We start from the raw sequence: 123,137 nt of genomic DNA, 5'->3' as shown, positions 1-123,137 counted from the left end.
CACCTGTGTTCTTATTTTGCTCCAGTCTCACCATTTCTTTTTTTTTTTAAATTTATTTATTTATTTATTTATTTTGGCTGTGCTGGGTCTTGGTTGCAGCACGCGGAATCTTCATTACAGCATGCGGATTTTTTTTTTTAGTTGTGGCATGCAGGCTCATAGTCGCGGCATGCGGGCTTCTTAGTTGTGGCATGCGGACTCTTAGTTGCAGCATAAGGACTCTTAGTTGCAGCATACAGGATCTAGTTCCCTGACCAGGGATCAAACCTGGGCCCCCTGCATTGGGAGCATGGAGTCTTACCCACTGGACCACCAGGGAAGTCACTCACCATTTCTTTTTATTTGTTTATTTATTTATTTATTTATTTATTTATTTTTGGCTGTGTTGGGTCTTCGTTTCTGTGCGAGGGCTTTCTCTAGTTGCGGCAAGCAGGGGCCACTCTTCATTGCGGTGCACGGGCCTCTCACTATCGTGGCCTCTCTTGTTGCAGAGTACAGGCTCCAGACGCGCAGGCTCAGTAGTTGTGGCTCACGGGCCCAGTTGCTCCGTGGCATGTGGGATCTTCCCAGACCAGGACTCGAACCCGTGTCCCCTGCATTGGCAGGCAGATTCTCAACCACTGCACCACCAGGGAAGCCCCCTCACCATTTCTTTTTAACTTTTATTTTGAAATAATTATAGACTCAGATGGAAGTAGCAAAAATAGTACTACAAAGAGTCTCTTGTACCCTTCACCCAGCTTCCCCCAATGGTGACATCTTAAATTTTTGCTGCATAATATCAAACTAGGGAATTGATATGTTAACTAGACTACAGACCATATTCAGTTTTCACCATATTTTTAAATCTTCATTGATTTGTGCATGTGTGTATGTGGTTCTATGCAATTTTATCCTATGTATAGATGCATGTAACCATAACTAGGTGCCAGGATACAGAACTATTCCATCACTGGTCTCACTGTTTTTTATTGTTCCTACACAGCAGGGTTTCTCAACCTTGACACTACTGAAATTTGAGACCAGATCATTCTTTGTTTGCAGGTGGTGGGGTGTGGTCCTGTGCATTTTAAGATGTTTAGCAGCATCCCTGACCTTTACTCAGTAGATGCCAGTAGTACTACCACCCCACCACTATTATGACAATCAAAACTGTTTCTAGACATTGCCAAATGTCCCTTGGGAACCAAGCTGTACAGAGAGCTGGTGGGATCATCCCTACTATCTACATTTTTCCTAGTCCTCTGTCACAAAGTAGAATAGCAAATGTTATCAAATATCAAAAAATCATATTTCACTACAGCCTCTTTATTGATTATATTACTCGTGATAAACCTTACTTTGGATTTTCTCCAATATTGGTAAGTATTGCCAGGATTCTGTTATAAACTTGCTTTTAGTGTTATTACATTTCACCTACTGATCTCTTATTAGGAGTCTGAATTTATTCAGGCCTTCTGAAAATGCCTCAAAATATTCATAGACTATTCTCTTTTGACCTCTCTTATAAATAGGATACTACTGATAACCTGAGACACAGTTCCTAGGGCAAGCCTTGAATATCTTACAGAAGTGGTAAGACTGGTTCTCCTGGAAACATACAAATACAGGGATAAATATTTTTGTAATTAGACTCAAGCTTGGTTTTATTATGTGTAAAACTCCAAGCCTTATGATTTCAGAGGACAAATTTATTCAAACACATGTGTTTGGAATGTTGTTTCCTGACCTTAGGAGGTTACCTTATATGAAGAGTCTGCCACCTTGTTGTATAAACTAACCAAATGAGCCATGGAGAAATTTTAGGTGTTCTCTGAAGGCAGAGAGAAGTAAGTTAAAGGGTACAAACTCTATGAAGCAAATCATCTAGGAATTTCAGAGAATAATAATGCTTCTGGAAAAAAAAAGAATGCTTCCGGATGCTGGGGAGTTTTGTAGCACTCAAGAAGGCAACTTAAAGGGAATTCCCTGGCAGTCCGGTGGTTAGGACTCCACTCTCTCAATGCTGAGGGCCTGGGTTCAATCCCTGGTTGGGGAACTAAGATCCCACAAGCTGCACAGCGCAGTCAAAAAAAAAAAGGCAACTTGAAGATGAAAAGTGTTAAAAAAATTTAGTCATCCAATCCTTTCATTTCATCCAAATTCTTAAAATCTTGGTTCTCAAATGAGTTGAAAGGTGAAGACAACATCATAGCTTATCTGAGTTGTTCTATAATCTAACAAGGATTGTGAAGGGTTTGAGATTTTTTCCTACTTATAAGCTAACAGTTTCATGGAATACTGGCAGAAGGCACATGACTCTTATGTTAGAAACAAAGGACTTCGTTACAGCGGTAGCAGTGGGCAGTGAATGAGCATCTTCTTGCACTGGTTCCCCAATCCCTGACTTCTGCAGAATGATGCAGAGGGGGCCAGGTGACACCTGTACATGCAATGGGTTGAATTATAAGAGCGTGGGGAGCCCATGTCTTTTATTTATTTTTAATAAATTCATTTCATTTATTTATTTTTGGCTGCGTTAGGTCTTATTTGCTGCGCACAGGCTTTCTCCAGTTGCGGCGAGTGGGGGCTACTCTTCGTTGCGGTGCGTGGGCTTCTCATTGTGGTGGCTTCTCTTGTTGCAGAGCGCGGGCTTTAGGCGCACTGGCTTCAGTAGTTGTGGTGCGCAGGCTTAGTAGTTGTGGTGCATGGGCTTTGTTGCTCCGCAGTGTGTGGGATCTTCCCGGACCAGGGCTCAAACCCTTGTCCCCTGCATTGGCAGGTGGATTCTTAACCACTGCGCCACCAGGGAAGTCCTGAGCCCATGTCTTTTAAATGTGCAGTAAGCCTCCAGCTCTTTGCTCTGGAGGGAGATATTAGGTTTTCAAAAACCACTGCACAAATATCCTTGAAAAAATGGTCCAGAACAAAGACAGTGTGTTAATTTCCTCTTGCTGCTATAACAACCATAAATTTAGTCGCTTAAATCAGCACATATTTTTCTTACAACTCTGGAGGTCAGAAATCCAAAATGGATCTTAAAGGGCTAAAATTGAAAGGCTGTGTTCTTTCTGGAGACTCTAGGGGAGAATCCATTCCTTCCTTTTTCCAGCTTCTAAAGACTGTCCTCATTCCTTGGCATGTGGCCAGATCACTTGAACATCTGCTTCATTGTCGATTTCCTCTGACTTTCCTGCCTCCCTCTTTCCCTTATAAAGACCTCATAGAGATGATGTTGGGCCCTCCCAGATAATCCAGGATAATCTCTCCATTTTAGGATCCTTAATAACATCTGCAGAGTCCCTTTGGCATGTAAGGTGACAGATTCATAGTTTCTGGGGATTAGGATATGGACATCTTTGGGGAGCCATTATTCCGCCCACCAGAGGCAGTCAGTGCCTGTATTTATAAGATGTGCAGAATTATGAGAGACCCATAAAAAATTTTCTCTCAATAATATCCACTCCTTGTTTCTACAGTTTCTTGGCTTCTGGCAAACTTTCCCGTCAGTATGCCACTCTCTTTGTCATTCTGATTAATCTGACCATCAGAGGCTGGGACCAAATCCATTAAATTTGTTTCATGTAACATTTAATAAGGGTACCATCAATAAACTCCAAATAGCAGGATGAGGCCAACCTGCAGTATTAATTACTGTGCTCCCCAGGGCTTCAGACCCAATCAGCTGAACAAATCCCATAAACCATCAGAATCTACTTTGGCTGCTTCCTAGGTATTGTTTCTGTATTGACTTTTCCCCTTGGCCCAAAGCATTAATCTAGTTACAGCAGGATGTCTTAGCAATTGCACGGATTTTGCCATGGCCTGCAAGGAAGAAATCCAGGGCAATTATATCAATCCTAACAGCTCTGAGCAGTGAACTGAGGCTGGCTTGAATGCCTTCAAGGGCCAATGTGATGTCATCCATTTTCAGCTGAAGTCAGGACAAATTTTGTCCTACCTCTTCTAATTCAGTGGTTCTCATTGTAGGAAAAACTCCCCACTGGTTGCATATAGATAGCAAGTAAGTAAGTAATCCCTCTGAGAAACTCCCCCAAGTTATCAAGAGCAGCTTCATTTCAGATAGTCCTCCCAGTAATCTGAGGGCTCTGTGATCTACTGACGGTGTTTCTTAAAGGTCTCATATGACCTCCCCTAAAGCACAAGCCACTGTGTTTTTAAGAGGAGGAAAGTTAATGCCTAACTTCCACGTAAGACGTACAGTCCTGGGGGTGCACATGGTGTCCCTGGAAAGAAAATGCTTATAATTATTGGAACCCCCTAAATGTGGTCAGCAACTAGTTGGTAGGCCTTAGGGTTCCTAGTTCAGTTTGAATAATTGAGTCTAGTCCTTGTTTATGGAGGGACTGCCTATAGGCAGGCAGTCCAAACTGTGCTGTTTATTCTTGCTGCCCGCCAGGTGGCATTCATCCACCCCACAGAGTGACTAGTGAAGGCTACAGGAATGGGAGTGGGAAAGATATCCAGAGGTACGGACACATGTTTTGCATGGGAGGTGCAAGGGCCAGGCCATCCCCTATCATTTTCAATTGGCTTCTTACTAAGGTTAAGGAGAATGGCAATTGTGGTCAGAGCTATGGCAGACCCAGCAGTGAGTTAAATTTAGTGTTTTCTAGTTTAGGAGAGCCTCACCTAAGTGTTTTTCTTGATGAGGAAAGACCCAGGGATAGCTCTGAAAGACGGAAGATCATTGATGTCTCTCCTTTTCCTGTGCCTCCCAAGGTCCAAGATGTTCCTTCTCCTAGTGCTGGGATTGTTTACCTCCCCCATCAAAAATCAGTGTGTCCCATTCCAGTAACTATAACTTCACCTTCTCCCAGTCACCCCCTACTCACACCCAGACCTTTTATCCAGAAGGGTAGGTGCAAAAGGCATAAAAACATTTTTATAAAACATACAGGGACCCATTATGTCTCCCATTTTGGCCCTTATGGAACACGTTAGGGGGACTCAAGGAGCAAGTTATTCAACTATGTAGTCATTATCCTTATAAGCTAGGACTGTATCCATCCCACAATAGAATTCAAGTAGCTGAAACAGATTTATGTTTAAATCCCGTAGGCTCCATTTGGCTGGGCTGCTACCAAGAGGGTGTACCAACCAGGCCAGCCTGCAGTTGTCAGTAGGGGAAAGAAAGAAGTGTCATGCCCAGGGCAGAATTCTGGATTTTCAAAGTAGGTTTATACACCCCTACCCCACCCCTTTTGTCCTTATCATTACCTAGGAAGCGGGCAAGAGGAGATGATCCCTATCTGGAGACAGCCCCATTCAGTGACCAAAATACCTAGTACTGAAGCATGTGAACTAGGAGGGGATGAGGGATATAGAGTAAGAGATCTTTTTGAGTCGATTTTTGAGGTGACTGTTCCAACACTCGACTATACCAGATGTCTGTGGATAATAGAGAGCATGGAAAGTCCTCTAAGTACCTTGGCCAGTAGCCCATTGTTGAGTGGCTTTTGCAATAAAAAGTATACCACTGTCAGACTGTAAATGGTCCAGAAAGCCAAAAACATGACACATTAGTTTCAAGGGCCACAATGGTATGGTTATAGTCAGTTGATTGGACTAGACCAATAACACCCAAGCTGAAAAAGGTCAAGAGCAGTGAGGTACCACCAGTAGCCCTGAGACAAGGGTCTAACGTCCAATGTATTCAAAATGCCAGGAGTGGGTGGGGGCCACACTCATGCAACGTGGCCTTATTCTCTGTGAGACAAATGCGTCACCTTTTGTCAGCAGTCCAGGTCTGACATGCAGTGGTATCCTTTGCATCAGAAACATAGACTCTTCTACTCTGATCAGTGAGGATCATGTCCAGTACAATGATGGACACAGGCAGCAGAAGTGGCAATAAAGGCAGTGCAAAGCTCTGTCAGCAGCTTGACTCCAGTTAGTCTCATCAGAATGGCTCCACCATAGATATCTATATGAGAGACCCAAGTGGTTGGGTCAGCAGCTGTGGTTTGTTTCCACAGTTCACATCTCCACAGAAGATGAGTGTTTTTAATCTGCCAGTCTGTAGTTTTCAAAGTACAGACCAAAGAGCTAGGCCATTGGCAACAGCCTAAGAGTCAATACAAATATAACAAGGTTCATCAAGAGGACTGTTGGTAAGAGATAAGAGAGTGGCCTTGAATTCTGCCCACTGAGTATAGTGACCTTGTCCACTTTAGGTTCTACATGTTAACACTGAGATTGAATGGCTGCAACAGGTCCAAGAACTCCTATCAGGTCTCGGTGTAGCCAAACCATCAGTGAATCAGACCCAGGCATTTAGGGGAAACTGTGAATTGAGGATACCATTGAGCCGGTGGCTTTGCTTCAAGCAGAAAAGCCAGAGGGAGGAGAAGGTGAAGGGTAACTTTTCTCCTGGGGGATAGCTACCACTTTTTCATATAAAACCAAGATGCCACTGGGGCCAGAACAGTGGTATTCTTAAACATATTTCCATTGACAAGCGAGACTTACTGATCCCTTCTCACCTTGGTGTCTTTCAGTCCAAGTTGACCCAAGGAGCACCTACAAATGGAGGTTGCCATTGTCAGAGGCTCCAGTGGGCAAAATCATCAGTCCTGTAGACTTGTAGCTGAAATCGTGGAGCCTCAAAAGTACTAACATTTCTCAGGAAGTGCGAGACCTCCAACTTTGCTTTTCTTTTTCAGGATTGTTTTGGCTATTCGGGATTCTTTGAAATTCCATAATACATTGTGGGATAAATTTTTCTATATCTGCAAAAAGTGTCCCTGGACTTTTGGTGGGGGTTGCGTTGAATCTGTGGATTGCTTTCGGTGGTGTTGACATCTTGACAATATTGAGTCTTCAATTTGTGAACACAAGATGTCTTTCCGTTTGTGTCTTCTTTAATTTCCTTCAACAACATTGTGTAGTTTTCAGTGTATGTCTTTTGCCTCCTTGATTAAATTTATTCCTAAGTATTTTATGCTTTTTGATGCTATTGTAAATAAAATTGTTTTCTTACTTTAAAAAAAAAAGTACTGGGGCTTCCCTGGTGGCGCAGTGGTTGAGAGTCCGCCTGCCGATGCAGGGGACACAGGTTCGTGCCCCGGTCTGGGAAGATCCCACATGCCGCGGAGCGGCTGGGCCCGTGAGCCATGGCCGCTGAGTCTGCGCGTCCGGAGCCTGTGCTCCGCAACGGGAGAGGCCACAACAGTGAGAGGCCCGCGTACCATAAAAAAAAAAAAAAGTACTAACACTTCTCTACGTGCAGCTCTTCCCAATCAGGAGAATCTCCTCTGGCATTTATGGTATGAGGAAACACAAGTATATAACGCGTTGATTCCTACTGTACATTTAGATGTAAAAGTAACAGCAACAGTACGTTGAATTGGCTTGGAGGGCCCCACCCACAAGGTCATGTCAGCTCTCCTTCCCCAGGTGAACCCTGCCTGAACCCCATTAAGCTGAATCCAGGAGCCAGTTCCCCTGTGGGTCTGGTAGAATGGTGACTTGGGCACCTGTATCCAGCAGAGCCATACAAGTTCGACTTCTTCCCCTCCTCGAAATTTCCCAGCATACTTGCCAGGTGCATAGACCTCCAGTGCCCCATGTTGACATAGAAACCTTGGCCCCTCCCCTAATCATCTTTCCCTTAAAGTAGCCGAGACTGGGGTAGAGGAGAAGGGAGGGAGTAAGAGGCATGGAAGGAGAGAGTGACCGTGTGTGGAAAACAAGGTGCATTGACTTTGTTTTAAGCAGTGCAGTGGCTGACCTCAGCTTAACCAAACAAAATTCCAATGTTTCAGTCCACCCAAAGTCATTATTTGCCCACATTATTTCAGCCTTAGGCTCTGTGGCAGCTGCAGCCACGGTTTCCAGCTATGGCAAGAGTTTGTGTCCTTCAGCTGACAACCTTCTTGGAGGAGTCCACCTTAATCTGAGCCATCTGTTGCCCCATTATCAAAATAAGGTAAATTAAATGTAAGTGCTAGGGGGAGTTTTCCATGATATCAGGGCTGATTGCAAGAAGTTATCTATATTTCTTTGGGTCTGTTTCTCAATCTTCATTTGGTTACTTCATCAGCATTGTAAACCAATCTGGGGCAGTAAGAGCCTTAATCTAAATGCCTCATTTATGGTTTCCCACAGGAATTAGTCTGCCTGAGGAAAATCTCTCTGAGAGGGCCAAAGCTTCTTTTAGCAGTTTGGATGTGCTGTTAAAATAAAACAAAAACAAAAAAAACCTTTACTGTCATCTCTGGATAGATCTAAGATTAGCATGATAGACTTCAAGGAAGGGATGAGCTAAAGAACAATTTAACTGTTGCGATTCTTAACAAGCATTGTATGCCCACTCCCTAGCCAACCAGCCAGAGTTCTAAAAATTTGCCTGGTTTCTGCCATAGCAGTTGCAAATTTCCCTCTTATGTTCAATGTACTGCATGTCTCTGTCACTGTTGTATAAAAGAGGGCAAAACTTAGTACTATTTGTTACAGTGGGGTAAACCTGAGGCTGATCTAGTATCAGCCTCTACTTGCCCTACTTGCAAGCTAATGGATTACTCTGCCACAGTTTTGTGGATGTGGACAGAAGACACAAGGCTCCTATGTCATAGACAAAGGACTTTATTACTTGCAGCAACAGCAGTAGGCAGAGGAGCAGCATTGTCATGCACCATTTCCCCAGGGCCCAGTTCCCACACAGCAAGGCAAAGAGGACCAGTGTCATCTGTACTTGCTCTGGGTTGTGTTACATGACAGGGTTCTCTGAGCTTAGAGAACCCAAATCTTTTGTAATAGGCAGTAAACTGGGCTGGTCTTTGCCCTGGAGGGGAACACTATGGTCCAAGGCTGTAAGCACACCTGCCCTTTGATCCAGAAGGAGCCAGACACAATATCTTCCAGGGCTGCTGCTGTTCACTGTATAAGCATCATTGAAAAGATAAAAGGGGTCAGTGCCTCTTCTCACCAGACATGCAGAAATGCAACAGACCAATGGAGAATTGTCTTCCAACATAGTCTCATAACAATTTATATTTGCCTGAAACTCTCTAGCGTTGGAAAGTTCTTGAGACTATATTTATTCTAGCCCTCTCCATCCTTAGAGACATATCTGAGAAAAGACTATCAGACAGATGTCAAAAAACTTTTTCTATAAAGGGCCAGGTAGTAAAGATTATAAACTTTGCATGCCATGGAGTCTCTGTTGCAGCTACACTGCTGTTGTAGCACTAAGCAACCATAGACAATAATCAGTCAAGTGTTACAACTTCATTTACGGACATTGAAATTCTAACTTTATGTAATTTTATGGGTCATTAAATATTATTCCCCTTTTGATTTTTAACCATTAAAAATGTAAAAAGTTATTAACTCTCAGGCTGTAGAAAAATAGGTAGAAAAATGAGCAGCAGGCCAGATTTGGTCCATGCTGCTTAAAAGAATAAGATTCTCATAAATTGACATGAATTCAATTAGGAGATGGCAACATTTTTCATCTGTTTCTTTCTAAGTACCTATTCCCCAAGTTGGGGGAATTTACAGTTGCAGAAAAATAAAACCACCTAAGTACCGAGGCTTACAAAAATGCTAATTGTAGGATGTGATGGTTAAATTTCTGTGTCAACTTGACTGGGACATATGGTGCCCAGATTAAACATTATTTCTGGGTGTATCTATGAGGACGTTTCTGGATGACATTAGCTTTTGAATCAGTAGACTCAAGTCCTCAGATGGGGACTTCCCTGATGGCTCAGTGGTTAAGAATCCGCCTGCCAATGCAGGGGACACGGGTTCGATCCCTAGTCCGGGAAGATCCCACATGCCGTGGAGCAACTGAGCCCATGTGCCACAGCTGCTGAGCCTGCACTCTAGAGCCCGCGAGCCACAACTACTGAGCCCACGTGCTGCAACTACTGAAGCCCGTGCACGTAGAGCCCGTGCTCTGCAACAAGAGAAGCCACCGCAATGAGAGGCCCATGCACCGCAACGAAGAGTAGCCCCCGCTCACCGCAACTAGAGAAAGCCCGCGCGCGCAGCAATGAAGACCAACGCAGCCAAAAATTTTAAAAATTAAATAAATACATTTTTTAAATAAATAAATAAAGCAGATGGCCTTCCCCAATGTGGATGGGCATCATCCAATCCTTTGAGGGTCTGAATAGAATGGAAGGGCAGAAGAAGGTTGAATTCTCTCCCCTGCCTGACTTCAAATTGAGGCACCAGCTCAAACAGTCAGGTAGACTGTTCTCGACTAGGACTCACACCATTGGCACTCTAGTTCTCAGAACTACACCAATGGCTTTCCTGGGTTCCCAGCTTGCAGATGGCGGATTGTGGAACTTCTCAGCCTCTGTAATTGCATGAGCTGATTTTATATATATATATATATATATATATTATATATAATACATATATATATTGTATATATATAATATATATATATTTGTTTATATTTATATTCATTGTTCTGGAAAACAGACTCGACCATGTATTAATATGACTATCTTAGTTAATACAGAAGGCCTTCCTAATATTCTTCAACTAAGTTTAAGGAGAAATGCTTAGTTGTTTACAAGATAAAGTTTTTGCTTTCTTGGAAGATTAAACACTCAGTTTCAATTGTGGATAACCAAGGTATAATCCCTAAAGAGTATGACTGTATTAATATACATGTCAGCAGATGGTATCATAGCCTGAGTTGGGTAGGGAGGGAGTAGTGTGGAATTGGTAATCTAAATGTGAAAAGCAAAACTTAATAGCTTTTAGCAGCTAGAAAAGGATTTCTTAAATAAAACACAAAAAGCACAAATCATAAAGAAAACACTGACGTAGTTAATTACATTAAAATGAAAAATTTCTGTGCATCAAAAACTTCAAAACAAAATGAAAAGACAAGCTATATGCTGAAAAATAAATGTGGGAAACTTATAACCAACAAAGAATTAGTATCCAGGATGTATAAAGTATCAATTGAGTAAAATCTCAAAAACATTGAGCAAAAGCTGCAAGTTGCATATCATGATCTATAGTTTATCATTTATATCAAGTTTTAAAACATACAAAACAATGTTATATTAAAGTGTAAAAACGTGCCTAGGCACGACAACAAAAACATCAGGATAGTAATTACCTCTGGGATGGAGGGAAAGGAATGATAATTGGGGAAGGATATGTGTGTGGGGGGGAGGTGCTCTGTTTTATCTCTATTGTTTTATTCTTTAAGCACATACACAAATGTTTGTTGCATCTTTATCTAATCTTTTGTACCTCTGACATATCTCATTAATTTGGAGAGATTCTTTTCAAACCCTTCAAAACGAAGTAGTCTCCTTCCTCTTTCTCTTCCTGAAAGAGTCCTAAAATCATTAGGTGAGTGCGAGAATAGGGGAGAAGAGGCTAGGTGGTAGGTAGGCATTATAGCCTGAGCAAGGTGACAAGGGCATTCCCACATGGAGGGGATGGCAGCACCCATGGGAGATTGGTTATAAACAGGGAAATGATACAAGCAGCTCATGCAGTTCAACATCAGAAAAACAAACAACCCAATCCAAAAATGGGTGGAAGACCTAAATAGACATTTCTCCAAAGAAGATATACAGATTTCCAACAAACACACGAAAGGATGCTCAACGTCACTAATCATTAGAGAAAATGCAAATCAAAACTACAATGTGGTATCACCTCACACCACTCAGAATGGCCATCATCAAAAAATCTACAAACAATAAATGCTGGAGAGGGTGTGGAGAAAATGGAACCCTCTTGCACTGTTGGTGGGAATGTAAACTGATACAGCCACTATGGAGAACAGTATGGAGGTTCCTTTAAAAACTAAAAATAGAACTACCATATGACCCAGCAATCCCACTACTGGGCATACACCCTGAGAAAACCATAATTCAAAAAGAGTCATGTACCACAATGTTCACTGCAGCACTATTTACAATAGCCAGGACATGGAAGCAACCTAAGTGTCCATCGACAGATGAATGGATAAAGAAGATGTGGCATATATATACAGTGGAATATTAGCCATAAAAAGAAACGAAATTGAGTTATTTGCAGTGAGGTGGATGGACCTAGAATCTGTCAAACAGAGTGCAGTAAGTCAGAAAGAGAATAATAAGTACTGTATGCTAACACATGTATATGGAATCTAAAAAAAATGGTTCTAGTGAACCTAGGGGTGGGGCAGGAATAAGGACGCAGACATAAAGAATGGACTTGAGGACACGGGGAGGGAGAAGGGTCAGATAGGACAAAGTGAGAGAGTAGCATTGACATATATACACTACCAAATGTAAAATAGATAGCTAGTGGGCAGCAGCTGAATAGCACAGGGAGATCAGCTCGGTGCTTTGTGACCACCTAGAGGGGTGGGATAGGGAGGGTGGGAGGGAGGGAGATGCAAGAGGGAGGAGATATGGGGATATATGTATACATATAGCTGATTCACTTTGTTATACAGCAGAAACTAACACAACATTGTAAAGCAGTTATACTCCAATGAAGATGTTAAAAAAATCAAAATGTGAAAGAATGAAAAAGTAAAATCACCTAAACAAGCAAGTACAAGGAAGGAGGAAGGATTACAGAGAGTGAGAGGAAGAGGAAGAAGGAGAGGTAAAGGGAGAGGAAGAGATGGAGATGAAAGGAGAAAGAGAGATGGGGGAGGAGGAGGGGAATCATGCTTTGTAGGCTGCTGGTCACTTGGGGAAAAACCAAGTATTTCAAAAGGAGTAGCTTCTCTCCAAAGTAGTAACTGAATCTGTTGGATTTAGTGTACTAACCACACATAAGAAACAGGTCACATTGCAGTAAATGGGAAGAGAATATACGCTTCACTGAAATACAAAAGGTACTTTTTTGTTTACAGTTGGAGGATTAAATCTATTGTACCACTTTATTCTTCAACATTGCCTTTATTCCAAAATGCTCTAAAGGATAAATGCAAACCCTTATGAATTATATGATCAGTATTTAAAACCTAAGACTTAGAAAGGAGAGACTGAGGCAATGAACATCTAAGTAACTATTATCAGGTAAATGGTCAACACATGAAATGCACAGTTTGGGTTTTGAGTTCTCAAGTGTGCCTTGCTCATAAAGGGTACTGCCTTTCACCAGTATCTACATCTCACCTCAGAAAAGTTACTATGTTTTCCATCTAGTGGAAAGACTGAATAATTGATACTTCTCAATCTCTGATTAATACAAGAGCAATAAACTGTAGGGGGCTTTATTAAACAGCTCGAGGGAACCAGGACAAAGAGAAATGATTTACATTAAATACTGAAGACATTAGCCCCAAATATAATGATATACCAAACAGGAAAATTGCATCCATGTTTTCCAAGAAACAGAACAGTTTTATTCTCTCCTGACTGGAGCAGTTGGAAGTAGACATCAACTGTTGAGCAAAGTACCTAAACAGCAGGGGACTGTGTCAATGATTTTTCTTTTTCCTGTTAACAGCACTATTAGAAAATGTCAAGTTCTCGGTCTAATGCATGCCAAGTTTTGTCTATTCTTCCGTTTTTTTCTACTCTTCAATTTTTTATTTTCTAAGTTTTACGTCAGTTCTCTTGTTTGTGCAGCTTTCTTATTTAAGGCTTAGGAAGTACCTCACTGTCTTGATAGAATTGTTTGTTAAACATGTTAAGCGTCTCTAAAGATAAGAAAGCTAATGAAGAAAAGTTTAAATTTATATTCAGAACTCTTAGTCTTTAAGCAGTAGTGTGCTGATAAACCGGTTGGGGTGAAGGTAGGGGTGCTGATTTGTAGCATTTATCCGTTGCCAGTTTCCAAGGTGTAAATATTCCCACTAATATAACCAATTTTAGGCTATCAATGTGAAGTGACATTAACTGCAGAGTTGGAAGAGATGCACACAGTCAACTCTCAGGAGCCAGTAAAAGTCATGACCAACACATCACTGAGATCTTAAGTCATAGATTACTACCCAACATATAGTATTCTTGTTTTTGGTATCTATATTTTTTAAAGTGCACCTTTAAAACTTACATGGTGTTAAAAAATTCCCTGATAATATTTTTAAAATCACAAAAATGCAAAATGGACATTTAGAACCTTCTAGAATCCTTGACATATACGTAAGTCATTAAGAGGAAAGTGCCTAGTTTCTTCCTAGAAGAATTTATTTATTTATTTTTGAAATATTTATTTATTTATTTGGCTGTGCCGGGTCTTAGTTGCAGCACGCAGGATCTTCGTTGCTGTGTGCAGGATTTTTTTTTTTTTATTGCGGCACGTGGGATCTTTTAGTTGCAGCCCACAGGATCTTCGTTGCCACATGCAGGATCTTTAGTTGTGGCATGGGGGATCTATTTCACTGACCAGGGATGGAACCCGGGCCCCCTGCTTTGGGAGCGCAGAGTCTTAACCACTGGAACACCAGGGAAGTCCCCCTAGAAGAATTTAAATAGTTATTTTTATTTAAGTGGCTGGTATCCTAGGATCCTTTTCATTTTCTAACGTAGCATGGAATTGCCCTGTGGGAAATATTAAAACAAGAGATACTTGCAAACAGTTCCCCTTTTATACTAGTTAATTTTGTGATATGTAATACACAGTTACATATAGAAGGTGCATTATATATACATTTTAAAAAACATTTTTATATATAGATATAACTATATCCAGGGTCAAGAAATAGAACATTCCCAGCATCCCAGTAGACCCCCTAACTGTGTCTCTTCCTATCATAATCCTCTATGATCTGCTAGAGATAAACAATAAAATGACTTCCAGGATAATCAATGCAATTAAGTTAATTTTGTCTGTCTTCAAATTTCATATGTATAAAATCACACTATTTGTATCCTTTTCTGTCTTCCTTCTTTCACTTAGGATTACATTTGGGATATCCATCCATCATGGTGTTTTGTATGAGTGGGGCTTAATCCATTTCAGATGGATTTTTTCCCCCAGTTTTTCCCTTTTACAAACAACGCTTTTATGAATATTCTTATACACATAAAGCATAAGAGTATATATACTTATGAGTGGAATTGCTGGGCTATGGGGTCTGTGGGTCTTCAGCTTTTCAAGATAATGCCAAAATATTTTCCAAAACAGTTGTAACAATTTACACCCCATCAGCTCTGTATGAGAATTTTGATTAACCCCAAATTTTACAAACTTTTGGTATTATCAGACCTTTAAAATTTTGTCATTTTGGTTAGAGGTATAAATAGTTTCTCACTGTGGTTTGAATTTAAATGAAGCTGAACACATTTTCCTATTTTTATTGGCCATTTGAATTTCTCTTTATGTGAAGAGCCTGATACAGGGGGAATATTTTTTTCTGTTTGGTTTTAACAGTCTGCTGGGTATGTAATGGTATTTCACTTTGGTTTTAATTTTTATTTCCTTTATTAATAAAGCTGATCACCTTTTTATATGTTTACTAGCCATTTGGATTTCCTCTTTTGCGAAGTGTCTGTTCAAGGTTTTTGCCCATTTTGCGACTCTGTTATTTTGCCAGTTATATATATTGCAAATAGCTTTCCCCACTCTGTTGATAGCCTTTTTATTCTTTCATCGTATCTGTTCATGAAAAGAGGTTTTTTAGTTTTAATTTAAGATAGTTAATCTTTTCCTTTATAGTTAGCGCTTTTTTTGTACTTTCGATACCCTGAGGTCATGAAGATATTCGCCTATGTTATTTTATTAGTTCCTAGAGCTGCCATAACAAATTACCACAAACCTGGTGGCTTAAAACAACAAGTTTATTCTGGTACAGCTCTGGAGGCCAGAAGTCTGAAATAGAGGTATCAGTAGTGTTGGTTCCTTCTGGAGGCTCTGAAGAGAGAACCTGTTCTATGCCTCTCTCCTGGTGAGAGTTCTGCTGGCTGCCAGCAACTCCTCACCTCCTTTGCCTTGTAGCTGCATAATTCCAGTCTCTGCCTCTATTCACTTGGCCTTTTCCCTTGTGTTTCTCCTGTGTGTCTTATTTTCTTTCTGTTATAAAGACACTCATTATTGGATTTAGGGCCCACCCTAATCCAAGATAATCTCGTCTTGAGATCCTTATTTTAAAAGCATCTGCAAAGACTCTTTTTCAAAATAAGTTTACATTGTGGGGTTCCAGATGAACATATCTTTTAAGGAGGGGCCACTATGCAACCCATGACAGTTATCTCCTAAAAGCTTTAGGGTTTTGCCATTCACAAATAGCTCTTCAGTCTATCCATAATTAATTTTTTGGTATGGTATGAGGCAAACATTTTTTGTCCAGTTGTACCAGTACAACATATTGAAAAGACAGTCCTTTCCCAACTGGTCTGCAGTGACACGCTTCTCCTCAACCAAGTATTGATACAAATGTCCTCTAAATAAGCTCTCTATTCCACCAGTTTATTTTTCTACTTCTGAGGCAATGTCATAGGCGTAGTTAATGTAATATCGTAAGAATTCTTGGTAGCTGGTAGATCAAATCCTCCAAAATGATTTTTCATCTTCAAGAGTGTCTTGGCTTTTCTTGGCCCTTTCCTTCGGCTAGTCAAGTACCGCAAAACAAAGCAAATATTCTGTTGAGAATGATTGAGGTTGCTTTAAATCTATAAATCCACTTGGAGAGAATTAAAATCTTTAAAACATTAGACCTTCTAATCCAGGAACATTGTATATCTATTTATTTAGATTGTTATTATCTCTCAATAAACTTTTATACTTTTCTGTTAACAGTATTGCACACCTGTTTTGGGATTAGTGCTATACATTTTTATGTTATCTTAAATATTATCTTTAAAATTTTTAAATTTTTATTTAATGGGATATATAGGAATAATATACAAATTGTTTTGTGTGTTTGACTAAAGATGACTTTTTGTTGTTTTCTTTGCTTGTCTCGATCTTTTTTTAACATGGAACATGTATGGCAAGAATTTTTAAAATCTACTTTTTGGAGATATAATTTACACACTATAAAGCACACTTAATTTTAAGTGCACGGTTCCATGAACCTTAATAAAGTATTCATCTATGTAACCACTACCACAATCAAGATATAAAACATTTCTATCAGTCTGAAAAATTCTTTTTTTTTAACGTTTTTATTGGAGTATAATTGCTTTACAGTGGTGTGTTAGTTTCTGCTTTATAACGAAGTGAATCAGTTATACACATACATATATCCGCATATCTCTTCCCTCTTCCGTCTCCCTCCCTCCCACCCTCCCTATCCCACCCTTCTAGCTGGTCACAAAGCACTGAGCTAATCTCCCTGTGCTATGCGACTGCTTTCTACTAGCTATCTATTTTACATTTGGTAGTGTATATATGTCCATATATACACTACACTCTCTCACTTTGTCCCAGCTTACCCTTCCCCCTCCCCGTGTCCTCAAGTCCATTTTCTAGTAGGTCTGCGTCTTTATTCCCATCTTGCCCCTAGGTTCTTCGTGACCTTTTTTTTTTTTGGAAGAATTCCCTTTTGTCCTTTCCCAGTCAATCCTTACCCTCAACCATGGCTCCAGGAAAATACTGAAATCTTGACTGTCATTATAAGATGAGTCTTCTCTAGAGTTTCATATAAATTGAATCAGTATGTAATCTTTTGTGTCTGGTTTGTTTTATTCAGGAAAATTACTTTATGAGTCATCCATATGGTGTAAATCAGTGGTTCTTTTAGTATTCCATTGTATGGATATACCTCAGTTAGTGTTTCCATTCACATCTTGATGGACATTTATGTAGTTTCCAGTTTGGGGCTATTCTGAATAAAGCTGCTATGAACTCGTGTACACATCCTTGTGTGAGCATGTGTTTTTCTACCTAGGAGTAGATGGAATGAATGGATGTGACTGGATCATATAGTAAGTATATTTTGCTATTAGGTGATGAAGCTTTATTATGATGAGTGTTTTTAACATAGTATATCTTACTCTATCCTTTTAATTTATATGTGAAATTTCTTGTAGCTAGCATGTCATTCATTGGCTATTACTTTTTAAAAATCTAGTCTGACAGTCTCTGCCTGTCAGTTGGAGTGTTTGTTTAATCACTTGCATTTAATGCACTTGTCAATATAGTTAGGTTTTAAATCTGACATCTTATTATTGTTTTCTGTTTGTTTCATCTGTTCTTTGTTGCTTTTATCCTCTCTTCCTGCCCTCTTTTAGAGAATTTTTGAGTATCTATTTGATCTCCACCACTAGCTTCATATGTGTATAATTTTTCCCCCTTTTTGTGATGGCTCTAAGGCATTGTTTCTCAACCAGGGGTGATTTTGCCCCTCAGGGGACATTTGGGCAATGTCCAAAGATATTTTTGGTTGTTACAACTGGGGTGGGGGTAGGGCTGCTGTTAGCATCTAATAGGTAGAGACCAGGGATGCTGCTAAACCACCTATCATGCACAGGATAGTGCCCCCTCCCCCAACAACAAAGAATTATCCAGTCCCAAAAGTCAGTAGTGCTGAGATTAAGAAACCCTGAATTTGAATTCATCGCAGTTTAACTTCAAATAATAATATGCCACTTCACATATAACGTAGGAATCTTGGGAGTGTATACTTCATTCCCCTCTCCTGTCCTTGTGCAAGATAATGTTGTTCTATATTATATATGTAATAAGCCCTACAATGCTTTCTTAGATTTATACTTAGTTATCTTTTTAAGAAATCAGAACATGAGGAAAAATATTTTTTATATTTACCCAACATTTCCATTTTGCTGCTGCTCTTCATTCCTTTGTGGAGCTCTAGGTTTCTATCTGGTAGTATTATCTTTCTGCAGAGAGGATTTATTTCACATTTCTTTGTAGTGCACACCTGCTGGCAATGAATTACCTGAGCTTTTGTTCATGTGTTTCACGTATTTTTGTTTTTTGCTTTTTGTTTTTTGTTTTTTTTTTTGTGGTACGCAGGCCTCTCACTGTTGTGGACTCTCCCGTTGCGGAGCATAGGCTCCGGACGCGCAGGCTCAGCGGCCATGGCTCACGGACCCAGCCGCTCCGTGGCATGTGGGATCCTCCCGGACCGGGGCACGAACCCGTGTTCCCTGCATCGGCAGGCGGACTCTCAACCACTGCGCCACCCGGGAAGCCCCACCTATTTTTGAATAATATTTTCACTGGTTATAGAATTCTGGATTGACAGTTACCTTTTTCCTTTCACATTTCAAAGATGTCATTCTGTTGTCTTTTGGCCTGTATGTTTCTGACAAGAAGTCTGTATAAATTCTTTATTTTATAGATTTATTTATTTTTATTTTTTATAAATTTATTTTTGGCTGCATTGGGTCTTCATTGCTGCATGTGGGCTTTCTCTAGTTGCGGCGAGCTGGGGCGACTCTTCGTTGCAGTGCACGTGCTTCTCATTGCAGTGGCTTCTCTTGTTGCAAAGCACAGGCCCTAGAGCGCGTGGGCTTCAGTGGTTGTTGCACGTGGGCTCAGTAGTTGTGGCTCATGGGCTCTAGAGTGCAGGCTCAGTAGTTGTGGTGCACAGGCTTAGTTGCTCCGCGACATGTGGGATCTTCCAGACCAGGGCTTAAACCCGTGTCCCCTGAATTAACAGGCAGATTCTTAATCATTGTGCCACCAGGGAAGTCCCTGTTTATTTATTTATTTATGGCTGCTTTGGGTTTTCGTTGCTGCACTTGGGCTTTCTCTAGTTGTGGTGAGTGGGAGCTACTCGTCGTCACGTTGCACAGGCTTCTCATTTTGGTGGCTTCTCTTGTTGCGGAGCACGGGCTCTAGGCACGTGGGCTTCAGTAGTTGTGGCACGAGGGCTCAGTATTTGTGGCTCAGGGGTTCTAGAGTGCAGGCTCAGTAGTTGTGGTACACGGGCTTATTTACTCCTCAGCATGTGGGATCTTCCCGGACTAGGGACCAAACCTGTGTCCCCTGCATTGGCAGGTGGATACTTAACCACTGCGCCATCAGGGAAGTTCTAATACTTTCTTTAGCAGTGTGTAATCTACATTAATCCCATACAGTCAATTAAAATTTTTTTTCAGATATTATACTTTTCATCTCTAGAAATTCTATTTGGTTCTTCTTTTAATGTTTTCAATTTCTCTCCTTATGTTCATGTTTTTCTTTGAATAAACATATGTATCATAGCTGTTTTAACATCCTTGTTGCCAGTTCCATTATCTCTGCCATTCTGAATCTGTTTCTATTGACTGATTTTCCTTTTAATTATGTGTAACATTTTGCTGCTTCCTAAACATGACTAATGATTTTTTTATTGGATGTTGGATATTGATATTGTTAATGCTGATTAGTTCAGATAAGTTTTGAATTCCAACTGTTACTTAGAAGTGAGAAGAAAAAAGTTTCCTAGTCTATAAACTGACAGATTTGTAGGACATTTAGAAGAACTGACAGGTTATATCCAGCCTTGTTCTCCTTGCTGTAGGAGGTTAAAATTGCTTGAAAATTAGTACGATTACTCCTGCACTTGGATTTCATTTTGCTCTTTTGATCTGGATCAACCACACTTTTCTGTTTTGAGTTGCCTTGACTGCTGCAAATTTGGTACCTGATGTTCTCTCAGATAAATCTTGGTGACATTAGTAAGGTGCTTCATTTTTAGGTGATAAATATCACATTTAAGAAGTCAGACTAGGGACTTCCTTGGTGGCACAGTAGTTAAGACTCTGCGCTCCCAATGCAGGGGGCCTGGGTTCGATTCCTGATCAGGGAACTAGATCCCACATGCATGCCAAAACTAAGAGTTCACATGCCACAACTAAGGAGCCCATGTGCGGCAACTAAGACCCAGGGCAACCAAAAAAAAAATTCAGACTAGGGACTACCCTGGTGGTCCAGTGGTTAAGACTACAGGCTTCCATGGTAGGGGTGTGGGTTCGATCCCTGGTTGGGGTACTAAGATCCTGCATGCCACACAGTGTGGCCAAAAAGAAAAATAAATGAATAAAATTTAAAATTAAAAAAAAAAGTCACACTAGAGATACTTGACATTTGCTACACAAGGTACAATAGGTCAGTTGCTGAAAGCAAAAAAAAAAGTCAGTTTTTACAATAAAGTATTTGTGGTAACTTATTTTTTAAATATTTTCTTTCTATAGTTTTAAATCTTTCTTCCCCTTTGTATATCAGGAATGTGGTTCTTCAGTTGGAGTTCACCTTATTCACAATGCCCCACTGAAAGCAATTCTAGCTCAAATGAGACTCCTTTAAAATAGGCTTCTATTGTACATAAAGTTCATTACTTAAGAGATGTTATAACAAACAATACTATTTGCTTCATCCAAAAGAGTGTTATACATCTGATATATCTGTAGACAGCTGGTAACTTTTGTAAATAACTTATTCTTTAAACTTTGAAGTGCTTTTCCATCACTTGATAATGGTAATTTTCAATCATTTGGTATCAGTATATCTTGATAGTCACTGTTTAAATACTAAATGTGCATTCTGTAGTTTCAAGGGTTCTGTGAAGAACATTTACTTTTATACCTTAAAAGGATTTTAGAGATTATCTAATAAAACATTTAATTTACAGATAAAGAAATCAAGATGAATTTTATAGGTGAAATTGAAGTTTTGTGAACTTAATGATACTTAAGAAGTACTTTGAAAGCTCAAATGGAAATGACTACTTTAATATACATATCAGAAAAAGCAGTGGTAGTATAGTGATTATCATATTTTAACATGCATAAGCATTTCTTGGGAAGTTCATTAAAACTTTAGATACCCAGACCCACCTCCAAAATTACATGTTTTTTAACAAGTGCCACCAGTTAAATCTAATGCATTTGATCTGCAAACCAGTTTGAGAAACAGATATAGTAGAATGGAACTGCATTCAGAATTCTAGTACCTGGCTCCATTATTTAGTCACTGAGAGATCTTATGTAAGTCACTGTTTATTCTAATTAAAAACTAGTAATATCCTGGTTCCACAGGTGAGAGCAGATCCTTTTCATTCTTCTAGTGAGCCATTTCATATAGAATATAAACTTATCCATAATCTTGTCTTCTGTCTTCTCAGTGGGGAGTCAAGATGAAGATCTCTAGCTCAGGGTAAAGGGAAGGAAAGCTCTCACCACTCCAGGAAGATACGGTATACTTGGATGGGGGGAAGAGCTGGAGGAAAGGTATCATACCATCAACCTAGAGGTGAGGGAGGAGCATCTAAGGAAGTCAGGGAGGGACATTTATTCACTGAGTTAGAGCATGTTTAATACATACCAAGGTATGTGGCCTTGTTCATTCAAACTGCCCAGAAGAGGGCCATAGAACCCTCTATTTCAGGCTAACTGGATGTACTAGCAGCTCATAGTGAGAGCCACTATATTTATGGGCTTGACTCTCCCTGTGCAGTTAAGCCCCTCAAACTTTTGAGTATCCAATAGCATGTTTTTCTGAATTCAAACCACTGTGATGTAAGCAATTTGTATCATCTTATTAAATTACTAAAGCTTATAGCCTTTTATGGGCTAACATAGTGAGCAAAGGGAGAGATAGTCTTTGTTAAAAGTGGCATTTGTTTGTGCAGAAAGAGGTTCTCCAAAGGGGGAATATTCTGTATATTTCTACCAATACACATGCTGTAACTCTGGGTCTCAGTTTCCTCATCTGTAAATTGAGTAGGTTGCGTATGTTCTTAAGATTTATTCAACATTTTAGTAGTCTCTGGTTCTAGTGGTTGCTAGATTATGAAGACTTGGCTATGGTGGTTTCTTTTTTATATGACAAAGATTTTAAATTAGCCTCAAATAATTACTCATATCTCATTGTAAATAAATATCTAGAATGTTTCATGACCTGAAGACTTGCTGGATTCATTCATCATTCATTAAGATATTTGTATTAAGAATCCATGACACACCACGCACAAAGTACTGTGGATACAGTATTACCAAAAGACATGACCCTAGCTCTCATAGAACTTACATTATAGTAAAAACAAACAAGAAAAACAAAACTATAAAAATAAGATAATTTTGGATATTAAGTGCCAAAATTTTTTTAGTGTTAAGATGTAATAGGGAGTAACTAGTAAGAGTTACTTCAAACAGAATAGTCAGGAAAGGCCTCTCTGAGATGACATTTGAACTGAAACCTGAAGTATGAGAAGGAGCTAGATATTGAGAATTGAGAAAAGAGCACCATAAGGAGAGAGAGCATCAAGTGTGTCTTAGTCCGTTCTGGCTGCTATAAGAAAAACACCATAGCCTGCATGGCTTAAACAACAGAAATTTATTTCTTATAGTACTGGAGACTAAGAAGTCCAAGATTAAGGTGCTGGTAGATTCAGCGTCTGGTGAAGACCTACTTTCTGGTTCATAGATGGCTTTCACGCTGTGTCCTACACAGCAGCACAGAGGGGAAGCAAACTCTCCTGTGACTCTTATAAGGGCACTAATTCTATTCATGAGGTCTCCAACCTCATGACCTAATCACTGTCCAAAAGTCCCACCTCCAAATACCATCACATTGGGGATTAGGTGTCAGTATATGAATTTAGGGAGTGGGGGACACAAATATTCAGTCCACGGTAAAGTGCAAAGGCCTGCCTGAAGTAAGGAAGAACTTAGTGTGTTCAAGGATCAAAAAGGAGTCCAGTGTGTCTGGAGCATTATAGTCCAAGAAGATGGGAGAAGTAGAGGGCAGCCCATGCTTACAGGGTCTTGTATGCCACAGAGGTAGGTTTGAATTTTATTTTCCATGCAATGCAAAGCCAGTTAGTGACTTTCTGCAAAGAGTGGCCTGGCCTGATTTACATTTTTTTAAAAATTGACATGGTTGTATGTGAATGGTGTGGGTGCATGAGTGAAGGCAGGAAGACCAATTAGAAGGCTAGCACTAGTCCAACGTAGAGATAACGATGACTTGGAATAGGGTGTTGGCAATGGAGCTGGAGAGATATGGGCAAATTTGAGATATGTATGGAGGAAAACTTGATAGGACTTGCTAAGAGATGGGATGATGAAGAGGGAGAGATCAATGATGATAGATTTTTGACTTAAGTATCTGCATGGATATTAGTATCATTTATTGAGAGAGGAAGAGTTGGGAGGAGAGGGAATAAAATAAATTTGATATGTCTCTTAAATATGCAAGTGAGGATAAAGTAGTTGGATATGTTATCTATTTATATCCAGCCTGTCTTTAAGGGGGAAATCAGGTATGGAAATATAAATTTGAGAGATATCAACATATTGCTAGTACTTAAAGCATGGTAATGGATGAACTCACCTAGGGTGATAGAGTAGAGTGAGAAAAGCAGACATCCCAGAACTAAGTCATGGAGCACCACAATATTTAGAGGTCAGAAATAATGTCATAACAAATCGCTATAAGTTGGTGGCTTAAAAGAACATAAATATATTCTCTCACAGTTCTGGAGGCTAGAAGTCTGAAATCAAAGTGTTGGCAGAGTCATGCTTCCACTGAAGGCTCTTGGGAAGAATCCTTCTTTGCCTCTCTCAGCTTCTGGTTTGCTCCTGGCAATCCTTAGTGTTCCTTGGCTTATATACCTGCCATCGTTCCAATCTCTGCCTCTGTTGCCACATGGCTTTCTTCCCTATGTTTATATGTACAAGTTTTCCTCTCTTTTCTCTCATAAAAGTATCAGTCATTGGATTAAGGGCCCGCTCTAATCTAGTATGACTCATCTTTTGGATTCCACATATAAGTGAAATTATACAATATTTGTCTTTGTTTGACTTATTTCACTTATCATAACACCCTCTAGGTCCATCCATGTTGTCCAAATGGCAAGATTTCATTCTTTATGGCTAATTTTCCATTTTATATACATAAAATATATATATACACACACACACATTTTTAAAAAGTAGACAAATCCACAATCACTGTCAGATTTGAACATCTCTCTCTCTCTCTCTCTCTCTCTCAGTAACTGATAGAAAAGAGGACAAAGAATAATTAAGGATATATTAGATTTGAAGAAACTCAATCTAATCGGACATGTATGGAATACTAAATACTGCATCCAACAACTGCATGAGACATATTCTTTTTAAGCCCACACATAACATATACTAGTTAGATCACATATTGGTGCATGAAGCAAATCTTAACAAATTTCAAAGTACTAAAATCACAGAATGTTTACTTATCCCATATAACATGTGCAGCTCTATGCCAATTATATCTCAATAAAGTTGTGTTATAAAAAATTAATTTTAGGGGCTTCCCTGGTGGCACAGTGGTTGGGAGTCCGCCTGCCGATGCAGGGGACGCGGGTTCGTGCCCCGGTCCGGGAGGACCCCACGTGCCGCTGAGCGGCTGGGCCCGTGAGCCATGGCCGCTGGGCCTGCGCGTCCGGAGCCTGTGCCCCACGGCGGGAGAGGCCACGGCAGTGAGAGGCCCGCGTACCAAAAAAAATAATAATTAATTTTATATAAAATGGTACAGTTAGTACCCATTATGTATATTGAGGTATCAAGAAGAAAATTCTCTCTTCCTTAACAAATTCAGAATGGGGAGCATATTATATAAGTTATACAATAAAATAATTCACATTTTAGTTTGTAATATGAATATCAAAAAACTAATTTTTGAATAGATGTCACCAGAACAGTATAATATGGTTAATGATAGTAAAACTGCTAAATTTCTGAAATATTTTTGAATGAGAAATAAAACAAGGGAAACATCAAGCTGGTTGACTACAATTTTACAAGTTTTCTTGCAGCCACACAGTCATTTTGATTCACAAAGCTACCTTCCCTGGTTCAGTTCTATTATAGTGAAGGGTTCTGGATTAAAAAGCAAAACTTCCATGTCCAGGAGATGTTCTATATTAATTAACACAATTCAGTTGAACATGTCAATAAATAAGTTACTACAACCTACTTCGTAACAGGAAATAACACAAATCCAAGCAGTAATACTTTTTCTTTTTTTTTTCAATTACAAAAAATGGTGTATTAGATAAAAATTGAGGGGAAAAACAACCCATAATTCTCCATTATCCCCCATCCCCACATAAGCAGTGTTATTTTGGAATTACTACTTTCCAGTTTGTCCATGTGCATATAGATTTTCACTTTACCCGTAATGAGTGTACACGTTTTTATATTTAAACTTTGTTCAGTATATTCCAAGTTTTTACAGAGTTGTTCTAATTATACTTTTCTTAAAGGCTGCATAAATACTAATTCCCACTGATATGTTAATTAGCCATTCGAGTTGGGTATTTGGGTTAGACGCTAAAGCTAAATGTTTGGGTTACTCCATGGTTCCCTGTTACACTTACTGTTATACCTGTATAGATCTTTTAAAGTTTATTCTTCTCTCAAACTGTTTCCTTAGGATAAATTATCCAATATTGGGAATGAGTGGGTATAAACATTCTTCGGGCTCTTGAAATATATTACGATAGTACTTTTCTAAAAGGAAGAAATCAAAGTGCAAGATTGCTAATAGTACATATGGGTGTCCACTTCAAAACAACCATACTAGCAGTGGGTGTTAACTTTAATAACATTTTAAATTCAATTTAAAATTTACCCCAGGACAAATTCATCAATGATTTACATACTTTGGAGGATCTTTCACTTACCATCTTGTCTGTTGCTTCAGGAATTATTCTTTCATGGAAGTTTACTAATGTCTGATCATGAAATCATTTTATGTTTCTTTTTTAAATCCTTAAGTTCTGTTTAAACATTCTTAAACCATTATAAGGAAAGTACATCATTCCATTATCAGAGAGCAGCTTAACTTAGAATTGAACGATGAATCAGAGAGGGTTGACATGGAAACCAAATTACATAATGGCAAGTAAATACCTAATTGGTGGGCTCTGAAGTCAATTCCTCACCCCATTCCCCCAATCTCATTGTTTTTTCTTTAATTGGGGTATAATTGCTTTACAATGTTGTGTTAGTTTCTACTGTACAATGAAGAAAATCAGATAATATGGGTACATACATCCCCTCCCTCTTGGACCTCCCATGCCCCGGCATCCCACCCATCTACGTCATCACAGAGCACTGAGCTGAGCTGAGCTTCCTGTGCTTTATAGCAGGTTCCCATTAGCTATCTATTTTACACATGGTAGTATATATATGTCAATCCTAATCTCCCAGTTCGTCCCACCCTCCCCTTCCCCTCCATATCCACATGTCCATTCTCTACATCTGTGTCTCTATTTCTGCCCTGCAAACCACTTCATCAGTACCATTTTTCTAGGTTCCACATATACACGTTAATATACGATATTTGTTCTTCTCCTTCTTAGTTTACTGTGTAGGACAGTCTCTAGATCCATCCACGTCTCTACAAATGACCCAATTTCGTTCCTTTTTATGGCTGAGTAATATTTCATTGTATATATGTACCACATCTTCTTGATCCATTTGTCTGTCGACAGGCATTTAGGTTGCTTTCATGACCTGGCTATTGTAAATAGTGCTGCAGTGAACGTTGGAGTGCATGTGTCTTTTTGAATTACGGTTTTCTCTGGGTATATGCCCAGTTGTGGGATTGCTGGGTCATATGGTAGTTCTATTTTTAGTTTTTAAGGAACCTCCATACTGTTCTCCATAGTGGCTGTATCAATTTACACTACTGCCAACAGTGCAAGAGGGTTCCCTTTTCTGCACACCCTCTCCAGCATTTGTTGTTTGTAGATTTTCTGATGATGCCCATTCTAACTAGTGTGAGGTGATACCTCACTGTAGTTTTGATTTGCATTTCTCTAATAATTCGTAATGTTGAGCAGCTTTTCCTGTGCTTCTTGGCCATCTGTATGTCTTCTTTGGAGAAATGTCTATTTAGGTCTTCTGCCCATTTTTGGATTGGGTTGTTTTTTTAATATTGAGCTGTGTGAGCTGTTTATATATTTTGGAGATTAATCCTTTGTCCATTGATTCGTTTGCAAATATTTTCTCCAATTCTGACGGTTGTCTTTTTCTCTGGTTTTTCATTTCCTTTGCTTTGCTAAAGCTTTTAAATTTCATTAGGTCCCATTTGTTTATTTTTGTTTTTATTTCCATTACTCTAGGAGGCGGATCAAAATATATCTTGCTGTGATTTATGTCAAAGAGCGTTCTTCCTATGTTTTCCTCTAAGAGTTTTATAGTGTCCAGTCTTACATTTAGGTCTCTAATCCATTTTGAATTTATTTTTGTGTATGGTGTTAGGGAGTGTTCTAATTTCATTCTTTTACATGTAGGTGTCCAGTTTTCCCAGCACCACTTATTGAAGAGACTGTCTTTTCTCCATTGTATATCCTTACCTCCTTTGTCAGAGATTAGTTGACCATAGGTGCGTGGGTTTATCTCTGGGCTTTCTATCCTGTTCCATTGATATATATTTCTGTTTCTGTGCCAGTACAATACTGTCTTGATTACTGTAGCTGTGTAGTATAGTTTGAAGTCAGGTAGTCTGATTCTTCCAGCTCCATTTTTTTCCCTAAAGACTGCTTTGGCTATTTGGGGTCTTTTGTGTCTCCATACAAATTTTAAGATTTTTTGTTCTAGTTCTGTAGAACAATGCCATTGGTAATTTGATAGGGATTGTATTGAATTTTTAGATTGTTTTGTGTAGTATAGTCATTCTCACAATATTGATTCTTCTAATCCAAGAACATGGTATATCTCTCCATCTGTTGGTATCATCTTTAATTTCTGTCATCAGTGTCTTATAGTTTTCTGCATACAGGTCTTTTGTCTCCCTAGGTAGGTTTATTCCTAGGTATTTTATTCGTTTTGTTGCAGTGGTAAATGGGAGTGTTTCCTTAATTTCTCTTTCAGGTTTTTCATCATTGGTGTATAGGAATGCAAGAGATTTCTGTGCATTAATTTTGTATCCTGCAACTTTACAAAATTCATTGATTAGCTCATTAGTGATTTTCTGGTGGCATCTTTAGGATTCTCTTATAGTATCATGTCATCTGCAAACAGTGACAGTTTTACTTCTTTTCCAATTTGTATTCCTTTTATTTCTTTTCCTTCTCTGATTGCTGTGGCTAGGACTTCCAAAACTATGTTGAATAACAGTGGAGAGAGTGGACATCCTTGTCTTGTTCCTGATCTTAGAGGGAATGCTTTCAGTTTTTCACCATTAAGAATGATGTTTGCTGTGGCTTTGTCGTGTATGGCCTTTATTTTGTTGAAGTAGTTTCCCTCTATGCCCACTTTCTGGAGAGTTTTTTATCATAAACGGGTGTTGAATTTTGTCAAAAGCTTTTTCTGCATCTACTGAGATGATCATATGGTTTTTATTCTTCAATTTGTTAATATGGTGTATCACATTGATTGATTTGCGTATATTGAAGAATCCTTGCATCTCTGGGATAAATCCCACTTGATCATGGTTTATGATCCTTATAATGTGTTGTTGGATTCTGTTTCCTAGTATTTTGTTGAGGATTTTTGCATCTATATTCATCAGTGATATTGGTTTGTAATTTTCTTTTTTTGTAGTATCTTTGTCTGGTTTTGGTATCAGGATGATGGTGGCCTCATAGAATGAGTTTGGGAGTGTTCCTTCCTCTGCAATTTTTTGGAAGTTTGAGAAGGATGGGTGTTAGCTCTTCTCTAAATGTTTGACACAATTCACCTGTGAAGCCATCTGGTCCTGGACTTTCGTTTGTTGGAAGATTTTTAATCACGGTTTCAATTTAAGTGCTTGTGATTGGTCTGTTCATATTTTCTGTTTCTTCCTGATTCAGTCTCGGAAGGTTATACCTTTCTAAGAGTTTGTCCATTTCTTCCAGGTTGTCCATTTTATTGGAATAGAGTTGCTTGTAGTAGTCTCTTATGATGCTTTGTGTTTTGCAGTGTCTGTTGGAACTTCTGCTTTTCCAATTCTAACTTTATTGATTTGAGTCCTCTCACTCTTTTTTCTTGGTGAGAGTGGCTGAAGGTTTATCAATTTTGTTTATCTTCTCAAAGAACCAGCTTTTAGTTTCATTGATCTTTGCTATTGTTTTCTTTGTTTCTATTTCATTTATTTCTGCTCTGATATTTATGATTTCTTTCCTTCTACTAACTTTGGGTTTGGTTTTTTCTTCTTGCTCTATTTCCTTTAGGGGTGAAGTTACATTTTTTATTTGAGATTTTTCTTGTTTCTTGAGGTAGGATTGTATTGCTATAAATCCCTCTTAGAACTGCTTTTGCTGCATCACATAGGTTTTGGATTGTCGTATTTTCATTCTCATTTATCTCTAGGTATTTTTTAATTTCCTATTTGATTTCTTCAGTGATCTCTCGGTTATTTAGTAATGTATTGTGTAGCCTCCATGTGTTTGTGTTTTTTACCTTTTTTTCTCTGTAACTGATTTCTAATCTCATAGCGTTGTGGTCAGAAAAGATCCTTGATACGATTTCAATTTTCTTAAATTTACTGAGGCTTGATTTGTGACCCAAGATGTGATCTATCCTGGAAAACGTTCTGTGCGCACTTGAGAAGAAAGTGTAATCTGCTGTTTTTGGATGGAATGTCCTATAAATATCAATTAAATCTAACTGGTCTGTTGTGTCATTTAAAGCTTGTGTTTCCTTAGTAATTTTCTGTTTGGATGATCTGTCCATTGATGTAAGTGAGGAGTTAAAGTCCCCCACTATTTTTGTGTTACTGTCAATTTCCTCTTTTATAGCTGTTCACAGTCGCCTTAGGTATTGAGGTGCTCCTATGTTGGGTGCATATATAGTTATAACTGTTATATCTTCTTCTTGGATTGATCCCTTGATCATTATGTAGCATCCTTCCTTGTCTCTTGTAACATTCTTTATTTTAAAGCCTATTTTATCTGATATGAGTATTGCTACTCCAGCTTTCTTTTTATTTCCATTTGCATGGAATATCTTTTTCCGTCCCCTCACTTTCAGTCTGAATGTGTCCCGAGGTCTGAAGTGGGTCTCTTGTAGACAGCATATATATGGATATTGTTTTTGTATCCATTCAGCGAGCCTGTGTCTTCTGGTTGGAGCATTTAATCCATTCATGTTTAAGGTAATTATCGATATGTATGTTCCTATGACCATTGTCTTAATTGTTACGGGTTGGTTTTTGTAGGTCCTTTTCTTCTCTTGTGTTTCCCACTTAGAGAAGTTCCTTTAGCATTTGTTTTAAAGCTGGTTTGGTGGTGCTGAATTCTCTTAGCTTTTGCTTGTCTGTACAGCTTTTGATTTCTCTGTCAAATCTGAATGAGATCCTTGCCGGGTAGAGTAATCTTGGTTGTAGGTTCTTCCCTTTCATCACTTTAAATATATCATGCCACTCCCTTCTGGCTTGTAGAGTTTCTGCTGAGAAATCAGCTGTTAACTTCATGGGAGTTCCTTTGTATGTTATTTGTCATTTTTCCCTTGTTGCTTTCAGTAATTTTTTTTGTCTTTAATTTTTGTCAATTTGATTACTATGTGTCTCGGCATGTTTCTCCTTGGGTTTATCCTGTATGGGACTCACTGCACTTCCTAGACTTGGGTAGCTATTTCCTTTCCCATATTAGGGAAGTTTTTGACTATAATCTCTTCAAATATTTTCTTGGGTCCTTTCTCTCTCTCTTCTCCTTCTGGGACCCCTATAATGCAAATGTTGGTGTGTTTAATGTTGTCCCAGAGGTCTCTTAGGCTGTCTTCATTTCTTTCCATTCTTTTTTCTTTATTCTGTTCCGCAGCAGTGAATTCCACCATTCTGTCTTCCAGGTGACTTATCCATTCTTCTGCCTCAGTTATTCTGCTATTGATTCCTTCTAGTATATTTTTCATTTCAGTTATTGTATTGTCCATCTCTGTTCTTTAATTCTTCTATGTCTTAGTTAAACATTTCTTGAATCTTCTAGATCTCTGCCTCCAGTCTTTTCCCGAGGTCCTGGATCATCTTCACTATCATTATCCTGAATTCTTTTTCTGGAAGGTTGCCTATCTCGACCTCATTTAGTTGTTTTTCTGGGGTTTTATCTTGTTCGTTCATCTGGTACATAGCCCTCTGCCTTTTCATCTCGTCTTTCTGTGAATGTGGTTTTCGTTCCACAGGCTGCAGGATTTTAGTTCTTCTTGCTTCTGCTGTCTGCCCTGTGGTGGATGAGGCTATCTAAGAGGCTTGTGCAAGTTTCTTGATGGGAGGGACTGGTGGTGGGTAGAGCTGGATGTTGCTCTGGTGGGCAGAGCTCAGTAAAACTTTAATCTGCTTGTCTGCTGATGGGTTGGGCTGGGTTCCCTCCCTGTTGGTTGTTTGGCCTGAGGTGACCCAACATTGGAGCCTACCCAGCTGTTTGATGGGGCTAATGGAGGACTCTGGGAGGGCTCACACCAACGAGTACTTCCCAGAACTTCTGCTGCCAGTGTCCTTATCCTCACGGTGAGGCACAGCCACCCCCCGCCTCTGCAGGAGACCCTCCAACACTAGCAGGTAAGTCTGGTTCAGTCTTCTATGGGGTCACTGCTCCTTACCCCTCGGTCCTGATGTGCACACTACTTTGTGGGTGCCCTCCAAGAGTGGAGTCTCTGTTTCCCCCAGTTCTGTCAAAGTCTTGCAATCAAATCCCCCTAGCTTTCAAAGTCTGATTCTCTAGGAATTCCTCCTCCCGCTTCCAGACCCCCAGGTTGGGAAGCCTGACATGGGGCTCAGAACCTTCACTCCAGTGGGTGGATTTCTGTGGTATGAGCGTTCTCCAGTTTGTGAGTCACCCACCCAGCAGTTACAGGATTTGATTTTATTCTGATTGCACCCCTCCTACCATCTCATTGTGGCTTCTCCTTTGTCTTTGGATGTGGGATATCTTTTTTGGTGAGTTCCAGTGTCTTCCTGTTGATGATTGTTCAGCAGTTTAGTTGTGATTCCAGTGCTGTCACAAGAGGGAGTGAGAGCACATCCTTCTGCTCTGCCATCTTGAACCAATCTTTCAAAATCAGTTTTCTTTTTTGTGGTATCTTTGTCTGGTTTTGGTATCAGGGTGATGGTGGCCTTGTAGAACAAATTTGGGAGTGTTCCCCCCTCTGCAATTTTTTGAAAGAGTTGAGAAGGATAGGTGTTAGCTCTTCTGTATGTGTTTGATAGAATTCACCTGTGAAACCATCTGGTCCTGGACTTTTGTTTGTTGGAAGATTTTTAATTACAGTTTCAATTTCATTACTTGTGATAGGTCTGTTTATATTTTCTAATTCTTCCTGGTTCAGTCTTGGAAAATTGTACCTTTGCCAGAATTTGTCCATTTCTTCTAGGTTGTCCATTTTATTGGCATATAGTTGTCATAGTCTCTTATAATCCTTTGTATTTGTGCAGTGTCAGTTGTGATTTCTCCTTTTTCATTTATAATTTTATTGATTTGCATCCTCTTTTCTTTTTTTCTTGATGAATCTGGCTAAAGGTTTATCAATTTTGTTTATCTTTTCAAAGAACCAACTTTTAGTTTTATTGATCTTTGCTATTGTTTCCTTCATTTCTATTTCATTTATTTCTGCTCTGATCTTTATGATTTCTCTCCTACTGCCTGGGTTTTCTTTGTTCTTCTTTCTCTAGTTGCTTTAGGTGTAATGTTAGATTGTTTGAGATTTTTCTTGTTTCTTGAGGTAAGATTGAATTGCTATAAACTTCCCTTTTAGAACTGTTTTTACTGTGTCCCATAGGTTTTGGGTCGTCGTGTTTTTATTGTCATTTGTTTCTATGTAATTTTTAATTTCCTCTTTGATTTCTTCAGTGATCTCTTGGTTATTTAGTAATACACTGTTTAGCCTCCATGCATTTGTGTTTTTTACAGTTTTTTTTTCCTGTAATTGATTTCCAATCTTGTAGCATTGTGGTCAGTAAAGATGCTTGATATGATTTCAATGTTCTGAAATTTTCCAAGGCTTGATTTGTCACTCAAGATGTGATCTATCCTGGAGAATGTTCCATGTGCACTTGAGAAGAAAGTATATTCTGCCACTTCTGGGTAGAATGTCCTCTAAATATCAATTAAATCTACCTGGTCTATTGTGTCATTTAAAGATTGTGTTTCCTTATTTATTTCCTGTTTGGATGATCTGTCCATTGGTGTAAGTGGGGTGTTAAAGTCCCCCACTATTATTGTGTTACTGTCAGTTTCCCCTTTTATGGCTATTAGCATTTTCCCTATGTATTGAGGTGCTCTTATGTTGGGTGCATAAATATTTATAATTGGTATGTCTTCTTCTTGGATTGATCCCTTTGATCATTATGTAGTGTCCCTCCTTATCTCTTGTAACAGTCTTTATTTTAAAGTCTATTTTATCTGATATGAGTATTGCTACTCCAGCTTTCTTTTGGTTTCTATTTGCATAGAATATCTTTTTCCATCCCCTCACTTTCTGTCTGTATGTATCCCTAAGTCTGAAGTGGGTCTCTTGTAGACAGCATATATATGGGTCTTGTTTTTGTATCCATTCAGCCAGTCTGTGTCTTTTGGTTGGAGCATTTGATCCATTTACATTTAAGGTAATTATTGATATGTATTTTCTTAATTGTTTTGGGTTTGTTTTTGTGGGTCTTTTTCTTCTCTTACATTTCCCGCCTAGAGATGTTCCTTTAGCATTTGTTGTAAAGCTGGTGTGGTGGTGCTGAATTCTCTTAGGTTTTGTTTGTCTGTAAAGCTTTCGATTGCTCCATCAAACCTGAATGAGATCCTTGCTGAGTAATCTTGGTTGTAGGTTTTTCCCTTTCATCACTTTAAATATATCCTGCCACTCCCTTCTGTTCTGCAGATTTTCTGCTGAAAAATCAGCTGATAACCTTATGGGGATTCCCTTGTATGTCATTTTTTGGTTTTCCCTTGCTTTTAGTATTTTTTTCTTTGAATTTAATTTTTGTTAGTTTGATTAATATGTGTCTTGGTGTGTTTCTCCTAGCGATTATCCTGTATGGGACTCTCTGTGCTTCCTGGACTTGGGTGGCTATTTCCTTTCCCATGTTAGGGAAGCTTTCGACTATAATCTGTTTGAATATTTCCTCAGAACCTTTCTTTTTCTCTTCTTCTTCTGGGACCCCTATAATTCGAATGTTGGTGCACTTAGTGTTGTCCCAGAAGTCTCTGTGACTGTCCTCAATTCTTTTCATTCTCTTTTCTTCATTCTGCTCCTCAGCAGTTATTTCCACCATTCTAAGTTCCATCTCACTTATTCGTTCTTCTGCCTCAGTTATTCTGCTACTGATTCCTTCCGGTGTATTTTTCATTTCAGTTATTGTGTTGTTCATCTCTTTGTTCTTTAGTTCTTCTAGGACTTTGTTAAACATTTCTTGTATTTTCTTGATCCGTGCCTCTATTCTATTTCCAAGATTTTGGATCATCTTTACTATCATTACTCTGAATTCTTTTTCTGGTAGGTTGCCTATTTCCTTTTCATGTATTTGGTCTTGTAGGTTTTTACCTTGCTTCTTCGTGTTTAACATATTTTTTCGTCATCTCACTTTTTTTGATGGGTGGGACTGTTTCCTGTCTTACTGGTTGTTTGGCCTGAAGCTTCCAGCACTGGAGTTTGCAGGCAGTTGGGTAGATCCAGATCTTGGTACCTAGATGAGGACCTGTAGGAGACCTTACTCTGATTAATATTCCCTGGGGTCTGAGGTTCTCTGTTAGTCCAGTGGTTCAGACGCAGTGCTCCCATCGCAGGAGTTCAGGCCAGCCCCCTGACCCATGAACCAAGATCCCGCAAGCCGCACAGTGTGACAAAAAGAAAAAAAAAAAAAGCAGAACATTAACAAAAAATTAGAAAACAGATACATTAGAAAAAATAAAAATATCAATCAGAAAGTAAAACAGAATCACAATAGCCCCCCCACAAAAAAATAAAGGGCCAGAAAAGGCCTTGGTTGTGGGGGGTGAGGAGCTTAGATGGGGGTGGGGCTTAGGGGGCCAGGGTTTAGGTGGGGAGCAGGGTCTAGGCTCCAGAATCACGTGGCCAGTAAAGGCCCTGGGGGGGATGGGAGCAGGGCTAGGCTCAGCGTGGTGGGATGGGTCCCTGGAGTGCCTTTGGCCTCGGAGTGTGGTGGATGAGGCCTGAGACCTCAGCAGGCTTGCCAGGGACCGAGTGGGCAGGGGAAACACTAGCCTCGTTCCCCCGCTCTGATCCTCCGATTCTCAAGGGTCCCTCCCTGTTGGCCTCTACTCTTCCTTTACCCTCCCTCCTATGTCCCCAGGACCCACGTGGCCAGAGGGGGCCTCAGAGGGCAGAGGACCAGGCCTGGGGACCACAGCAGGCTCCCTGGCGCCCAACTGGGCAGGGGAAATGCCAGCCACATTCCCTTCCAATCCCCCCAAAGGTCTCTCCCCATCCCTGTTGATCCCCTTGCAGTGAGTGGGCCTCTCCAGGCGTCGGCACCTCTCCCCTGCCCCAGCCGCCCTCAGGGGCACTGCTCCCATCCCACCTCCACTTATCCTACCCCCTTGCTCTCCCCCGTGTCCTACCCAGTCACTCAGGGGTTCCTCCTGTCCCCTTGGGTGTCAACGTCCCCCACCAGTGTCTGGTAGGTGCCCTAGTTGTGAGGAGACACGGACTCTGCATCCTCTTACTCCGCCATCGTGACTCCGTCCCCTCTGCTAAAAATGTCTCATTGTTTTCTTAAATGGCTCCTTTTTGTTCATGAACATAGTAAAGGTCTACTGAGTCCTAAATTTAAACAAACCAACCCTCACTCAACCATGTAGTCCCTTCAAAGCACCTTGGGGGCCCTTTTTTATAACTGCCAGAAGTGTTACAGAGTTTAACTTTTTCCTCAGTGCCTTGCTCTGTGCCACTGAAAAAGCTATTTTGAAAGTCATCAATGTGTTCTTTCTCTGTTAAAACCAGTAGTTTTTCCGCAGGCTCATAACTTGAGACCTCTATGCAACATTCATAACCATGCCTCCCACCTTTCTCACCAATCTCTCTTGTTTCCTACCATTTCCAAAGTCTGTCCTCAGCAGTATTTCTCTTCAAAAACTCTTTCCTTTGGGCATGTCAACTATTTATACAACTTAACTGTAGATGGATCCCAGATCCCAAATCCATCCTTCCCTCAAAGGACCAGATCTATATTTCCAAATTCTTGGACTATTTTCAGATGTTCTGTAGGCAAATCCAGTTTAAAAAGTCAGAAGTTAATTCTGTCCATCTCCCCCACATCAATTCCTCCATCACTGTACCTTACTAATGGCACTGTCATCCTCACTCTCATTTAGGCTAGAGATCTTGCTTTTCATGTCTAATGCCCTTGTTCTTTTCCTCACTCTACAAAAGTTTGTTAAATTCCACCCTGGGAATTTTTTTATTCTGTATTCTGAATCCCACTGCCACCTCCCTAGTTCAGATCCTTTTTATGTCCTGTTTCTACTATTATAAAAGCTTCCTTGATATTTCCAAATTGATTCTTCTATAATTTTCTATTACATCATTACCATTTCAATCTTCTTAAAGGACAACTTTGACTGCATCACTTCTTTGTTCATAAACTTTTGTTTTCAAAAACTCAAAAATTAAGTATTATTATATTAGCTTGATATGCTCAACACATGCCTTGTTATCTTTCTATTCCCTGAACACGTAAACGTTGCTTTTCCTTCACCCCTCTTTTTAAATTTTCCTTCCTTGTCAAACAAGCCTCTGCCCTTTAAAACTTTTGGGGAAAGCTACTTATCAATTAAAACATTAGCTTTTTAATAAGTAACACTGGACTTCCCTGAACAAATATACTCTCTTCCTTCCACAAAATTGTTACAGAATCCACTGTATTCTATCTTGAATTTCATTTACTTATGTGCTATGCTTGTTTATTCATATTAGACTGAAAATAATTTGCAGGTAAAAATGGCATCTTACATAATTTTTACCCAGTACTTTCACTGACTATTCTCATTAGATACCAAATTTCATGCTGTTCAATCATTTATTGAATATTTATTATGAGCCAAGGCCATACAACTAATAAGTAATAGAACTTGAACAAAGCTCTAGTTCAAGAGTGTTGGCTTTACTAACACACTATAGAAAATGTCAAAAATCCCAAAGAAGATGTCTAAAATGTTTAAAAGAGTAAGATGTATTTTCTTCTGTACCCCAACAGCAATTTGAATACATCAGTATTATTATTTATTGGAATATTTTATGAATATTTCTTTACATTTCTATGTTCTTCCAATTGATTGTGGATATTTGCATCTCTAGTACTTAGCACAATGCCTAACACATAGTAAGCTATCAATAATTTCATTGCATATTCAGGAAGCAGAAAAGAAAGAATCTGAGTAAAGATATTTATTAAAAGGGGATGCCTGAGAAATCAATCTAACAGAAGAAATCAACTGATTGTCTTTTCTGTCTCTTACTAGATAAAGCTTTCTCTGTTGAAATTGAGACATTGGCCTAGAAGTGACAGATTAAGCCCACAGAACTGGATACATCAATCAATGAAAAAAAATCAGCAGGAAAAACAAAGTTATGAGTGCAGTACTCCAGAGAATACCCAACACAAAACAGGATAATCAATGAAGTTTTCTATGTGCTCAGGTGATTTTAAACCATATATACACTAGTAGAAAATGGCGTACCTGTGGAGTGTCTACCATGTGCCAGGCACTGTGTTAGACGTTAGATAATGTACCAAATGGATAGTGTATAGGTAAATAATCAAAAGCAGATGATAATGTGATAGGCGTTGGTAATTCAGTTCATTAACTACCTGGGTAATTCAATTATAATTGAAACTATTCAAGTTCTGTCTGGCTTGTTCCTATAAGACAACATTAGAAATTTGATTTTGTTCATCACTGGATTGAAAAATATGGTACCATGGATTACCAAATATATTTAAGTAATTAAGTAGGTTTTGATGGTACCTATTCTTAATCAAAGGTAAAATTAGGGGAAAACTATCTTTAAAAGCTTTACCACTTTATCAATTAATTAAACAAATAATTATTTAACATCTACTCTGTGATACATAGAGAACTAAGTGTTGAGAATAATAATAAGCCACAATTCTTTGCAAGGTTCATGTAACCACACGGAAGAAGCCAGACATATAAACAATGATGACATTAAGTATTTTTTCTTATTAAAGACTGTCATGAAGTGGAGTCTTTCATATAATGCTGGTTTTGGAGGCCAATACCAGTATTTATGTGTTTGCCTTTGTTATAAAGCAAAAATCTCTCTGTATTTTAATGAATCATATTTGTATTTCACTGACTACACTAAAAAAAAAAATCAATCCCATAAACTGCTGATTATATGAATAAAAAAAAATCTATCTTCATTCCTCCCCCACATCAACACTCTTCCTATTCTCAGTGTGTCACACTTCTGTCCTCAAGCCAGACTGTCCTTTAAATAAATATTTCAGCCCAGAGTTTGCTCCTTCTGCCTAGGATGCTTCTCAAAAAATTTACAGAAAAGGTATCCACCTTCCAAAAAACTACTGGGTTGGCCAAAAGGTTCGTTCGGTTTTTTCTGTAAGATGGCTCTAGTAGCACTTAGTTGTCTTTAACTTCATTCAAAACAATTTTGTTAGATTGTATGTGACAGCTGTCATATCAGTGTGCATTTTAAAAAAGACATCAAAATTGGTGAATTTTTGTGTAGCCATTTTAAAATTGAAGACGGAAGAAAAAAGCAACTTTTTCAGCATATTATGCTATATTATTTCAAGAAAGGTAAAAACGCAACCGAAATGCAAAAAAAGATTTGTGTAGTGTATGGAGAAGGTGCTGTGACTCACTGAACGTGTCAAAAGTGGTTTGCAAAGTTTCGTGCCTGAGATTTCTCGCTCGACAATGCTCCATGGTTGGGTAGACCAGTTGAAGTTGACAGTGCTCAAATCGAGACATTAACTGAGAACAAGCAACTTTATGCCACGCAGGAGATAGCCGACATACTCAAAAATATCCAAATCAAGCACTGAAAATCATTTGCACCAGCTTGGTTATGTTAATCGCTTAGATGTTTGGGTTCTACCCAAGTTTAGCGAAAAAAACCTTCCTGACCTTATTTCCGCATGTGATTCTCTATAAACGTAATGAAAACGTTCCGTTTTTAAAACAAATTGTGATGAGTGATGAAAAGTGGATACTGTACAATAATGTGGCACAGAAGACATCATGGGGCAAGTGAAATGAACCACTACCAACCACACCAAAGGCCTGTCTTCAATCCAAAGAAGGTGATGTGTATACGGTGGGATTGGAAGGGAGTACTCTATTATAAGCTCCTTCCAGAAAACCCAACGATTAATTCCAACAAGTACTGCTCCCAGTTAGACCAACTGAAAGCAGCACTCGACAAAAAGCATCCAGAATTAGTCAACAGAAAATGCATAATCTTCCATTAGGATAACGCAAGAATGCATGTTTCTTTGATGACCAGGCAAAAACTGTTACAGCTTAGCTGGGAAGTTCTGATTCATCCGCTGTATTCACCAGACATTGTTGCACCTTTGGATTTCCATTTATTTAGGTCTTTACAAAATTCTTAATGGAAAAAATTTCAATTCCCTGGAAGACTGTAAAAGGCACCTGGAACAGTTCTTTGCTCAAAAAGATAAAAAAGTTTTGGGAAGATGGAATTATGAAGCTGCCTGAAAAATGGCAGAAGGTAGTGGAACAAAAGGGTGAATACACTGTTCAATGAAGTTCTTGGTGAAAATGAAAAATGTGTCTTTTATTTTTACTTAAAAACCGAAGGCACTTTTTGGCCAACCCAATATCTCATGCAAGTTTTCTCAATTTCCAAACAATGTGATATCACACTCTAATATGTATGGTAATTTTTTGTTGCTGCTGTCATTACCCACCCCCACCTTCTATTTCCGCTGAGCATAAGCCATTTGAGGATATCTTGTATGTTCTATAGGGTTTAGCATGCACAAAGTGCTGCGTAAATATTCACTGAGCTTAAATCCAATTAAATTGATTGTGCTATAAGCAAAAACAATACTTTCACACTGTTTCTGAAATTTTAAAAAAATCAAACATTAATGGAAGAGTAAATTAATTTTATTGACTGATGAAAAACTAAAGTGATAAGAAGTACGAATAGTAAACAATAATCATTGAGTTGTGCTGGAATTGTATTTTTCTTCTTTTCACTTTAAGCCAAAAGGACATAAAATTATAAACCATTAGTGAGCTAATCATTTTAAGTTTCTTCAACAAAAACTGCATAGTTCAGCAGTTGCACAGCATTAAATATATACATTTTTGCAAAACCCTGAAAGTTTTAATTTTTGTGTTGACCTCAAAGGCTAATGGAATCACCTACACTGGTCGGATTCAGAGTTTCTTTTCCCTTTTCTGCCACCCTGTAAAGAAAAATAGGGTAAATTATTGAGGAAATAACATTTTGGGGGCATTTTCTTTTCAAGAATAAATGAGATCAAAGGCATATTTGACTATGAAAAGGAAGGAACTTCTTTTCTGAGTTTGTTGCAAATTTGAATGAACATACCACTAAATTATTTTTACGTATTTTAAATAGCAATAACTGTTGTTATTTTTACAAACGGTTAAAGTAGGTTGTAGAAAACAGTTATCTATTTGAACTGGTCCGGACTTAGTCTGATCACCAGTATCTTATTTTTTAGAGCTCATTTGCACTGTCCCAGATTTTTTTTTTTTTTAATAAAAATTTTGGTCAGGACTTCCCTGGTGGCACAGTGGTTAAGAATCCGCCTGCCAATGCAAGGTTCGATCCCTGGTCTGGGAAGATCCCACGTGCCGAAGAGCAACTAAGCCCGTGAGCCACAACTTCTGAGCCCGTGCTCTAGAGCCTGCGAGCCACGCCACTGAGCCCACACGCCACAACTACTGAAGCCTACATGCCCTAGAGCCTGCGCGCCGCAACTACTGAGCCCACACACCGCAACTACTGAGCCCACACGCCACAACTACTGAAGCCCGCGTGCTCAAGGGCCTGTATGCCACAACTACTGAGCCTTCGTGCTGCAACTACTGAAGCCTGTGCAACTAGAACCCATGCTCCACAACAAGAGAAGCCACTGCAATGAGAAGTCTGTGCACCACAACAAAGAGTAGCCCCTGCTCGCTGCAACTAGAGAAAGCCCGTGCGCAGCAACGAAGACCCAATGCAGCCAAAAAAAAAAAAAAATTGATCAAAATAGACAATTTGCTCCATATGATCAGCAAATTTGGTGGTTCACTTCATTACCCTTTTGGGTAATGCAATTTCTAATTCAAGTTCTGTATAGTTTTGTTCATATAAGACAGCATTAGAAATCTGATTTTGTTCATCAGTGGGTTGAAAAGATTATACTTTTCATATTTGCTCAGTGACATATATAAATCTGTATTTAATTTCCTCCAAATGAAATGCCATCAATGGTATTTGACTTGAGCCAAAGAAAGAGAAAGGTGGCTTAAAAGACAGGAAGTATTTTTCATTAATTACTTTTAACAACATTTTCTGCCTTACTCTGATTCAAAAAGCAAAGAATCATTTTAAAAAGATGGAAAGCACAAAGGTACAAAAAAATTTAATCATCCATAACTATTCTACCCTCCATTTTAACCATAAATAATGGTTTGATGCATTTATAATAATTTTATAATTTTTCTATATTTTTATAAACTATGGCAATGATACTCAAACTTGGTTAATTACTAGAATCACCTAAGTAGTAATATTTTAAAAATTCTGATCTCTAGACTTTGTCCCAGCCTATTTACTTATGATAATTAGTAGTGGTCTGAACAATCAAAAAGTTCCCAAGAAATTCTGATGATCAGCCAAGTTTGGGAACTACTTGTCTGTGAAAGCACATTTTTTAGAGTGGTGGTTATATCAAGGGCACATGGAACCCAGACCCATTTAATAATGTTGGCAGCTTCTCTTTGTTTCACCCTTTTTCTGCCCATAACCTCCCTCTTGGTGTTCAAAAACATGTCTACAACAAACCTTCTTTAAAAAAAAAAAAAAATCAAGTATGAGAATGCTGTTATTCAGTCCTGACCAAATAAAAGTTTTGCAAAGATTCATTCAGAGAAGAAAAAGTACGAAGAGGTTATATGAAACTTGAGATATATAATGACAGGTGTTAAAAATAAGATTTCCTGACAGCAGGGAAATAAAAAATAAATTTACTAAAAAACTTTCTACAAAGTAGATACCCACTATACAGAAGTACCAATGTTATATAGCTTAAAACTCTTACCTTTCTTCTAAACAAGAGTTTTTTAAAAATAATAATAATTCAAAGATCCTTTTCAAAGCTTCCCAGGCAAAGGGAATCTTCCTTCCTGGATTGATGACATGTCAAAGCTGGAGCTAAACAACTTTTATGTTCTCTAGGCCACCAGTGGTGGCTTTCGAACTTTTTTGACTATGACCCCCACATCAATTAACTCATTTTATATCATGACATAGACACACATACATATGTATATACAAATATATGTGTTTGTGTATATTCACAAATATACATATACACATATATTGAAACAAAGCCCTGATATTGTTTACTGCTTCACCCAGAAAAAAATGCTGAATGCCATCTTGTAAATGCAGACGAAATGACAGAATTAGAAAAATCACTATTTTGCAACTACCAAAATAATAACTGATAAAAATATCATTAATCTGGATGCTAAAATCATTGGGTAAAAAGAAAAGGATATTCATACAATCTCAAACTATAACTTCACATATTATTTATTAATTACAAAAGGGAAAAGATATCTTTACAATGAATATATCTAGGAGAGATTGCTGTACCCAAGTGATCAAACTTATTATATAATGGGATAAATGTCATTATGTACCTTCCCTCGATAAGTTTCACTGGCACATATCTCACATCATCTATGTAGTACCAAAGGTCTTTTTGAGTTACTTTAGTTATTGCTGTATATACCAATGTCTAGAATAAACTTAACATTTTCTATGATGTAAATTATATAACCAATAATAACAAAATCATCAATATGTTTGGTGAATAAATTTTGGCCTAAGAATAAAATAGTACCTTTATTCTCACATGTATATACCTATTCCAAATGTATTATCTGTGATGAAAACACTTTCATAATTATAAAAGCATACCTGATATTTGGCTAATTCTGCTTGTAATACTTTCACTTTAGATCTTTCTTGTTCTAACGCAGCATGAAGTGAAGTTACCTATAACCAAATATTCAATAAAAAAAGACTTTTTTGGGTTTTTGGTAAATACTCTTAATTATTCACAATGATGATTTTTGACTATGAGATTAATGAGCATTAGAAGAGAACCTCTCTCCTCACAAACAATTTCAATTAGGCATTTTATTCAGCTGTATATTAAAGATACATAGGGCAAGCTCACTGTTCTAAGACAAGACCAAAGAATAAGGATGGGAAGGGGAGAAAATCAAGTCCATGAACAGGATAAGTTCTGTCTGTCCTTTCTATCTCTATATTCAGCCCACATCAACTAAAATACAACCTTATCTTCCCCTATTCTTTAGGACATACATACCTCCAGAATTTTCAATCATTTGCTATTACATAATAATAATGAAATATGGTTTGCAGTATTGATGGGCTGTGTTTTTGTTTAGTCAAGTTTCATAATTCAGGACTAAAGAACAGCTTAATATAACCAGTCCTATATAGAGTTTTTCTTACCTGTATCGTTAGCTCATTCTTGATACTTTGTGATTCATCAACTTGCAGAAGTATTTCTGCTTTATCTTTCACTGACAAAAAAGGAAAAACAGCAGTATAATCTTTTCAATCACTCAGATACTTTAACAATACTTTTACTGAACCAAGACAGCAATACAGTCAGGCAAAGATTAATTGTCCTCATACTTAATGTATTCCTTGACCCTATATATACCTCTTAATTTTCACTGGTAAATTCTGATCATTATTATCACCACAGCAGCTTTTATTGGAAATTCTACATTTCTGTGGTGTTAAAATATTAATTGTACAGATATGACAAAAGATTAATTTTTTCCATTTATACTAAAAAGGACAAGGACAGAGAAAATAAAATATTTCACATAGGGAAAAAAACTTTAAAATGCCTCGACTAATCTTAAAGCAAGATTTTAAAAACAATGTAGAGTGTTTTTGTTTGTTCTGTTTTGTTAAATTGTCAAGGTGTGCATATCATAAGGTCCACAAGAATTATTTTTATACGACTTTTCATACCATTAAAGCACTATCCAATAAGTGTTAGCTCATATGAGCACAGTAATCATATAACATCTGTGGTCTCAGAACTGTTCATTCGTCTAGAGGTTTTTCCCTCTTTGGGGAAGCAAGAGATCTGTTCTTTGGCCTCTGTGTTCCCTAAGCTTTAAAAATTTCCACATGGCTGACAATTTACTTAACCTATGGTAAAGGATAATACATGAAAAACTAATTCTTCAACTTTGAAAAGCTAGGAGAGACTGAAGAGGTAAAACTAATAAAATGAGTAAAGGAGGAAACGTCCAAATATATAAGAGTACTGATATCACCAGAGCTCCACCAATATAACTCTGTCATTCAAATTTATTTTTCATAGTTTAATATGATATGCACTAAGGTGAGATGCTGTGTCAAGAAACAAATCACAGTCCCTTAAGAATCAACTTGGGAACTTTTACAAATTATACTTTCTACTCCTCCATCCTCAGAATTAAACACACTCACTGAGAACTAGTGATTTTTAACAATTATGTAATATTTTAACTACAGTCAGTTTTCCTATAATGCTGTTTTGTGTTTCAAAGAGATTGATACATCAGGGAACAACATGAACATAACATGAATTGTGTACTTAATGCTTAAGCACAATTTCATGAACAAAGAAAACTGTACCCACTCACACACCTCAAATATCTACCAGCTATTTCAGCGCACTGTGTCAAGAACCACACCAAGTTTCCATCCTTCCATCACTTAACAGTTAACACACACAAGCTGCAACCCTTCTGAAACCTACTTCTACAGCAAACTTTAGGTTGTCTTCAAAGTTAAGTGCCATATTTATTATAGTATTTATGTATTCAACCATTTTAACATGTATAAAACTGTTACTGTTATAGGTTCCCTTTTTTTTTTAAAATGTGTCACTGATGAAATTTTTGAGTATTGTATGCTCCTAACTCCATTTTCCCCATAAACTTTGTGGTTTTAACTGTATGATTTTATAGAGATTAGTGATTTTTAGGAACACATGTTGTACTGTAACATAACTCACTGTATTTGCATTTATATTACAAATGCTAGAGTTTGTAAACTCTAACGTACTGTATTTTTCATGTCATGGTCCTGTATAAAATTGTTCTACTTGGACTACTTATAGTACGGAGTATGGACACTGATATTATTTAGTGGTAGCCATTTTTAATCTATTTTTAAAATTTTATTTATTTTATTTATTTATTTTTGGCTGTGTTGGGTCTTCGTTGCTGCGCACAGGCTTTCTCTAGTTGCTGCAAGCGGGGGCTACTCTTCGTTGCCGTGCGCAGGCTTCTCACTGCAGTGGCTTCTCCACTGCAGAGCATGGGCTCTAGGCACACGGGCTTCAGTAGTTGTGGCACCCGGGCTCAGCAGTTGTGGCTCGTGGGCTCTAGACCACAGGCTCAGTAATTGTGGCGCATGGGCTTAGTTGCTCTGCGGCATGTGGGATTTTCCTGGACCAGGGATCGAAACTGTGTCCCCTGCATTGGCAGGAGGATTCTTAACCACTGTGCCACCAGGTAAGCCCCTTTAGTCTATTTTTGAGAGTAAGTTTTTATCAGTTAATTTTCTCACTTTTCACAAACGTTTCCTTAAGGAATATTACTTTATTTTTAGGTATTTAAAAACCATACATCCAATGTTCAATGATACCCTTACTTTCTTCAATTAGAAATACATCTTGTAAACAATTATTTTCATAATTTTATTCATTAAATGATCCACATGGAGCTCAGTGACATGCATATCTAAATTAATCTCAGGACACTGATATCTAATTGTTCAAATAATGCCTTTTCCCATTATTATTTAACTTCTATTTTATCATAGTTAAGCTTGTAACAGTTATATTATAAAAGTCGTAAAGTTATAAAAGTATTTGACTCTACTTCAAGACTATATATTCTGTTCAGCTGGACATGATTTCTGCTTTTTGATAACTGTTATTTAATAGTTTAAATATTTGGTTGGACAATTCCACTCCCAGTATCTTCATATTTGAAACAATTTAGGGTATCTTGTTTACTTATCCTTTAAGGTGAGCTTCATAATTTCTCAAGTGCTATACAGTACTCACAGGAGCTATATGTGGGATTTCATTAACATTTGTTAACAAGGGAAATTGTTTATTACACTTAATTTTGTCTATTCAGAAGACTTTCTCATTTATTCATGTCTTTCTCTATGTCTCTTTTATGGTTCATTTTCTTTTGCAAATTTGATACACGCTTCCCTTTCTGTTATTAATGGAAAATTTTCAGAGAGCTTTCAAGGTTAGCATCACTAGGTATTCATATTCAGGAATGCAACTGATTTGGGGGGTTTCATATAACATCAACTTTACTAATGTTATTATCTCTAATCTTTTTTGATTGATTTCCTTGGCTTCCTGCTGGTAATCTACTGCCAAAAGTTTAGAGTGGCAGCAAAAGTATGAAGAGTTGGGGCTGGTGGGGGCGGGGGGGTGGTGGGAGGGGTACAAGGAAAACCTAAAATCATGACAGGCCTTCTCCTCTAATAATTAATAAACAGAATCTTCAGCAAATGTTTTCTTGTTTTGCCTCTAAATGTACTCCAATAATTCATAAGAATTGAAATTTCAAGAGTTTCTTAGCTGAATAGTTGTAAACTTGTGTAATACTAAGGTGCTGCAAAGGAGACTTGTAATAATAAAATTATCAACAATAATCCAGTTTGTATCCTTTTGGGAAACCTTTGTATTGTGTTGAATTAATAAATCATATATCTTGAAAAGTTATCTTCAAATATTTTTAAGATTAACTTTTAATTCTAAAAACACAGAAATCACTTACTTTCACCTTCCTGAAGCATTTTCAATAACTGTGCATTTCTTGCCTTTACTTCTTTATACTTTGCCTAATAATCAAGGAAAAAAGATTTAATTTTTTAAAAGTAAATGATATAATTAACGATTTACTACCAATTTATGGAGCTATGAATCTAGGCTTGCTCAAAGACATAAATTACTTCTGAAAGAAAAAAGATGGAGGAAAATGTATTCACAACTATCTACTACTTAATTAAATCCCTCGTATAATAATACAAATCAATATTATAGGTGACTGTATTTAAGAAGAGTAGAGTAAAAGTGGAGAAAACTCAGAATAAAACTAAATTTTCCTGAAGAGTCTTTCTCTTTTCTTCCTCAAATAAAATCCTTATACAATTCAAAATAATTATATGAAAACAAAAAGAAAAATGATTCATAGTTCTATACCAGTACTATACTAGAACTCTCTGTATCTGTTCTTTATCGGCCACTGTCCAATATGTGGCTGCTAACTACTGGAAACGTGGCCAGTGTTACTGAGAAAATGACTTTCAACTGTATTTAGTTTTATTTAATTACAATTTTTATTTTATTTTATTTTATTTTTATATATAAAAATTTAAAATTTTACTTTTATGTATTTAAAACCCGTGTAGTGTATTAGTTTTACACCATGTGTAGTAGTTACTGTACAGCACAGTTTTATATTTGCTCAGTTAAGGCTTTACTAATCTTTTGTTATTTCATTAACTAAATATTTTTAAAGTAATTTTTGAATTACTTACATTTTGGCTGAAATGAATTAGTAATTTACTGAAGTATCTTTCAATTATTTTTCAACTTAAAAAAATGGCTTAGCTTCTTTTCAAACTATATGAATGACACAATTATACATTATAAACAATTTTGGAATTGTGTGCCCACATTAACATCCATATTCCAGGGAATTTTTCCCCTACACTATTCTTATTCAACGTGTCTTATAGCAAACACTGAAGTATTTATAAATATTTAATACATTAGAGAAAACAATATATTTAGTAACTATAGAAATACAAGAGGTCAGGGAAAGAAAACAGATCAATATAAGAAATTTGTCATTTCTTCTCTCAACATGTACACAGATATGTACAGCAGTTACCAGATTCAAAAATCTTTCTTGTAAAACAAAGCTGATGTATTTTAAATTAAGTCCAATAGATGACTTTTACTAAATACTCTGTCCAGTAAATTGCTGAGGATAAATCAATAATGTTACTGAGTAATACTGCAGACAATACATTGAATGGAAGAAGTAAACATAAAAGGGAGTAGGACTTTTGAGAAGCTAAGTAATGAAAGAGGGAGATAAGTCAGATGGAAACATAAAAATATGAAGGGGAAAAACAAATACAGTCAACTACAACTATACTCACTATGAATACAGAAATATATCTACTGGGAATATAAAACTGTATCCACTATAAAATTCTCACTCTCAGGGTTTCCATCAATGTTAATACCTCATCAAACTCTAGCTCAAGCCTTTTCTCCAAGGTTCAGATCAGTGTATATGGAAGCATGTCTTTAGTTAGTCTTCAAGGCCTAAAGCCAGATCATAAAGCAAAAATTGCAAATGAACAAAATTACCCCTGAATATTCGTTATACTGCGATAAAAATAACATATATAGTTTTGCATTTACAATCCTGAAGAGTAAATGTATCTATGAAAACATAAGAGTATAAAATCCTAGTACTGTGCAATTTATAATAAAGAACATATGAAATATACAGTGCCCTCATTAGTATTTTTAACTTCATGAAAAAGAGAACACAAAGTTAAACACACGTATGGTGTGACTCCAATGTGTCCAACACAGATGTTCAACATCCTGAACATCTATGCCTGCATCCACAGCCATTTCAAACTCAACATGTCCAAAACGAGATCTGTTAGTTCCGTTTCCCCAAACCAGTTCAAAATGTGTTCTTCCTCTTACACTCAGTACCTGTTAATTTTGTTACCAGACAGTCTTCACTCCAGGCCTCAGCTATATGCATTATCTTCCACAAAAAAATTCTCATGTCACTTCCCTTCTAAAGCCTTCACTGCCCTCTCCGTGTCTAAAATGCAAATGCCTTCAAATACTGACCTCAACTAACACCCCCAATCTCACCTTCTACAACTTCGCGTTTCTCTAAACGTCAGTAACAATGCATTTCCTACCATTCTCATGCCTTGTATGCACTGTTCTATCTGGAAAAACTATCTTTTTTTTGGTGAAACCTTTACCAAGTTTCAATAGCAGCAACGGATTTATTCCTGTTTCTGGGCTTCTGGAGCACTCTGTCAGATCTCAATCACAAATTCTACATTGTACTGCAATTATTTACATGATTACCTTCTCCATTAGACTATGAGCTTCTTACTAACTCATCTTTGTATTCACTGTGCCTAACACATGGTAAATGCTCAAAAAAAGCAAAAGAAAATATAAATGACAAAGAAAAAACTAAGGCAGAAGTGGGTGCAGTTCAAAAAGGTTTTAACAGGGATAATTCTTAAAGGCATGAGTAGACGAGGAAGGGAAATATAAGAACCAGCAGGGCTGGAACTTGACTCTCTTTCACTATTACATACACAGGGTCTAGAAAAGCACCTGGCCTATTACAGGCATTCAACAAATAATTGTTCAAAAGTAATTAGTTCAAAAATAATTAGTTCAAAAAGAGAATGATACTTGAGATGAATAAGAGATTTTTTTAATAGCCTAAGAAAGGAGGAGAATAATAGGTTTGTGGTTAAAAAAAAATTGTATAAATGACAAGTGTTGGCAAGGATGTGAAGAAATTGGTACCCTTGTTCATTGCTGGTGGAAATGTAACATGGTGCAGCTGCTACGGAAAACAGTTTGATGGTTCCTTAAAAAGTTAAACATAGAATTACCATATGATCCAGAAATTCCACTCTTAGGTATATACGAACAGAATTGAAAGCAGGGACTCAGATACTTGTACACCAATGTTCATAGCTGTATTATTCACAATAGCCAAAAGGTGGAAACAGTGCAAGTGTCCATCAACAGACTAATAAACAAAAAATATGGTATATACATACAGTGGAGTATTATTCAGCCATAAAAAGGAATTAAGTTCTGATACGTGCTACAACATGGATATGCATGCTGAAAACATGCCAAGTGGAATAAGGCAGACACAAAAGGACAAATATCATGATTCCACTTATAGGAAGTACCTAGAATAGGCAAATTTACAGAGATTAGAGGTTATCAAGGATTGCAGTAGAAGGGGAAATAGGGAGTTTAATGGGTACAGAGTTTCTGTTTGGGGTGATGAAAAAGTTCTGGAAATAGACAGTGGTGATGGTTACACAACACTGAGAAAGTACTTAATGCCACTGAATTGTACACTTAAAAACGGTTAAAATGGCAAATTTAATGTTATATGTATTTTACTATGATAAAAATATACTATCATTCAGATTATATATAATTAATGCGTTAAAAAAACCTAAATAGCAGAAATATTATTTCTATCAGTCACATATTAAACATATTTCAATATAATAAAAACAGAAAATGTACAAATTTATAGAATTAGTTTACAACAGTAAATATATACAAACCTCCCACTGAGTGATCACATTTTTCAGCTTCTGGATTTCAGCATCTTTTCTTTCAAGTTCCAACTTTAGTCTTTCAATTCTTCCATCTTTTAGAACTACTTCCTAAAGGGGGAAAACATTTTAGAACAAAGACAGTTCTGCCAATTCTGATTTACAATATCCTTTTTGAAAGGTTTAAGAGGAAAAGTCCCAATTTTAATTCATTTTCTAAAGCAACCTAAACTGTTGAATACATTTCCACTTGTACTCAATTTTATAAATGTAATTATGTACAATACAAGCAAATAAGGTATTTATGCCTAATCTCAAACTACAAACGTAACCTAGAACAATATCAGGGCTTTGAAATGATATTTCCATCCTGGAATAAACATACTAAAGTGGTCTCTGACAAGTTGTTATTAGTCTATCTTAACAACCTAAAAGAATTGAAAACTTATGAGAAAAATACAAAATAAGTAATACAAAAAACCAAAAATAGGGCTTCCCTGGTGGCACAGTGGTTGAGAGTCCACCTGCTGATGCAGGGGACACAGGTTCGTGCCTGGGTCCGGGAGGATCCCACATGCCGCAGAGCGGCTGGGCCCGTGAGCCATGGCCACTGAGCCTGTGCGTCCGGAGCCTGTGCTCCGCAACGGGAGAGGCCAAAACAGTGAGAGGCCCGCGTATCGCAAAAAAAAATAAAAAAATAAAATAAAACAAAAATAGTTTTTCTCTATATTAGCAATTAACACATAGAAGATATAACTAGAAAAAACATTTTCTCCAGACAGCAATAAAAAATATCCCCAAGAATAAAATTCAGTAATTTTCAGGATCAATAAATGATAAAATATTGAAAAGGACAGAACAAAGCATGTTTTTAGATAGGAAAACTAAGTATTACTAAATATTAATTTGTACATTCAACAGAAATTTCAATAGAGTTTTGTTCTTTGGAACTTAGCGAGATAGTCAAAACTTCACCTGGGAGAATACAGGATAGAAACAAAAAGTTAATGCAGTATAATTTGCCTACCAGATAATTATATATTATACAGCAAAAATAATTAAAACAACATGTCATGGCACCTATGTTGACACAGCAATGTAACAGAAAAGAAAGTCCAGAAAGAGATTTAAGACACAAGAATTTATTATAACTAACTATGGTATTTTAAAGAAGTGAGAAAAGGCTGAATTACACAATAATGGTAGTACATGGGACAAATGGCTAACTGGAAAAATCAAGTTAAATGCCTGCCATCTTGTAACATACACCAAAATAAATAAATTTAAATGCAAAAAAATCAACCCAAAGTCATACTTTTCATAAGAATATATATTGGTTCTCTATATCTAATGAGTAATGTGGTGACAATTTTATTCCAAAAATACTCACTGAGCACCTATGCTGGGTGCTGGGTGTACAATGGTGAACAGAACTGAAAAGATTCTTGCCCTCATGGGATTTGTCTGGTGGAGTAGGCAGATATTACATAAAGAAATGCTGCAATTAGAAACCAAGGTTTAAGCAATGACGAAAAGAAACACAGTGCTATAAAGGGAATAATGTGGATTATTCCCTGGTGGATCAGGGAAGCTCTGAGGCCATGACCCTTAAGATGAACCTTGAGTGACTGGGTAGGAATTGGCTAACTAAAAAGTGGAGGGAGATAAGAGCTTTCCAGGTAGAAAGAACAGTAGGTATAAAGGCCCTGAGGCAGGAAAGAGCCTACAGAATTTGAAGGATATTAAAGACGCAAGCCCAGTTGGAGATGAGTGAAGATGATAGTATAAGATGATTATGGAAGAAAAAATTTGGATCAAAATTAAAAATATACATACTATCATAATGGCCCAAAAATCTCATTTCCGGGAATTTATCTTAAATAGATACGCGAGGGGGGAGTATCTATGGAAGTGTTCACTGCTGTTACAACAAAAAATTGGACATCAATTTAAATGCCCAACAATAAGGATATAGGCTAAATATATGACAAATTTACAAACTGAAAACTCTGAAATCACTAAAAATGATGATACAGAACCATAAAACACATCTGTATGATCTCAAAATTGTAATACTATATACAAAGAAAAAATCCTGGAAGGACATACATCAACATTTTAATAACTCTCTTAGAATTATTATGGAAGATTTCACTTTATTGTTTAAAAATTTCCTTTCATCAAAATTGTTTTATACTGAGTATATAATCATTGAATAATATAAAATAGTATTTTAACTAAAAAAAACAAGTATTAAAATAAACTCTTTATAATATTACTAGCTAACATCTTTGAATAGGAAAGCTCTTCTGAACATAGTATGAAAGGGAGAAAACAAAAAGGAAAAGACTGACAGATTTAACTTGATGAAAAATCTCCAGAAACACTGAAACAAAATCAAAAGGTAAATGAGGGGCTTCCCTGGTGGCGCAGTGGTTGAGAGTCCGCCTGCCGATGCAGGGGATACGGGTTCGTGCCCCGGTCTGGGAGGATCCCACATACCGCGGAGCGGCTGGGCCCATGGCCGCTGAGCCTGCGCGAACAGAGCCTGCGCGAACAGAGCCTGCGCGAACAGAGCCTGTGCTCCGCAACGGGAGAGGCCACAACAGTGAGAGGCCCGCGTACCAGAAAAAAAAAAAAAAGGTAAATGAAAAAAACTAGAAAAAGCAGTTGCACCTATATGCAGGCATATGACCAATAAAAATTCAAAAAGTGTGCAACCTCAGTAGTAAGCAATGTTATATCAAACTGGTATATTTAAATTTTTTCCTCATGTGCTTCCCTGGTGGCGCAGTGGTTGAGAGTCTGCCTGCCGATGCAGGGGACACGGGTTCGTGCCCCGGTCCGGGAAGATCCCACATGCCGCGGAGCGGCTGGGCCCGTGAGCCATGGCCGCTGAGCCTGCGCGTCCAGAGCCTATGCTCCGCAACGGGAGAGGCCACAACAATGAGAGGCCCACGTACCGCAAAAAAAAAAAAAAAAATTTTCCTCAGTGTGGGTAACTGAAATCAATTTAGCTATAAACATTATTATTTAATGTAAAAACATTACAGTTGACCCTTGGACAATGTTGGGGTTAGGGACGCCAACCCTCTGAGAAATCAAAAATACACATAGTCAGGGACTTCCCTGGTGGTCCAGTGGTTAAGAGTCCGCCTTCCAATGCAGGGGACGCGGGTTTGATCCCTGGTTGGGGAACTAAGATCCCACATGCTGTGGGGCAAGAGCCCACATGCCGCAGCTAAGATGTGATGCAGCCAAAAAAAAAAAAATACACATAGTCGTATATAGTCAGCCTTCTGTATATGCGGCTCCTCTGCATCCGCAGATTCAACCAACCTCGACTGAAAAAAATCCATGTATAAGTAAACCCAAGCAGTTCAAACCTGTGTTGTTCAAGGGTCAATGTATTACTTAATGATCTGAATTGCTCACCATCTCTGTATTTAACTGAAAAGTGGTCCATGTAAGTTTCTACATTATTGGGGAAAAAGTGTAAATCCATAGAAAAGTAGGACCACAACGAAGTATCAATGGTAGTTTTCTCCAAGTGAATGAGATTAGGGTCAATTTTTTTCCACTGCATCTGCAAATTGGGGATCATAAAGGTGCCTATCAACTTCACAGTTAACTGTGAGAACTGAATGAAATAATCATTTTAAGTACTTAATAGAATATCTGGTAAATATATACTAAGCCCTCAAGTATTTTTGCCACTATTAAAATTTCTTCACTTATCAGTTATTTCCAGAATTTCTACAACAAACATCACTTTTTAAAACAAAATCATATTGTTTTAATGTATACCCATTTTTATGAAGTCCTATATTTCATTAAATAAATTTTAAACTTATCTTCTAAGTAGAAGACATTATACTAAAATGAAGATAAAAGGGTCTATAAGTCTATGTCCACAAGGGATTTGTAATCTATTAAAAATAATAAAAATGTGCTATGTGAAATGTGCCATAAGAAAAACAAAATGCTATGAGGTATAGAAAAAGAAGGAAAGATCATATCCAGGTTTTCTGTGTTTGGGATTGGGATAGGGCAATGAGAGAGCTTCAGGGAGGAGATGGCATGTGAAATGAACCTTGAGCAAAGCTGGGAAGGATCCAGCGCTGTGATAGGAGTGCTCTGCTCTAGCTAGGAGAAAAAACTGGAAAGAGTACAGCTGAAGTTACTTAGGCCAAAGCTACACTGTAGAACAATGCTTTCAAACTTACTGCACAGTGACCCATGTTAAGGAATGTTTTATATCGTGACCCAGAATGCACATACATGTCAGTGTATGTATGTATTTGTATGTTATATATATATACACATATACACAGAAACAAATTTCATAAAATACAAACAGATGTCATATATGCTGACAACTTTTTTTTTTGGTTAGTGCTGGTAGCAATCTACTAAATTGATTTCAGGACTGGTTAAGTGGGTTGGGACTCTCAGTTTGAAAAGCTTGAGGGCTTTAAATGTCAGGTCGAGGACATCTGCACTTGATTCAACAGACACTGAAGCTTAGGGACATGGTGTGGCAGGATGGAAGTCTTGCTTTTCAAAAAGTCATCTGTTCAGACTTCTCTGGCGGTCCAGTGGTTAAGACTCCGCGCTTCCAGTGCAGGGGGCACAGGTTTGATCCCTGGTCAGGGAACTAAGATCCCACATGCCGTGTGGTGCGGCCAAAAAATTTTTTTTAAAAGTCATCTGTTAGCAATGTATAAGATAAATTACCTAGAATTAGAAGGCAGGATGCAGAAAGACTTATTAGGTTACTGAAATAATACCAGTAAAAGATAATGAGAGCCAAAAAAAAAAAAAGATAATGAGAGCCTAAACTAGAGAAATGTTAATAAGAATGGAAGAGAAGATAGATCTGAGAACTATTTCAAAGATTAAAAACTCCCAAACTCTGAAAAACAGAAAAGTGAAACAGGAGGTTCAGAGTCTGAATATCTGGATAAAATGATAAAACCAAAAACAGAAATGAGGAAGTCAAGCCAAACGCTTGGTTTGGAGAGTAAATGATGACCTCGAGTTTGGACATAGTGAGTATAAGGTATCCACAGAACAAGAGTGAAATATGCCACAAAGACAATTGATAAAACAGCGCCCCGAAGGCCATTGGAGGGAATGCCAGTGAAGCTGTGGAAAAGTTAGTAAACTCATATCCTGCTGCTAGAAGACAATGTTGGTAACACATCAAGAGCAACACAGATGTTTACATGCTTTGATGCAATTACTGTTTTTTGTTGTTTTTTTTTTGCAGTATGTAGGCCTCTCACTGTTGTGGCCTCTCCCGTTGCGGAGCATAGGCTCCGGACGCGCAGGCTCAGCGGCCATGGCTCACTGGCCTAGCCGCTCCACGGCATGTGGGATCTTCCCGGACCAGGGCATGAACCCGTGTCCCCTGCATCAGCAGGCGGACTCTCAACCACTGTGCCACCAGGGAAGCCCTGGTGACTTGCTTTTTTCATTAAAGATTATGTTTTTGATATTCATCCATGTTGCTATGTATTGCTGTAGCTCATTCATTTCTCCTACTGATTTTGTTGTCACAAACAACTGAGTTTGAATCATCCTTGTTGAAGATGTCTTCAGGGTTTAATCTAACGTAGAATTTCTAAAACACAGTCTCCCCATCATCTTCAACTTTAAAAGTTAATGCCAAATTGTTCTCCAAAATGGTCATACCAAATTACATTACCACTAGTAATTTGTTACTGTTGTTCTACATCCTTACCATATGGCATATTGTCCAATTCCTATCACTAGTCTTCACCTTCCTTCTGTTTTTCCTAGGCACTGCAGTGAAATTAGTATTACCATATAGAACTTTGTCCTCTGCTCAAAAACTCTTTATTATCTCCTGACTAAATCATAAATCAGGCTTTTAAGTCCTCCACAATCCCTCCAAACCCACTATGCCAAATTTATACTATGCTCCTCTTTGAATTTTGTCTTAATTAAACTGGTTTATTCTTCACTGCCTCCATTCTTTTACTCTGACATTCCAGTTTCTTCTCCCTCACTTCTTCATGTTCAAATTCTACTGTCCCTTAAATTCCAATTCAAAAGCTATTTTCCGACTTCCCTGGTGGTCCAGTGGTTAAGATTCCACTCTTCCAATGCAGGGGTCCCAGGTTCGACCCCTGGTCAGGGAAATAGATCCTGCATGCTGCAACTAAGATCCCACACACCACAACTAAGACCTGGCACAGCCAAATAAATAAATAAATAATTTTAAAAAGCCCACAAAAACCAAAAGCTATTTTCTCCTAAGAAAGCCATCTCTCATCTCCATTCCTATGAATTACCTTTTTTGGATCTACCACTTTCCACCTTGTACAAAAACAATTATCAAGTGCATGCTGTGTACAACATGCTCTGCTAAACATTTTACATCATAATCGCTAATTTTCATAATAACAGTGCCTGAAAGGCAGGTAATTTCATTCCAATGTAACACAGCTGATAAGCTGCAGTGCTATATTTTGTGTTATTAGGTTTGATTTCAAAGACTGTTCTCTTTCTACTATACTGCACTGTCACTTTGGTTTTAAAATATCATTAACATTACTTAATAATTTAATTAAACTTATGTGTACCCAACTTTGCCCTACAAAAGATCTGAAACATCTAATTATTTGCTCAAGTATATTAATATCATTCTTACTATCCAACAATGATCTGAGATGACTCAGAAAAATAAGAAGATACAAACCACAACGGGGAAAATCATAATCAATGTAAAAAGAGGAAACAAATATGCTAACTATAAATGTTAACACAGTTGCTTGCACTGTACATAAAATTTGACAGTCAAGACAAGACAGGAAAACACAAAATTTAATTCAATGCCAGAAAGGAAGAAGCTCACAAGTACCTCAGGGCAGGCAAGGATTTCCCGTACTAAGTTGAAAATAGATTTTCATGTGGTATAGTGTTTTTAGAAAGCAATATTATTGCTGCATTGGAGTGACAAGTTCTTAAGAGTCTGGCTTCTTTTGTGTCCTATATAACACAACACAGCAGTGTTTAATTTGTTGAATGACTGACCAGTAAGTATTGGAGGTCAATATAAGGTAAAGAACAGATTCACAGTTCAAGAGGAAGTAAAAGAGAAGACTGGTGGTTGTGGTGAGAACAATAAATGCAGACTTACAGGTCTCTATAGGATAATATCTTTTCTTTCTTTCTGTATTTCTCCAAACAATATTTTAAAATGTGAATACCATTCTTAGCTTGTGAGCCTTACAAAAACAGACTGCTAAAAAAAACAAAACAAAACAAAACAGACTGCTGACCAGCCATAGTTTGCAACCCCTGGTCTGCAGGATAAAATTCTAACTTCTTAGTTTCACATAAAAAGACCTTTATAATCTAAATCCAATCTATTTCTCTAGTCATGTTATCCCACACTCACTTAAGTCTATACTTCTTAGATGCAGAATTTTTCAGTTTCCTGAATATTAAGTCTAAGGCTTTTCATAGCTCTGGGCCATTGCTCTTGCAGCTCCCTTAGGTTTTCTCCATTTCTCAGTTTATACAGTTATTCACCATTCAGAATCCATCCCAAATGTCACTTACTTATACACCTTTCCCAATTCACCCAAGGAGTGATCTATTACCTTTTCTATTCAAAAACCTCTTTTTTATTGTTCATATCTCTCTTAAAGCCTTCATCATGCTGAATGATATTTTTCCAGTCTCCCTCCTCCTATCCCCACTACTCTGTCTAAGGCATGGATGGTCTTATCCATCTTGATATTCCCACTCCCCTACATTGGTGCCTAACAATACCTAGCATTATAGCACATGCTCAATAAATATTCATCAACTAGAGAAGTCTTCATACTTTTTAATATAAGTATCTATGTGTAATAATGACTAAGATAATATCCTAAAACTGTAACTTTATACAATCATAATTGGGTTCCACTGCTTAGGTTTTTTAAAAAAGAAAAATAATTTCACTGTGATTTTAAGAGAATTTTCTATTTTACATGCCTGGTTGTGTTCATGAGCTGTGCAATTATCTGTTCCATTATATTCTGTAAGCTGTTCTCTTCTTTTTTCTCTAATAAGAATTTTATGAACATCATCTTCCAGTCTATTGAAGAATCCTCCATCATGTGATAAAGTCTGAGAAGAACTCAATTCCTGTCAAAAATGAATTAAGATTTACTATCAATCAACACAAAAGTGCATGCATGCATTTAATAAACCTGGTCAGCCACTAGAAGGATAGAGAATGAAAAAAAAATAACATAGAGACAGTCAACCATCTGATTCTTCTCTATCTCCAGAAGATAACCAGTAGAGATACATTTGCAAATGTCCTTTTCTTTACTTCATATTTTTTGAGTTGGGTATTGCTTGATTTTTAAATTATTTTTTATCCATGTACCATACAATTTACCCATTTAATTTGCACATTTAAATGGTTTTTAATATATTCACAGAGTTGTACAACCATAACCCATTTATAAAGTTACATCAAGCCCAAAAAGAAACCCAGAACTTATTAGCATCATTTCCTATTCCCTCCTAATCCCTCCCCTCAGCTGTTCCCTAGGCAACACTAATCTACTTTCTGTCTGTATAGATTTGGCTATTCTGGACATCTGATATAAATGGAATCATACCATATAAGGTCTTTTGTGACTGGCTTCTTTCACTTTGCAAAATGTTTTCAAGATTCATCCATATTATAGCATCTATCAGCACTTCATTCCTTATTGCCAAATAATATCCCACTGATGGATACACCATATTTCATTTCTCAATTCATCAGTTGATGGACATTTGAGCTGTTTCTACCTTTTGGTTATTATGAATAATGCTCCGGTAAACATTCATGCAACAAGTTTTTGTGTGGACATGTTTTCAGTTCTCTTGGGTATATACCTGGAAGTAGAATTGCTGGGACATATGGTAACTCTATGTGTAACCTTTTGAAAAATTGCCAAATAGTTTTCCAAAGTGACCATACTATTTTACAACTTGTTAATGTATTCAGTGTATGAGGCTTCTAATTTCTCCACATTCTCACCAACACTTGTTATTATACATCTTTTCAAATTATAAACACCCTAGTGGGTGTGAAGTGGGTGTGAAAGAGATTCATTGTGGTTTTGAATTGCATTTACCTGATGGCTAATGGTGCTAAGCATCTTTTCATGTGCTTATTGGACATTTGTATATCTTTGTGAAAAAACGTTTATTCAGATAGCTTGCCCAATTTTTTTGTTATTTTTTTGTTTTTTAAACTACATGTGAATTTATTTTTTTTGGCTGCACCACACAGCACATGCAATCTTAGTTCCCCAACCACGGATCGAAACTGTACCCCCTGCATTGGAAGCATGGAGTCTTAACCACTGGACCGCCAGAGAAGTCCACTTTGCCCAATTTTTAATTAGGTTACTTTTTATTTTTGAGTTGTAGGAGTTCTTTATAAATTCTAGAAACAAGTCTCTTATCAAATACATGATTTGCAAATATTTTCTCCCATTCTGTGGGTTGTCTTTTCACATTCTTGACAGCATCCTTAGTATCACAAAAGTTTTAATCTTGACAAAGTCCAATTTATCCAAGAAATCACTGCCTAACTCAGGGTCATCAAGATTTACTCCTATATTTTCTTCTAAGAGCTTTATAGTTTTAGTTCTTACATTTAAGTTTATAATCCATTTTGAGTTATTTTTTGCATATGGTGTGAGAAGGGGTCCAAATTCATTCTTTTGCATGTGGCTATGCAGCATCATTTGTTAAAAGATTATTATTTTCCCACTGAATTGTCTTGGCACCCTTGTCCAAAATCAATTGAACATAAATAAAAAGGCTTCTTTCTGGACTCTTAATTTTATTCTTTCAACCCATATGTCTACCCTTATGCCATACCACACTGCCTTAACTACTCTAGCCTTGTATTGCTCAAACTTTTACAGTATATTTAAAAGCAGTTTTTACATAAATTCTACACACAAATGATAAGGAGATAAGACTATCACAATCTACTCAATTATGTAAAGTTAGAGATTTTATATGTTCTCCAAGAAAAGTTATCATTTCCTTTCCAACTTCCTGTCGCAAGACAGAGACTGAAGAAAATGTTCCTCTCACTCTCATAGCTTTTCCCTATGTCCCACATTCTTGAGTTTTAATATTCCCGATTTTACCCATTTCAACTGTATTTGTCAGCAAATGACCCAACAGTTCAATGACTGTTCATCCTTTTCCTTTCACCTTATCTTAGAAAGTGTTTGAAAGAAAAAAAAAGTGTCTATCAGTGCTTAATATACAAATAATATTTTAAATGTTTGTAGAGCACTTTATATTTTGCAAAGCACTTACAGAAACATCCCTTTAGTTGAATCTCATTAACACTGTAAGAAATTGATAGAGCAAGAATATTTTCCCCACAAAGTAATCATAGTCATAGGAAAGTTAAATAACTTGCTCATGAGTGATTCTACTGCCAAGTGGTACAGCTATAACTCAAAGTCTACTGCTTCATAAAATACCTCCAGTATATTCTGGTAAGACTTCATTTTAAAGCAATGAATACAACAATGCTTAAAACACTGCTGAGCTTCTATGGAAGGTATAGCATGATGATGGCAACTAATCAGCCTCTGGATTTCACTACTTTAAATAGTGCCGTTCCAACTAATGTCCTCTGTTTTTTGACAGCTGCCACCATTACCAGCATGCCTATCCCAAAGGGTACTCTGTCCTTGATATTTTTTCTTTAGTGAGGCATAAAATTTCTTTTCAGCCTAAGGATAGAAGTTTTCAAAAGATACCTTGACAGGAAACTACAGAGAAATGAAACAAAAATGAACCAACAACGCCCCCCTCCCCCAACACACACCTCAACAGAAAAAAGACAAAAATGCACCAAGTGTTAAGAACACAGATTCTTTAATAAGTCAAGCCAATTCAATTTAACAAATTCTGAGCACCTATTATGTGCCAAGAATGTAATGAAAAAGACAGTACAGTGTTTGTGTAAGTATAGCCTTATAGATCACTGGAACATAATTAGGAGACTGGACATAAGCCTTCACATATTTATGGTCAGTCTATTTTTTATGAAGGTGTCAAGTTACTTCATTAAAGAAACAATATTGTTTTCAACAAATGGTGCTGGGAGAACTGGATATAAACATGCCAAAAGTGTATCTGAACTCTTTCTTCACACTACGCACAAAAATTAACTCAAAATTAGATCATGGAGAAGATTCTGTGAAGATGGCAGAGTAGCAAGCACCAGGAACCTGTGTCCTCACACAGACAATAATAACTGCATTGGCAGAATCTGTCTGATTTGGGAACAACTATTTTGGAACTCTGAAGTCTGTTGAAGGCTTGCAACTTCCAGGGAAACTCTTGGATGGTAAACTGCAGTAAATTTTGGTCAATTTCAGCTCTTAGCACAGTAGCAACTACCCATCCACCACCCTCAGTGATGTGGCAGGCAACTGTGTACATGTTCCTGGAGCAGCTTGTACACAGCTTACGGGAGCCAGGGTGGGCAGCAAGGAGCCTCTCCTCCAAATAATCTGTGGGGATCTGTGTTCTGGTCACTAATTGCCGCTTCTGATTACAGAGGTGCAGACCAAGAGACAAAGAGGCAGGCAGCCGTTGTTGCTGCACCTCCCCTCATTGTTGCAAGCCCCTCCCCCTCTAGCTGAAGTGACTTCCAGTGGATTTAAAGAGCTAGTGCCCTCCCCCTCCCCCCTCATATTTTGCTTTTCCACTTTTGAGAGCCAGACTTTAAACAAGAGGCCATTCATGGGCTTCCCTGGTAGCACAGTGGTTAAGAATCCGCCTGCCAATGCAGGAGACACAGGTTTGAGCCCTGGTCCGGGAAGATCCCACATGCCACAGAGCAACTAAGCCTGTAAGCCACAACTACTGAGCCTGCACTCTAGAGCCTGCGAGCCACAACTACCAAGCCTGCAGGCCACAACTACTGAAGCCCGCACATCTAGAGCCCATGCTCCGCAACAAGAGAAGCCACTGCAGTGAGAAACCTGTACATCTCAACAAAGAGTAGCCCCCTGCTTGCCACAACTAGAAAAAGCCTGCACGTGGCAACAAAGACCCAACGCAGCCAAAAATAAAATAAATAACAAATTAAAAATATATATTAATGTTTAAAAAAATACAATAAAGACCAGCTTATTAAAAAAAAATAGGCCATTCAAAAACAACTGCCTGTAAGGGGAAAATTAGAAAGTGACTATGAATGCCCAAGGAAAGGCTATGAAAAGACCTAAGACATTAAGTTTACAACAATCAAAAAAAAAAAACACCCCAAAACAGTAATAAAAAACACCAATCCCTGAGGAAGGAGGAGAATCTGATTTCCAGAGTTACCATATTACTAGACTCACATGTCTCATATTCAACAAAAAAATCACAAGGCATACAAAGAAACAGTAAAGTATAACCCATTGAAAGTAAAAAGAAATCAATAGAAACTGTTCCTGAAAAATACTTATTTATGGCAGTTGTATTAGACAAAGACTTTAAAACAACTCAACTGTCTCAAAGACGCTCAAAGATTTAAAGGAAGATGTGGAGAAAATCAAGAAAACAATGTGTGGACAAAATGGAAATGTAATTAGGGTTTAAAAAAAGAAACCTAAAGGGATGCCAAAAGGAAATTCTGGAGCTAAAAAGTACAATAACTGAAACAACACATTCACTAGAGTGACTGAAAGGCAGAGTTGAGCAGGCAGAAGAAAGAATCAGTAAACTTAAAGACAGGACAACAGAAATTATCTAAGCTGAAGAACAGAAAGAAAAAAGATTGAAGAAAAGCAAACAGAGCCTAAGGGACCTGTGGGACACCATCAAGCAGGCCAACATACAAATTGTGGGAGTCTTAGAAGAAGAAAAGAGATAGAAAGGGGCAGAGAGAATATCTGAAGAAATAATGGCTAAAAACTTCCCAAATCAGGGCTTCCCTGGTGGCTCAGTGGTTGAGAGTCTGCCTGCCAATGCAGGGGACACGGGTTCGTGCCCCGGTCCGGGAAGATCCCCCATTCCGTGGAGCGGCTGGGCCCGTGAGCCATGGCCGCTAAGCCTGCACGTCCAGAGCCTGTGCTCCGCAACAGAAGAGGCCACAGCAGTGAGAGGCCCACATACCGCAAAAAAAAACAAAAAACAAAAACCACAAACTTCCCAAATCTGATGAAAGACATGACTATAAACATCCAAGAAGCTTAAAGAACTCCAAGTAAGATGGACTCAAAAAGACCCACAGCAAGTCACATTATAATAAATTTTCAAAAGACAATGACAAGGGGCTTCCCCAGTGGTCCAGTGGTAAAGAATCCCCCTTCCACTGCAGGGGACACAGGTTCAATCCCTGGTTGGGGGAACTAAGATACCACATGCCGTGGGGCAACTAAGCCCACATGCCACAGCTACTAAGCCCACGCACCTCAACTAGAGAGAGTCCACATGCCACAAAATACAGAGTCCACATGCTCTGGAGCCCGCACACCACAATTACAGAGCCAACGTGCTCTGGAGCCCATGCGCCACAACTAGAGAGAAAAAACCTGCATGCCACAACTAGAGAGAAGCCTGCGCACTGCAACGAAGACCTGACGCAGCCAATTAAAAAAAAAAAAAAGACAATGACAAAATAAAATCATAAAAGCAGCAAAAGGAAGAAAAGCATCATATACAAGGGATCCTCTATAAGGTCATAAGCAGTTTTCTCATCAGAAACTTTGAAGGCCAGGAGACAATGGGCTGAAATATTAAAAATACTAAAAGAAAAAAACCTTTCAACCAAGAATGTTATATGTGGCAAAACTCTCCTTCAAAAGTGAGTGAGAAATCAAGACATTCCCAGAAAAACAAAATCTGAGGGAGTTTGTGACCACTAGACCTGCCCTGCAAGAAATACTCACAGTAGTGCTGGGAAGGTAAAAAGAACGAACATTAGACAGTAACTGAAAGCCACATGGGGAAATAAACATCTCAATAAAGGCTAATTATAAAACCAAGTATTGGGCTTCCCTGGTGGCGCAGTGGTTGGGAGTCCACCTGCTGATGCAGGGGACACAGGTTCGTGCCCCGGTCTGGGAAGATCCCACATGCCACGGAGCGGCTGGGCCCGTGAGCCATGGCCGCTGAGCCTGCGCGTCCAGAGCCTGTGCTCTGCAATGGGAGAGGCCACAACAGTGAGAGGCCTGCGTACCGCAAAAAAAAAAGCAAGTATTATTGTAACAATGGCATGTGACTGTACTTTTTGAGAGACTAATATGTTTAAAGGAACAAAAACAATTATTAGTGTAAATGCTAACATTAACATAACTTTGATTTGTAACTCCAAATCTTGTTTTCTACATAACTTGAAAGACTAATGCACTTAAAATAATTATCAGTTTATGTTTTGGGGCATGCAATGCATAAAGATGTAATTTTATGACATCAGCAACTGAAAGGGAAGAGTGGTCAAGACAGCAGAGTACAGAGACCAAGAGCTCACCTCCTCTCACAAGCACACCAACTTCACACCTATCTGCAGAACAACCACTGATGAAGAAGACTAGAACCTACCAGGAAAGATCTTCTACAACTAAAGACATAATGAGATGGGTGGGAGGGGTGGACTCGTGACACAGTCTAATCCCATACCCCAAGGTGGGCAATGCAAAAACTGGAGAATAACTATACTGCAAAGGTTCTCCCACAGGAATGAGAATTCTGAGCCCCATGTCAGGCCCCCCAGCCCAGGGGTCCAGCACAGTGAAGACAAGCCCCCAGAGCATTCAGCTTTGAAGGTCAGTGGGGCTTAACTACAGGAGCCCCACAGGACTGGGGGTGATAGAGACTTTACTCTTAAAGGTTGCACACAAAATCTCATGCACACCGGGGCCCAGGGCAAAAGCAGTAATTTGGCAGGAGTACATCTACCTGCTGGTCTTGGAGAGTCTCCTGGAAAGGTGGGGGGTGGATGCGGTTCACCCAGGGGACACAGACACTGGTGACAGACACTGGGGAACATTCAGCTGTGTGAACTCTGCTGCCATGGGGGCTGACATCTGGGCTCATCAGCTCCAAGACCTGGCACCACCCAAGAGCCTGCAGGCTACAGTGCTAGGACACCTCAGGCCAAACAACTAACTGGGCAGGGACACAGCCCCAGGCATCAACAAACAGGCTGCCTGAAGACTTCCTGAGCCCACAGCTGCCTCCAAACATGCCCCTAGATATGGCCCTGCCCACCAGAGGGCCGAGACCCAGATCCACTCACCAGTGGCCAGGCATCGGCCCCTCCCACCAGCAAGCCTGCACAAGCTCTAGATTAGCCTCACCCACTGCAGGCAGACACCAGAAGTAAGAAAACTATGACCCTGCAATGCAGGCCAGACCCAACCCTGGGACCAGCCAGGCCCTGACCCTGCCCACTAGCTGGCCAAAGCAACCTCTGGGACACCATGGACCCAAAAACTGTATCAGGAATTGCCTCCCCCAAAAAATCTGAAACGAGCTCTGAGATCCCTGGGACCTATAGCCAGACTCTAGGACAAGCTCTGCCTGCCAGTATTCCAGCACTAACCACAGGATCTGGCAACGGTGGACTGGCAACAGCCACAGACTCTTCAGGACCCTGACTCTGCCCACCAGTAAGCCAGTATTAGCCCCAGGGCTCCCTAGGACTCTGCATCCAATCCAGCCACTTTATGACCAGGCCCTATTAAACAGCAGCCAACAGCATCTGCACAAGGCAGGGCCTAGCAACTAAGCAGACTAGGGGCCAATCAAGGCTACCAGACTGCTCACATAGTGAGCCTGCTGCAAAAGAAGGACCACACAGCTCTCTTAGTGGGAAGCCCTAGAGCACACAGCTTGGGTGCCAAGAGGAGAGTGCACAGTGGGGACACACAGGATGCTTCCTACAGAAGGCCACTTCTCCTAGGTCAAGAATCAGAGCTGACCTATCACATACAGAGATATGAATAGCAACGTAGACAAAATGAGGCAGCAGAGGAATATGTTCCAGACAAAGGAACAAAATAAAACCCCAGAAGAAGAACTAAGTGAACTGGAGATAGGTAATCTACCCGAGAAAGAGTTCAAAGGAAGGATCATAAAGAAGATCCAAGAACTCGGCAGGAGAATGGATGCACAGAGCAAGAAGTCGGAAGTTTTTAACAAACAGCTACAAAACCATAACGAACAACCAAACAAAGATGAAGAATACAATAACTGAAATGAAAAATACACTAGAATGACTCAATAGTAAACTAAATACTTCAGAAGAATGGATCAGTGAAATCACTGCCACTGAACAGTAAAAAAGAAAAAAGAATGAAAAGAAATGAAGACAGTTTAAGAGACCTCCCGGACAACATCAAAAGCACTAATATTCACATTACAGGGGCCCCAGAAGAAGAAGAGAGAAAGGGCCCGAGAAAATACCTGAAGAGATAATAGCTAAAAAACTCCCTTGAAAAGTAAACAGTCACCCAAGTCCAGGAAGCACAGAGTCTCATACAAGATTAACCCAAAGAGGAATACACCAAGATAAACTGGAATTAAAATGACAAAAAATAAAGATAAAGAGACTATACTAACAGCAGCAAGGGAAAAGCAAAAAATAACATACAAGTGAACTCCCATAAGGTTATCAGCTGATTTTTCAGCAGAAACTCTGCAGTACAGAAGGGAGTAGCATGATATATTTAAGGTGATGAAAAGGAAAAACCTACAACCAAAATACTCTATCCAGCAAGGCTCTCATTCAGATTTGACAGAGAAATCAAAGGCTTTACAGACAAACACAAAATGAAGGAATTCTGTACCACCAAACCAGCTTTACAACAAACGTTAAAGGAACTTATCTAGGCAAAAATGAAAAGGCCACAACTAGAAACAAGAAAATTACAGAATGAAAAGGCTCACTGGTAAAGGCAAACATACAATAAAGGTAAGAAATCATCCACACACCAAGCTTGTAGGGAGATTTAAAGACAAAAGTAGTAAAATGGGGCTTCCCTGGTGGCGCAGTGGTTAAGAATCCACCTGCCAATGCAGGGGACATAGGTTTGAGCCCTGGTCCGGGAAGATCCCACATGCCACAGAGCAACTAAGCCTATGCGCCACAACTACTGAGCCTGTGCTCTAGAGCCTGCGAGCCACAACTACTGAAGCACACACGCCTAGAGCCCGAGCTCCGCAACAAGAGAAGCCACTGCAATGAGAAGCCTGCACACTGCAAAGAAGAGTAGCCCCCACTCATGCAACTAGACAAAGCCGCAGGCAACAACAAAGACCCAACGCAGCCAAAAATAAATAAACAAATTTATTTTTTAAAAAAAGTAGTAAAATGATCTGTACCCACAATAAGCAGTTAAGGAATGCACAAAACAATTAGACATAAAATATGATATAAAAAACCAGTAATCATGAGGGGAGGAGAATACAAATGCAAGGTATTTAAAAGGCATTTGAAATTAAGGGTTAAGCTACTTAAAACAATCACGTATATACATACACTGCTATACAAAAAGCTTGCGGTAAACACCAAATCTATAACAGATATACACACAAATAAGAAAAAGGAATACAAATACAATACTAAATATAAAGTCATCAAATCACAAGAGAAGAGAACAAAAGAAGAAAGGGGGAAAATACCTACAAAAAAAAATCCAAAACAATTAACAAAATGGCAATAAGTACATATTGATAATTACCTTAAATATAAATGGATAAAATGTTCCAACCAAAAGACATAGACTTCCTGAATATATACAAAAACAAGACCCATATATATGCTGTCTATAAGAGACCTACTTCAGATCTCGAGACACATACAGGCTGAAAGTGAGGGAATGGAAAAAGGTACTCCATACTAATGCAAATCAAAAGAAAGGTGGAATAACAATATATCAGACAAAACAGACTTTAAAGACTGTTACAAGAGACGAAGAAGGACACCACATAATGACCAAGGGATATAACAATTGTAAACATTTATTCACCTAACACAGGAAGACCTCAATACATAAGGCAAATGCTAACAGCCATAACAGGGGAAATCAACAGTAACACAATCATAGTAAGGGACTTTAACACCCCACTTTCACCAATGGACAAATCATCCAAAATGAAAATAAATAAGAAAACACAAGCTTTAAATGATACATTAAACAAGAAAGACAACTGATATTTATAGGACATTCCATCCAAAAACAATAGAATACACTTACTTCTCCAGCACACATGGAACATTCTCCAGGATAGATTATATCTTCAGTCACAAATCAAGCCTTTGTAAATTTAAGAAAATTGAAATCTTATCAAGAATCTTTTCCAACCACAACGCTATGGGACTAGATATCAATTACAGGAAAAACACTGTAAAAAATACCAACACGTGGAGGCTAAACAATAGACTACTTAATAACCAATAAATCACTGAACAAATCAAAGATGAAATCCAAAAATACCTAGAAACAAATGACAATGAAAACATAATGACCCAAAACCTATGGGATGCAGCTAACCAGTTCTAAGAGGGAAGTTTATAGCACTACAATCCTACTGCAAGAAACAAGAAAAATCTCAAATAAACAACCTAACCTTACACCTAAAGCATTAGAGAAAGAAGAAAAAAAAAACCCAAAGTTAGCAGAAGGAATGAAATCATAAAGATCAGATCAGAAATAAATGAAAAAGAAATGAAGGAAACAAGAGCAAAGATCAATAAAACTAAAAGCTGGTTCTTTGAGAAGATAAACAAAATTGATAAACCATTACCCAGAATCATCAAGAAAAAAAAGGGAGGAGACTCAAATCAACAGAATTAGAAATGAAAAAGGAGAAGTAACAACTGACACTGCAGAAATACAAAGGATCATGAGATTACTACAAGCAACTCTATGCCAATAAAATGGACAACCTGGAAGAAATGGACAAAATCTTAGAAAAGCACAACCTTCCAAGACTGAACCAGAAAAAATAGAAAATATGAACAGACCAATCACAAGCACTGATTGAAACTCTGATTAAAACTCTTCCAACAAACAAAAGCCCAGGACCAGATGGCTTCACAGGTGAATTCTACCAAACATTTAGAGAACAGCTAACACCTATCCTTCTCAAACTCTTCCAGAATATAGCAGAGGGAGAAACACTCCCAAACTCATTCTACGAGGCCACCATCACCCTGACACTAAAACCAGACAAAGATGTCACAAAAAAAGAAAACTACAGGCCAATATCACTGATGAACACAAATGCAAAAATCCTCAACAAGATACTAGCAAACAGAATCCAACAGCACATTAAAAGGATCATACACCATGATCAACTGGGACTGGATTCCAGGACTGCAAGGATTCTTCAATATACTCAAATCAATCAATGTGATACACCATATTAACAAACTGAAGTATAAAAACCATATGAAAATCTCAACAGATACAGAAAAAGCTTTCGACAAAATTCAACACCCATTTATGAGAAAGACTCTCCAGAAGGTAGGCATAGAGGAAACCTACCTCAACATAATAGAGGCCATATATGACAAACCCACAGCCAACTTCGTTCTCAATGGTGAAAAACTGAAACCCTTTCCGCTAAGATCAAGAAGAAGACAAGGTTGCCCACTCTCACCACTATTATTCAACACAGTTTTGGAAGTTTTAGCCACAGCAATCAGAGAAGAAAAAGAAATAAATGGAATCTAAATCAGAAAAGAAGAAGTAAAACTGTCACTGTTTGCCGATGACATGATACTATACATAGAGAATCCTAAAGATGCTACCAGAAAACTACTAGAGCTAATCAATTAATTTAATGAAGTAGCAGGATATAACAATGCACATAAATCTCTTGCATTCCTATACACTAATGATGAAAAATCTGAGAGAGAAATTAAGGAAACATTCCCATTTACTATTGCAACAAAAAGAATAAAACACCTAGGAATAAACCTACCTAAGGAGACAAAAGACTTGTATGCAGAAAACTATAAGACACTGATGACAGAAATTAAAGATGACAGAAACAGATGGAGAGACAGACCATGTTCTTGGATTGGAAGAATCAACATTGTGAAAATGACTACACTACCGAAAGCAATCTACAGATTCAATGCAATCCCTATCAAACGACCAATGGCATTTTTCACAGAACTAGAACAAAAAATTTCACAATTTGTATGGAAACACAAAAGACCCCAAATAGCCAAAGCAATCTTGAGAAAGAAAAACAGAGCTGGAAGAATCAGGCTCCCGGACTTCAGACTATACTATAAAGCTACAGTACTCAAGAAAATATGGTACTGGCACAAAAACAGAAATATAGATCAATGGAACAGGATAGAAAGCCCAGAGATAAACTCACGCACATCTGGTCACTTTATCTTTGATAAAGATGGCAAGAATGTACAATGGAGAAAAGACAGCCTCTTCAATAAGTGGTGCTGAGAAAACTGGACAGCTACATGTAAAAGAATGAAATTAGAAGACTTCCTAACACCATAGACAAAAATAAACTCCAAATGGATTAAAGACCTAACTGTAAGTTCAGACACTATCAAACTCTTAGAGGAAAACATAGGCAGAACATTCTATGACATAAATCACAGCAAGATCCTTTTTGACCCACCTCCTAGAGAAATGGAAATAAAAACAACAATAAACAAATGGGACCTAATGAAACTTAAAAGCTTTTGCACAGTAAAGGAAACCATAAACAGATGAAAAGACAACCCTCAGGATGGCAGAAAATATTTGCAAACAAAGCAACTGACGAAGCTGCTTGTATATCTCCAAAATATACAACTCCAGCTCATTCAGTTCAACATCAAAAAAACAAACAACCCAATCCAAAAATGCGTGGAAGACCTAAATAGACATTTCTCCAAAGAAGATATATAGATTTCCAACAAACACACGAAAGGATGCTCAACATCACTAATCATTAGAGAAATGCAAATCAAAACTACAATGTGGTATCACCTCACACCAGTCAAAATGGCCATCATCAAAATATCTACAAACAATAAATGCTAGAGAGGGTGTGGAGAAAAGGGAACCCTCTTGCACTGTTGGTGGGAATGTAAATTAATACAGCCACTATGCATAACAGTATGGAGGTTCTTTAAAAAAACTAAAAATAGAACTACCATATGACCCAACAATCCCACTAGTGGGCATACACCCTGAGAAAACCATAATTCAAAAAGAGTCATGTACCACAATGTTCACTGCAGCACTATTTACAATAGCCAGGACATGGAAGCAACCTAAGTGTCCATCGACAGAAGAATGGTTAAAGATGTGGCACATATATAGTGGAATATTACTCAGCCATAAAAAGAAATGAAATTGAGGTATTTGTACTGAGGTGGATGGACCTGGAGTCTGTCATACAGAGTGAAGTAAGTCAGAAAAAGAAAAGCGAATGCCATAAGCTAACACATATATATGGAATCTAAAAAGAAAAGTGGTTCTAATGAACCTAGGGGCAGGACAGGAATAAAGACACAAATGTAGAGAATGGACTTGAGGACACAGGGATGGGGAAGGGTAAGCTGGGATGAAATGAGAGAGTAGCACTGACATATATACACTACCAAATGTAAAACAGATAGCTAGTGGGAGGCAGCTGCATAGCACAGGGAGATCAGCTCGGTGCTTTGTGACCACCTAGAGGGGTGGGATAGGGAGAGTGGGAGGGAGACACAAAAGGTAAGAGATATGGAGATATGTGTATATGGATAGCTGATTCACTTTGTTACACAGTAGAAACTAACACAACATTGTAAAGCAATTATACTCCAATCAACATGTTAAAAAATAAATAAAATAAAATAAAGACTGTTACAAGAGACAAAGAAGAACACTTCATAATGATCAAGGGATCAATCCAAGAAGAAGATACAACAATTGTAAATATATGCATCCAACATAGGAGCACCTCAATATACAAGGCAAATGTTAACAGGAATAAAAGGGGAAATCAACAGTAACACAATAATAGTGGGGGACTTTAACACCCCACTTACATCAATAAACAGATCATCCAGGGAGAAAATCAATGACGATACATAGGCCTTAAATGATACCTTAGGCCAAATGGACTTAATTGATATTTATAGAGCATGCTATCCAAAGGCAGCAGAAAACACATTCTTTTCAAGTGCACATGGAACATTCACCAGGATAGATCACATGCTGGGCCACAAAGCAAGCCTTTAAGAAAACTGAAATAGCATCAAGCATGTTTTCTGACCACAACGCTATGAGATTAGAAATCAACTATAAGAAAAAACTGCAAAAAACACAAACACTTGGAGGCTAAACAATATGATACTAAACAACCAATGGATCACAGAAGTCAGAGGAAATCCAAAAATACCTAGAGACAAATGACAATGAAAACACAACGATCCAGGGACTTCCCTGGTGGTGCAGTGGTTAAGAACCCGCCTGCCAATGCAGGGGAGACAGGTTCGAGCCCTGGTTCAGGAAGATCCTACATGCTGTGGAGCAACTAAGTCTGTGTGCCAGAACTACTGACCCTGTGCTCTAGAGTCCGTGAGCCATAACTACTGAAGCCCGCGTGCCTAGATCCTGTGCTCCGCAACAAGAGAAGCCACCGCAATGAGAAGCCCACGCACCACAACGAAGAGCAGCCCCTGCTCTCCACAACTAGAGAAAGCCGGAGCACAGCAACGAATACTCAACACAGCCTAAATAAATCAATTAATTAAATTAAAACACACACACACACACACACACACACACACACACACACAAAAACACACGATCCAAGACCTATGGGATGCAGCAAAAGCAGTTCTAAGAGGGAAATTTATAGCTATACAAGCTTATCTCAGGAAACAAGAAAAATCTCAAATAAACAACCTAACATTACATCTAAAGCAACTACAGAAAGAAGAACAAACAAAGCCCAAAGTAAGTAGTAAGTAGAAGGAAAGAAATCATAAAAATCAGAGCAGAAATAAATGAAACAGAGACTGAAAAAACAGTAGAAAAGATCAACAAAACTAAAACTGCTTCTTTGAAAAGATAAATGAAATTGATAAACCTTTAGCTAGACTCACTGAGCAAAAAAGGGAGAGGGCCCAAATCAATAAAACAAGAAATGAAAAAGGAGAAGTTACAACTGACACCACAGAAATAGAAAGGACCATGACAGACTACTATGAGCAGCTATATGCCAATAAAAATGGATACCCTAGAAGAAATGGACAAATTCTTAGAAAGGTGTTATACAATCTTCAAGACTGAAACAGGAAGAAACAGAAAATATGAACAGACCAATCACAAGTACTGAAATGGAAACAGATTTTAAAACCCTCAACAGAAAAAGTCCAGGACCAGATGGCTTCACAGACTAATTCTATCAAACATTTAGAGAAGAGTTAAAACCTATCCTTCTGAAACTATTCCAAAAAACTGCAGAGGAAGGAACACTTCCAAACTCATTCTATGAGGCCACCATCACCTTGAATACCAAAATTAGACAAAGATATCACAAAAAAAGAAAATTACAGACCAATATCACTGATGAACGTAGACACAAAAATCCTCAACAAAATACTAGTAAACTGAATCCAACAACACATTAAGGGGTCGTACACCATGATCAAGTGGGATTTATCACAGGGATGCAATGATTTTTCAATATCCACAAATCAATCAGTTTGATGAACCACATTAACGACTTGAAAAATAAAAACCATACGATCATCTCAACAGATGCAGAAAAAGCTTCTGATAAAATTCAACATCCATTTATGATTAAAAGCTCTCCAGAAAGTAGGCACAATGGGAACACACTTCAACATAATAAAGGTCATATATGATGAACACACAGCTAATATCATACTCAACAGTGAAAAGCTGAAAGCTTTTCCTCTAAGATCAGAAACAAGACAAAGATGTCCACTCTCGCCACTTTTATTCAACATAGTTTTGGAAGTGCTAGCCACAACAATCAGAGGAAAAAAATAAATAAAAGTTATCCAAATGGGAAAAGAAGAAGTTAAACTGTCATTGTTTGCAGATGATATGATACTATACATAGAAAATCCTAAAGATGCCACCAAAATATTACCAGAACTCATCAATGACTTCAGTAAAGTTTCAGGATGCAAAATTAATACGCAGAAATCTGTTGTATTTCTATACACTAACAACAAGAGGTGAGAAACAGAAATTAAGGAAACAATCTCATTTACCACTATCAAAAAGAATAAAATACCTAGAAATAAACCTACTTATGGAGGCAAAAGACCTGTACTCCAGAAACTATAAGATGCTGATAAAAGAAATCAGAGATGACACAAACAAATGGAAAGATATACTGTGTTTTTGGATTGGGAGAATCAATACTGTCAAAATAACTATACTACCCAAGGCAACCTACAGATTCAATTCAATTCCTATCAAATTACTAATGGCATTTTTCACAGAACTGGAACAAAATTTTTTTTTACTTTTTATGGAAACACGAAAGACCCAGGATAATTAAAGGAATCTTGAGAAAGAAAAATGGAGATGGGGAGGAATCAGGCTCCCTGACTTCAAACTATATCACAAAGCTACTGTAACCAAAACAGTATAGTACTAGCACAGAAACAGAAATATAGATCAATGGAACAGGATAGAAAGCCCAGAAATAAACCCACACAGCTATGGTCAATTAATCTATGACAGGGCTTCCCTGGTGGTGCAGTGGTTGACAGTCCACCTGCTGATGCAGGGGATACAGGTTCGTGTCCCGGTCCGGGAAGATCCCACATGCCGCAGAGCGGCTGGGCCCGTGAGCCATGACTGCTGAGCCTGCGCGTCCAGAGCCTGTGCTCCACAACGGGAGAGGCCCCAACAGCGAGAGGCCTGCGTACCGCAAAAAATAAATAAATAAATAATAATAATCTATGACAAAGAAGGCAAGAATACACAATGGAGAAAAAACAGTCTCTTCAATAAGTCATGCTGGAAAAGCTGGACACCTACATATAAAAGAACGAAATTAGAACATTCTCTAACACAATACACAAAAATAAACTCAAAATGATTAAAGACCTAAATGTGAGACCAGATACTATAAAACCCCTAGAGGAAAACATAGGCAGAACACTCTTTGACATAAATCACAGCAATATCTTTTTGGATCTTTCTCTTACAGTAATGGAAATAAAAACAAAAATAAACAAGTGGGACCTAATTAAACTTATAAGCTTTGCACAGCAAAGGAAACCATAAACAAAACAAAAAGACAATCTATGGACTGGGTAAAAATATTTGCAAACAATGTAACCAGAAAAGGTATTAATTTCCAAAATATACAAACAGCTCAATTTAAAAAAAAAAATCCAAAAATGGGCAGAAGGCCTAAATAAACATTTCTCCAAAGAAGACACAGAGATGGCCAACAGGCACACGAAAAGATGCTGAACACCACTAATTATTAGAGAAATGCAAGTCAAAACTACAATAAGTTATCACCTCATGCTGTTCAGAATGGCCATCATCAAAAAGTCTACAAATAAATGCTGGAGAGGGTATGGAGAAAAGGGAATCCTCCTACACTGATGGTGGGAATGTAAACTGGTGCAGCCACTATGGAGAACAGTATGGAGGTTCCTTAAAAAACTAAAAATAGAGTTATCATATGATCCAGCAAGCCCATTCCTAGGCATATATCCAGAAAAGACGAAAACTCTAGTTTGAATACATACATGCACCCCAATGTTCAGAGCAGTACTATTTACAACAGCCAAGACATGGAAGCAACCTAAATGTCCATCTTCGGATGAATGGATAAAGAAGATACACACATACACACATACACAGGAAAATTACTCAGCCATAAAAGAACAATGAGATAATGCCATTTGCAGCAACATGGATGGACCCAGAGATTATCATACTAAGTGAAGTAAGTCAGACAGAGAAAGACAAATGATTTCACTTATATATGGAATCTTAAAAAAATGATATAAAGGAAGTTACAAAACAGACATAGACTCACATAGAAAACAAACGTAAGGCTACCAAAGGGGAAAGGGGGAAAGGGATAAATTAGGGATTTGGGATTAACAGATACACACTACTATACATAAAACAGAAAAAACAGTAAGGACCTACTGTATAGCACAGGAAACTATATTCAGTATCTTGTAATGACCTATAATGGAAAAGAATCTGAAATATATGTGTGTGTATGTATATACACATATAACTGAATCAGTTTGCTATACACCTGAAACATTGTAAATCAACTATACTTCAATTAAAAGAAACTGAAAGGGGTGGGGACAGCAGTGTAAAGGAATAATTTTTGGATGTTACTGAAGCTAAGCTGCTATAAATTCAAATTAGTGTTATAACTTCAGAATGTTAAGTGTAATCCCCAAGGTAATCACAAAGAACATAGCTAGAGAATATACACAAAAGGAAACAGGAAAGGAATTTAAAATATTTCACTACAAAAAATCAACTAAACACAAAAGAAAACAGTAATGCAGGAAATGAGAGACAAAAAAACTATAAGGCATATAAATAGCACAATGACAGAAGTCCCTCCTTGTATCATGCTAAGTGAAATGAGTCTGACAGAGAAAAACAAGTACCATATGATTTCACTTATAAGTGGAATCTAAAAAACAAAACAAACATACTTACAGATACAGAGAACAAAGTGGCAGTTGCCAGATTAGGGGAGGGGGACGGATGAAATAGGCTAAATGAATTAAGATGTACAAACTTCTAACTGTAAGATAAATAAGTCACAGGGATGTAATGTACACATGGGGAATGTAGTCAATAATGCTGTAAAGGGCTTCCCTGGTGGCGCAGTGATAGAGAGTCCGCCTGCCTGTGCAGGGGACACGAGTTCGTGCCCCAGTCCAGGAAGATCCCATACGCCGCGAAGCAGCTAGGTCCGTGACCCATGGCCACTGAGCCTGCGCATCCGGAGCCTGTGCTCCGCAACGGGAGAGACCACAAAAGTAAGAGGCCCACGTACCGCCAAAAATAATAATAATGCTGTAAAAACAGGGGACTTCCCTGGTGGCAGAGCGGTTAAGAATCCGCCTCCCAAGGCAGGGGACATGGGTTCGAACCCTGGTCCAGGAAGATCCCACATGCCACAGAGCAACTAAGCCCATGCCCCACAATTTCTGAGCCTGCGCTCTAGAGCCCACGAGCCACAACTACTGAGCCCACGTGCCACAACTACTGAAGCCCACATGCCTAGAGCCTGTGCTCTGCAACAAGAGAAGCCACTGCAACAAGAAGCCCACACACCGCAATGAAGAGTAGCCCCCACTCGCTGCAACTAGAGAAAGCCCACGCACAACAACGAAGACCCAATGCAGCCAAAAATAAATAAATAAATAAAAATTTTTAAAATACTGTAAAAACAACTTTGTGTGATAATGGATGTAACTGGTTTTATTGCAGTGATCATTTCACAATGCATAAAAATATCAAATCACTACGTTAAATCTGAGAAACTAATATAATATTTTAGGTTAATTAACTAAAAAAAAAATAAGTACCTCCTTATCAGTAATTACATCAAATGAAAATGAATAAGCTCTCCAATCAAAAGACAGAGATTGGTAGAATGTATAAAGATTCATGATCCAAATATATGCTCTCTCCAAGGGACTCACTTGAGATCCAAAGACACAAACAGGTTGAAAGTGAGGGATGAAAAATTATACTATGTGAAAATAATAACCAAAAGAGAGCAAGAGTGGCTATACTAATATCAGACAAAACAGACTTTACATCAAAAAAAGTTTCAAGAGATAAAGAAGGACAGGATATATTAATAAAAGGTGTAGTACGGCAAGAAAATATAATTATAAACATTTACACACCTAACTACAGACCCTAAAAATATATTAAGCAAAACCTGACAGGTTTGAAGGGAGAAATAGACAGTTCTCCAATAACAGTTTGGGATTTCAATACACCACTCACAATAATGAACAGAACAACCAGACATAGGTAAGGAAATAGAGGACTTAACACAATAAACCAATTCGATCTGACAGATACATGCAGAACACTCTAACCAACAACAGTATACTCATCCTAAGTGCACACATATTTTCCAGGATAGCCCACATTAGGCTGCAAATTAAGTCTCCACAGATTTTAAAAGACAGATATCATACAAAGTATTTTTTCTGACCACAGTCGGATGAAGTTAGAAATCAACAACACAGAGAAAAGTGGAAAGTTCACAAAATGTGGAAATTAAACAACACAATTTTATCCAACCAAAGGATCAAGGAAGAAACCACAAGGACAATCACATAGAGACAAGTGAAAACCAAAACACAACATACCAAAACTTACGGGACACAGTGAAAACGGTGCTAGAGGAGAAATTTATAGCTATAAACGCTTACCTTAAAAAACAAGAAAGATCTCAAATCAAGAACTTAACTTTACAACTTAAGGAACTAGAAAAAGAACAAACTAAATTCAAACCTAGCAGAAGGGGGCTTCCCTGGTGGCGCAGTGGTTGAGAATCTGCCTGCTAATGCAGGGGACACGGGTTCGAGCCCTGGTCTGGGAGGATCCCACATGCCACAGAGGAACTAGGCCCGTGAGCCACAACTGCTGAGCCTGCGCGTCTGGAGCCTGTGCTCCGCAACAAGAGAGGCCGCGATAGTGAGAGGCCCACGCACCGCGATGAAGAGTGGCCCCCGCTTGCCGCAACTAGAGAAAGCCCTCGCACAGAAACGAAGACCCAACACAGCCATAAATAAATAAATAAATAAATTTAAAAAGAATAACAACCCAAGCCAAGCTGTAGGATTAAAAAAAAAAAACCTAGCAGAAAGAAGGAAATGATAGAGATAAAGCAGAGAACAGAAAAATAATAGAGAAAAATCAGGCTTCCCTGGTGGTGCAGTAGTTGAGAGTCCGCCTGCAGATACAGGGGACACAGGTTCGTGACCCAGTCCGGGAAGATCCCACATGCCGCAGAGCAGCTAGGCCCATGAGCCATGGCCGCGGAGCCTGTGCTCCACAATGGGAGAGGCCACAACAGTGAGAGGCCCGTGTACTGCAAAAATAATAATAATAATAATAGAGAAAAATCAATGAAACCAAAAGTTGGCTCTTCAAAAAGATTTTTAAAAATTGACAAATCTTCATCCAGAAGAGCTATGAAAAAAAGAAAGAAGACTCGAATTACTAAAATCAGAAATGAAAATGGGGGGCTTCCCTGGTGGCGCAGTGGTTGAGAATCTGCCTGCCAATGCAGGGGACAAGGTTTCGAGCCCTGGTCTGGGAAGATCCCACATGCCGCAGAGCAGTTGGGCCCGTGAGCCACAACTACTGAGCCTGCGTGTCTGGAGCCAGTGCTCCACAACAAGAGAGGCCGCGATAGTGAGAGGCCTGCGCACTGTGATGAAGAGTGGCCTCCACTCGCTGCAACTAGAGAAAGCCCTCACACAGAAACGAAGACCCAACACAGCCAAAAATAAATAAATAAATAAATTTTTAAAAAATAAATGAAAATGGGGACATTACTACTGATTCTACAGAAGTGAGCATTATAAGAGTATTATAAACAGGTATACACCAAATAAATTGGATAACCTAGATGAAATAGACAAGTTCCTAGAAACACAAAACCTACCAAGACTAAATCACAAATAACAGAAAATCTAAATAGACCTAAAACTAGTATGGAGATTGAATCAGTAATGAAAAATCTCACAGCAAAAAAAAGCCCTGGACCTGATGGTGTCACTGGTGAATCCTACCAAACATTTAAAGAACTAAAATAAATCCTTCTCAAACTCTTCTAAAAAACTGGAGAGGAGAAACACTTCCTAACTCACTTTATGAGGCCAGCATAACCTTGATATCCAAGCTAGACAAAGACACTACAAGAAAACTATGGACTAATATCCCTTATGAATATCAATGCAAAAATCCTCAACAAAATACTAGGAAACAGGATTCAGCAGCATACTGAAAAAATTATACACTGTGACCAAGTCAACCCACAGAATGGGAAAAATATATCTTTGAATCATATATCTGATAAGGGATTAATATCCAGAATATATAGAGATTTCTAAAACTCAGTAACAACAACCAACCAAATTAAAAAATGGACAAAGGACTTGAAGAGACAGTTCTCCAAAGAAGATATACGAATGGCCAATAAGCACATGAAAAGATGATCAACATCACTAATCATTAGGGAAATGCAAATCAAATCACAATGAGATGCTACCTCAGACCCTTTAGGATTGGTACTGTAAAAAAAAAAAAAAAAATAGAACAAGTGTTTGCAAGGATGTGGAAAAACTGGAACCCTTGCACACTGTTGGTGGGAATGTAAAATGGTATAGCTGCTGTATAAAATAGTATGGGGTACCTCAAAAAATTTAAATAGAATTACCATATGATCCAGCAATTCTACTTCTGGGTATATTCCCAAAGGAACTGAAAGCAGGGTATCAAAGAGGTATCTGTACACCCACGTTCACAGCATTATTCCCAACAGCTAAAACATGGAAGCAACCGAAGTGACCAACAACGGATGAATGAATAAGCAAAATGTGGTATATACAAAAAATGGACTATTAGCCTTAAAAACAAAGGAAATTCTGCAATATGCTGTAACACATATGAAACTTAAGGACATTATGGTAAGTGAAATAAGTCAGTTGCAATAAGACAAATATTTATGTATGATTCCACTTATATTAGGTACTTAAAAGTACTCAAAGGCATAGAAAGTAGAAGAATGATGATTTTCAGGGGTTGGGGCAGAGGGGAGAATGAGTTATTGTTTAATAGGTACAGATTTTCACTTTCACAAGGTGAAAAGAGTTATTGGGATGAACGGTGGTGATGGCAGCACAATGTGAATGTACTTAATACTGCTGAAGTGTACACTTAAAAATGGTTAAAATGGTAAATTTTATGTGCATTTTACCACAATGAAAAAAAGAAAAAAATGGATCATAGACTTTAAAAGAAGAATTAAAACCATAAAACTTCTGGAATAAATCGCTGTGGCCTTGGGTTAGGCAAAGACTTATTAACCAAAATCATGACCCATAAAAGAAAAAATTGATAAACTAGACTTCATCAACATTAAAAATTTTTCTGTTTCAAAAGACACCATTAAGAAAGTAAGAAGGCAAGTCACAGTCTGGGAGAGAATATTTGCAAGTCATATATTTGATAGAGGTCCTGTATCCAGAATTTTACAAAATAATAATAAGACAACACACATAAAAATGGGCAGAAGGGGGCTTCCCTGGTGGCGCAGTGGTTGAGAATCTGCCTGCCGATGCAGGGGACACGGGTTTGAGCCCTGGTCTGGGAAGATCCCACATGCCACGGAGCAACTAGGCCTGTGAGCCACAACTACTGAGCCTGCGCATCTGGAGCCTGTGCTCTGCAACAGGAGAGGCTGCAACAGTGAGAGTCCCATGCACCGCGATGAAGAGTGGCCCCCGCTTGCCACAACTAGAGAAAGCCCTTGCACAGAAACGAAGACCCAACACAGACAAAAAATAAATTTTTTAAAAATGGGCAGAAGGTATGAATAGACATTTCCCCAAATAAGATGTAAGAATAGCTGATGAGTAAATGAAAAGATGTTCAAAATCTCTAGTCATTACGGAATTGCAAGTTAAAGTGAGACAGCCACTCACATAGCCACTAGTGTGGCTATAATCAAAACAAGAGACAGGGCTTCCCTGGTGGCTCAGTGGTTGAGAGTCCGCCTGCCGATGCAGGGGACACGGGTTCATGCCCCGGTCCGGGAAGATCCCACATGCCGCGGAGCTGCTAGGCCCGTGAGCCATGGCCGCGGAGCCTGTGCTCCGCAGCGGGAGAGGCCACAACAGTTGAGAGGCCCGCGTACTGCAAAAACAAAAACAAAAACAAAACAAACAACAACAAAAAAACAAGAGACAGTATCAAGTGTTGACAGGGATGTGGAGAAACTGGAAGAACCCTCATATATATTGTTGGGAATGATAAATAGTACAGCCACTTTGGAAAACAGCTTGAAAAGACACTTAAATAAAAGTTAAACATAAATTACCATACAACCCAGCAATTTCACTCCTAAGTATCCACCTAAGAGAAATGAAAACACCTCCACCCAAAGACATGTATCAAACGTTGATAGCAAATGTCCATCAACTGGGGAATAAATAACATGTATACAATGGAACGCTATTCAACAATAAAGTGAGGTGAATTACTGACACATCCTATAACACAGACAAACCTCAAAAACATTATGCTGAGTAAAAGCCAGATATGAAAGAATACATGTTGTATGAGTCCATTCACATTAGATACCAGAATAGGCAAATCTATAGGGACACAAAGTAGATCAGCAGTTGCCAGGGGCTGAAGGTGGAGTAGAAATTGACTACATATGGATATAAGGGAATTCTGAGGGATGATAGAAATGTTCTAAATTTAGACTACAGTTATGGTTGCACAGTTCTTTAAATTTATTATAAATTATTGAGTTATATACTTAACGATGGGTGAATCTTATAGTATGTAAATTATAACTCAGTAAAGCTTTTTTTTTAAAAAAAGGACACCCATGATTCCACTATTTTACTTAAAAACTAGACTATTACCCATACCATGTGCCCTCCAAAAGAGTAACAAATTTAGTGTTTATCATTTCCATCTTTTATTGTTGTCTTATAGATGTAACAGGAAAGAATATATTTTCATTTTGCTTGTTTTACTTTTTATTATGAAATTTTTCACCCATATACTCTACACCTAGTTTTAACAATTGTTAAGATCTTCCTTAACAATTTATCCCACCCCCTTTTTTGCTTAGGTATTTTAAAGTATTGACATCACGACATTTCATCTTAAAATTCACATGCAGCTAGCTACAAAAAATAAATTTTCTAATTTAACCATAATGTCATCACACCTAACAAAAATACTCCTTAATACCTACTTCATATTTAAATTTATTCAGCTGTATAAAAATGTCTACTATTGCTAATCTAACTTGGGTCTAGATATTACATTGGTCATTCTTAAATCTCCTTTAATCCAGAACCTCTCCTCTGCACAGTCCACCTTTTCTTCTCCATAATACTTTCTTGCTGAAGAGACCAGACCAGTTGTCCTACAAAATGTCCATCTTCTAGATTTGCCTAATTGCTTCCATTAGGTATCAGTTAACTTGTACATCTAATCCCTATAGTTCTTGTAAAATGGAAGTCAGATCTTCAGGCTTGATTTATGTACAGCTTAAACATTTTTGGCAAGAGTGTTTAGTTTTGCTTGATTTTACATTTTATAAAATTGGTATCACTTCGACATAGTTCTAAGACATTTTCACTTAACATTCTCTTTTGGATTCATCCATTTTGTCACCTAGAGCTACACATTCATTTTCACTACTGCATAAACCATCGTGTGATTATATTTAAAATGTATTCATTCTACTGTAGATTAACATTTGGATCTTTCCATGGTGTTTTTTTTTTTTTTTTTTGGCTGGGCTATTACACATTCATAAGCATTCAAGTACAGTTCCCAGGACACATGGGAAAGTTTCTCTAGGGCATGTATACCTATATGAGAACTGGTAAGTCTTATCAGTGGTCAGCAAACTATGGCCCAAAAGGGGCCTGTTGTAGTTTTCTGTAAATAAAATTTTATTGGAACACATCCACGCTCATTTATGTATTGCCTATGAACTCTACAGTAGCAGAGTTCAGTAGTTGTGAAAAAGATTTGATATGCCCCAAAGCCTAAAAATTTGCTACCTGTCCCTTTACAGAAGTTTATTGACTCCAGGGTTATAATGTATATCCAACTTTCCAAGAACACCAAACTTATACAAAATATTTGTACTAATTTACACTTCCACCATTGTAAACTGATCCATAACTCCCTGTGAATCTCGATATTTCCAATCTTCATAATTTTTGCCTACCTGTTAGTGAGGAAAAAAATGGTATCTCAGTGTGGTCTTAATGTGCATTTCTCCAACAGTAGCAAAGTTGGACATTTTTTTCATGTTTTTTGCTATTAATTTTTCCCTGTTCTGTAAAATGCCTGATGTCTCTTACATATTTTAAAAAATTTTTATCCTATGAGACAGTAAGAAAACAAGACAACAATCTCTTTTTTAACCATGTGACAGTTGTTATATATCTGGACACTAATAGAGATCAGTTCCGTGTTTTGAAAATAGCTTCTCTCAATTTGTGCCTTGTCTTTTAAATTCTTTTTAGTATTTTTGTGGAAAATAAATTACTTATTTTGAACAGCATCCAATTTAACAATCTTTCATTTTATAGTGTCTTTGTTAAGTTTTCCCCTACCCCCAGGTCAGAAACATATTCCCCTATATTTTATAGTTCTAAGGGTGGTATAATTTGTATTTCATATACAAGTATTTAATCTGTGTGGAACAGATTTTAATGTATGATGGAAGGTAGAAATCCAATTTGATTTTTCTAATGACTAACAACTGTTCCTTGCTCTTTCATATATAAGACATTATGATGTGATGAGCACATTGCAATATTAGCACAGGAATAAATGGACCCGTGTAATAGAATACAGGTATACCTTGTTCTATTGTGCTTTGCTTTATTGTGCTTCACAGATACTGCGTTTTTGACAAACTGAAAGTTTATAGCAATCCTGTATTGTCAGATGATGGTTAGCACTTTCTATCAGTAAATTATTTTTTAATTAATGTATGAACATTTTAAAAGACATAATGCTATTGCACACTTAACAGACCACAATATAGTGTAAACATAATTTATATGCACTGGGAAACCAAAAATTCGTGTGACTCATTTTACTGCAGGATTTGCTTTATTGTGGTGGTCTGGAACTGAACCAGCAGTATCTCCTAGGGTACTCCTGTAGTTTTCAGTGTACAGGTCTTTCACCTCCTTGGTTAAATTTATTCCTAGGTATTTTATTTTTCTGATACAATTGCAAATGGGATTGTTTTCTTAATTTTTCTGATAGCTCATTATTAGCGCACAGAAATGAAAGACATTTCTGTACCTTGGTTTTGTACCCTGCAAAGTTCATTTATTAGTTCTAACAGTTTTTTGGTGAAGTCTTTATGGTTTTCTATATTTCAGTTGACCCTTGAACAATCCGAGTTTGAATCACATGGGTCCACTTATACGTGAATTTTTTTTCAATAGTAGATACTATAGTACTACATGATTCACTGTTGGCTGAATCTGTGAATGCGGAACTCCAAACACAAAGGAACCTCTAATATAGAGGAACTGTGTATACAGAGGGCCAACTATAAATTATACATGGATTTTTGACTAAGTGGAGGATTGTCACCCCTGACCCCTGCATTGGTCAAGGGTCAACTGTAGTATCATGTCATCTGCAAACAATGACAGTTTTATGAATTCCTTTCCAATCTGGATGCCTTTTATTTCTTCTTCTTGACTAATTGCCCTGACTAGGACATCCAATACTATGTTGGACCAAACTGTTTATAACAGGTTACCTCTTCATAAGCAGTGTACTATTCATTATGCTGTATCCTCAGCAACACTTCAAATCATCAGACTCTGATCTGCCAACATGGAGGATAAATAATATTCTCACTGTGGTTTTAATTTGCATTTCCCTGATCACAAAAGAGGGTGAACATCTTTTTGTATGTTTTTAAGGACATGTAAATATCCTCTTTTGTGTGTACTTGTTTTTCCACCCATTCTTCAATTGAATTCTTCTTTGGAAAAAAATCTTTTCCTACTCTGGAGATCATCCTTTCACTTTTCTAATTTACTTTGATGAAAAGAAGTCCTTGATTTAAATCTAGTGGGTTTTGTGTCTTCCTTACCCTAAAATCATAAACATATTCTTCTTATATTTGTACCTAAAAGAACACTGCCTTTGACTTTTAGGTCTTTGATCCACTGTGGATGAATTTTTGTGTATGATGTGAAGTAATAATCCAATCCCTTTTTTCCATAAATATATTCAGCTGGCCCCCAAAACCCACTTATTCTAAAAAGTACATCCTTTTCCCAGTAATACTCCACATCATTCTGTTATAAATCAAGGGTACATACATGGTTGGTCTGTTTATGGGCCATTTTGTTCTAATGGTCTATTTGTCTATCACTGTGCCAAATCCTTACAGTATTAATTATTAGTTTCATAAAAAAAAATCTTGGATATGTGATAGCTCAAGTCCTCCTATCTTTTTCTTCCTCAAGAGCATTTTGGCTATTTTTGGTCCTTTGCACTTTCACATTAACTTTTAGAAGTGATTTCATTTTTATTTTAAAAACTAAATTGTGATTTCGATTGGGATTACACTGATTTTATAGATTAACTTGAGGAAAAGTGACCCCTATAATAAGTCTGTCAATCCATGAATATGGTATGTGTCTCCATTTAAGTCTTTACTATCTTTCAATAAAGTTTTATAATTTTCCCAATATAGGTCTCACAGATCTTTTATTAGATTTATTTCTAAGTATTATTATAATCTATTATTGTAAAAAGCATTTTGCTTTTTAAAAAAAGTATTTATTTTGCTGCACTGGGTCTTAGTTGCGGCACATGGGATCTTCGTTGCCCCATGAAGGATCTTAGTTGCAGCATGCGGTATCTAGTTTCCTGACCAGGGATTCACCCCAGGCCCCCTGCAGTGGGAGCGCAGAGTCTTAACCACTGGACCACCAGGGAAGTCCCACATTTTGCTTTTAAATTACACTTTCTGCTGTTACTGGCATAGAGGAATACAAATAATTATTGAAAATGTTTTTTCATTTAAAGTTTAGTGCAAGGAACTAAGACTAGCATCATAAAAAGCCTTTTGTCAGCCTCCCTGCAAGGAATGCGAAAATAACTTTCTTTCTTTCACAAACTCCCACCTATACTTCCACAAGTGTAAAATGGTACAACCATTTTGGAAAACTCTTTAGTAGTTTCTTACAGTTACATCTACCCCACGACACAGCAATTGCATTCTTAGGTTTTTACCTAAGAGAAACTGAACACATGTTCATAAAAGAACTTGTACACAAATGTTCATAGCAGCATTATTCACAATAACCAAAAAGTGGAAACAACCCAAATGTCCAACTGATGAATACAGAAATAAAATTAAATACAATGGAATGCTATTAACAATAAAAAGGAACTGTAGCATGTCCTGATACATGCTACAACATGGATGAACTTAAAAACCATCATGCTAAGTGTAAGAAGTCAAAAAAGACTACATATTTTATGATTCCATTCATATAAAATGTCCAGAATAGGCAAATATATAAAAACAGAACATAGATTAGTGGTTGCCTAGGCCAGGGGAGAGGGGAGGATAGGGCAAAAGGGGTATAGGTAATGGGCACGAGGTTTCTTTTGGGGATGATGGAAATAATCCAAAATTAAATTATGGTAATGGCTGTACAACTCTGTAAATATACTAAAATCCACTGGCTAGTACACTTAAAATGGATAGCTTTTATAGTATCCGTAAATTATACCTTGATAAAGCTGTTTTTTAAAATGTCATAGCAGCCTTATTCATAACTGTCAAAAAATGGAAACAAACCAAATGTTCATCAACAGGATGAATAAACAAACACATTGTGATACATTTGCACCACAGAATATAATTTAACAATGAAAAGGAAAAAGCTACTCCTACACAACAACAAGGATGAATCTTCAAACTGAGGGTAAGAGCCAGACCAAAGAATAACATACTGTATGCTTTATTTTAAATAAAGAGGCAAGACTAATCTATGATGGTAGAAATCACAAAAGTGGTTGCCTGTGGGGGACAGGGGAGGGCATGAGAGAATGACTGCGATGGGGCAGAAGGGAATTTTTTGTAATGTAATGAAAATGTTCTTTATCTTGATAGAAATGTATGTCATATAACTTTATGTATGTGTCAAACCTCATCAAACGGCACACTTAAGACTGGTACATATTATTGTGTGCAAATTATACTTCAATTAATAAACAAACCTAGCTTCCCACTGAGTACCTGTTTCCTATCTGAAGAACACATCATTTATGGAGTAAACTGACAAGTATAAATGCACTGATTAACAATTATTTTCATATTTCTAAGGGTTCCATGCCAACTCTTAGAAGAATAGCTTCCCAGCTTTACAGTTAAAAAAAACAAAGAAAAAAAAACCCCAAATAGTTTTAAGATACTTTAATATACAGTAACATGTAAACTTCAAAATGTTCCATCTGTATGTTATTCCTCTTTTGCCACACTTGAGTGCTTTGAATTTATTCCAAGAGGAAATCAAAATAATGGTGTTCTTTATATAAGCATAGTATTAAAGATGACAGTATATATAGGATAAGTCTACTTTCTTCTCTCCCCTAGAACAGACCCTGATGAACTCAAGTCTTGAATTTGACTTGAAATAATTATTTGTTAAACCCTTACTATGCAATTAGTACTATGCTACATATCAGCTACTCTCACGGAACTCACAATTTACCACGAAAGACAAAAACCAACACACGATATAATAATAAACACAATTAAGCACTCTTCTATACACGTCAGGGATGGCAAATACCTGTAAAGCATGCAGTCACTTCTTCCTCTTTTATAAATGGCAAACATAATTAACTGATAGTGTGGCACTTTTTCTTGCTGAGCAAGGATGCAGTCTTAAAATTCTTCTTAATGCAGAACTCCATGAAGGCCCTAACAATGTGCTTGAACTGGCAGAGGAATTAAAACCTATATGCTTCTGTTATAGTGTGATAAAAATACACAGAAGAAGCAGACCAAAAAAGGCTAGAGAAAGTTTTAGAAAGAAAGCAGAACATTCACTCATCAACCAACATTCATTTACATTACCTATTATGTGAAAGGAGTTAGGACTACCAAAGAAATTAAAGCAGTAAGATATGGTCGCAGACTTCCAAGAACTCAAATTCCAGTGAAGAAACAAAACAATGATAAAACAGGGTGTTGAGTGATATTAAGAATACACAGGATGTTTGGGCATCTAAATAAGACCATGATTAGTGAACCCTTCCAGGAAAAAGTGACTCTCTGACACACAGTCAGCCAAATAAAAAAAGATGGAAAGGGTGTGACATCACCAACATGCTGACATAGGTTGTTCCTGATTTCACTCCCCCTCACAAGAACTAACAACTATCCACGGACAAGACACCACTGAGAAAGATGGAAGGGAAGAATACATGGGAGGCAAGGTAGTATGAAAAAATACAGCACGTTCAGAAGAACTCTAAATACTCTTGCATGGCTTGACACAGAGTCAATCTTGAAATATGAGAAGGACTTTAAAATGTAGTAAGAGAATGACAATAGCTGGGATACTACTGGTTTCATAAACTCTACCATTCAATTATTACTGTATGCATGTATTCCTGAAGTAATAAATTTAATGAAGAACAAGCTCTAAAGAAATAACGGATCAAGCAAATAATCATTAACAGCTACTAAAAGCATCACGTGAAAGTATGATGGGAAACTTTATATTTGGCTCACAAACCTGAACCCACTAATCAATTTTTAAAATAAACTTGTAATTGCAGAATAGTCTTAGATTTACAGAAAAGTTTCACATAGTACAAAGTTTCCATATATCTCTCTCACCCAGTTTCCCCTGTTGATAACTTCTTACATTATTATGGTACATTTGTTACAACTAAGGAACCAACATTGGTATATTACTATAATTAGACTCCACACTTTATCTGGATTTCCCTAGAAGCAGTTCTTCTCTAATGTCTTTTTTCTGTTCCAAGATCCCATCCAGGATATAGTACATTTAGTTACCCTGTCTCCTTAGCCTTCTCTGATCCATGACATTTTCTCAGACTTTGTTTTAGATGACCTTGATATTTTCAAGTCATACTGGTATACTGGTCAGGTATTTTGTAGAACATCCCTTGATATGGGTTTGTTTGATGTTTTTCTCATGATTAGACATGTGTTTTCAGAGGAACAGGCCATTCTCTTCACATCGTATCAAGGGTACATGCTATCAACATGATTTATCACTAATAATATAACATTGATCACCTGGTGAAGGCTGTGTTTGCCAGGTTTCTCCAGTGTAGTTATTTTCCCTCCCTTTCTGTACTCTATCTTTGGAAACAAGTTACTAAATACAGGCCACACTTAAGGGGAGTGGAAGGAGTTAAGCTCCCTCTCCTGGAGGGGGAATAAATCATATAAGTTACTGCAAATTTTCTGTATGGGAGATTTGTCTCTTGTCTCTCATTTATTCAAATAACTTATTTATATTATATTTTGTATAATATTTTGTATAAATATATTTATATTATATTTTGTTTCTCATATTGTCCCAGCTCTGGCCATTGCAAAGTATTTCAGGTTGGTTCCTATGTCCCTCTGATATGCCCCAAGCCTATCCTTTTGTTTTTTGAGCACTTCCTTATTTTCTGGCACTACAAGATGCTCCAGGCTCATCTTATATATACCCTGTTGCAGCCCTAGAAGCAGAGCCATTTCTCCAAGAAATTGTGCTTCCTTTTATTGGAGAATGATAGAACCACTGATCAATTTTAACATAATAACCAGATATTCTATGCCCCCTGATGCCGAGATGACAGGATGTGTGACACACCACCCAGGAAATACTTTTGCTCCCTTCTTCTCCAAAAAACAAACAAACAACAACAAAAAACACCTGAACTTCACTCTATCAAGCCTCAAGAGCTAATTAATAGTTTATAGGAAATCCTACAAAGATGTAACCCTGAGGTCCCCCAGTAACCATGTGAACTGCCATGAGGTGAGGCCATAAATGGCAACTGAGACTTGGGAGAAAAATGAACTATCCTAAGGCTATATAAAATCCATGGCTCCAGTAACTATAAGGCCAGTTCTTTCCCTATTCTTCCATGGTTTGGCTATATGAACCAAATAAGTGTCTCCTTTCTTGCTTATGCTCAACTGAGTTCAGCTTCTGTTACTTATAACCAAGAGAGCTAACAAATATAATAAACATGAATAAGGGAAGGCATGGGAAGAAAAATGGATTCAGGACATTGAGAGGGGTAGGATATAGGTTGAATTGCTTAGGTAAAGTCAGATTTTAGGTGAGATTTTTTTTAAAACTCAGGAGAATTTATTTGTTTTTAGAATTTAATGATCTATTATTGCTATTCTGTGTTTTGGTAGTATTAACTACTGGGTTCATTTTTTAGCATATAATAATTTCAGTCACACACTGACCATTTATCATAATTTTAGAAATCAACAGATCCCACATCTTACTTTTTAGCTAATATAATTAGGATCTAAAATGAATAAATTATTTATACAAGCTCATATATCCAAGGCAGACATGCTGAAAGCACAGTGCAATAAAAAAGAAATAGGCTGTGGAGCCACATAGGACTGGGGTTTTTTCCCCGGTTCTTTCTCTCACCCAGTGCTTTTTCTTAATATAAAATTTTAATAGGTAGTACATAGACTAGATAGAAAATTCAACAGCTTATATTGTGAAAAGTAAGCCTTTCTCCTATCCCTGTCCCAGGAACCCCTTCTTCCCCACCCTTTGGCAACCACTGTTACAACTTCTTGCATTCTCTTCTAGAGGTAGTCTATTTAGGCTTATTGAAGATTTGACCTTTTAGACTGCAAGACATATGATGATCACTAAAATTTTTAAAGTTATTCAGTGGCATTAGAAGGACTGGAGTTGGGAAGGCCTGATAAAAGTGGGGCTAAAGAGAAAGGAGTAGCTACGTGATACTCTATCCAGAAGCACTGACATTTAAAAAGGCAACAAGTTAAAATTAAAAACAAAAAAACGTTAAGGATCAAGTAATGTTCCTTAAAGGCATGATTAGTTGAGGTTTTTAAGAGCACCTAGTCTATTATTCACTCTGCTTGTCTAGAATTCTCTTGGGATCTTCTTGACTATTGCAGCAAATAATGGGGAGGGTACTGATTTAACAGTGTAACATCTCCTGGACATCTAACAAAGAAAATTTAATTGTTCCCACCTTCTACTCCTACAAGTGTCATTTTTATTCCAATTGTTTTAGGGTGAGAGAGATTAAAAAGAACTGGGACTGAAAAGAAAACACTGAGATTAATAACATATAACCAAGATGGATGGAGAAAGAAAAGGGGGAATGACAAAATTAACCTGAGAACACGTTTAGCTAGCAGCTACAGAAATATACAGGCAGTTTAAGTACTCATCCTCACCAAGCAATAAAGTAAACATCTCTTCTTTTTTGAATTTTACCCAGTAAACTCCTGACTTAAAAGGGGATGGCTAAGATACCATGCATATTGCTCTCGACAGAGGTTAGGAATTTTACCCATGGGAAAAAATCTCTTGGCATAAGTGACATATTAAATATGGAAAGAATTAAGTCAATTATTGAGCATACAAGGTAACAAAACTTAGTACATTTTTAGGAGTAGAAAACATATCTCATTTTAGAGTTGAAATGAGAATTTTTTTCAGACTTATTTTTTTAACTCTCCAGAAAAAAGTTTTTCTAAATTCCTAGAACAATGGCATAACCATTGCACATTTAAATATCCAAGTCCCGAGAAAATAGGTAATAATTCTAACAGAAATACAACATAACTTTGGTATATTTTTAACAAGTGTCATAGGATAATGTGAATTACATATTCTTTTGACCAATTTCTTAAAATAGTTATGTAGGAAATAAATTATAATTAGAATGCATTTACAAATGTTTAAAATGTCTTAATCATCAGGATTACTCAAAGTGAACTTTATTACACATCAAATTATTTGATAATAGAAAACAGCTCTAAAACTATAATGAGAGACAAAACATATGCTATGTCACATACCTATGCTTGTTTAAATACGACTTGGGTTAAATATATTAAATAGATGAGATCCTGTCAGTCTGCAGTTTTTTCTTTCAAATCAGTGAAGAAGAAAAAGCAAGCATGAATAGTTTATAAAAATTATTTTTCCCTCCACTACCAGTTGCTGGTAGTATCAAGAACAGTGTGTACCATTTGTACCTGCTTTCTCATTTGCATAAAACTATCTTCCAAATAAATCAATGGGTAAAAAAAAATTGAAATCAGTCCAAAAGTACATGTTTTCCACTTTCAAACATATAATACTCAGTCTATATTTGCAGTCATTTAAATTTTAATCTAAAAACAGTGACAGTGGTTTGTAAATAACTTTAAAAGAATTTCTATCATCTGTCTAACAACAAATCAATTTTGTGCTTGTGTGCACAGTTGAGGACTATATTATTAATATAGTCAAAGAGTTATTTAGATGTGGTTTTCTTAGAGGTGGATTTCATTTCCCTGACCTGTCAAGAAAACACCTAAAACAACAATAAAAAATGCTCAAAACCATGTATGCATTCTAAAGTGAAATCAAGGAACATCTGACCATTAAAAAAAATCAATTAATGGAATTACTAACAAGAATAATATGTAACAGAAGAATAATAAAACTTTCAATTATTACCTAAAGAAGTCAAAAGAACTCTAACATTAGTACCTTCCTCAATATTAGAAGATATTTTATAGTAGTATCTTCCAGTTCTAAAAGGTTTATAGAGGCTGTATTAGAGTCTTAAAAGAAAAAAAGTAACCAATAACACTAGGAAATTATGTGTAGGCTGCACTACCCTCTAATGGTGAATGGTAAGAGAAGTATACGATCAGGTTATCTTATCCACAGATATAAACTATAAAATCACAGCTTACCTCACAATTTCCATAATTCCAAAATATCTTGAGTCATGGTTTCAGGATGTTTTTTAGTAAAGATTGAAGTGTTACACCACTTTTCCCTAAAATTTTAAGCTTACATGTGGTAACCTTCGGACACACAACAATTAGGATGCTAAAGTCAAACGATATTATACTGCATGCAAATAGTATTTTTATTCTACTGTAATGTACTTTATATCCTTTTAATTGCCAGAGACAGGATTGAGTTCATTCATGACAAGCTAATGGGTTAAATAGCTATGTCTCAAAACAGACTTACTGCTAAACACTAAAGTATCATTCTTAAAACCATCAAGTGGGCTTCCCTGGTGGCACAGTGGTTAAGAATTCGCCTGCCAACGCAAGGAACACGGGTTCGAGCCCTGGTCTGGGAAGATCCCACATGCCGCGGAGCAACTAAGCCCGTGCGCCACAACTACTGAGCCTGCGCTCTAGAGCCCGCAAGCCACAACTACTGAAGCCCGTGCGCCTACAGCCCGTGCTCTGCAACAAGATAAGCCACCACAATGAGAAGCCCGCACACTGGAACGAAGAGTAGCCTCCGCTCACCGCAACTAGAGAAAGCCCGCGCGCAGCAGCGAAGACCCAACGCAGCCAAAAATAAATAAATTAAAAAACAAACCATCAAGTGTTTTCTAGAATAAAGATGGTTATAATACTACTTACCTCAGTCTTTTTACTAATGTGATCTGTAAATGAAAAAAAAATGGTGAGACTTTACTGAAGGACATAAACATATAAAATATTTCAGTATGTAAAAAATATTTAAACAAAGTTATTGAAAAGAATTTCAAAATTATAGTAAGAGTTACAGAAGACATTTGGGGGTTGTCTGGGACTCACATCAGAATTTACTTTTCTAGGGATATGATGTTAAAATTTACCATATAATTACTAATTTGCTCAGCTTAAAAGACTTCTATCCCAGTAAATGCCACCCATACCAAGGGGTATTATTAAATTTTAAACATTTGAATCCCATATATTTTAGATTTGTGGTTTCACATAATTTTGGGGGGGGAGAACTTGCAGGGAGGTAAGTATGTCTAAAATCAATCACAAGGTACTGTTACTGTAAAAACTGTACAGATCACTGCCTTTGTGGAATAAAAGGTAGAATAGTAATTTGTGTCACTGTAAAAACTGTACAGATCACTGCCTTTGTGGAATAAAAGGTAGAATAGTAATTTGTGTCCTTCAAAACTATTACCTAGTTTTTTTTAAATTTTAAAAATACATATCATAGTGATTTGATAATACTGTGAAAAAAATCCTAAGAATTAATGTATGTTTATAAATGAATACAAAAAAGATGGCATAACTATATCCAAATTAAACAAATCATTGGCTTAGTAACAACAGTATTTCTGGGAAGTGATTACAAGGAAGACATAGGGAATCCACACAGATATAAGGTTGAACTAAAGTACAAATAGGTAGCAAGTGTTCTTAAATTGGAGATGATCGGGATATCTAATATTTAACAATGCTTCTCGTGCACAGCAGAAATTTTCCATTCTCAAGGACTAAAAATAATTTAATAGTATAGCTTCTTATGAGAAATCTATTTGAGAATCTAAAAGCTGGTCCAGTTCTCTAAAGCATCTGTTGATCAGAATAGAGTCCATAAACCCAGTAAATGTCAAAATCACATGTTTCAGGTCAAACTACCAAATCCTGGTGGGTTATCCAGTCATTCTTCTAGCACCTTCTACTTAATATACAATGTGATGCCCGAAACCCAGGGAAGTACTATGACTGTGTTAATCATGTTTTGAAATAGTTGTACAGCTTCCCTTTAACAGTATCATACTAATGTCTTTCTCAATGCATCTAATAAATTTACATAGTACTTAAACATATGAAAAATAAAGAAGTTTTAAAAAGCATTCTTTTCATGTCTCTGCCTAGTTTTTAATGACATAATTCTTATATTAAAAGCTTTCTTACTAGAGTTGGAAATTTAACATATATCTGTTCTTTTTAACCCCGAAACAAAGCAACTTAGAGAAGCAGACTATAGGGAAAAGTTTCCTCATCCTTAAATGAAAACAATACGATCCTCTAAATTTATTCCTAACTTCACAGGTAGGCTTGTTTCTGAAAACAAAGTATTTTGGGGTTTTGTTTTTTTTTAAGATTATTGCTATGGTCTTATTAATCCTCATGGAACAAATGCCCAACGTATTAAGCTTAAATTCATGAGTCAAACTGACTTCTTGGTCAATGAAGAAACAGGTGTTCATTTGGTCAGCAACTATTCCTTTTTCTTTTTGAATACAGTTCCTTGCGCTATACCGTAGGACCTTGATGTTTATCCGGTTAGCAACTATTCTGATTGGTATAAGCACAGCACTCTTCATTAAAATTTTCTGTGATGACAGTAATGTTCTATACCTGTGCTGTCTAACATTGAAGCTACTAGTTACATGTGGCTACTGAGCACCAAATGTGGCTAATGCAACTAAGGAATTTTAAATTTTAGTTCATTTTAATTAACTTATCTTTAAATTGCCACACATGAATAGTAGTTACCATATTATACAGCACAGACTTAGAGTTTTCACCATTTCCCAATTCAAAAATAATGTGCTTTGTGCTCTGTCTTCAAAAGTTCAGTGGATGGTGTAATTTCCTTCTGTCTTCTTTGTTCAATAAAACCAATACAAATGTTATTATAAAGAGATTTCTGGTAATAAGTCTCATTCTAAAAATTTACATTTTAATTTTCTAAGATATAGTTCCAGATAACTTGAAGAGGTTGACCAATAATGGATGAAATCTGAAAATACTATTCCTGGTCTAGTGTAAGCCAAATCAATTTATGTATAAGGACAATATGTTTGAAGATGACTCAAAAACTACAAATATCAATTTTTATTTTCAGTGAGTTTTAGAAAAGGAACAAATTCAGAACTACATAAAGACAAATTCTTATTGAAATTTTATGAGGTTTTAATGACTGATTTTAAATTACTTTAACCCCGAAATAGTTTATTTTCAAGCAGGTTTACGTTTTTTACATTCTAAGTAACATATTAATAAAACAAGCTTTACTTATTTTAAAAATTAGAGAGGTACTTAAAATAAAATTATACAAGGACTAAGAATAGCTTCTCTAGTGTAATAGATTTCATACATATATTACCTTCAGATTGAAACTTTTTTAGTGATATTGGGAGAGGTTTGTCTTTTCCCTGATGAGTCTTTCTTTTGTCTTTTTTATTCATAACCCTTGACTGAGCTGATGCATTTTCAGCATTTTCATATTCCTAAAAAAAATTACCAACAATAATTAAGCTTGGTTTAACACTAGTAAAATCAACTAACCAATGGGCAATATGTTTCTTAAAGTTTTATTTTTTAAAGATAAGAGGCAAATAAGAAAATAAAAACATAGGCTAGCCAAACCGTATAAAAAGACACCTGTTTATTTATACACTCAATCTCTTCCCTCTTAAACACTAAAATAAAAATAAAAAGCTATTCCTTGGTCTGTAACTCCTAGTTGCCACCCTCTTCTTCTTCATTTCAGGACCAAACTTAACACAATAATCTACAGTCAATTTCTTTTCTTAACCACACTGAAATCTGGATTCTGCTAGTCTCTGACACTAAAATTAAAGTCAACCTTCTCTTCAATGCCAAACCCAAAGACATTATGTTTTCAAGCATCTCTTGGTTTTCTCAATACACTTCTGACTATTCTTAAGTCTCCTTCACTAGTTTCTCTTTCCCCAACTATATTCTTAAAAATGCAGCCGCTGTTTACCATTATTCCATACTTAACCCATTCTTCTTATGCTTTATACCTGTTGTTCCTCAAACTCAAAATTTAAAGTTCTACCTGATAACTTGTGTATGTACAGACAACTCAAACAATGTTCAATAAACATCTGCAAACTAAATATGTTCACCCTGCCTTCCCTGCTTGATCTTCTAGTAAGTACCTTGCTTAATGCCACCATCATCTACACAACTGTCTAGGCTAGAAACCTCAGTCATCCTTGCTTATTCTTCCTATACACTTCATATGCAAATTAGCCCCTAGGTCTTGTTGAGTTTATCTCCTAAAGATCTCTTAAATCTATTCTTGTTTATTCATACCTTCTGTCACTTCCCCTATCTTCTCTAGCTTGACACTGCAACACTCTCTAATTTTAGCCCCTCCATTCATCTTCTACACTGTTATGGCATAAGTTTCTAAAATGAAAACCTGAAATCAATCTGAAAGTTAAAAATATTCAATAGCAAAAAAAAAAAAAAAAAAAAATATTCAATAGCTCTCTGCCAACAAATGTATAAAACTCAACCTCCTTAGCCTGTACATGAGGTTCTTTATATTCTATTCTGGTAGCAGTATCTCCAGCAACTCTAGGTCCGTAAATTATAGTTTTTCAAAACGCTACTCTTTCATGTGTACATGTCTTATGTACTTGTTACTCCTTCCCTGAGAATGCCTACTTTCTCTTGCCTACTGCTGAACTTCTAATACATTGAGTAAGACTCCACTTTAAAAACGCTTTCCTAAGATATCCTGCCATTTGTGACAACATGGATAGACCTTGAGCACATTATGCTAAGTGAGATAAGTCAGAGAGAGGAAGACAAGTACTGTATGATATCACTTATATGTGGAATCTTTAAAAAAAGAAAAAAAGTCAAACCTGTTAAAATAAAATGTGTAAAATGGTGGTTACCAGGGGATGGGGATGGGGGTATGGTGCTTTAAGTATACAAACTTATAATGAGTAATAAATAAACCATAGAGATCCAATGTACAATATAATGAATATAGTCAATAATACTATACTACAATGCTGTAATATGATGAATATTGCTTCACTGGCAATCATATTACAATATATAAATGTATCAAAGTAACACACTGTACACCTTAAATTTATAAATTGTAACATTCAAATTTATCAAATAAAAAGAAAGAATCCTTTCCTAAAACCCACCCCCATCAAAAGCACAGAAAATTCTTCTATCTTCCTGAATTCCCACTGCACTGAAAACATAAAATCTCTCAATACACTACAATTATGGGTGTGTCTCCTTCCACTGAACTCAACAGCTTGGACCACGTCTTTATCTTTGTCCGTTTACACACGTAACAACAAGGATTACAGTTATTCTTGATAATTCTGGATAAAAGGAATAGGGACATGGAAAATGAAACTAACACATATAGTGTACCAAGTCCAGTCTAACAGCAATCTTCATCCTCTTCCCTTGAGCTATAAATAAATAGCAAACTCATCTAATGTAAATGTTAATTCCTCTCCTCCCTTCCCCTTGAGCGAAGAAGCTAGTGTACAATGACATAGTATAAAGGCCCTTAAGCATGACCAGAGGCCATTTATGATCAACCACTGAGTAATCACAAGTTGAATAAACTTTACAGACCAAAAAAAATTCCCAATATATATAAAGGACTAAAATGTTAAATAATATGGAGATGATATAAATGCTCAATTTAAACATAGAAAATGGAAACAAACACTACTTTTTGCGCAAATGTCCCTACAGTTACAAGCTGCAGAATGCATTTCAACACACAGCCCAATATCAAAGCTTAGTGATAAATGCTGAATTCACAAGGCCAAATTATCAGAAATGTCCTTCTATTTACTTCAGTTAATTAGCAGTGTATCTCTAGCAGCGGGTCTCTTAATGGATGCCCCTGTACTCACAGTTACGTAAATTTTTAAAATTTAACTATTTTCTATGTTCATTTAAAGTAAGTTAAAATAAATCATCTGCTATTAGCCTCATTTCCTCTCTCCCCTTCATCTTGGTTGGAGAAATTTCTTAACTGAACATTCCAAATCACCGGACAAAGCTTAGTGCTTGTGTTTCTGTTATCTCTAAGAACTTGAGGAGAAATCTCATGAAAACTTTATGTTAATTACTTTGTTACAAGGATAAATTTTTAGGACAAACTTTAAAGAACTTTTATACAAAATTCAGGAAGGGCGGTTCTAACTTTTGACCACTTAAACCTAAAACATCTAAATCCATAAATGTGTAAATACCTTTTTGTGTTCTTCATATTCTAATTTACTTAGCAACAATGCCTTCTCAAGATCTGCTTCAAACATTTCAGATGTCAGCTAAAAATAAAAAGAAAGTTTAATGATAAACGGATAATAGCATTATACAACACGACAATATATACAGGATAAGAAAACAAATACTTTAATAAACAGTCTGGGTTCTCCAAAGTTATCTACCCATGCCAAAGTAGAGAACTCTGTGTTTTATAGAAGATACCAAAGCAAAAACTTACTATTTTGATATTTTTATTTTCTCATTGTCAATTATCTGTTGTATAATACATAATCTTTTTACTGTAACAAAACAAAATCTCACAAAGGAACTGACACGTAATAGATGTTAAAGATGGTATCTAGTTTTGGACATAGAAAATATAACAGTGATTATTACTCAAAAATATAAGAATATTGAAAACTCAGTAAGCATTATAAAACATACCATTTACTTAATACAGACTAATTCACAGGTATAGAACCTTTAAATAAGGGACCAATTGTCCTGGTATATGCCTGATGTTACAGAAAAATTGTAGTGCATCTTTTTACTGCTATCTTTTTATTCCTTTTGTATGACTTCCCTACCTTTAAACTCCTCTAACACTATAATAAAATGATTCTTTGTGATCTGTATCTTTTGGTTCCTCTTTCTCGCCACTCAATCTCACCTTAACTTCTTATCATCTAGCTTCTGCCACCCTCCAATCAAATTACTCTCTAAGAATTACTTTTCCTAATTGCCAAACAGAATTGGTACAGTGGTTGGATGGGGCTTTGGGTTGTCTACCTTTGGGGATAAGGTATATCTGCAGCTGAATAGGATAGCTGCCACATGTAAACATCCTGGATTTGTTTACATGTATGTGTTGACCTATGCATACTGTATAATAAAAGCATAAATTTAGTAGGCATCGCTTGTTTTTGTCTGTCCATAATCCCTTCCTTTATTCCTTTGAATAACTACAATTCAATCCAGTGTCCTAGGATTCTAGCAAGACAGCCAATCACCTAATTTTATATACCACCCACTACCACACCCACACAAATATGTGTATGGTATCACCAACAACAGGATGGGAGCAAAGGACCTAACTCTTTTTTGCTCTCCTAGGAACTAAAATTTGAGAACACAAAGTAAGTGGGGTTCAATCAGCTGATGATAGCCTCTAAAAGTGAGTGTACTAGTTCATGCCTCTGAGCACCCCAGAATCCCTTTATTTCCATCTTTCCCAAGGTCTCATTGTTTAGTTTTTAATTCAAATCTGTGAATCACTCAGTATCCTTTTGTCAAATTATTTTTTGCCAAAGTTATTCAGAATTGTTTCTGTTGTTTAACGATTTAAAAAAAAAACTAAACTAAAATAGAAACCAATTCCAAAAAGAAGTCATCTGTTTCAAAGGGACACCTTAAAAAGTAGAAAAATGTTAACACTGGACACCATGAACTAATAAATCTTTTACTTCTAATCAAAGCATTTCATCCAATCCTATACTAAGACAACAAAAAGAGGAGGAAAAAATAGGTTTATCACAGAAAAAAATTAATCTAACTCAGAGAAAAACAGTTAGAATTAAAATGGTAAATAAGGGCATGTAGCACTCGAAATTCTGGTTAAGCCCCAAGTAAACTGTACATACTTTTTCTATGGAGTAACTGAAAAGAACTGAAGAATTAATTCAATCCAAATTAGTAACAATCAGGAAAAAGTAGCCTTTTTTAAAAGGTTAACCTTTTAAATACTTTATTATATAAACGTATATTTAAAAACAATATACAGTTAAAAGGTAAAAAGGAAGTGGATTCATGTTAGTGTTACACAAAAAAGGAAGTTTACATCAATTTCTCTACCTAAACTCAAAGCAATCTGAGTACAAAATACTTCAATATAATTAGAGCATAGCAGTCATTCCAACATAGAAAAAGTAACAAAACTACTTAAGTTTATTCTGAGAAAAGTTGGTTAAATTTACCACTAAGCTTTTAATCCATATTAATGACATTTAACATTTACAGAAAACACATTTAAGATTATTTCCAATATGGCACATATTCTGACTGATATTCCAAAAATAAATTAGTGGGCAGAAGAGGAGACAAAGTTGGGAGTCTTGCAAGATGCGATTATTTTTTTTTCAAACTATCTCAAGTAACTTAGGTATTAAGACAGCTGATTCTAAGAAAATGATAAAAACTGAATGAAACGGACCTTTTAAAAGTGAAAAATATGGCTCTCCCCAGCATTTGATTCTAAATACAGCAGTTTAAAGCTTACATTTACCTTTTAATTATTAACAAAAACTAATATACAAGGAAACACAATTAGGCAAAAATGATTTAAATTTCAGTTTAACTCTGAAAACTAGGAAAAACTTCCCAAATGTCACCATATGATCGTTTAGCCTATAAGGATTCACAGAGAACCCTCTATGTGCTTTGCCTCTAGTCCTTTAAAGTAGCAGCAAAAATTTGGCTTTTGCCCTCAAAGAATTTCTACTCCAGTTGGGAATAAAAAACTAACACACATGACATACAGAAAATAGAGTAAGATATTAAAAGTGCTACAAAAGTTGACAGAAAATAGGTAAACAAGAAACAGAATTCAAAGAAGCATACAGAAAAGAAACTAAGTTGGTCCTTAAAGGAGAGATATAATTTGGATAGGTAGCAAAATGAATGGAAGAATTTTAGGAGGAAAGAGTCACGTGACCAAAAAGTGTGATATTAAGAATATATATATTATGGGATACATGATAAAAGATAAATTCTATGCAATACAAGAGAGATGTGGAAAAAACCCAGGCTTTGGAAGATCACACAGGTGGATAATTTAAATTTCTATTCCACCCATTCTAGCTGTGATCTGGGGCAAGTTATGTAACTTCTGTGAATCTCAGTTTCTTCATAAATAAAAAGGAAACAAATATCAACCTTGCAGTGTAGTTTTGAAAATTTTAAGCTATAATATATGTCAAGTACCTAGCACAGTGCCTACCTGGCACAAGAGTTACACACAATAAATTAGAATTCCCCTTCTCTATGCTGGAGAATAGTAGAAAATAAGATTGCTTAGGTAGGGTAAAATTAGGTTCCAGACACTCCCTAAAAATTATGGATTCAGGATAGATGAAAGAGGAACACTGATAAGAGTAATTTTAAAGAAATAAACTGTCATATTAGAAGAATGAGAACTTAGAATCAATGGGTCTGGCTAAACCACTGTAGCCTCAGCATACAGGAACCTGGACCTGAACATAGCAATGCAGGAAACAAAGAAGGCTATTTCTCACCAAAGAATGACCAAGTTTCAGAACACTGATTAAATATGAAGAATGAATCAAAGATAAGGTTTTTTACTCCAGATAACAGGGAGAAAGGTAACACAAGACTACAATACCAGGAAAGAGAAAGAAAACATGATTCCAAATTCCCTAAACATGCCTTAATTAGAGAATTAGTTAATCATAAGACTGCTGTCAATGTAATTAATCAGTACATGCAGAAGTAGAACTGGGAAGGAAAAAAAAAGTCTGGGCCTGAAAGACAGGCACTGGACATGAAAATGCAAATATAACCATGATTTTTAAAAAGTATCTTATATGTTAAGTTTGCAAATTGAGAATTCCTCATCATTTTCTTTGTACTTATGGGAGGAGGAGGAAAGGAAGAAAAAGAGGAAATAGTAGGCACTAAAATGCCTACAGGATTGGAGAAGATACTTACATGTGCCCAAGATGGAGTACTTCAGATCCCCTTCCTCCTGGCTTCCTTCATTGCCTCCTATCCCCATCTAGTAGTAAAACATTTTTTTTCTATTTAAATAAATAAACCTATAGCTCAAGGGTTTATGATCAGTTAAAGAGTATGAAGAACCAACGAAAAATGAGAAGGACAGTAAATATTTTGTAACTAGATTTTTAAAAATTTGTAAATTAAAGTACCATAAAAATTTTACCCACTTTAAATCCAAGCAAAACAAATCCCAAATGAAGAATTAATCTTCATTTCTCAGGGGAACAGGGTTATTGTAAAACAACACACAGCAACATTCTGAGGACATCTAACACTTGCAGCCAAGTGTTTAGCCACAGTAGCAGTAGCGCCTTCTGGTCCTCCAACTCAGTGATTTTCAAAGTGTGGAACATATACCTTCACTAATTTGGAAAGCAGAATCATTTCCCCGAAAATCTTCCAGTAGTCTTATTGAACATTATGATTTTTTTTTTTTTTTTTTTGCAGTACGCAGGCCTCTCACTGTTGTGGCCTCTCCCATTGCAGAGCACAGGCTCCGGACACGCAGGCTCAGCGGCCATGGCTCACGGGCCCAGCCGTTCTGCGGCATGTGGGATCTTCCCGGACCGGGGCACGAACCCATGTCCCCTGCATCAGCAGGCAGACTCTCAACCACTGCGCCACCAGGGAAGCCTGAACATTATGATTTTAAAGGTTGTAAAGATTCTACAAAAACTGTATCTACGTGTTCATACTAATGATCAGGTTTTGTTCATCTCAATTAATGCATCTTCATATCTTCTCAGTGCTGTTTACATTTATTAAGTTGTACGCTTTAATTATATCTCAAAGTAATAAAAATGGTTCAATGATTCACTGAAGGATTAAAAGTAGTAATGAAAATAGTAAATAATGCAACTTATAAAAACACATAAATTTTAAAATGAAGACTCTAATACAGTGAATACAGAATATAAATCTGTATGTGTCAGCACAAGAGCGACTGTCACATAAGCAAATGAAAAGGAAAATTATAAATAGAAAATTAACATAGTGAATATTTGAAATTTCAATTTATTGAGTCATCAATCTATTTGTTCCTAGCTTCCTGCTATGAAACGTGGTCAGACCAGTGGCCTAAAGACATTATAGTTTTTGTTTCACTTCCAAAGCACAATGACCTGTATGAGTCTTTCCAGAACAGAACAAGTACCAAGTAATGCTCTCCAGAACAAAAGTGATGAATTTTGTTGCTAAAGAAAAAGCCAAAAAAACAAAGAGCACTGCTTATAGTAAAACCAGGTGCAAGTCAAACTATCAACAATAGACTTATTATACCAGCCACAAGGTTAATGAGAAATATCACACTCACAAACAAAAAACAGAACTATTGGCAAAATGCCTTTATCAGATAGATGTACTAGAGGCTACAATGTGAAAAAACAATTAACTATGCACATGCTAGCAGATATTCAACTTCAGAGTTGGACAAAACCAGTGATATGTGGAGTCTGAATCAATACAACAGGAATAAGAAATACACAATAAAATTTGATCTATTTATCACTGAATATCCACGAGAAGAGACTTTTCTATTCATTCATTATTTTTGAGCCATGATGTAAAATTTTAAAAAGATAATACTGGAATCAGTATTATCAATGCACTACCACAAATATAAGAGGTTATACCTGAACAACATCTACACTGAGATTTATTCCCAGGCAACAAGTAATGGTGAACAATATGTCTCTTGATCTTGATTCAATATTTTAAAAAAAATGGTAAAAATTCTGAATACAATCAAATCAAAGTCATGGCCTATTCTACTTTTTTTTAAACACCTTTACTGAGATATAATTCATATATTTTATATATCACATAAAATCTACCCACTTCAAGTGTGAAACGTATACCTCCTTTGATGTATACATCTCTGCAAAGAAATTCTGTATTCTGCTCATCTCCCTTGCAATTTCTCTTACCCAATTTTTCATCTCAGTCTATTATTTCACCTTTTTATATAACATTACTGACACCTTGACTTTTACAAAATGTTCTAGCTCCTTGGTTTTTATTAAATCAAAAAATAGGTGCTGTCTAAAATCAATTTCTCTGTTCCCCGTAGCAAATCTTTTTCAAAGTACACTTTCACTTTGGACATTAAGTACAATGTTCTCCTTTTATGTGGCAGAAACTTTTCTTCAGCTGGCATGAGATCAACTAAGATCCAGTGTTTGCTTCTAAGTAAGTGGAGTGGATGTTTCTTTACTATCTTGTTGCTGTTTAATGCCAGCTCTCAGATTTTATGCTGAGGCTTAGCCAATGTAAATTTACATTATCGCTTTGATAATTTAGGAGTAGTAAACTTTGTCTTAGCACTTCTCTTTTGTGTTTACAATAAGCAGCCACGTAACAGACAGGATTTCTATATCCAGCTTTTTGACTGGCTCAGCCCTCAACACGTGGAGTTTCTCATAGTGTTGTTTCCCTGTGTGAGGGAGAACACCCACCACAACTGTATACCTTCTGCCTAGTACAGTCACTGTCTGGTCCCTACTTTTAAAATCTACTATTCCACACAGTAAAATAGATTCCAGATGGTATACTGTCCATCAGTCCCAAAGCTTGCCCTTATCTCTTCTTCACTTGTCACTGTAATTATCCCAAGAACTACTTTACTTCTCATGACCTTGATTATTTTCCTACAAGTGAGACTTCCAAATAAGGTACCAGGTTTTCCTAAGTGACCCATCAATAATATATCCAGCAGAAATTCCTCTAAGTTCCTCAGCCTTGGATGATATTTTTATATAGGGTTGGGGCCAAGTTGACTATTTCCTTCTCATAATTACCTGGTCATTTTGGCAGCAATCAATGGCAGCAGGAAGAAGGGCAATCAAATATCTGTACTTAAGTTCCCCTATTACGTGGCATTTATTTTGGTGCAAAATTGAGTAGTTTTCCTTTATTAATTTTCCAGTGCCTCTTGGGCCACTGGGAGAAATTCTCTCTGGTGAAGACACCAGCAAATTCTATTACTGTCTAAACAAGTAGATCATTACGTTAATAATACTTGTAAACCAGAAAAAAAATTGTCATGATGAATGCTGTAGAAGGAAAAAAGAATCAAATAACCCCTCTAGAATAATACAAGATGATTTATCCAGTTTACCAATGCTCGGAAATATCATTTTTGCACAGCCCTAGTGTAATAACTGATGCTCGTAAAGATGAGCCCGAGGCACTACAAAATTCTATAGAAAATGTTATAATTAACATAGTTTATGTTAAGAGCATAGTTTAGTATAGTCTAATTCTATTTTTTTTTTTTACAGGAACATTTACTTATTTACTTATTTATTGGCTGCGTTGGGTCTCTGTTGCTGCACACAGACTTTCTCTAGTTGTGGCGAGCAGGAGCTACTCTTCATTGCAGTGCGCGGGCTTCTCATTGTGGTGGCTCCTCTTGCTGTGGAGCACAGGCTCTAGGCATGGGGGCTTCAGTAGTTGTGGCACGCAGCCTCAGTAGTTGTGGCTCGTGGGCTCTAGAGCACAGGCTCAGTAGTTGTGGCACATGGGCTTAGTTGCTCCACAGCATGTGGGATCTTCCTGGACCAGGGATCGAACCCGTGTCCCCTGAATTGGCAGGCAGTCTTAATCACTGCACCACCAGAGAAGTCCCTAGTCTAATTCTTTTAAAACTGGTAACACAAGCATGATAGGTATAGCCACTCCATTAAGCCAAACATCTGCTAAAACAATACCTATTCCCAACAGATCAAATGGCAGTTTAACAGATAAGAAAATAACTATTCATTTCCCATACATACAGCACCTCCTAGAGTACACTCCAGGCTTAGTGTGTTACTTCCCTGGATACCACACACACAAAAAGAAATTGATTGGTTTTATTAAATTATCTCTTTGATTTGATTATTAATGACATTTATTTAATAGAGGCATAAAAGAACAAAACATCGTGTAAATAGGCTAAAAAAAACAAACAAATGTCATAAACTATTTTACAACAAGGTTGAAAAGGAAAAGTTTCCCCTCAAAGTCTTTCTTTCTTTAAGTAAAACTGTCACTGAGTATTTTTTTTTAACATCTTTATTGGAGTATAATTGCTTTACAATGGTGTGTTAGTTTCTGCTTTATAACAAAGTGAATCAGCTATACATATACATATATCCCCATATCGCCTTCCTCTTGCGTCTCCCTCCCACCTTCCCTATCCCACCCCTCTAGGTGGACACAAAGCACTGAGCTGATCTCTCTGTGCTATGCACTGCTTCCCACTAGCTATCTATTTTACATTTGGTAGTGTATATCTGTCCATGCCACTCTCTCACTTCGTCCCAGCTTACCCTTCCCCCTCCCCATATCCTCAAGTACATTCTCTACGTCTGTGTCTTTATTCCTGTCCTGCCTCTAGGTTCTTCAGGACCTTTTTTTTTTTTTTACATTCCATATATATGTGTGAGCATACGGTATTTGTTTTTCTCTTTCTGACTTACTTCACTCTGTGTGAGCCTCTAGGTCCATTCACCTCACTACAAATAACTCAAGATTTTATGGCTGAGTAATATTCCATTGTATATATGTGCCACATCTTTGTCCATTCATCAGTCGATGGACACTTAGGTTGCTTCCATGTCCTGGCTATTGTAAATAGAGCTGCAATGAACATTGTGGTACATGACTCCTTTTGAATTACGGTTTTCTCAGGGTATATGCCCAGTAGTGGGATCGCTGGGTCGTATGGTAGTTCTATTTTTAGTTTTTAAGGAACCTCCATACTGTTCTCCATAGTGGCTGTATCAATTTACATTCCCACCAACAGTGCAAGAGGGTTCCCTTTTCTCCACACCCTCTCCAGCATTTATTGTTTGTAGATATTTTGACTGGTGTGAGGTGATACCTCATTGTAGTTTTGATTTGCACTTCTCTAATGATTTCACTGAGTATTTTTAATAAGAGACCTCTGGTCTTACAAATGTGATTTTTTTACTTGAAATAATTTAATCCTGTTTTTCTCCCTTCCCTATCTCTCCCTCATTTGTAAAAAGGCAGATGAATTTAAAACTCAGAAAACAACTGCTTGAAATTGCCAAAACTAACAAATATAATATGTGTCAATCTGCTTTCCTAGTAGATAAAAACCAGAACCTCTTATAAAAAGTAGCAAACACATGGGAGTTAATCCAATATAAAATGCTCCTCAGAACAGTGGTGTCATGGTCAGATGCACTGCTATCTTAAAAATGCAAAAATGCACTGAAAACCAAAGCAAAACAATTTGATTTACTTAGCTGTACCTGCTCATCTCTTTGTCTCCACTCTTGCCAATTTTCTTCCCGTGAATCCTTCTGTACTGGGTTTGGTAATGATAGCTCATGCTGAGCATTACAAATGCCATGGGAGGATTTCTGGGGAATTTTCTTAAAAGCAAGATTCCTGAGCTACGAAACAAACAAAAAATTAAATTCAGTTTACCAATCCTGGGATACAAATGATTATTTTGGAAGTTACGAAATCAATATTTTTATACTTCTAAATACTCATTATGCTAACTCACAAAGTCACTATTTGAATTTTTTTAAATTTTTTGTAGTCTTTGTAGAATGCTAATTTCACCAGCATTTGAGATAATTTTGGTGGATTTCTCGATGAAATGATTAATAAGTGAGAATGGATTATACTCTACTATACCACCATTTTAATGAGTCTGCTTTACTAAAGGGAAGTTTATAGGAGTAGAGAACAGGATAACAAGTATGCTTTTAAAATGCAAAACAATAGCATTCAATAAGATTAAAGTTTAATAGCTTATAAATTTAAAAGTTTAAATAGTGAGAGAACTCTAACAACTACTTTGCTAGTTCTGAAAAATACAGGGCCTAGTCCACAAAGTAACATAATGAACTAAAACTGTACTGGCCAAGCCACTCCCAAAAATAAGAAAAATCTTAGTCACAGAGGTTGAAACAGGGAGAAAAATACTGAGAGGTTACTATGGATTAAACTGTATTCTCTCAAAACATATGTTGTAGACCTAACCCTTGCTGTCTGTGAATGTGACCTTATTTGGAAATAGGATCTTTGCAAATATAATCAAGTTAAGATTAAGGTTATACTGAATTAGGGTGGGCCCTAATCCAATGAAGGGTATAGACAAAGATACACAAAGAGAACACCATGTAACAGAAGAGGCAGACTGGAAAGATGCAGCCACTAGCCAAGGAGCGTCAAGGACTGACAGCTACCATAAGAAACTAGGATGAGGCAAGGAGGGAGTCTACTAAGTCTCAGAGAGCGCCTGGCCCTGCTGACACCATGGTTAGAACTTCCAGCCTCTAGAACTGTTAAGAGAATAAATTTCTGTTGTTTTAAGCTACCTGGTTTGTGGTACTTTGTTACAGCAGCCCTAGGAAACCAATGAAGAGGCTTTAAATCAAGGATCAACAATTTAACTGATAATCAATAGACTGTTCTGCAAGAGTGATGAGATACAAACATCACTTTAAGCAGCTGTTTTCTGCTGTGGAAAAGACAGAGTAGAGGGGATGCTGCTAGAGACAAAGCCATGGCAGGTACACTACTGATTTATTACAGAAAGTAGACTGACAGAACTATAGCTGTGGAAGTGGGAAGGGAGGATCCTCAGGCTCATTCCCAGTAATGTAATGTAAACCCCACTATTACCTTATTTTTTGTTCCCCACATCTAATACCAAAAAGAAAATGGGGGCTTCCCTGGTGGTGCAGTGGTTGAGAGTCCGCCTGCCGATGCAGGGTACTCGGGTTCGTGCCCCGGTCTGGGAAGATCCCACATGCCGCGGAGCGGCTGGGCCCGTGAGCCACGGCCGCTGAGCCTGCGCGTCCGGAGCCTGTGCTCCTCAACGGGAGAGGCCACAACAGTAGGAGGCCCGCGTACCGCAAAAAAAAAAAAAAAGAAAATGGTGGGCAATCAAAAGTTCTGTAAGACTGGACTTCTGAAAGGTTGTATGGTAAGAAAAATGTCTTTTAAAGTGACTCTCTGTGTGGCAGCATTTTAAAGACATACTTAGAAAGCAATGGTGATGGAAGTAAATTGAAAAGGCTTTTTCTAAGTCTTGGTATATTATAAAATGAATATAGGGGGAAAAAAAACACTTTTACTACTTCTCTCATTAAGTGATATTGAGAAAAGTCCTTAATACCTAACTGCTTCTTCTGTTAAAAGACAGACAGACACAGACTAAAGGTGTTTTTCAACGTTTCTTTTAAAAATAAATGGGCGCATTAAATGTTGGTCACGTAACTCATGCTAGGCATGTCTAGGGGAGAAGGGCCTGTTTACTACCCTTAAGAAACAGATGACCATCAAATGCATAAAAATGTATGTTCAAGGCTAGTCATAGGCTTATTGTCTAGTCATAGGATTATTGTCTATAACAGTAAAAAAAAAAAAAAAGGAAACAACCTAAATGTTTATCACAACAATCTGATTAAGTAAACTATGACAAAGCCACATAATTTTAAATAATGTGGATAAAATAATGTAGATCTTTATTTACTCATGGAAAACTGCTCATGCTAATTTTTAAAAAGCCAGTTATGAAAGTCTATTATATAGTCTCATTTTCATTTAAGTAAAATATGAATGTATATATGAATGTATCTATATATTCAAGTAAACTTATATATGTATACAGAAAACACATACCAAAATATTAATTTCTTATATCTCTAGTTATATTTACAAGTGACCTTTGTTTCCTTTTAAGACTTTGTTTTTCAGAAACTTTTTGGAATGAGCACATAAGCTTCCGTAGACAAAAAAAAAAAGGCATCTGACTTCAAATACACACAAATTTATATCCATTCATTCAAGTCATATTTACCAAGTACCTATGGACCAGGAACTGTGGATACATAGGTCAACAAGATAGTATCTACCCTCATGATGCATACAACCTACTGGAAAAGCAGACATAAATAATTATAATTGCTACCTCATTTGCTTCACTCTGTTGCTGTTCCTTCTTTTTTCTTCTTTTCTCTCTTTTTTTCTCATTTGTAGTTGATTTATTTGTTTGAGACTTCCCAGTATTCCGACCTTTGCCTTTTCCAGGCTCAGAATCAGAACCACTGCCACTATCCACTTGCAACAAGGCAAAACGAGAAGCAGTAGTGGGAACAGAACTAAGTACTGCTGAGGCCATTGTAAGGATTTTTCTTTTAAAATACTTCTGTCAAGAATAATTCCTGTGGGAAGGGAGAAAGGAGGAAGATGAATAAACACAGTAAAATTTGTTTCAGATTTTAGAACAAATATATATATATATACACACACACACACACACACACATACACTTCTCCTGACACTGAATTTAGTAACAGCTGGATTCGTACACACAGTTCTACTGGCAGAAACATACTTTTTAAACTTAAGTAAATAACGTAAGATTGTATAATATAAAAAAGAAAAATGATATACTGAGATTTCACAATTATTACAAGAATACCACCAATACAATGTATTGATTTTCCATATACAGTTTCCAAAAATTAATGATTTTCATCTTTCTCTTTTTTTTTTTTTGCGGTACGCGGGCCTCTCACTGTCGTGGCCTCTCCTGTTGCGGAGCACAGGCTCCGGACGCGCAGGCTCAGCGGCCATGGCTCACGGGCCTAGCCGCTCCGCAGCATGTGGGATCTTCCCGGACCGGTGCACGAACCCGTGCCCCCTGCATCAGCAGGTGGACTCTCAACCACTGCGCCACCAGGGAAGCCCTTTCCTCTTTCTTTTAAATACACTGCTGTATATTTACATATTTATGGGGAATATCCTAATATATACATATATATGAAGAATATCCTAAATCTGATTAATATATACGTATTTATGGAGAACATCCTAAATCAATATGGTTTACAATGGAAGAGTAAGAATATCCTTTTTCACCACACACAGAGACCACTGGTCCAACTACATGCTTATTCCCAACTTCCAAGACAGGAAAAAAGGAGTAGGAAACAAAGAACATTCTTACCGTGTACAAATTCTGCCTTAAGTTTGATTCTAGAGAAGTGACAGCAAAATAGAGAACTTAAATTCTCTCAACCAAAGGAAACTTTTCAAAATCACCTTCCACCATTATCTTTTAGTTCACTAGTCTCAGTGCCCCCTACCTCTCTTAGCTTTTTTTCTTTTATTAAAGTATAGTTAATTTACAATGTTGTGTTAGTTTCAAGTGTACAGCAAAGTGATTCAGTTTTTATATATATACACACATATATATTCTTTTTCAGATTCTTTTCCATCATAGGTTATTACAAGAGAGTGATTATAGTTCCCTCTGCTATACAGCAGGTGCTTGTTGTTTACCTATTTTATATATAGTAGTGTGTATATGTTAATCCCAAACTCCTAATTTATCTCCCCCCACTATCCCCCCTTGGTAAGTGTAAGTTTGTTTTCTATGTCTGTGAATCTATTTGTTTTGTAAATAAGTTTATTTGTATCATTTTTTTAGATTCCACATATGTGATATCATATGATATTTGAGTTTCTCTGATTTACCTCACTTAATATGATCATATGTAGGTCCATCCATGTTGCTGCAAATGGCATTATTTCATTCTTTTTATGGCTGAGTAATATTCCATTGTATGTATATACATCTTCTTTAACCATTCATCTGTCGATATTTAGGTTGCTTCCATGTTTTGGTTATTGTAAATAGCGCTGATATGAACATTGGGTTGCATGTATCTTTTTGAATTAGAGTTTTCTCCAGATATATGCCTAGGAGTGGGATTGCTGAATCATATGGCAACTCTATTTTTAGTTTTTTCAGGAGCCTCCATACTGTTCTCCATAGCGGCTGCCCCAATTTACATTCCCACCAACAGTGCAGGAGGGTTCCCTTTTCTCCACAGCCTCCCCAGCATTTATCATTTGTACTTTTTAATGATGGCCATTCTGAGTGGTGTGAGGTGATACCTCACTGTAGTTTAGATTTGCATTTCCCTAATAGTTAGCAATACTGAGCATCTTTCATGAGCCTGTTGGCCATCTGTATGTCTTCTTTGAAGAAATGTCTATTTAGGCCTTCTGCCTATTTTTTGATTGGGTTTTTTTTTATGTTAAGCTATATGAGCTGTTTGTATATTTTGGAAATTAATCCCTTGTTGGTACCTTTCAGCTTTTTAAGAGCCTTTTAAACTTAAGACAGGATCGCAAAGGTCCTCTAGTAAGATATATATATATATAAAACTGAATCACTTTGCTGTACACCAGAAACTAACACAACATTGTAAATCAACTATACACCAATTAAAAAAAACTTTTTACAAAAAAGGTCCTCTAGTAATATCTAACCCAAATCCTTTTTTACAGATGAGGCAACTGGTACTTAGACTGGTTAGGTCATTCCGCAAGTTACTGGCAAAGTCAGGACCTGAAACTAGATTTGCTGAACCTTACTCTGCAATTTCTAAGTAAGAAGGCTTGTAACTACTAGAAGACTAAGTACTCTCTCAATTCAAAAGAAAAAGATTCTCTTAATAAGTTGTGAAACTGAGAAACTTGTTTATTTTTATTTTGAAATGTATTGAGTACATAACTGAATAAACTATTAAGTTTTTTTAAAAAAAGGAACACTCCAAGTACCTAGCACTAAGATTAACAAAATGTTAACCCACCCCATGCCTCTCCCCAATAGCAACCCCCCAACTCCCAATCTGTCCAGAGATAATTATTATCCTGATTTGTTACTTATTACTTTGTTTTTCTTTATAGCTTTATCATGTCTGTCTTGAGCCACAGTGCTCATATCTGAACTAGCTACTGTTATTTCCACAATATCCTACTGTTTACACAGGTCCACCCTATTCATTGTGGGAAGGGACTGTGTAAAAGTGTGAATACTAAGAGGTGAGGATCACTGAGGTCCATTTTGAAAGCTAACCACACACTACAGTTTGCATGTTTTCAGGAGGGAACAAAAATGAGAAGCATACGTTCAATCTTCCATCTTAACCTAAGAATCTAGAAAATTATTTGGAAATCTTTCAATTTTTTGTTAAACAATGAAAAAAATCAAAAGAAGAACTGAGATTTGAAGATGTCATCTAATAGTTATGAAATCAAAGTATTTTTATTACAATACCACATTAATACCTATTGCTCCTATGTTCAGAAGCATACAGATTAAGATAAAATACCACAACATACAGAGATGACATCACACCATTAAAGTTATGACGTATTTTAGGCTTAAATCTTTCCCACAGACATAAGAATTAAGGCTTTGTAAGTTACTATAAGGAAGAAAATATTACAAAATGAAAAGGAAATTCCGGACTCAAAAATATTATGGAAAACATTAATTCTGCTTCAACTTCAACATGCCACGTTAAAATCCTGTAAGTTTTAGTAGCTTTGACCACTTTAGGTACACTAATCCTACACAGTTGTTCTACAACTACTGTATTTAATTTTAACTGTCACAACTATAAATTGCATATGATAGCTGTTCACAAATATTCACCGCCCCTCCCTGAAAGAGAATTGCGTATCACTCTCATGTTGAATGCAGGCTGGCCATGTGACTACCAGTGAAATATAAGCTTTAAAAAGCTTTAAAAGCCAGAACATGGTTCACCGTGTTCTCTTTTCTCTGCTTCTGTTATTGTGGAAGTGTATGCTGAGATGAAGCCTCCTACAGTCAAGTCTGATGGAGTCTAAAACTACAATGAACAAAATCTCCTTACTAACCTGTAATGGATATGTAGCTTGAGCAAGAAAGCAACTTTGCTGCTTTAAGCTGCTGAGGTTTTCCGGTTGCTATTGCAATATAATCTAACCTTATCATCACTGATAGCTTACACAAATACATTTCCTCTCCATTTCAGGACTGATATCAAAACTGTGAATTTCATATTTGGATTGTTCTGCATGAGTGAAATGTTCACAGGTGTTCTAAATATCTCTCCAAAGCTCACAGGAATTTTTTTTCTTTGAAATGAAAAGAAAAAAGTTTTTAGGCATTGAGAATTTGTGGTTGAGCAGTCGGCCACTGAAGAGTCAGAGACCTAAAGATTATACCTAACAATGCATAAGGAAAACACCAATCTATCTGAAACCCAAGAATCACAGTAGAGACTATGTCTTATACAGTGGACACACACAACAAGCAATAAATATTTCCTGAATGAATGAAAAGAATAAAAGAAAGACAAAGTGAAAAGAAAGCATTAGAACAAATACTGTTAACTGAGAAAAGAATCAGTGATAAACACTCAAAATAATTATTTTTCTGAGGCAGCTACCTATGCTACATCTTAGCAACCCATGTGTTAAAATACTTTCTCTAACTAATGAAAGGGTAAATGGAAAGGGGAAATGCTCACCTCCAATGATCCCTTGTTCGGTAAGGGGTACAGGTAGAAGAATAGGAGAGTGGTAGCCACCTGCACTATACTCTACATAATAGTAAATATTAAAGGCTAAAAATAGCTCTACTCAGCAGCTGAGGGAGTAAGGAGATGGGACAACTGGAAGGGCTCATCTGTACTCAAGCTGTACTTAAAAAAAAAAAAAAGTGATAAACAGCCAACACATCAACTACCTCATTAGCCATGAGAGAAATCTGTATACTATGTCAAAAATCTATATACCATACAATAACCAGTACTTCAGAGGTGGAAGGAGGGGAAATGTAAATTTTAAATGAAAGAAGGGAATAAAAATATAAAAATAATCCCCAATTTGTAAATATGTGTATTATTTATTTACATACCAAAAGGAGGAAATGCATGGGACTACTCCTTTTCCTTTCTATAGTTTTCACTATTTCCCCAAATATTCTGTAACGACCATATTCCTTCTATAACGAAAAACTCTCATCGTGAAAAGGAAAAATGGTCATCTATACCCAAATTCAAAAAATAAAAACATAATGTAATCAAAGCAATATTGATTTTTCTGCCCTGTGTCAAAACTTAAAAAGGGCAACTACAGGTCAGAATTAACAATGACATGCTCAGATCCTTTTATGTTAGTGATTGAGAAGATAAATGACACAAAGCAATTGTCAAAGACTGATTACGGTGCATGTTTTTAAGAGAACATTGCCTTCATTAACAAATTTTTCAGAATTTGCAAAAAGATAATCATGTTATACAATCCAGGAATTCATTTGAAACTGCTTTAAAACCTTGAAGAGAAAAAGAGATAAATAAGCAGACCACAAAAACATGAGACTTTTAAAGATACTATTTCAGGGAAAGGCTAGGGTTAGTATTCTTGTGAGGCTAGGGTTAGAGGTCTTGTGTCCTAAACTTCTGCATCTCCACCTATGGTCATATCTAAGAGACACTTGGATAAATAGATTCAGAGTTCTTCTCCCTCCCCCTGTTATTTTCCCTTTCTTTATCCATCACATGGTCTTTAAAATCCAGATACTTCAGTATATATAAATGCTCATTTATAAACATACACTTAAATAACAAGGACATAATTAAGGTACACAAAACAAAAATACAGTGGACATCCATTAAGCTACCTACATTCGTCAGTCTATGAATGCAGTGGCTAGTGCTCTATGTTAAATAATTACAAATTACTAAAATACTACACAAATTAGGTTTTTAGTCCAGAAATTTAATGATTATTTTCTATGTTTCTCCCTCTTCCCTTTGAGTCTCCTTTTATTTTATTTATTTATTTATTTATTTATTGGCCACACCCCGCAGCATATGGGATCTTAGTTCCCCAACCAGGGATCAAACCTGCAGAGTCTTAACCACTGGACCACCAGGGAAATCCTGAGTCCCCTTTTAAAAAATAATTTAAAGGCTAATTTAAGTAGTTGAAGGAAGACAAAAGAAAATTTGAAAGATAATTTGAAAACAAATGTTTCAGGTCAAATGCACAAGAAACAAATAAGTTTACAAATATGCAGGCAGCTCATCACACATAAGTGCAACATTCTATAATTTCTTAATGAATCCATTAGTAAAAACTATTAATTCCTCTATACTTAAAATTGCAGCAAAATCAAATTATAGTGAAGTCGCCACTTTATATATACTCAATACTAGAAAAGCCAATTACTTATTAAATATTAGAGCATATGTTAGGGCTTTCTATAGCAACTGTCCTTCCTCAGATTTTGTACTCCAGCAAAACAAACTACTTAAAATTTCCTGACCACACATTTAGTTTTACTTGCTCAAATCTTTTTGCTGTGCCTTTTGCCTAAAATGCCCTCCATCTCTTCCACTTACAACTTGTATTTGTTCCTTAAAATCCTGCTCAGATGCTAGGATCTCTATAACGCTTTCTCTGACCTGCCTGTTTAATCATTCCCCCCTTTGTAATATTTCTGTAGTTTATATTTACTTTTATTACTGAACAGATTTAATTAAAATTATCTGTTTACTGTTGTGCCTAGCCCCTTATAATCCTGATTTCAACATCCTGAAAGGCAAGAGCTTCTTCTTTCCACCCCTAACAAAACCACAGGACCTGGCACACAGAAGATACATTTATTGAATTTGTTTTTTTAAAAAATATTTACATTCCCCAAGTACACAGCTATCTATGCATTCAAAGACATGCTCTAAAATAGAATGGAGCTAAAGAAAATGCAAAGTGCGCTAGAGATAATCCTCAATTCCCAGAATGCAAATGTGAGTTAACAGTGATTATTAGCAGTTCAAAGTTGCTTCATTGTAAGGGCCATTCTACTAACTGATTATCACCACAACTAATTTTGTTTAGGAAACATATTTGTTTAGGAAACACAACTGGTTTCAAAGTATTGATTAAAAAGAACTAGGATACATGAGGAGCTTAAGTAAACTACTTTTTAAAATGAATAGCCTAAACTGCAAGCAGAAGGATTTATAAACAGCTGATCCTCTTGGGCTCCTCTACTAAGGTTCTGAGGACCAGTGCCCCTATGATGTAATCCCTTTAGACTATGATCTCTCTAAGGTCAAAAAAGATGGTAGGAGTAGCCATACCTCAGGTCCAGGGAACCACAATTAGGGCACTTCAAAACTGGTATATGTATAAGCTCCTCAATCAAGACCAAATATATCCCTTTTATAAAATGTAATGATAGTCATCTTCTATTAACACTATCGACCAGTAAGCCTGATGAAAAAAGAAGTGAATACCATGTAGATACCAACTAGTGTGGTCTCACTGAAATGTAGCTTAGATTAAAAAAAAAACAAAAACCATAAAATGAAATGGCATTGAGTATGAATGACTTAATACCTGGTGAAATTTTTTTATCGTATTATTTCACGTTCTGTTCCTCAAATAACACAACTACACAATATCTTTCACTTTGGCTTCTTATAAAGTAAGGTTCACAACCAGTAAGTGCCAAGAGCATACCAAAACTTTGCTCGCAACAAACTTAATGCAAACAAACCATAAAAACTTAATGGGTATGCCCTAAATTCCATTTTTTTTCTTCATAGTTAAATACTGCCTCCCCTCTCCAATCTGCATCACCTAATTTCTGTGGGTTGAAAAACCTAGGCAAAAAGTACAAGCAGGTACCGGCTGAGGACCTAAGGGATTCGCCCATAAATAAAGCACATGTATTTTCATTTGCCCCAGTGATCTCTTGGTCAACTTCTGGGTTCTTCACTCTTAAAGAGTGAAGCCACCTGATTATCTTATAGATAAGTTTGTTGTAACCATTTATGACAATATCTTCCATTAATTAGGATTTGACTGACGAGAACTTAAGTGTTATGAACCTGTTGAGAAAAAAAACTACGTTTCCACAGATTAAAGATTTAAAAAATTTTTAATTGCCACAAAGTTCAATATTCTTATGGCTGCAAGTCAAATTTATTAAACTGATGATTCAGGTTACAATCACAAGCACGTTTACTACGTAAAGAAATAGTAATGAACAGTGCAGAGAAAATTTCACTGGCTTTTCAGTAGAGGAAAGACGATCTTTCATTAGTGCTTCTAATGAAAGCCATAGCACCTACTCAATTGTAGAATCTAGCTAAGGTAAGAATGAAAAATCTAAAACAAGGAGGAGAGAAAAGACAATTTAATAAGTCATTTTTTATCACTGTTCAATATCTACCAAGCACCCTAAGTGCTAGAGATGACAAAAATTCTGGAAGACTGCTTGTTCCAAACAATAACTACAAAAAACAAACAAAATTCAAAACCCTTCTCCCTTTTACTCTTCAACAGTTAGCGGAGAGGAGAAGAAGCACTTTACTCAAAAAGTAATTCACTATACCTCATTCACGAATGAAAGCCAAATTTCACCCACAGGCTGTTAACCAATGCTCCAAAACTTATTCGTGCAAAGTACATAGAGAAGGAAACAGAGCTGGGCGAGACCTAACTCGGGCAGAGAAGCGGCTTCAAAACCTGAAAGGGAGAAAACAGCGAGTCAGGTCGAAGCTCCAGAAATTTCCGAGCGCCTGGCTCCCCGGGCGGGAGCGCGATGCCCGCGGCGGGGAGGGGGCGGCGGCACCTGTCACTCGACGGCCCAGAGACCGCGGTCGACCCCGGCCCCGGCCCCCGCGGGGTCTCGGGAGCCGCAGGCACCGCCCGGGCGCCTGGGCCTGAGGTCGGCGCGGGTCTCTCTCCGCCGCCCCCGAGACCAGAGCCGAGCGTCGGGGCCGCGGCCCTTCCCAAGGAGCGGCCCTCCCGCGCACTCTGCCCAGCGGCTCCGGACAGCGGGGCCCATCCTCAGGCCGAGTCCCCAACTGCCGAGACTGGGGCGCACGGAGCAGCGCGGCCGAGCCGCCACCACCGCCTCAGGGGCCCCGGAGCGGTCCCCCGCGAGGCGGCCCGCCCTCCGCGTACTCACCGGGCCTCCCCGGCCGCCGGCACGGCCCTCCTCTCCCTCCTCCCCCCGCCGCCGCCGCTCCGCGGCTCCTGGGGCGGCCGCACTGGGCGTTGGGACTGCGCTGGGTCAAGTGTCGGGGGGCAGGGGCGGGCTCGCTCCGGGCGGGGGTCGCACGGCGGCCCCGCGAGCGGGCGCGGAGCACTAACGGGCCCCGGGGCGCCGGGCCGGGCGGACCGCGGCGGGGAGCGCGGCTGCGGGCTGCGGTGAGGGGCGGGGAAAACGCGGCCGCGAGCCGAGGGCGGGAGGGAAGTCCCGGCGGAGGGGGCGGCGTGAGAGCCGCGGGGCGGAGCGGGGGAGGGGCCTGACGCGCCCGCCGCCGCGCGCGGGGGTTTGTTTATTTTCTGGGTTGGTTGCTGCGCTGTCGCGTGGGTAGGGGTTCGCGGGTGACGTGAGCGCCCGGAGTTGGGGGAAAGAACCAGACCCACCTGCTGGAGAAGGGGAGCTACGGGGGCCGGGCAGGGTCCAAACGTCTCACGTAGGCGGCGGCGCCGCGGTCTTCGGGGTGACCGGGAAGAGCAGGGCTTACCCGGGGTAGGTGGAAGGACGGAGGCCTCCCGAGAGAATAGGACTCCAGGCTATTTCCCCGCAGTTCGGCCGCTTCACCTGAATCGCGGAGAGCAGTTAGAGAGCCCTGCAGTGGAAAAGGGCCAGTGGAACGCGGGGGCCCGAATTCCCAGCCCCTCCGGGCTCGACCTCCAGTTAGTGAAGTAGGGTTGGTCCTGCAAACAAGATTTGAATAGAAAGACTGCATCAGTTCTCTGTAAGGAAAATAATGAACATTGCTCAGTTCTCTGTAGAGTTACAGCACTTTCACGTTACCTCCCTTCGTGCTCCATCAGGTAGTAGGATTCTCATTTTGCAAGCCAAGTTAAGTGACTTACCCAAAGCCTCACATCTAATAAACGGCACAGCCGGAACACAGCTGTCCTGACTTCAAATTCTGTGCTGCTTACCGTTGTGTCACATTATCTTCCTAAATCACTTTTTTTCAACTAATAGTAGACGCCCCCATAGGTAAGATGCTGCAGGGTTACAGAGGGGAGTTAAAGCTGTTATCCTTGCCTTCAAAATAAGAAATAAAACAAGGATAAAACAGTTAAAAGACAAACCATGACAGATGCCATGTGAAAAATACAGAGTGCTGCAGAATATCAGGGAACTGCTCAGACCTGTGT

General features: G+C 37.5%; 1 protein-coding gene across 9 annotated transcripts; it reads right to left on the bottom strand.

Moving 5' to 3' along the window:
• Positions 1–40,845: 40,845 nt before the first annotated feature.
• GKAP1 (G kinase anchoring protein 1) lies at positions 40,846–122,903 on the bottom strand. 9 transcript variants are annotated; one of them, XR_016393531.1, is made up of 13 exons: positions 121,345–121,750; positions 113,062–113,314; positions 110,384–110,527; positions 101,315–101,392; positions 98,422–98,545; positions 95,940–95,962; positions 59,456–59,612; positions 51,456–51,553; positions 47,852–47,915; positions 44,487–44,557; positions 43,923–44,000; positions 43,036–43,120; positions 40,846–41,166 (listed from the first exon to the last, which is right to left on the bottom strand). XR_016393531.1 is itself a non-coding variant. In XM_089913069.1 (12 exons), the coding sequence occupies exons 2-12, from the start codon at positions 113,269–113,271 to the stop codon at positions 41,119–41,121; spliced, it is 1,095 nt and encodes a 364-aa protein (XP_089769195.1). In that variant the 5' UTR covers positions 113,272–113,314; positions 121,345–121,607; the 3' UTR covers positions 40,846–41,118. The 9 variants fall into 9 exon arrangements, 8 of the variants coding, with proteins under 8 accessions (XP_089769195.1, XP_022414608.1, XP_089769194.1 ...); XM_089913069.1 differs by lacking the exon at positions 43,036–43,120 and having other exon boundaries at positions 121,345–121,607; XM_089913068.1 differs by lacking the exons at positions 40,846–41,166; positions 43,036–43,120 and adding an exon at positions 122,388–122,903 and having other exon boundaries at positions 43,127–44,000; positions 121,345–121,478.
• Positions 122,904–123,137: the final 234 nt, after the last annotated feature.

This window comes from Delphinapterus leucas, chromosome 6 (assembly GCF_059928025.1).
Source record: "Delphinapterus leucas isolate spDelLeu-1000000601 "Yukka" chromosome 6, BTC_Dleu_Yukka2, whole genome shotgun sequence".
Taxonomy (NCBI): Eukaryota; Metazoa; Chordata; class Mammalia; order Artiodactyla; family Monodontidae; genus Delphinapterus; species Delphinapterus leucas.
This window is presented reverse-complemented; position numbering and strand designations above follow the sequence as displayed.

What these genes read in the sequence shown, in the direction of transcription:
- GKAP1 (XM_089913068.1), bottom strand. Translation starts at nt 113,271, where the DNA reads ATGGCCTCAGCAGTACTTAGTTCTGTTCCCACTACTGCTTCTCGTTTT. An exon ending in GGAGACAAAGAGATGAGCAG is followed by an intron (nt 101,393 to 110,383) that starts GTACAGCTAAGT and finishes TTTTATTTTTAG; the next exon opens with CTGACATCTGAAATGTTTGA. An exon ending in AATATGAAGAACACAAAAAG is followed by an intron (nt 98,546 to 101,314) that starts GTATTTACACAT and finishes AATTTTTTTTAG; the next exon opens with GAATATGAAAATGCTGAAAA.